Source organism: Oncorhynchus mykiss, chromosome 6 (genome assembly GCF_013265735.2).
Source record: "Oncorhynchus mykiss isolate Arlee chromosome 6, USDA_OmykA_1.1, whole genome shotgun sequence".
Lineage (NCBI taxonomy): Eukaryota > Metazoa > Chordata > Actinopteri > Salmoniformes > Salmonidae > Oncorhynchus > Oncorhynchus mykiss.
This window is the reverse complement of record NC_048570.1, coordinates 3,907,362-4,009,861: the sequence shown is the minus strand read 5'-3', so window position 1 is coordinate 4,009,861 and position 102,500 is coordinate 3,907,362. Positions and strand designations below refer to the sequence as shown.

The following is a 102,500-nucleotide window of genomic DNA, read 5'->3' as shown; positions in this document are numbered from 1 at the left end:
ACAACCACATATCACAGTGTATTCATCTGAAGATAGCTAGCTGAGACAAACACATATCACAGTGTATTCATCTGAAGACAGCTAGCTGAGACAAACACATATCACAGTGTATTCATCTGAAGATAGCTAGCTGAGACAAACACATATCACAGTGTATTCATCTGAAGATAGCTAGCTGAGACAAACACATATCACAGTGTATTCATCTGAAGACAGCTAGCTGAGACAACCACATATCACAGTGTATTCATCTGAAGATAGCTAGCTGAGACAAACACATATCACAGTGTATTCATCTGAAGACAGCTAGCTGAGACAAACACATATCACAGTGTATTCATCTGAAGATAGCTAGCTGAGACAAACACATATCACAGTGCCTTCATCTGAAGACAGCTAGCTGAGACAACCACATATCACAGTGTATTCATCTGAAGATAGCTAGCTGAGACAAACACATATCACAGTGTATTCATCTGAAGACAGCTAGCTGAGACAAACACATATCACAGTGTATTCATCTGAAGATAGCTAGCTGAGACAAACACATATCACAGTGTATTCATCTGAAGATAGCTAGCTGAGACAAACACATATCACAGTGTATTCATCTGAAGATAGCTAACTGAGACAAACACATATCACAGTGTATTCATCTGAAGACAGCTAGCTGAGACAAACACATATCACAGTGTATTCATCTGAAGATAGCTAGCTGAGACAAACACATATCACAGTGTATTCATCTGAAGATAGCTAACTGAGACAAACACATATCACAGTGTATTCATCTGAAGATAGCTAACTGAGACAACCACATATCACAGTGTATTCATCTGAAGATAGCTAACTGAGACAAACACACATCACAGTGTATTCATCTGAAGACAGCTAGCTGAGACAACCACATATCACAGTGTATTCATCTGAAGACAGCTAGCTGAGACAAACACATATCACAGTGTATTCATCTGAAGACAGCTAGCTGAGACAAACACATATCACAGTGTATTCATCTGAAGATAGCTAGCTGAGACAAACACATATCACAGTGTATTCATCTGAAGATAGCTAACTGAGACAAACACATATCACAGTGTATTCATCTGAAGACAGCTAGCTGAGACAAACACATATCACAGTGTATTCATCTGAAGATAGCTAACTGAGACAAACACATATCACAGTGTATTTATCTGAAGATAGCTAACTGAGACAAACACATATCACAGTGTATTCATCTGAAGATAGCTAGCTGAGACAAACACATATCACAGTGTATTCATCTGAAGATAGCTAGCTGAGACAAACACATATCACAGTGTATTCATCTGAAGACAGCTAGCTGAGCCAAACACATATCACAGTGTATTCATCTGAAGATAGCTAGCTGAGACAAACACATATCACAGTGTATTCATCTGAAGATAGCTAGCTGAGACAAACACATATCACAGTGTATTCATCTGAAGATAGCTAACTGAGACAAACACATATCACAGTGTATTTATCTGAAGATAGCTAACTGAGACAAACACATATCACAGTGTATTCATCTGAAGATAGCTAGCTGAGACAAACACATATCACAGTGTATTCATCTGAAGATAGCTAGCTGAGACAAACACATATCACAGTGTATTCATCTGAAGACAGCTAGCTGAGCCAAACACATATCACAGTGTATTCATCTGAAGATAGCTAGCTGAGACAAACACATATCACAGTGTATTCATCTGAAGATAGCTAGCTGAGACAAACACATATCACAGTGTATTCATCTGAAGATAGCTAGCTGAGACAAACACATATCACAGTGTATTCATCTGAAGATAGCTACTGAGACAAACACAGTCAAATATAAAGTATACAGACATTTCATTCCAGCTAAACAATGGATATATAGCGTTTTGCACAACAACAACAACAAAAACATTTTCAAACACAACTAAAATCTATGAATAAAAGAATCTGAGAACAGTAATATGTTACACACACGAAGGTACCCATAAGCAAAAAAAAAATGTTTTTTTATTTTTTTAAATGTGAAAAATAGGGTTTGAAAATAAACTCTTCAATGTTATTTTTGAGTATGCTACCCACATGTTTACTGATCCAAATTGAAGAGATGTATCTCTGAAACTGGTTCTGGAACTGGTTCTGGTTCTAGAATTGGTTCTGGAACTGGTTCTGGTTCTAGAATTGGTTCTGGAACTGGTTCTGGTTCTAGAACTGGTGCCTAGATGAGAAAAGGGAAGATGGACAGAACATGTTAGTTACACCATTAGACCTAAATCATCCGTAGCTGATCAAAACAACAAAAGGTCCAGATCTAGGATCATAACTAGTTCATTATTTGACGCAGGTGTGTCGGTGCCCAGGGTGGAACATAAACATGCACCTCAAGCTCTCCAGGACTGAGGTTGTAGACCCCTGGCTGCTCCAATAAGCTGAGGCAGACTGGTAAACATGCACCTCAAGCTCTCCAGGACTGAGGTTGAAGACCCCTGGCTGCTCCAATAAGCTGAGGCAGACTGGTAAACATGCACCTCAAGCTCTCCAGGACTGAGGTTGAAGACCCCTGGCTGCTCCAATAAGCTGAGGCAGACTGGTAAACATGCACCTCAAGCTCTCCAGGACTGAGGTTGAAGACCCCTGGCTGCTCCAATAAGCTGAGGCAGACTGGTAAACATGCACCTCAAGCTCTCCAGGACTGAGGTTGAAGACCCCTGGCTGCTCCAATAAGCTGAGGCAGACTGGTAAACATGCACCTCAAGCTCTCCAGGACTGAGGTTGAAGACCCCTGGCTGCTCCAATAAGCTGAGGCAGACTGGTAAACATGCACCTCAAGCTCTCCAGGACTGAGGTTGAAGACCCCTGGCTGCTCCAATAAGCTGAGGCAGACTGGTAAGTTTCCTGTTCAAACATTCTACCATGCAATTAGTTCTGACAGTGCAAAATTCCATGTTCCATTCCCCTTATGATAGGTTATCTGTAGGCTAGATCTGGGTCAAGGTGCCCTGGACCAGAGCTTGCCTATCTTCAGATTGTCATAGCAACTAAATACAAAGAAAGAAAAGGTCCACGCTGCGATGCTTTTTTTTTGTTGCATTGACAGTTGCTTAAACATACTGTCCATTTTTGTAATACTTCCTACACATGGCTTTGGCAACCATGGCAACCATCCATTCAAGCCAATAAAGTTTATATGCTGAATACGGTATTTTAATGCAACATAATACCATAGTGCTGACCAGGTGCTGAGTACTGACACTGGACCAGGACTTACCATGTGCTGAGTGCTGAAGCTAGACCAGGCATTACCATGTGCTGAGTGCTGAAGCTAGACCAGGCATTACCATGTGCTGAGTGCTGAAGCTAGACCAGGCATTACCATGTGCTGAGTGCTGAAGCTAGACCAGGCATTACCATGTGCTGAGTGCTGAAGCTAGACCAGGCATTACCATGTGCTGAGTGCCTAAGCTAGACCAGGCATTACCATGTGCTGAGTGCTGAAGATAGACCAGGCATTACCATGTGCTGAGTGCCTAAGCTAGACCAGGCATTACCATGTGCTGAGTGCTGAAGCTAGACCAGGCATTACCATGTGCTGAGTGCCTAAGCTAGACCAGGCATTACCATGTGCTGAGTGCCTAAGCTAGACCAGGCATTACCATGTGCTGAGTGCCTAAGCTAGACCAGGCATTACCATGTGCTGAGTGCCTAAGCTAGACCAGGCATTACCATGTGCTGAGTGCCTAAGCTAGACCAGGCATTACCATGTGCTGAGTGCTGAAGCTAGACCAGGCATTACCATGTGCTGAGTGCTGAAGCTAGACCAGGCATTACCATGTGCTGAGTGCTGAAGCTAGACCAGGCATTACCATGTGCTGAGTGCTGAAGCTAGACCAGGCATTACCATGTGCTGAGTCATGCTAGACCAGACATTACCATGTGCTGAGTGCTGAAGCTAGACCAGGCATTACCATGTGCTGAGTGCTGAAGCTAGACCATGCATTACCATGTGCTGAGTACTGAACCTAGACCAGGCATTACCATGTGCTGAGTACTGAAGCTAGACCAGGCATTACCATGTGCTGAGTGCTGAAGCTAGACCAGGCATTACCATGTGCTGAGTGCTGAAGCTAGACCAGGCATTACCATGTGCTGAGTGCCTAAGCTAGACCAGGCATTACCATGTGCTGAGTGCTGAAGCTAGACCAGGCATTACCATGTGCTGAGTGCCTAAGCTAGACCAGGCATTACCATGTGCTGAGTGCTGAAGATAGACCAGGCATTACCATGTGCTGAGTGCCTAAGCTAGACCAGGCATTACCATGTGCTGAGTGCCTAAGCTAGACCAGGCATTACCATGTGCTGAGTGCTGAAGCTAGACCAGGCATTACCATGTGCTGAGTGCTGAAGCTAGACCAGGCATTACCATGTGCTGAGTACTGAAGCTAGACCAGGCATTCTAGCAAAATGCATGCACACTGTACATCGATTTTTCTATTGTGACTGTATGTTTGTTTATCCCACGTGTAACTCTGTGTTGTTGTTTTTGTCGAACTGCTTTGCTTTATCTTGGCCAGGTCGCAGTTGTAAATGAGAACTTGTTCTCAACTGGCCTACCTGGTTAAATAAAGGTGTTCTCAACTAGCCTACCTGGTTAAATAAAGGTGTTCTCAACTAGCCTACCTGGTTAAATAAAGGTGTTCTCAACTAGCCTACCTGGTTAAATAAAGGTGAAATAAAATAAAAAATTAAATAGCGCACAGAATTAAAAAGGTATTGTCAGATATTATTCATCCAAATCAGACAAGTGTTTTTACATGGACGATACATTGGAGATAATATAAGACAACTACTGGAAACAATGGAACACTATGAAAAATCTGGGAAACCAGGCCTGGTTTTCATAGCATACTTTGAAAAGGCTTTTGTAAAGTACGACCAGAATATACATATAAATATTTATATATAAATAATATATAATATAAATAATATATATATATAAATGCCTGGAATATTTCAATTTTGGAGAATCTCTTATAAAATTGGTTGTAGTTATGTATAGTAACCCTTTGTGTAAAATAGTAAATAAAGGCTACTTTTACGAAAGTATTAAACTGTCAAGAGGCGTAAAACAAGGTTGTCCACTATCGGCATAACTATTTATTATGGCCATCGAAATGTTATCTATTAAAATCAGATCCAACAATAATATCAAGGGGTTAGAAATCCAGGTCTTAAAAACAAAAGGTGTCATTGTGCATTGATTGATTCATGTTTTATAAACTAGTAATAATAATAATAATAATAATAATAAATAATAAAAAATAAAAATAACAATAATAATAATAATAATAATAATAATAAAAAATCAAATAAATAATAATAATAATAATAGTAATAATAATAATAATAATAATAATAATACTAATAATAATAATAATAATATTAACAATAATAATAATAACAATAATAATAATCTAGACACTTTTTCTAACCTCTCTGGATTATATCCAAATTACTTATTGGATTATTCTTACTTAATAATTACTTATTTATTTACTTATTACTTATTTATTACTAAAATCTACAACTTTTACATTACTGTGTAGTCAACCAATAAAATAGTCTGACGATGATGTGGACATGCTCAGTATACATATCCCAAAAATAAATAAATGATTTTTCACTACAATACATTTTTATATAAAGTTAGCAAATATAGATACGATTTTGCTACCTTGGAAAGGGAAATATTTGTTGAAAAATCACCCTGATTAACTCTTTAGTCATATCCCAGTTTACCCTGATTAACTCTTTAGTCATATCCCAGTTTACCCTGATTAACTCTTTAGTCATATCCCAGTTTACCCTGATGAACTCTTTAGTCATATCCCAGTTTACCCTGATTAACTCTTTAGTCAGATCCCAGTTTACCCTGATTAATTCTTTAGTCAGATCCCAGTTTACCCTGATTAATTCTTTAGTCAGATCCCAGTTTACCCTGATTAATTCTTTAGTCAGATCCCAGTTTACCCTGATTAACTCTTTAGTCATATCCCAGTTTACCTATTGTCTTATGGTCTTGCCTACACCTAGCGACCTGTTTTTTTTTATTATATGAGCAAATAATATTACATTTTATTTTGAACGGCAAGACAGACTAAATTAAAGGGGCGTATTTATATAATGAATATGAATTCGGAGGGCAGAAATTATTAAATATTAAAGCATTAGACCTCTCACTAAATTAATCAGTCACACAAAAGTTATACTTAAATCCGAACTGGTTCTCTAGCAGATTAGTAAAAATGTCTCATTCCATGTTCAAGAATGGCTTTTTTCACTTTATTCAGATTACAACCTCTCACTTTCGGTTATTTGAAAATGAAATAATCTCTAAAATATCGCTGGAGAGGGTAGTGTGTACGGCCCAGTATATCACTGGGGCCAAGCTTCCTTCCTTCCACAACCTATTTACTAGGCGGTGTCAGAGGAAGGCCCAAAAAATTGACCAAGACTCTCTTATACCACACAACAAGCGGTACCGGAGCGCCAAATCTAGGTCCAAAAGGCTGCTTGTGTTACGGTGCGTGAATGAGGACCCAAAAACGAATTAACGTAAACAGAGCTTCTTTAATAACAAAACATAGGTAGGCTCAGATGGACCGGCAGATTCCGACAGGACAGGACAAGGTTGCAGCAAACATGACGATAGTCTGGTTCAGGCATGAATAACACAAACAAGAATCCGACAAAGACAGAAACAAAAACAGAGAGAGATATAGAGGACTAATCAGAGGGAAAAAGGGAACAGGTGGGAAAAGGGGTGACGAGGTAGTTAGGAGGAGACAAGGAACAGCTGGGGGAAAGAGGGGGAGAAAAGGTAACCTAATAACGACCAGCAGAGGGAGACAGGGTGAAGGGAAAGGACAGAAACAAGACACAACATGACAATACATGACAGTACCCCCCCACTCACCGAGCGCCTCCTGGCGCACTCGAGGAGGAAACCTGGCGGCAACGGAGGAAATCATCGATCAGCGCACGGTCCAGCACGTCCCGAGAGGGAACCCAACTCCTCTCCTCAGGACCGTACCCCTCCCAATCTACTAGGTACTGATGACCACGGCCCCGAGGACGCATGTCCAAAATCCTACGGACCCTGTAGATGGGTGCGCCCTCGACAAGGATGGGGGGGGGGGAGGGAAGACGAGCGGGGGCGCGAAGAACGGGCTTGACACAGGAGACATGGAAGACCGGGTGGACGCGACGAAGATATCGCGGAAGAAGAAGTCGCACTGCGACAGGATTAATGATCCGAGAAATACGGAACGGACCAATGAACCGCGGGGTCAACTTGCGAGAAGCGGTCTTAAGGGGAAGGTTCTGAGTGGAGAGCCAAACTCTCTGACCGCGACAATATCTAGGACTCTTAGTTCTACGCTTATTAGCAGCTCTCACAGTCTGCGCCCTATAACGGCAAAGTGCAGACCTGACCCTCTTCCAGGTGCGCTCGCAACGTTGGACAAAAGCCTGAGCGGAGGGGACGCTGGACTCGGCGAACTGAGATGAGAACAGCGGAGGCTGGTACCCGAGGCTACTCTGAAAAGGAGATAGCCCGGTCGCAGACGAAGGAAGCGAGTTGTGGGCGTATTCTGCCCAGGGGAGCTGTTCTGACCAAGACGCAGGGTTGCGAAAAGAAAGACTGCGTAAGATGCGACCAATAGTCTGATTGGCCCGTTCTGCTTGACCGTTAGACTGGGGGTGAAAGCCGGAAGAGAGACTGACGGAAGCCCCAATCAAACGGCAAAACTCCCTCCAAAATTGAGACGGACCTCTGTCCGAAACGACGTCTGACGGAAGGCCATGAATTCTGAAAACATTCTCGATGATGATTTGTGCCGTCTCTTTAGCAGAAGGAAGCTTAGCAAGGGGAATAAAATGAGCCGCCTTAGAGAACCTGTCGACAACCGTAAGAATAACAGTCTTCCCCGCTGACGAAGGCAGTCCGGTGACAAAATCTAAGGCGATGTGAGACCACGGTCGAGAGGGAATGGGAAGCGGCCTGAGACGGCCGGCAGGAGGGGAGTTACCGGACTTAGTCTGCGCGCAGACCGAACAAGCAGCCACGAAGCGACGCGTGTCATGCTCCCGGGTGGGCCACCAAAAACGCTGCCGAATGGAAGCAAGCGTACCCCGAACGCCAGGGTGGCCGGCTAACTTGGCAGAGTGAGCCCACTGAAGAACGGCCAGACAAGTAGGAACGGGAACGAAAAGAAGGTTCCTAGGACAAGCGCGCGGCGACGGAGTTTGAGTGAGTGCTTGCTTTACCTGCCTCTCAATTCCCCAGACAGTCAACCCGACAACACGCCCCTCAGGGAGAATCCCCTCGGGGTCAGTGGAGGCTACTGAAGAACTGAAGAGACGAGATAAAGCATCAGGCTTGGTGTTCTTAGAGCCCGGACGATAAGAAATCACGAACTCGAAACGAGCGAAAAACAGCGCCCAGCGCGCCTGACGCGCATTAAGTCGTTTGGCAGAACGGATGTACTCAAGGTTCCTATGGTCAGTCCAAACGACAAAAGGAACGGTCGCCCCCTCCAACCACTGTCGCCATTCGCCTAGGGCTAAGCGGATGGCGAGCAGTTCGCGGTTTCCCACATCATAGTTACGTTCCGACGGCGACAGGCAATGAGAAAAATACGCGCAAGGGTGGACCTTGTCGTCAGAGAGGGAGCGCTGAGAAAGAATGGCTCCCACGCCCACCTCTGACGCGTCAACCTCGACAACGAACTGTCTAGTGACGTCAGGTGTAACAAGGATAGGTGCGGATGTAAAACGATTCTTGAGGAGATCAAAAGCTCCCTGGGCGGAAACGGACCACTTAAAGCACGTCTTGACAGAAGTAAGGGCTGTGAGAGGAGCTGCCACCTGACCGAAATTACGGATGAAACGACGATAGAAGTTCGCGAAGCCGAGAAAGCGCTGCAGCTCGACGCGTGACTTAGGGACGGGCCAATCAATGACAGCTTGGACCTTAGCGGGATCCATCTTAATGCCTTCAGCGGAAATAACAGAACCGAGAAATGTGACGGAGGAGGCATGAAAAGAGCACTTCTCAGCCTTCACAAAAAGACAATTCTCTAAAAGGCGCTGGAGGACACGTCGAACGTGCTGAACATGAATCTGGAGTGACGGTGAAAAAATCAGGATATCGTCAAGGTAAACGAAAACAAAGATGTTCAGCATGTCTCTCAGGACATCATTGACTAATGCCTGAAAGACAGCTGGAGCGTTAGCGAGGCCGAAAGGAAGAACCCGGTATTCAAAGTGCCCTAACGGAGTGTTAAACGCCGTCTTCCACTCGTCCCCCTCCCTGATGCGCACGAGATGGTAAGCGTTACGAAGGTCCAACTTAGTGAAAAACCTGGCTCCCTGCAGGATCTCGAAGGTTGAAGACATAAGAGGAAGCGGATAACGATTCTTCACTGTTATGTCATTCAGCCCTCGATAATCTATGCAGGGGCGCAGGGACCCGTCCTTCTTCTTAACAAAAAAAACCCCGCTCCGGCGGGAGAGGAGGAGGGGACTATGGTACCGGCGGCAAGAGCTACAGACAAATAATCTTCGAGAGCCTTACGTTCGGGAGCCGACAGAGAGTATAGTCTACCCCGGGGGGGAGTGGTTCCCGGAAGGAGATCAATACTACAATCATACGACCGGTGTGGAGGAAGAGAGGTGGCCCTGGACCGACTGAACACCGTGCGCAGATCGTGATATTCCTCCGGCACCCCTGTCAAATCACCAGGCTCCTCCTGTGAAGAAGAGACAGAGGAAACAGGAGGGATAGCAGACATTAAACATTTCACATGACAAGAGACGTTCCAGGAGAGGATAGAATTACTAGACCAATTAATGGAAGGATTATGACAAACTAGCCAGGGATGGCCCAAAACAACAGGTGTAAAAGGTGAACGAAAAATTAAAAAAGAAATGGTTTCGCTATGATTACCAGAAACAGTGAGGGTTAAAGGTAGCGTCTCACGCTGAATCCTGGGGAGAGGACTACCATCCAGGGCGAACAAGGCCGTGGACTCCCTTAACTGTCTGAGAGGAATGTCATGTTCCCGAGCCCAGGTCTCGTCCATAAAACAGCCCTCCGCCCCAGAGTCTATTAAGGCACTGCAGGAAGCTGACGAACCGGTCCAGCGTAGATGGACCGACAAGGTAGTGCAGGATCTTGAAGGAGAGACAGGAGTAGTAGCGCTCACCAGTAGCCCTCCGCTTACTGATGAGCTCTGGCTTTTACTGGACATGAAGTGACAAAATGACCAGCAGAACCGCAATAGAGACAGAGGCGGTTGGTGATTCTCCGTTCCCTCTCCTTAGTCGAGATGCGGATACCTCCCAGCTGCATAGGCTCAGCACCCGAGCCGGCAGAGGAAGATGGTAGTGATGCGGAGAGGGGGGCAACGGAGAACGCGAGCTCCTTTCCACGAGCTCGGTGACGAAGATCAACCCGTCGCTCAATGCGAATAGCGAGTTCAATCAAGGAATCCACGCTGGAAGGAACCTCCCGGGAGAGAATCTCATCCTTTACCTCTGCGCGGAGACCCTCCAGAAAACGAGCGAGCAAAGCCGGCTCGTTCCAGCCACTGGAGGCAGCAAGAGTGCGAAACTCAATAGAGTAGTCTGTTATGGATCGATTACCTTGACATAGGGAAGACAGGGCCCTGGAAGCCTCCTCCCCAAAAACAGATCGATCAAAAACCTGTATCATCTCCTCCTTAAAGTCCTGATACTGGTTAGTACACTCAGCCCTTGCCTCCCAGATTGCCGTGCCCCACTCACGAGCCCGTCCAGTAAGGAGAGATATGACGTAGGCGACACGAGCAGTGCTCCTGGAGTAAGTGTTGGGCTGGAGAGAAAACACAATATCACACTGGGTGAGGAACGAGCGGCATTCAGTGGGCTCCCCAGAGTAACACGGCGGGTTATTGATTCTGGGCTCCGGAGATTCGAAAGCCCTGGAAGTGGCCGGTGGATCGAGGCGGAGATGGTGAACCTGTTCTGTGAGGTTGGAGACTTGGGTGGCCAGGGTCTCAACGGCATGTCGAGCAGCAGACAATTCCTGCTCGTGTCTGCCTAGCATCGCTCCCTGGATCTCGACGGCTGAGTGGAGAGGATCCGAAGTCGCTGGGTCCATTCTTGGTCGGATTCTTCTGTTACGGTGCGTGAATGAGGACCCAAAAGCGAATTAACGTAAACAGAGCTTCTTTAATAACAAAACATAGGTAGGCTCAGATGGACCGGCAGATTCCGACAGGACAGGACAAGGTTGCAGCAAACATGACGATAGTCTGGTTCAGGCATGAATAACACAAACAAGAATCCGACAAAGACAGAAACAAAAACAGAGAGAGATATAGAGGACTAATCAGAGGGAAAAAGGGAACAGGTGGGAAAAGGGGTGACGAGGTAGTTAGGAGGAGACAAGGAACAGCTGGGGGAAAGAGGGGGAGAAAAGGTAACCTAATAACGACCAGCAGAGGGAGACAGGGTGAAGGGAAAGGACAGAAACAAGACACAACATGACAATACATGACAGCTTGACAGCTTCTACCCCCCCCCCCCCCCTTTGTTTTTACACTGCTGCTACTCTCTGTTTATTATCTATGCATAGTGACTTTACCCCTACCTTCATGTAAAAATGACCTCGACTAACCTGTACCCCCGCACATTAACTTGGTACCGGTACCCCCTGTATATACAGTTCAAGTCAGAATTTTTCCTCCAAACTTGACGATGGTCATTATGGCCAAAAAGTTACATTTTTGTTTCATCAGACCAGAGGATATTTCTCCAAAAAGTACGATCTTTGTCACCATGTGCAGTTGCAAAGCGTAGTCTGGCTTTTTTTTATGGCGGTTTTGGAGCAGTGGCTTCTTCCTTGCTGAGTGGCCTTTCAGGTTATGTCGATATAGGACTCGTTTTACTGTGGATATAGATACTTTTGTACCTGTTTCCTCAAGCATCTTCACAAGGTCCTTTGCTGTTGTTCTGGGATTGAATTGCACTTTTCGCACCAAAGTACGTTCATCTCTAGGAGACAGAACGCGTCTCCTTCCTGAGCGGTATGACAGCTGCGTGGTCCCATGGTGTTTATACTTGCGTACTATTGTTTGTACAGATGAACGTGGTACCTTCAGGCATTTGGAAATTGCTCTCAAGGATGAACCAGACTTGTGGAGGTCTACAATTTATTTTCTGAGGACTTGGCTGATTTCTTTTGATTTCCCCATGATGTCAAGCAAAGAGGCACTGAGTTTGAAGGTAGGCCTTGAAATACAGCCACAGGTACACCTCCAATTGACTCAAATGATGTCAATTAGCCTATCAGAAGCTTCTAAAGCCATGACATCATTTTCTGGAATTTTCCAAGCTGTTTAAAGCCAGTCAGTTTAGTGTATGTAAACTTCTGACCCACTGGAATTGTGATCCAGTGAATTATAAATGAAATAACCTGTCTGTAAACAATTGTTTGAAAAATGACTTGTGTCATGCACAAAGTAGATGTCCTAACCGACTTACCAAAACTATAGTTTGTTAACAAGAAATTTGTGGAGTGCTTGAAAAATTTGTTTTAATGACTCCAACCTAACACGGAACCCAAACCGGCTGCGCGCCTGCGCCATCGTGTATACATTTATTTTCACCCCCTACACCAAACGCAATCACCGCACGCAGGTTAAAATATCAAAACAAACTGAACCAACGACAATTTGGGGACAGGTCGAAAAGCATGGTTAAGGGCTTGTAAGTAAGCATTTCACAGTCAGGTCTACCTACACCTGTTGTATTCGGGGTGTGTTGTGACACGAAGTTTGATTTGATTTGAAAATAGATGGGAGGAGGGGTTGAGGGTAGCTGAAGGATGGGAGTAAAAACAAAACAAAATATAACTAATGTAAAATAGATTGTGTCCGTAAAACGTATATTGTATGTATAAGCTGGAAGTAGAAAGCTAAGTATTGTTGTTCATTAGTTTACCCCAATTAGGAAAGGGCCGGTAGCGTTTGTGGAAAATAAAGGAAAATATATTTTAAAAAGATGTGTGTGATATATACATATATATATATATATAGAAATGTGTATTTTACATGTATATGTGTGTACGTATGTATGAATGTGTCATGTTTTGAAAAATATATGGAGGATTGGAAATGATGCAGACAATTACTTTGATGGAAGCTACAATCTATCTACAATTTTAAAGATGATCTACAGGAGATGTAAAACATACAGAAGCACCTGTTATATCGGATTTTTTTGCATCTCTAGAAACGACTTACCGTTTAGACGGGGTAGGCTACAATGTTTCTTCGTAAACCTATTCCTGCAGGAATTAAAGGTTTGGTGGTTGTATGTAAAATGCTCAAAGATAATAAAATATTTTCGGTCTAAATCCCGAATGAAATGTCAGCTATGAAAGCATCCAGGCTCCGGAAAATGGTCCCAAATATGTCGCAATTAAAGTCGTATACTTTAAAAGTTCCTATACTTGCTATGTCGTGATCTTAAGTATTATCTTGTCGTTCCAGGTTTTGGAAAGGTACGTCTTGTTCGAACATAAAAAAAATGCCGATTTTACAACAACAGGATGGCGGTATTGAGATATCCGAGGCTGCCCTAAAGTAGGAACATCGAACCGGGTCTACTGTACACCACATTCTTCTTTTCCATTGGTTTATTTCTTAGAAGGCGGGACTACTGGTTACCGTGCATTGATGTTTGATTGGCTATGTGAGTTATCATTCTGCACACTGTTTTCTTTTTTCTTAAAAAAATATATATATTTATAGGTCAATATTCTCATCTACAATACATCATCGATTTATGAATATTTGGATAGGTCTTGAATAATTATAAAAAGTATGAAGAATATGAATAGAATATGTTTACAGAACAGCTGATATTCAGCCAATGAAAACAAGCAGAATATACGTTTTTTGGGGGATGGACATTGGGACTGGACTTTCAAGTTTTACTGTCACGTGCACAAGTACAGTGAACTGCCTTTCTTGCATGCTCTTGTAACGGATGTGAAACGGCTAGCTTAGTTAGCGGTGGTGCGGCGCTAAATAGCGTTTCAATCGGTGACGTCACTTGCTCTGAGACCTTGAAGTAGTTGTTCCCCGTTTGCTCTGCAAGGGCTGCGTTTTTTTGTGGAGCGTTGGGTAATGATGCTTCGTGGTTGTCAGTTGTCATGATGATCTGTGACTGCCAAATCGAGGTGAAGGTAAGAATCTCTGCATTAACACTCACCAGGGTCATGATGATCTGTGACTGCTGAATCGAGGTGAAGGTAAGAATCTCTGCATTAACACTCACCAGGGTCATGATGATCTGTGACTGCCGAATCGAGGTGAAGGTAAGAATCTCTGCATTAACACTCACAAGGGTCATGATGATTTGTGACTGCCGAATCGAGGTGAAGGTAAGAATCTCTGCATCAACACTCACCAGGGTCATGATGATCTGTGACTGCTGAATCGAGGTGGAGGTAAGAATCTCTGCATTAACACTCACCAGGGTCATGATGATCTGTGACTGCTGAATCGAGGTGGAGGTAAGAATCTCTGCATTAACACTCACCAGGGTCATGATGATCTGTGACTGCTGAATCGAGGTGAAGGTAAGAATCTCTGCATTAACTACTTAATGTACCGCTACATTTAGTAATTATTAAATTGGCAAAATTGGTACATTTGTTGAAATTTACAATTCTGGGGCCTCCTGAGTGGCACAGTGGTCTAAGGCGCTGCATTGCAGTGCTAGCTGTGCCACTAGAGATTCTGGGTTCAAGCCAAGGCTCTGTCGCAGCCGGCCGCGCCTGGGAGGCCCATGGGGCAGCGCACAATTGGCCCAGCGTCGTCCGGGTTAGGTAGGGTTTGGCCGGCAGGGATGTCCTTGTCTCATCGCGCACTAGCGACTCCTGTGGCGGGCCGGGCGCAGTGCATGCTGACACTGTAGCCAGGTGTACAGTGTTTCCTCCGATACATTGATGCTTCCGGGTGTGCTTTGTGTCAAGAAGCAGTGCGGCTTGGCTTGGTTGGGTTGTGTTTCGGAGGACGCATGGCTCTCAACCTTCACCTCTCCCGAGTCCGTACGCGAGTTGCAGCGGTGAGACAAAACTATAACTACTACCAATTGGATACCATGAAAAAAATGATATACAATTCTGTGAACTATCTTGGCCAATTTTACACAATCCCTGTTATCTTGCTAACTAACTCATGGTTAGCTAGTTAGCAGCATTAGCATGGCTAGACGCCGTATATTTGTCTGGTCATTTAAATGCATGAGAAATTCATAAAAACGAGTTTAGCTTTCATAAACCAACAGTCTAGCTAGCTAACTTAACTAGCTAGCTAACTTAACTAGCTTGCTAACTTAACTAGCTTGCTAACTTAACTAGCTAGCTAACGTATATGGTGAAGCTAGCGTTCTTGATAATATTTGTGTCTGAAGAGTGGGTGGTGTACTGTTTCAATGTGCTTGGTGTTGTGGTCACGACAGTCAGAGATATATAGTTAAGCAAACTTTACTAGGTTGTCAACCAGCACATTAATAAACTAAGTAATAACAGGGTTTCCGTTTCCTGTGTAACATCAATATCGCTACATCTACTACTTGACTTGTAGCTATCTGTATTATTTTTTATATTTAACAGTTAGCTAGCTAGACTGTTGCAAGCCAGTTTAAGAACAAATTCTTACTTACAATGACGGCCTAGGAAAAGTAAGTTAACTGCCTCGTTCAGGGGCAGAACAACAGATTTTTACATTGTCAGCTCGGGGATTCGATCTAGCAACCTTTCAGTTACTGGTCCAACGATCTAACCACTAAGGCTACCTGGATTTTTGAGATACTTGAGAGATGGACTGATTAGCATCTCTTGAGTCAGCAGTATGTTTACTCTACTGCAGGAAGACATCGATCTGTTTGCCGTTACCCTCTGGACAACAGATCATTAGTATAGCTATTATAATGACAAAGTGAAAACATATTTTTTTAGAAATTTTAGCAAAGTTATTGAAAATTAAATACAGAAATGTTTGATTTTCATAAGTATTCACACCCCTGAGTCAATGTTAGAAACAACTTGTGGCAGCAATTAGAGCTGTAAGTCATTCTGGGTAAATCTGTAAGAAATTTGCACACCTTGATTGTACAATATTAGAAACGCTGTGTTTTGTCTTACCCTGGAGTGACATTTCGATAACCATCCATCTCTGACAAGGTGACTTTTATCAATACATTTGGATATATTTACACTCAGATTCGAAAAAAATGCCAATTAGCATCAGCGTAGACATCATGCAAAACTACAAATCCCAGCATGCTCCTGCACCTCATCTCTAGCTGACATCTTTGCTAACAGGTATTGTATCAATTTAAAACTCGCAATAGACAGTTCGCAGAATTGTCCATTTAAAGAAATGTTGCCATTTTATTAATTACTACATTATTACATTACATTTAGCTAACATTATGTAACAGTATAACTTTAGTCCGTCCCCTCGCCGATACCCGGGCTCGAACCAGGGACCCTCTGCACACATCAACAACTGACAACCACGAAGCATCATTACCCAACGCTCCACAAAAAAACGCAGCCCTTGCAGAGCAAACGGGGAACCACTACTTCAAGGTCTCAGAGCGAGTGAAGTCACCGATTGAAACACTATTAGCGCGCTCCACCGCTGACTAGCTAGCCATTTCACATCCGTTACAATTACATAGATAATCCAGAGCACAGGCAGCTGGTGGAACTTTAATTGGGGAGGATGGGTTTTATAGTAATGTTTGATTCCATTCACTCCATTCCAGCCATTATTGTGAGCGGTCCTCCCCTCAGCAGCCCCCTGTGACCCAGAGATTTGTTTTTACCTTTGCCTCGATTTGGCAGTATCTTCCAGATCATCATGGCATTTGTAGTTCTTTATGATAGCCACATTAGCAGCTAATTAGCATAAAAATACAGGAAAATATATTGATAAAAGTGTCCTTGTCTTAGAGAGATTTACACGGTTTTCAATACATCACACCAGGGTGAGCCTACACAAAACACAGCCATTATTGTATGAGTTTCTAAAGTCCCCTACAGGGGGAATAAACAATGGAGGAAAAACGATTGGAGCATTTCCCTGTTTGACCGCTAGATTATATATAGAATATTATTGTACATTTAGTTATATATATATATATTATACCAAGGACATTTACCAATTTACCAAGTACATTTAGTTATATATATATATATATATATATATATATATATATATATATATATATATATAACTAAATGTACTTGGTAAATAATATATATATATATAAATGTACAATAATATAATATATATATATATAACTAAATGTCCTTGGTATAATATATATATATAACTAAATGTACAATAATATAATATATATATATATAACTAAATGTCCTTGGTATAATATATATATATAACTAAATGTACAATAATATAATATATATATATATAACTAAATGTACAATAATATAATATATATATATATAAATAAATGTCCTTGGTATAATATATATATATATATATAACTAAATGTACAATAATATAATATATATATATATAACTAAATGTACAATAATATAATATATATATATATAAATAAATGTCCTTGGTATAATATATATATATAATATTATTGTACATTTAGTTATATATATATATTATACCAAGGACATTTAGTTATATATATATATATTATATTATTGTACATTTAGTTATATATATATATATTATATTATTGTACATTTAGTTATATATATATATATATATTATACCAAGGACATTTATTTATATATATATATATTATATTATTGTACATTTAGTTATATATATATATAGATTATACCAAGGACATTTAGTTATAAATATATATATATTACGCCAAGGATATTTAGTTATATATATATATTATATTATTGTACATTTAGTTATATATATATATTATACCAAGGACATTTAGTTATATAAATATATATTATATTATTGTACATTTAGTTATATAAATAGATTATACCAAGGACATTTAGTTATATATATATATATTATATTATTGTACATTTAGTTATATAAATATATATTATATTATTGTACATTTAGTTATATAAATATATATTATATTATTGTACATTTAGTTGTATATATATATTATACCAAGGACATTTAGTTATATATATATATATATATATATTATATTATTGTACATTTAGTTATATATATATATATATATATATATATATATATATATATATATATATATATATTATACCAAGGACATTTAGTTATATATATATATATATATATATATATATATATATATTATATTATTGTACATTTAGTTATATATATATATATATATATATATATATTATATATATATATATATATATATATATATATTATACCAAGGACATTTAGTTATATATATATATATATATTATACCAAGGACATTTAGTTATATATATATATATTATATTATTGTACATTTAGTTATATATATATATATATATTATACCAAGGACATTTAGTTATATATATATATATATATATTATACCAAGGACATTTAGTTATATATATATATATATATTATACCAAGGACATTTAGTTATATATATATATATTATATTATTGTACATTTAGTTATATATATATATATATATTATACCAAGGACATTTAGTTATATATATATATATATATAATATTATTGTACATTTAGTTATATATATACAGTATATATATATTATACCAAGTACATTTAGTTCCGCGTTTGGAGAAAGTTGTTTTCTGTGCCATGTTTCTCTTTATTATATGTTTACAAATCAGTAATCATAATGTCGTTGACAGTACTGTAAGGAACCGGCAAAAAGCGAAGTTCCTGCTAACATTAACCATTTTATATGTCACAATGCTATTTCATGTTATCTCAAAATTGTCCAGCAGATGGCAGTACTATTACCTGGCTATGTGATTTAGTGAGCCACGTCCAACCCTGTTAGCTAGTTCGCAATAAACAACGAGCAATGAATATGAAAGCCCGTGCCTGTTGTTCCCTCATTCATACACTGTACAACAATATAAAAGCAGCATGTAAAGTGTTGGTCCCGTGTTTCATGAGCTGAAATAAAAGATCCCAGAAATGTTCCACACACACACAAAAAAACACAAAAATTTTGTGCACACGTTTGTTTACATCCCTGTTAGTGAGCATTTCTCCATTGCCAATTGACAGGTGCGGCATATCAAGCATCTGAGTAAACGGCATAATCATTACACAGGTGCACCTTGTGCTAGGGGACAATAAAAGGCCACTCTAAAATGTGTAGTTTTGTCACACAACACAATGACACATATGTCTCAAGTTTGGAGGGAGCGTGCAATTGGCATGCTGATGGCAGGTATGTCCAACCAGAGCTGTTGCCAGAGCATTTGATGTTCATTTCTCTACTATAAACCGACTTCATTTTAGAGAATTTGGCAGTGTCCAACCAGCTTCACAACCGCAGACCAGGCTGCCTGCCTCCCCCTCTAACCACTAGGCTACCTGCCTCTAACCACTAGGCTACCTGCCTCCAACCACTAGGCTACCTGCCTCTAACCACTAGGCTACCTGCCTCCCCCTCTAACCACCAAGCTACCTGCCGCCCCCTCTAACCACTAGGCTGCCTGCCTCTCCCTCTAACCACTAGGCTACCTACCTCTAACCACTAGGCTACCTGCCTCTAACCACTAGGCTAACTGCCTCTAACCACTAGGCTACCTGCCTCTAACCACTAGGCTACCTGCCTCTAACCACTAGGCTGCCTGCCTCTAACCACTAGGCTACCTGCCTCCAACCACTAGGCTACCTGCCTCTAACCTCTAGGCTACCTGCTTCCCCCTCTAACCACCAAGCTACCTGCCTCACCCTCTAACCACTAAGCTACCTGCCTCTAACCACTAGGCTACGTGCCTCTAACCACTAGGCTGCCTGCCTCTAACCACTAGGCTGCCTGCCTCTAAACACTAGGCTGTCTGCCTCTAACCACTAGGCTGCCTGCCTCTAACCACTAGGCTACCTGCCTCTAACCACTAGGCTACCTGCCTCCAACCACTAGGCTACCTGCCTCTAACCACTAGGCTACCTGCCTCCCCCCTCTAACCACCAGGCTACCTGCCTCCCCCTCTAACCACCAGGCTACCTGCCTCCCCCTCTAAACACCAAGCTACCTGCCTCCCCCCTCTAACCACTAGGCTGCCTGCCTATAACAACTAGGCTACCTGCCTCCAACCACTAGGCTACCTGCCTCTAACCTAGGCTACCTGCCTCCCCCCTCTAACCACTAGGCTACCTGCTTCCCCCTCTAACCACCAAGCTACCTGCCTCCCCCTCTAACCACTAGACTACCTGCCTCTAAACACTAGGCTACGTGCCTCTAACTACTAGGCTGCCTGCCTCTAACCACTAGACTGCCTGCCTCTAAACACTAGGCTGCCTGCCTCTAACCACTAGCCTGCCTGCCTCTAACCACTAGGCTGCCTGCCTCTAACCACTAGGCTACCTGCCTCTAACCACTAGGCTACCTGCCTCCAACCACTAGGCTACCTGCCTCTAACCACTAGGCTACCTGCCTCCCCCCTCTAACCACTAGGCTACCTGCTTCACCCTCTAACCACCAGGCTACCTGCCTCCCCCTCTAACCACCAGGCTACCTGCCTCCCCCTCTAACCACCAAGCTACCTGCCTCCCCCCTCTAACCACTAGGCTACCTGCCTCTAACCACTAGGCTACCTGCCTCCCCCGTCTAACCACTAGGCTACCTGCTTCACCCGCTAACCACTAGGCTACCTGCCTCTAACCACTAGGCTACCTGCCTCCCCCTCTAACCACCAAGCTACCTGCTGCCCCCTCTAACCACTAGGCTACCTGCCTCTAACCATTAGGCTACCTGCCTCTAACCACTAGGCTACCTGCCTCTAACCACTAGGCTACCTGCCTCTAACCACTAGGCTACCTGCCTCTAACAACTATGCTGCCTGCCTCTAAACACTAGGCTACCTGCTTCTAACCACTAGGCTACCTGCCTCTAACCACTAGGCTGCCTGCCTCTAACCACTAGGTTACCTGCCTCTAACCACTAGGCTACCTGCCTCCAACCACTAGGCTACCTGCCTCTAACCACTAGGCTACCTGCTCTAACCACTAGGCTACCTGCCTCTAACCACTAGGCTACCTGCCTCTAACCACTAGGCTGCCTGCCTCTAACCACTAGGCTACCTGCCTCTAACCACTAGGCTGCCTGCCTCTAACCACTAGGCTACCGGCCTCCAACCACTAGGCTACCCACCTCTAACCACTAGGCTACCTGCCTCTAACCACTAGGCTGCCTGCCTCTAACCACTAGGCTACCTGCCTCTAACCACTAGGCTACCTGCCTCTAACCACTAGGCTGCCTGCCTCTAACCACTAGGCTGCCTGCCTCTAACCACTAGGCTGCCTGCCTCTAACCACTAGGCTGCCTGCCTATAACCACTAGGCTACCTGCCTCTAACCACTAGGCTACCTGACTCTAACCACTAGGCTGCCTGCCTCTAACCACAAGTCTACCTGCCTCTAACCACTAGGCTACCTGCCTCTAACCACTAGGCTGCCTGCCTCTAACCACTATGCTACCTGCCTCTAACCACTAGGCTACCTGCCTCCAACCACTAGGCTACCTGCCTCTAACCACTAGGCTACCTGCCTCCCCCCTCTAACCACTAGGCTACCTGCTTCACCCTCTAACCACCAGGCTACCTGCCTCCCCCTCTAACCACCAGGCTACCTGCCTCCCCCTCTAACCACCAAGCTACCTGCCTCCCCCCTCTAACCACTAGGCTACCTGCCTCTAACCACTAGGCTACCTGCCTCCCCCGTCTAACCACTAGGCTACCTGCTTCACCCGCTAACCACTAGGCTACCTGCCTCTAACCACTAGGCTACCTGCCTCCCCCTCTAACCACCAAGCTACCTGCTGCCCCCTCTAACCACTAGGCTACCTGCGTCTAACCACTAGGCTACCTGCCTCTAACCACTAGGCTACCTGCCTCTAACCACTAGGCTACCTGCCTCTAACCACTAGGCTGCCTGCCTCTAACCACTAGGCTGCCTGCCTCTAACCACTAGGCTGCCTGCCTCTAACCACTAGGCTGCCTACCTCTAACCACTAGGCTGCCTGCCTCTAACCACTAGGCTACCTGCCTCTAACCACTAGGCTGCCTGCCTCTAACCACTAGGCTACCTGCCTCTAACCACTAGGCTACCTGCCTCTAACCACTAGGCTGCCTGCCTCTAAACACTAGGCTACCTGCCTCTAACCACTAGGCTACCTGCCTCTAACCACTAGGCTACCTGCCTCTAACCACTAGGCTACCTGCCTCTAACCACTAGGCTACCTGCCTCTAACCACTAGGCTACCTGCCTCTAACCACTAGGCTACCTGCCTCTAACCACTAGGCTACCTGCCTATAACCACTAGGCTGCCTGCCTCTAACCACTATGCTGCCTGTCTCTAAACACTAGGCTACCTGCCTCTAACCACTAGGCTACCTGCCTCTAACCACTAGGCTACCTGCCTCTAACCACTAGGCTGCCTGCCTCTAACCACTAGGCTGCCTGCCTCTAACCACTAGGCTGCCTGCCTCTAACCACTAGGCTGCCTGCCTATAACCACTAGGCTACCTGCCTCTAACCACTAGGCTACCTGACTCTAACCACTAGGCTGCCTGCCTCTAACCACAAGTCTACCTGCCTCTAACCACTAGGCTACCTGCCTCTAACCACTAGGCTGCCTGCCTCTAACCACTATGCTACCTGCCTCTAACCACTAGGCTACCTGCCTCCAACCACTAGGCTACCTGCCTCTAACCACTAGGCTACCTGCCTCCCCCCTCTAACCACTAGGCTACCTGCTTCACCCTCTAACCACCAGGCTACCTGCCTCCCCCTCTAACCACCAGGCTACCTGCCTCCCCCTCTAACCACCAAGCTACCTGCCTCCCCCCTCTAACCACTAGGCTACCTGCCTCTAACCACTAGGCTACCTGCCTCCCCTGTCTAACCACTAGGCTACCTGCTTCACCCGCTAACCACTAGGCTACCTGCCTCTAACCACTAGGCTACCTGCCTCCCCCTCTAACCACCAAGCTACCTGCTGCCCCCTCTAACCACTAGGCTACCTGCGTCTAACCACTAGGCTACCTGCCTCTAACCACTAGGCTACCTGCCTCTAACCACTAGGCTACCTGCCTCTAACCACTAGGCTGCCTGCCTCTAACCACTAGGCTGCCTGCCTCTAACCACTAGGCTGCCTGCCTCTAACCACTAGGCTGCCTACCTCTAACCACTAGGCTGCCTGCCTCTAACCACTAGGCTACCTGCCTCTAACCACTAGGCTACCTGCCTCTAACCACTAGGCTGCCTGCCTCTAACCACTAGGCTACCTGCCTCTAACCACTAGGCTACCTGCCTATAACCACTAGGCTGCCTGCCTCCAACCACTATGCTACCTGCCTCTAACCACTAGGCTACCTGCCTCTAACCACTAGGCTACCTGCGTCTAACCACTAGGCTACCTCCCTCTAACCACTAGGCTACCTGCTTCACCCTCTAACCACCAGGCTACCTGCCTCCCCCTCTAACCACCAGGCTACCTGCCTCCCCCTCTAACCACCAAGCTACCTGCCTCCCCCCTCTAACCACTAGGCTACCTGCCTCTAACCACTAGGCTACCTGCCTCCCCCGTCTAACCACTAGGCTACCTGCTTCACCCGCTAACCACTAGGCTACCTGCCTCTAACCACTAGGCTACCTGCCTCCCCCTCTAACCACCAAGCTACCTGCTGCCCCCTCTAACCACTAGGCTACCTGCGTCTAACCACTAGGCTACCTGCCTCTAACCACTAGGCTACCTGCCTCTAACCACTAGGCTACCTGCCTCTAACCACTAGGCTGCCTGCCTCTAACCACTAGGCTGCCTGCCTCTAACCACTAGGCTGCCTGCCTCTAACCACTAGGCTGCCTACCTCTAACCACTAGGCTGCCTGCCTCTAACCACTAGGCTACCTGCCTCTAACCACTAGGCTACCTGCCTCTAACCACTAGGCTGCCTGCCTCTAACCACTAGGCTACCTGCCTCTAACCACTAGGCTACCTGCCTATAACCACTAGGCTGCCTGCCTCTAACCACTATGCTACCTGCCTCTAACCACTAGGCTACCTGCCTCTAACCACTAGGCTACCTGCGTCTAACCACTAGGCTACCTGCCTCTAACCACTAGGCTGCCTGCCTCTAACCACTAGGCTGCCTGCCTCTAACCACTAGGCTACCTGCCTCTAACCACTAGGCTACCTGCCTCTAACCACTAGGCTGCCTGCCTCTAACCACTAGGCTACCTGCCTCTAACCACTAGGCTACCTGCCTCTAACCACTAGGCTGCCTGCCTCTAACCACTAGGCTACCTGCCTCTAACCACTAGGCTACCTGCCTCTAACCACTAGGCTGCCTGCCTCTAAACACTAGGCTACCTGCCTCTAACCACTAGGCTACCTGCCTCTAACCACTAGGCTACCTGCCTCTAACCACTAGGCTACCTGCCTCTAACCACTAGGCTACCTGCCTCTAACCACTAGGCTACCTGCCTCTAACCACTAGGCTACCCTGCCTCTAACCACTAGGCTACCTGCCTCTAACCACTAGGCTACCTGCCTCTAACCACTAGGCTACCTGCGTCTAACCACTAGGCTACCTGCCTCTAACCACTAGGCTGCCTGCCTCTAACCACTAGGCTGCCTGCCTCTAACCACTAAGCTACCTTCCTCTAACCACTAGGCTACCTGCCTCTAACCACTAGGCTGCCTGCCTCTAACCACTAGGCTACCTGCCTCTAACCACTAGGCTGCCTGCCTCTAACCACTAGGCTACCGGCCTCTAACCACTAGGCTACCTGCCTCTAACCACTAGGCTACCTGCCTCTAACCACTAGGCTACCTGTCTCTAACCACTAGGCTACCTGCGTCTAACCACTAGGCTACCTGCCTCTAACCACTAGGCTGCTTGCCTCTAACCACTAGGCTGCCTGCCTCTAACCACTAGGCTACCTGCCTCTAACCACTAAGCTACCTGCCTCTAACCACTAGGCTACCTGCCTCTAACCACTAGGCTGCCTGCCTCTAACCACTAGGCTACCTGCCTCTAACCACTAGGCTGCCTGCCTCTAACCACTAGGCTGCCTGCCTCTAACCACTAGGCTACCTGCCTCTAACCACTAGGCTACCTGCCTCTAACCACTAGGCTACCTGCCTCTAACCACTAGGCTGCCTGCCTCTAACCACTAGGCTACCTGCCTCTAACCACTAGGCTGCCTGCCTCTAACCACTAGGCTACCTGCCTCTAACCACTAGGCTGCCTGCCTCTAACCACTAGGCTACCGGCCTCTAACCACTAGGCTACCTGCCTCTAACCACTAGGCTACCTGCCTCTAACCACTAGGCTACCTGTCTCTAACCACTAGGCTACCTGCGTCTAACCACTAGGCTACCTGCCTCTAACCACTAGGCTGCTTGCCTCTAACCACTAGGCTGCCTGCCTCTAACCACTAGGCTACCTGCCTCTAACCACTAAGCTACCTGCCTCTAACCACTAGGCTACCTGCCTCTAACCACTAGGATACCTGCCTCTAACCACTAGGCTACCTTCCTCTAACCACTAGGCTACCTGCCTCTAACCACTAGGCTACCTGCCTCTAACCACTAGGATACCTGCCTCTAACCACTAGGCTACCTGCCTCTAACCACTAGGCTACCTGCCTCTAACCACCAGGCTACCTGCCTCTAACCACTAGGCTACCTGCCTCTAACCACCAGGCTACCTGCGTCTAACCACTAGGCTACCTGCCTCTAACCACTAGGCTGCCTGCCTCTAACCACTAGGCTGCCTGCCTCTAACCACTAGGCTGCCTGCCTCTAACCACTAGGATACCTGCCTCTAACCACTAGGCTACCTTCCTCTAACCACTAGGCTACCTGCCTCTAACCACTAGGCTGCCTGCCTCTAACCACTAGGCTACCGGCCTCTAACCACTAGGCTACCTGCGTCTAACCACTAGGCTACCTGCCTCTAACCACTAGGCTGCCTGCCTCTAACCACTAGGCTACCTGCCTCTAACCACTAGGCTGCCTGCCTCTAACCACTAGGCTACCTGCCTCTAACCACTAGGCTACCTGCCTCTAACCACTAGGCTGCCTGCCTCTAACCACTAGGCTACCGGCCTCTAACCACTAGGCTACCTGCGTCTAACCACTAGGCTACCTGCCTCTAACCACTAGGCTGCCTGCCTCTAACCACTAGGCTACCTGCCTCTAACCACTAGGCTGCCTGCCTCTAACCACTAGGCTACCTGCCTCTAACCACTAGGCTACCTGCCTCTAACCACTAGGCTACCTGCCTCTAACCACTAGGCTGCCTGCCTCTAACCACTAGGATACCTGCCTCTAACCACTAGGCTACCTGCCTCTAACCACTAGTCTACCTGCCTCTAACCACCAGGCTACCTGCCTCTAACCACTAGGCTACCTGCCCTTTAAAAACATTCTGATTTGGTCTATAGCCTAGACGAGCATACTCAGAAAAACACATGCTCCTGATTTTTTGACATAGGCGTATTTTGAATAAAATATACAATATAATTACGAAAAGGATTGAGGTTAGATTTTAAATCGACTTATATGTGCGTTTTAGGTTATAGTTTTAGAGCATAATCATATATATATATATTTTTAAAACATTTTCTTCTGTCTAATGTTGCCGAAAAAAATACTAATGGGAACATAAATAGGAAAACATGAACCTATTGATCTATAGTTGGAAATGAAGCCTAGAGCCGATTAATCTACGTGAAACTGTTTAATGGAACAGCTGTGACAGCTGGTACAAAAAGATCCGTCTGGTGGGGTCTATGAGGGACAGTCTCTCCAAGCCCTTTAAAATCAAGAGTTGTTAAACCCTACTCTCTATTAGTTTGACCTAGTAAATGGTCTCATGCTAATCTAAAATATATTTTTTCCCCCCCATGTTCAAAGTAGCCCACTGCTAAGGTATATCGCAGGGTGGTATAAGGAGGGGGAACACAAAAAACACACACACAAGGCGGAGTTACAGAATTCACCAAGTGTCTGCACGGTCTTTCTCTCTCTCTCTCTCTCTCTCTCTGCTTAGTTGAAAAGAAGTGTGGAGGGTAGGTTAACTTGTAAATGAAGTGGTCGAATACGTGACCGAAATCTCAACAAGACCACCCAATCTGCAAATATGTAACGGCCGGACTAAACCTTGGATAATATTTCCGAATGGAAAACATGAAATTCTCTACAAGAAGCACAAAGAAGCTGTGTTTTTACGCGGCGTTGTTGGTGTCGCTTACGAGCGACCTGGCAATGGGAGGTAAGATCTCTGATAATTCGACTTTTTCCCACCGAGGATCAGAGATGGATTGCAAACTGTATACATTGTGTTTTAGATGGTGTGTATATATGTGTTTGACACTGTGATTCACGAATGTATGTTTAAGCGTTATCACGTTCAACTTTGACGGTGTTTTGGTTAAGTGCGAGAAAAGAACACAATTGGGCTTTGGTCCTGAGCTCACTCCGAATAAAATCTAATTCAAGTCAAGACTTACAATTATAGTTTGATAATGTCGATACCAGACTTGATGCTATGTGCCTTCCAATGACAGCTCAATATTGAGTTATACAGATATAATAGCATAAGTTATACGCGTGATGAAGAAATCGATCATATCCAGCATTTCAACAATTCAAGTAAAAACCAAAGGTATCACTTTCAGAATAGAAAACTGCCCTGAGGGTTGTCCATGGCTACACACAAATTAATTATTTTATAAAGGAAACATTGTCCGCATGTTATATATACTGTACTGCACAGCGAATACACATTGTATAACACAGAATCATCAGAATGAATCCGAACTCTTGAACTGAAAACATCCAAAATGTACATTACTGAAAATGAAATGAACCCAGAGAAATAGACAGAAATAGATAGCAGGGGCATTGCATCCCAAAGGTGAATCACCGTATTTCCTATACTGTAGTGCACTACTTTTGACTATAGCCCTATGGGTAGTGCACTGCATAGGGAATAGGGTGCCATTTGGGAGGTACACCCTGGTCTGACTGGAATAAAGAGCCCATGGAAAGTAATTAGGGACATCTTTGATTTAGTTCCCTATGATTACACATACTCTAATACATAGAAGCTTTTTCTAGTTAAAGCAAACATTCATTAGGTGGCTGTATCAATGGGAATGGGAGTAAATACTACTGTTCTCAGATGTTTAATTCATAGATTTTAGATCTGTATTTAAAATGTGTTTTTGTTTTGCTAAATGCTATATTATCTATTATTTAACTAGGATGGAATGTTTGTATATTTGACTGTGGTTGTCTCACTAAACTAGTTTAAGATTAAAAACTTTCATTAGGCAGCTGTATCATGTATTTAGTAAATGGAATGGGAGTAATCTAGATTAAGAGTTTTTTTTCACATTTGTGTTTTTTTTTTTTCATCAAAAATTATTGCTTATGAGTACCATCGTGTGTGTGTGTGTGTGTGTGTGTGTGTGTGTGTGTGTGTGTAAAATAGTAATGTTTTCAGATGTTTAATTCATCGATTTTAGATCTGTATTTAAAATGTGTTTTTGTTTTGCTAAATGCTATATTATCCATTATTTAACTCGGATGGAATGTTCGTACCCTGCATATTTGACTATGATATATGGTTGTCTCACTAAACTAGTTTAAGATGAATGCACTTACTGTAAATCACTCTGGATAAGAGCATCTGCTAAATTACTCAAATGTTTAATGTACATGTTATTTTTAAATGCAGATGTCATATTACTGTATAGAATATTTTTTTAAAGTGTTGATGTCACAAATGTACAATTTAAAAAATGTCTTTAGAAAAAATGTAGCTATTTGTTACATTAGACTGTGTAAAACCTAGCAGTACTACTGATTTCTCTGAGAGTGAGGCAGATATATATTATTACTGTGTAAAACCTAGCAGTACTACTGATTTCTCTGAGAGTGAGGCAGATATATATTATTACTGTGTAAAACCTAGGAGTACTACTGATTTCTCTGAGAGTGAGGACGATATATATTATTACTGTGTAAAACCTAGCAGTACTACGGATTTCTCTGAGAGTGAGGTGGATATTTAGCATTTAGCAGAAAAAAATATTTATCTCTCTGAAATGAAACCATGAAGTGATAGATTTTAAACAAATACATGTCTGTCATTGAACAACCCCATGCCCTGATTAGATGGTGAACAACCCCATGCCCTGATTAGATGGTGAACAACCCCATGCCCTGATTAGATAGTGAACAACCCCATGCCCTGATTAGATGGTGAACAACCCCATGCCCTGATTAGATAGTGAACAACCCCATGCCCTGATTAGATAGTGAACAACCCCATGCCCTGATTAGATGGTGAACAACCCCATGCCCTGATTAGATTGTGAACAACCCCATGCCCTGATTAGATAGTGAACAACCCCATGATTAGATGGTGAACAACCCCATGCCCTGATTAGATTGTGAACAACCCCATGCCCTGATTAGATAGTGAACAACCCCATGCCCTGATTAGATAGTGAACAACCCCATGCCCTGATTAGATGGTGAACAACCCCATGCCCTGATTAGATTGTGAACAACCCCATGCCCTGATTAGATAGTGAACAACCCCATGCCCTGATTAGATAGTGAACAACCCCATGATTAGATGGTGAACAACCCCATGCCCTGATTAGATTGTGAACAACCCCATGCCCTGATTAGATAGTGAACAACCCCATGCCATGATTAGATAGTGAACAACCCCATGCCCTGATTAGATTGTGAACAACCCCATGCCCTGATTAGATAGTGAACAACCCCATGCCCTGATTAGATAGTGAACAACCCCATGCCCTGATTAGATGGTGAACAACCCCATGCCCTGATTAGATGGTGAACAACCCCATGCCCTGATTAGATAGTGAACAACCCCATGATTAGATGGTGAACAACCCCATGCCCTGATTAGATAGTGAACAACCCCATGCCCTGATTAGATGGTGAACAACCCCATGCCCTGATTAGATGGTGAACAACCCCATGCCCTGATTAGATGGTGAACAACCCCATGATTAGATGGTGAACAACCCCATGATTAGATGGTGAACAACCCCATGCCCTGATTAGATTGTGAACAACCCCATGCCCTGATTAGATGGTGAACAACCCCATGCCCTGATTAGATGGTGAACAACCCCATGCCCTGATTAGATGGTGAACAACCCCATGCCCTGATTAGATAGTGAACAACCCCATGCCCTGATTAGATAGTGAACAACCCCATGATTAGATGGTGAACAACCCCATGCCCTGATTAGATAGTGAACAACCCCATGATTAGATAGTGAACAACCCCATGATTAGATAGTGAACAACCCCATGCCCTGATTAGATAGTGAACAACCCCATGCCCTGATTAGATAGTGAACAACCCCATGATTAGATGGTGAACAACCCCATGCCCTGATTAGATAGTGAACAACCCCATGATTAGATAGTGAACAACCCCATGATTAGATGGTGAACAACCCCATGCCCTGATTAGATAGTGAACAACCCCATGATTAGATGGTGAACAACCCCATGATTAGATGGTGAACAACCCCATGCCCTGATTAGATAGTGAACAACCCCATGCCCTGATTAGATGGTGAACAACCCCATGCCCTGATTAGATAGTGAACAACCCCATGCCCTGATTAGATAGTGAACAACCCCATGCCCTGATTAGATGGTGAACAACCCCATGCCCTGATTAGATAGTGAACAACCCCATGCCCTGATTAGATAGTGAACAACCCCATGCCCTGATTAGATAGTGAACAACCCCATGCCCTGATTAGATGGTGAACAACCCCATGCCCTGATTAGATAGTGAACAACCCCATGCCCTGATTATTAGATAATGAAAAAACACACCAATCTTTTTCATAATTTCTTTAAACATTAAAAGCTCATTTGATCAACTTTTCAAATTCTGAAAAATGGATATAAAACGTTTTGGAAAGAAACTTCATATATAGACGTATTTATTTACAGTTTAATGATTAATACAATCTGAATGAACATCAGTAATTGTCAGCATCATTTAGGAGCATAATGGTAATTTGTATTTTTTGTATTTTTAATGAGATGTATAGCACATCTTTAGCCTGGCTCAAATGATGATTCATTAGCGTGGCATCATATTCCAAAGACATCGTTCCGGCTCTATATTATATGGAGGGTCTGTGTATGAAACATGGAATATAGAAAAACAACAGCAGAAAGGAACATTCCAAGGGGCCAGTTTCCCAGACACAGTGATAGTTGGAAATAAAGCACACACAAAAAAAATGCATTGACTTGCATTTGATTTGCGACAACAACAAAAAAAAATGCTAAAAAGATAGTGTTTGAAACAGTGGCCAAGGGAACAAAAGCATGGGATTGCTGTTATAACTTTTCAATGCACTGTTAGAAAAAAGGGTTCTAAACATGGTTCTAAAAAGGGTTTTAAAAGGGTTCTTCGGCTGTCCCTCTGCGGGAAAGGGTTCTTTATGGGTTCTATATCGAACCCAAAAGGGTTCTACCTGGAACCAAAAAAGGGTTCTTTATGGGTTCTATATCGAACCCAAAAGGGTTCTACCTGGAACCAAAAAGGGTTCTTTATGGGTTCTATATCGAACCCAAAAGGGTCTTCAAAGGGTTCTCCTATGGGGACAGCCAAAGAACCCATTTTGGTTCTAGATAGCACCTTTTTCCTTCTTCTATGAGTGTACAGTAGACTGCTCACAAGGTAAGGAAACCAACATTGAACGTTGTCTCCTTTAAGCTTACTCCTGGACTAAAAAGCATGTAAATCTATGATGATACGCATTAGATCAGCCAAGACCACAAATTAACATAAATATGAACTATGGAACAAACAAAAAAAAACACCAGGCTCTTTTGGCCTCAAATTACCACTAAAACTCTTGTATTTGAGGCTGCTAGACTGCCTCCTGGCTTCTGTTCCTGATGAGATGCTCTGTGACATCCCTCTTAGCTCTTAGCTCAAACATTGGTTTTAGGCTCAATAATAAAATATTGAAAATAACTATACTGCACAAAAATATCAACGCAACATGTAATGGTTACCATGTTGCATGTGCTGAAATAAAAGATTCCTGAAATGTTTCCATCCACACGAAAGGCATACTTCTCATAAAATGTTTGTACAAATTTGTTTACTTCCCTGTTAGTGAGCATCTAGCAGTACTACTGATTTCTCTGAGAGTGAGGCATCTTGTTCTTTGCCAAGATAATCCAACCACCCGACAGGTGTGGCATATCAAGAATCTGATTAAACAGCATGGGGGGGGGGGGGAACAAGGAAAACATATTACGACCTAGGTCTCATGGCCGCGTTCAGCAGCCAAACATGGTCAAACTTTGCAGATAGAAATACATACAAATAGAGCCACACATTGATTGCTTATTCTACATGTCAGAGAGGCACGTTTTTTATTTCTATCTAAACGTTCAAAATCTTTCCAAAACGTTCCCGCTGAACTGATAAATTGATAAATTGAGTGGCCAATTTGCAGAAGCGTTACCCCTGAAAAACGTGGGGTAACAAATCAAATGATTGTGAATAACGGTAATAATGTATTCTTGAAGGCAGAATCAGACTGATGGTGGGTATATTGTAGTGGGTATACTGTAGTGGGTATACTGTAGTGGGTATACTGTACTGGGTATACTGTAGTGGGTAGTGGGTATACTGTAGTGGGTATACTGCAGTGGATATACTGCAGTGGGTATACTGCAGTGGGTATACTGTAGTGGGTATACTGTAGTGGGTATACTGTAGTGGGTATACTGCTGTGGATATACTGCAGTGGGTATGCTGTAGTGGGTATACTGTAGTGGGTATACTGTAGTGGGTATACTGCTGTGGGTATACTGTAGTGGGTATACTGTAGTGGGTATACTGTAGTGGGTATACTGCGGTGGGTATACTGTAGTGGGTATACTGTAGTGGGTAGTGGGTATACTGTAGTGGGTATACTGTATTGGGTAGTGGGTATACTGTAGTGGGTATACTGTAGTGGGTATGCTGTAGTGGGTATACTGCAGTGGGTATACTGTAGTGGGTATACTGCAGTGGGTATACTGTAGTGGGTATACTGTAGTGGCTATACTGCAGTGGGTATACTGTAGTGGGTATACTGAAAATTGGGTATACTGCAGTGGGTATACTGTAGTGGGTATACTGCAATGGGTATATTGAACATTTGGTATACTGTAGTGGGTATACTGTAGTGGGTATGCTGTAGTGGGTATACTGTAGTGGGTATACTGAAAATTGGGTATACTGCAGTGGGTATACTGTAGTTGGTATACTGCAAATTGAGTATACTGTAGTGGGTATACTGCAGTGGGTATACTGTAGTGGGTATACTGCAAATTGAGTATACTGTAGTGGGTATACTGCAAATTTGGTATGCTGCAAATTTGGTATACTGTAGTGGGTATACTGTAGTGGGTATACTGCAATGGGTATATTGAAAATTGGGTATACTGTAGTGGGTATACTGTAGTGGGTATACTGCAAGGGGTATATTGAAAATTGGGTATACTGTAGTGGGTATACTGCAAATTTGGTATGCTGCAAATTTGGTATACTGTAGTGGGTATACTGTAGTGGGTATACTGCAATGGGTATATTGAAAATTGGGTATACTGTAGTGGGTATACTGTAGTGGCTATACTGCAAATTTGGTATGCTGCAAATTTGGTATACTGTAGTGGGTATACTGTAGTGGGTATACTGCAATGGGTATATTGAAAATTGGGTATACTGTAGTGGGTATACTGTAGTGGGTATACTGCAATGGGTATATTGAAAATTGGGTATACTGTAGTGGGCATACTGTAGTGGGTATACTGTATTGAGTATACTGTATTGGGCAGTGGCGGTCATTGACGTTTAATACCATTCACCCAGTTCAATGTAACAGCGACAGGTTTAGGCTACTACATGATACTAGAATGTTCCCTATACCCATCATGAGGTTGCTACAACCTAACCTATGAATGAAAGTTTACAACGTAGGGGCACACAGGTCGAGAGACACATTTTAGATGACAGACGATGACATTCAATACCTCCTTGCACACTCTTGCCTGCATCTAGCTGATCTAGGGTGTAATCATTAGTCCAACAGTTGCAAACCAGAGTTCCCATTGGACAAATTCAGGTATTTATCCCCGTTTCCTTCCGTTTAAGAAACGTTTTTCAACGGAATCGGCGGAATGAATACACCCCTGATAACGCGTAAACACAGTTCACTCTCATAACAGCCACGTTGTATTCCTTCTCTTCCCTTCGCTTGTGGACTTCAATCAACAACACATCAGCTGTATGTGACCAGGCGAAAAAACCTTTCCAAGCCAAACCGTTACACACAGCCTACGTTGTTGTCACCATATTAGCTAAAGTAAGGTCATAGTCAGCATAGCTAATATAACTAACGCGTTAGTAAACCTGCTACAATCATGCAGTAACGTTTGTGTATAGTCAGTTACACCAGCAGGCCCCAGGTGGCAATAAATTAGTAATACCAAAAGCTTACCTTGACTTGGAAGAGTTCCAGTGTTGTGTTGGAAAGGCATAGCCAGCTAGCTAACATAGCATCCCTCTGTTATAGCCAGCTAGCTAACATAGCATCCCTCTGTTATAGCCAGCTAGCTAACATAGCATCCCTCTGTTATAGCCATCTAGCTAACATAGTATCCCTCTGTTATAGGCATCTAGCTAACATAGCATCCCTCTGTTATAGCCAGCTAGCTAACATAGCATCCCTCTGTTATAGCCAGCTAACTAACATAGCATCCCTCTGTTATAGCCAGCTAGCTAACATAGCATCCCTCTGTTATAGCCAGCTAGCTAACATAGCATCCCTCTGTTATAGTCAGCTAGCTAACATAGCATCCCTCTGTTATAGCCAGCTAGCTAACATAGCATCCCTCTGTTATAGCCAGCTAGCTAACATAGCATCCCTTTATTATAGCCTTCTAGCTAACATAGCATCCTTCTGTTATAGCCAGCTAGCTAACATAGCATCCCTTTGTTATAGCCTTCTAGCTAACATAGCATCCTTCTGTTATAGCCAGCTAGCTAACATAGCATCCCTCTGTTATAGCCAGCTAGCTAACATAGCATCCCTCTGTTATAGCCAGCTAGCTAACATAGCATCCCTTTGTTATAGCCTTCTAGCTAACATAGCATCCTTCTGTTATAGCCAGCTAGCTAACATAGCAACCTTCTGTTTGAGCAGCTCCATTTGCTAGCTAAGTAAGTGAAACTGAAAGTGAAAAAAAATTACACTCTCTCTCTCTCTCTATTTCTCTCTTGCTCCTCCTTCATTTTGGAAACGGTTCAACTGTTGTCTTTCTCAATTAGTCAACTACTCACCACAGTTTACGCACTGCAGTGCTGTCTAGCTGTAGCTTATGCTTTCAGTACTACATTTATTCTCTGATCCTTTGATTGGGTGGACAACATGTCAGTTCATGCTGCAAGAGCTCTGATAGGCTGGAGGACGTCCTCCGGAAGTTGTCATAATTACTGTGTAAGTCTATGGAAGGGAGTGAGAACCATGAGCCTCCTAGGCTTTGTATTGAAGTCAATGTACCCAGAGGAGAATGGAAGCTAGCTGTCCTCCGGCTACACCGTGGTGCTACCCTACAGAGTGCTGTTGAGGTTACTGTTGACCTTCATTGCAAAACAATGTGTTTTAATCAGTTATTTGGTGACGTGAATATATTTAGTGTAGTTTTATCTTTTTTTTTTTTTTCTTTTACAATGAACATTTTTATAAAGTTCACTGAGGAGGATGGTCCTCCCCTTCCTCCTCTGAGGAGCCTCCACTGGTATTGGGTATACTGTATTGCCTTGCTGACTGTACGCCAACAATACTGTGTGTTTGACCTCATGCTTTATTAGACAAAGAAGAACAAGGAAAGCTACTAACTCAGCCTGTAATAGATGCCACCGTTTGATCTACCGCTCTTGTAAAAGAGGGTTGTCCAAGGCCACAGCCTCATTTACACGGCCTGCTAGTCTGTTCAATATGACACTGTGCTGTAATGGATTTATTCAATAATACATGAATTGAAAAGCAATGAGTTGGACCAAGTACAAGCTGTGAGTTGACACGTTTAGCAGAAGAATGGATAGGGGTCAGTAGTACACAGCTAATGCCTCTTAACTCGCCTTTTGGCCGTACGAACCCTGTGATTTAACGCGTATAGGCTCCTCAATGCCCAGAACAACTTACAACACCACATTTTATTTGGGTGAAAAAAAAACCTGAAACGTCTCTTTGGGTCCTTGGAAAAGTACTGTATAAAACACAAGTATTATTATGATTATGTAAGGTGACGTTGTGTGCGTTGAACCCTCGAAGCGTGGGACTTCATCGTGGTACATAGAACAGGCACTTCTTATTTATTGAGGTGAAAACTAAAGCTGACTGGGCGTTGAACCCTCTGAGCGTGGGATGTTGGACTGGCAGTAACATCAGGGTGGCTGGTGGACAGGACACTAGGGGATGTTGGACTGACAGTAACATCAGGGTGGCTGGTAGACAGGACACTAGGGGATGTTGGACTGACAGTAACATCAGGGTGGCTGGTGGACAGGACACTAGGGGATGTTGGACTGACAGTAACATCAGGGTGGCTGGTGGACAGGACACTAGGGGATGTTGGACTGACAGTAACATCAGGGTGGCTGGTGGACAGGACACTAGGGGATGTTGGACTGACAGTAACATCAGGGTGGCTGGTGGACAGGACACTAGGGGATGTTGGACTGACAGTAACATCAGGGTGGCTGGTAGACAGGACACTACGGGATGTTGGACTGACAGTAACATCAGGGTGGCTGGTGGACAGGACACTATGGGATGTTGGACTGACAGTAACATCAGGGTGGCTGGTGGACAGGACACTAGGGGATGTTGGACTGACAGTAACATCAGGGTGGCTGGTAGAAAGGACACTAGGGGATGTTGGTAGACAGGACACTAGGGGATGTTGGTAGACAGGACACTAGGGGATGTTGGACTGACAGTAACATTGGGGTGGTTGGCAGACAGTGTGTCTCTTTGTGTCTCTTTGTGTGTGTCTGTGTGTCTGTCTGTGTGTCTCTCTCCCTGTCTGTGTGTCTCTCTGTGTGTCTGTGTGTCTCTATGTGTGTGTCTGTCTGTCTGTCTGTCTGTCTGTCTGTGTGTCTCGCTCTCTTTATCCCTCTCTCTCTCTATCCCTGTCTGTGTGTCTCTCTGTGTGCCTGTGTGTCTCTGTGTGTGTCTGTCTGTCTCTCTGTGTGTGTCTGTCTGTCTCTCCCTCTCTCTCTCTCTCTCTCTCTCTCTCTCTCTCTCTCTCTCTCTCTCTCTCTCTCTCTCTCTCTCTGTGTCTGAGACAATGAAGGGACATCAGGGTCTTTCATGTTCAGTTGTAGTGCATTTCAAGACAGGGCATGTCCCTGCACTCACACACACACACACACACACACACACACACACACACACATACACCTCACACGCACACCTCACGCTCACCTCACACTCACCTCTGTGTTCCCAGGCTGCACTACTTGGAGCGTTGCCGTACTACCTGGGGAGGTGTGGGTTGTAAAGGAAGAAGAGATTCCCATCTCTCAGAGGGGTGAAGAAAAGGCTAAGAGTCACTTCATGTCAAGATGTTTCATCCTGACGTATGACTCGGTGTGTACTGAGGTCTGGAACTGTGGTCTTGAGGAATATCATAGCTGCTGCATAGACTGCTCCTAAATCATGACAACTCCTGCCTCCTGCCACAGGCAGGATTTATGAGCAGTCTACCCTTTAACTCGTCTTCTTAGAGATGGGAATCTCTTCTTCTTTTACAACCCCTTTACAAGTCCTGTCTCAAGATAGCGGCAGGGTAACCTAGTGGTTAGAGCGTTCGGTCAGAAACCGTAAAGGTTGCAAGATCGAATCTCCCGAACTGACAAGGTTGAAAATCTGCCCCCAGAACAAGGCAGTTAACCCCACTGTTCCTAGACCGTCATTGAAAATAAGAATTTGTTCTTAACTGACTTGCCTAGTTAAATCAAGGTTTAATAAATAAATAAAAGTAGCCTTGACAGATCTGTAACTTTAGATACTGAACACTGTAGATGACTCTGTCACAGTGTTGTTTCCTATAGTACTGAGTCTTTCAGAACAGAACCTGACTACATAATGACCCAGACCAGAACCTGACTGTATAATGACCCAGACCAGAACCTGACTGTATAACGACCCAGACCAGAACCTGACTGTATAACGACCCAGACCAGAACCTGACTACATAACGACCCAGACCAGAACCTGACTACATAATGACCCAGGCTAGAATCTGACTACATAATGACCCAGACCAGAACCTGACTACATAATGACCCAGACCAGAACCTAACTACATGATGACCCAGACCAGAACCTGACTGCATATTGACCCAGACCAGAACCTGACTACATAACGACCCAGACCAGAACCTGACTACATAATGACCCAGGCCAGAATCTGACTACATAATGACCCAGACCAGAAACTGACTATATAATGACCCACACCAGAACCTGACTACATAATGACCCAGACCAGAACCTGACTACATAATGACCAAGACCAGAACCTAACTACATGATGACCCAGACCAGAACCTGACTGCATATTGACCCAGACCAGAACAGAACCTGACTACATAATGACCCAGACCAGAACCTGACTACATAATAACCCAGACCAGAACCTAACTACATGATGACCCAGACCAGAACCTGACTATATAATGACCCAGACCAGAACCTGACTACATAATGACCCAGACCAGAACCTGACTATATAATGACCCAGACCAGAACCTGACTGCATAATGACCCAGACCAGAACCTGACTATATAATGACCCAGACCAGAACCTGACTGTATAACGACCCAGACCAGAACCTGACTGTATAACGACCCAGACCAGAACCTGACTGTATAACGACCCAGACCAGAACCTGACTGTTCCAACACAGTTATATCTGCCATCTCTCTCTCTCTCTCTCTCTCTCTGTGTGTGTCTCTCTCTCCCCTCTCTGTCTCTCTGTCTCTCTCTCTCTCTCTCTCTCCCCTCTCTGTCTCTCTGTCTCTCTCTCTCTCTCTCTCTCTCTCTGTCTCTCTCTCTCTCTCTCTCTCTCTCTCTCTCTCTCTCTCTCTCTCTCTCTCTCCAGCCTCGTTCTATGGTGATGGCTATGTGCAGCTGAAGACAGTGGAGTCGTCGAACCGTAACTCCCTGCGTGTTCGTTTCCGTACCTCCAGCCCCCGCGGCCTGCTCTTCCTCGCTGCCGGCCACACAGACTACCTTCTAGTGGAGCTGAACGCTGGTCGCCTGCAGGTCAGTTCACCTTTAGCCTAGACTTCAAAACACACACATTACACACACACACAGACTCATTACACACACATGTACATTCAGGCCAACACACACACACACACACACACACACACACACACACACACACACACCACCTCCAGCTATGTCTCTATCCCAGCTCCCAGCTGACAGTCAGTCACTCAGCACAGTAACACAAGCAGGCAGACATAATTAGAAAACTACTGCCCACATTTCTAAACTATCTTTCTTTATCCTTGAAAAAATTATATTATAATCACTGGCAGACTCTCAGCAAATAACTTTTTAAACGTCAAATGATATTCTTAATGTAATGATAATGTCATGACAATGTAACGATAATGTGGTGATAATGGTAATGTGACGATAATGTGACGATAATGGTAATGATAATGTAATGGCAACGATGGTGTAAATGTAACGATAACGGTAATGTAATGAGAATGGTAATGTGACGATAATAGTAATGATAATGCAATGTAAAGGCAACGATTGTGTACATTTAACGATAATGGCAATGCAACGATAATGTAATGCAAACGCAATGATGGTGTAAGCGTAACGATAATGCAACGATAACACAACGGTAATGTAATGTAATGATAATGGCAATGAAACGATAATGTAAAGGCAACGATGGTGTAAATGCAATGATAATGTAACGACAATGCGACGATAATGTACATGCAATGATAATGTAACAATAATGTAATTATATTGTTAATGTAAAGGTAATGTTATGATAATGTTAATGTTCACCAGTCTGGTTTAAGCCTTGGATTTAGAACCAGTTCAGCTGGTACACGTGTCTTAGATGATATGTTAAATTGCTTAAATCGTGGAATGACCGTGCTGCCATATTTATAGACCTATCCAAGGTCTTTGATACTGTCGACCCCTTCTCATTCCCCTAGTTATTCCCCTTCTCATTCCCCTTCTCATTCCCCTAGTCATTCCCCTTCTCATTCCCCTGCTCATTCCCCTTCTCATTCCCTTACATATTTCCCTATATATTCCCCTTCTCATTCCCCTAGTCATTCCCATACTCATTCCCCTACTCATTCCCCTACATATTCCCCTACTTCATTCCCCTACTCATTTCCTACTTCATTCCCCTCCTCATTCCTCTACTCATTCCCTTACTCATTCCCCTACTTCATACCCCCACGTCCTCCCCCTACTTCATTTCCTACTTCATTCCCCTATTTCATACCCCTACATATCCCCCTACTTCATTTCCCTACTTCATTTCCCTACTTCATTCAAAGGTTGTCTGAATTGGGCCTCGGCCTGGCGTCTTACACAGTGTGTGCTTTCTGATGGTGTCACGTTAACCCGGTATTACTAAAGGTTTAATATAAATCAAATTGGTAGGGACAATAGCGTACATAACTGTGTCATCTGCACACATCTGCATCTGCATCTGTTTTCAAATTCTCTGTGTCTCATTTATGCACATTACACATTTATGCATTTGATGGCTCTTTCATAGAGCAGGTTCATGCCTGTAAATATCTGTGCTTTTGGATTGATAAAAATTGGACATAAAAAATAAAAAAAAAACATACGGATGAGCTAGTTAAGAAGCTGAAATTCAAAGTTGGTATTTATAGAAGGATCGGCCCCTTTTTTTCTAAAATGACATACCCAAATCTAATTGCTTGCCCTGAAGCAAGGATGTGCATATTCTTGGTACCATTTGAAAGCAAACACTTTGAAGTTTGTGGAAATGTGAAATTAATGTAGGAGAATATAAAACATTAGATCTGGTGTAATAATAATACAAACAAAAAAACACGTGTTTTCTATTTAATTTCTTTGCATCGTCTTTGATGTAGGATTCTAGGTGTAATTTAGAAGTTGTTCACAAGATGGCAGCAGTGTGTGCAAAGTTTCAGACTGATCCAGCGAAGAATTACATCGCTACACAATATTTTGTATCAAGTCTGACAGGAGTTTGCCCAAATGTGCCGAGTTGGTCAATTTATACATTTTCAAGTACATAACTATAGAGAACATACAAAACCTACAGAAAGACCTGGTTGAATCTAACCCACAAAGACAAATCTACACTGGAGTTACTTACCAAGAAAACAGTGAATGTTCCTGAATGGCCGAGTTACAGTTTTGATTTAAATCAGCTTGAAAATCTTTAACAAGACCTGAAAATGGTTGTCTAGCAATGATCAACAACCAATTTGACAGAGTTTGAAGAATTTAGAAAAGAATAATTGGCAAATGTTGCACAATCCAGGTGTGGAAAGCCCTTAGACTTACCCAGAAACACTCACAGCTGTAATCGCCGCCAAAAGTGCTTCTACAATTTATTTACTCAGGGGTGTGAATAATTATGTAAATGAGATATGTCTGTATTTCATTTTCCAAAATGTCTAAAATGTGGAATAAGTTAAGGGGTATGAATACTTTCTGAAGGCTCTGTAATACTCAGTGATTAATGAACTGACTTCGGAATCTAGTTTCTGCTTCTGGTTGTATTACTGGTTTATATTACTGGTTTATATTACTGGTTTATATTACCGCAATCCCTTCTACAAACTACAACACATAAATTATACTGGCTTTGCAATTTGTTCAATAAGACATAGAGGAACACAGCAGTTTCTGGTTTCCGTTACTGTCTGCAATCTCTGTTATGGTTAAAAATAGAGCCCACCTCGAAAGTCTTAGCTCGGGTTGTAGGTTACAAGGGTTTATGTTGCAAGCATGGTGGTCTGGCCTCACTATTTCTGGGCCAGGAGAGAGCGTGAGCTGTGCCGTGCTGACAGAGCTGTAATAAGGAAATACATTTGTTGCTTGAAGATGTCGGTTAAACTTAAGCTTCTCACTAAAGGTTTTGTAATGAAATCACAAAAAAAACAAGCGAGGTGACAGATAGACCTTTTTGTGACGCAGTCAGACGTGTTCAACAGAAAGAAACGTCACCCGTGAGAAATCCTTGCGACTGGGAAAACGTGTCCCCGGGCTACACTTTTCTTTTCGTGTGTGGGAGTGAAATTTTAAGATGCGCTGACAAATGCACTGCGTGGATTTTCTGTTGTGTGAGGAAGCAAGAAAAGTGGTTGAAACCTGCTCATCCTTAGGACAACAAAATCACAAATCTTTTTTATTTTCTTTTTCCTCTTTCGACTTGTTCTCAGGCTTGAGGTCTCTTTCCGAATCAGTTTTAGAGATTAGCATTGCTGTTGTGGTTGTCTTGAAACGCTGCTTGTATAGCTGGGACAGTAGCAAGCCTTGACAGGCCATTTCCTGCCGATGCAGAGCTCCATAGAGACGCAGACGGCGGCCCAAATGGGACCCTATTCCCTATATAGTGGTAGTGCACTACTATAGGTCCTGGTCAAAAGTAGTGCACTACTATAGGCCCTGGTCAAAAGTAGTGTCCTACTATAGGCCCTGTTCAAAAGGAGTGCACTACTATGGGCCCTGGTCAAAAGTAGTGCACTACTATAGGCCCTGGTCCAAAGTAGTGCACTACTATAGGCCCTGGTCCAAAGTAGTGCACTACTATAGGCCCTGGTCAAAAGTAGTGCACTACTATAGGCCCTGGTCAAAAAGTAGTGCACTACTATGGGCCCTGGTCAAAAGTAGTGTCTTACTATAGGCCCTGATCCAAAGTAGTGCACTAAATAGGGAATAGGGTGCCATTTGGCACAGAGACAGGGACAAAGATAATAGGGGTCTTCCTGCTTGCAGACGGAAACAAAGCATCTGTTTTAACTGCAGGTGACATCATAAACAGGAAATGTATTCATGATCACACGAGGATAACACGTGTCAGGGTGGTTATTCCCTATATCCAGCTGATGCTTGTAACGATTCTCTTCTTGTGAAGTAGAGGCGGACCAAAGCGCAGCGTGGTGGTTGTTCATTGTAATTTATTGACGACACTATACATGAACAAACTAACGAAAAAACAAGAAACGTGAGAACTCAAAACAGCCCTGTCTGGTGCAAACACAAAAACAGGAACAATCACCCACAAACAAACAGTGAAACCCAGGCTACCTAAATATGGTTCCCAATCAGAGACAATGACGAACACCTGCCTCTGATTGAGAACCATATCAGGCCGAACATAGAACTAGACAAACTAGACATGAAACATAGAATGCCCACTCAGATCACACCCTGACCAACCACAACATAGAAATATACAAAGTAAACTATGGTCAGGGTGTGACAGTACCCCCCCCCCCAAGGTGCGGACTCCGGCCGCAAAACCTGAACCTATAGGGGAGGGTCTGGGTGGGCATCTGTCCGCGGAGGCGGCTCTGGCGCTGGACGTGGACCCCACTCCATAATAGTCTTTGTCCACCTCCTTAGCGTCCCTAGATAGGTGACCCTCCTAAGAGACAGCTCGGGACAGAGGGACAGCTGCTCGGGACAGAGGGACAGCTGCTCGGGACAGAGGGGCTGCTTGGGACAGAGGGGCAGCTCGGGACAGAGGTGAAGCAGCTGCTCGGGACAGAGGGACAGCTGCTCGGGACAGAGGGACAGCTGCTCGGGACAGAGGGACAGCTGCTCGGGACAGAGGGACAGCTGCTCCGGGCGGAGGGGCTCTAGCGGCCCCTGGCTGACTGGCGGCACTGGCGGCCCCTGGCTGACTGGCGGCACTGGCGGCCCCTGGTTGACTGGCGGCACTGGCGGCCCCTGGCTGACTGGCGGCACTGGCGGCCCCTGGCTGACGGGCGGCACTGGCGGCCCCTGGTTGACTGGCGGCACTGGCGGCCCCTGGCTGACTGGCGGCCCCTGGCTGACTGGCGGCACTGGCGGCCCCTGGTTGACTGGCGGCGCTGGCGCTGGGCTGACTGGCGGCACTGGCGGCCCCTGGTTGACTGGCGGCACTGGCGGCCCCTGGCTGACTGGCGGCACTGGCGGCCCCTGGCTGACGGGCGGCACTGGCGGCCCCTGGCTGACGGGCGGCATTGGCGGCTCCTGGCAGACGGGCGGCACTGGCGGCGCTGGGCAGACGGGCGGCACTGGCGGCGCTGGGCAGACGGGCGGCACTGGCGGCGCTGGGCAGACGGGCGGCACTGGCGGCGCTGGGCAGACGGGCGGCACTGGCGGCGCTGGGCAGACGGGCGGCACTGGCGGCGCTGGGCAGACGGGCGGCGCTGGCGGCGCTGGGCAGACGGGCGGCGCTGGCGGCGCTGGGCAGACGGGCGGCGCTGGCGGCGCTGGGCAGACGGGCGGCGCTGGCGGCGCCGGGCAGACGGGAAGCTCCGGCAGAGGCGCCGGACAGGCGGGAGGCTCCGGGAGAGGCGCCGGACAGGCGGGAGGCTCCGGCAGAGGCGCCGGACAGGCGGGAGGCTCCGGCAGAGGCGCCGGACACTGTCCGGCAGAGGCGCCGGACAGGCGGGAGGCTCCGGCAGAGGCGCCGGACAGGCGGGAGGCTCCGGCAGAGGCGCCGGACAGGCGGGAGGCTCCGGCAGAGGCGCCGGACAGACGGGAGGCTCCGGCAGAGGCGCCGGACAGACGGGAGGCTCCGGCAGAGGCGCCGGACAGACGGGAGACTCCGGCAGAGGCGCCGGACAGACGGGAGACTCCGGCAGCGCTGGAGAGGAGGAAGGCTCTGGTAGCGCCGGAGAGGCGGGAGACTCCGGCAGCGCTGGAGAGGAGGAAGGCTCTGGACGGATGGGCCGGAGAGACAGCCTGGTACGGGGAGCTGCCACCGGAGGGCTGGGGTGTGGAGGTGGTGACGGAAAGACCGGACCGTGCAGGCGCACTGGAGCTCTTGAGCACCGAGCCTGCCCAACCTTACCTGGTTGAATGCTCACGGTCGCCCTGCCAGTGCGGCGTGGTGGAATAGCCCGCACTGGGCTATGCAGGCGAACAGGAGACACCGAGCGCAAGGCTGGTGCCATGTAAGCCGGCCCAAGGAGACGCACTGGGGACCAGCTGCGTAGAGCCGGCTTCATGGCATTAGGCTCGACGCTCAATCTAGCCCGGCCGACACGCGGAGCTGGAATATACCGCACTGCACCCGCTATGCACCCGCACTGGAGACACCGTGCGCACCACTGCATAACACGGTGCCTGCCCGGTCTCTCTAGCCTCCCGGTAAGCACAGGGAGTCTGCCCAGGTCTCCTACCTGGCGTAGCCATACTCCCTGTTAGCCCCCCCCCAAGAAATTTTTGGGGCTGACTCCCGGGCTTCCTTCCGCGCCGCCGTGCCTGCTTCGCCAACTCCATTCTCTGATAGCCTTCCGCGCACTGCTCCATCGAATCCCAGGCGGGCTCCGGCACTCTCCCTGGGTCGGCCGCCCACCTGTCGATCTCCTCCCAAGTAGTATAACCCATGCCATTGCTGTCCATAACGTCCTCCCATGTCCATACCTCCTCGCGCTGCTCCTGCTGCTGCTTTCTCCGTTGCCCATTACCACACCGCTTGGTCCTGTTGTGGTGGGTGATTCTGTAACGATTCTCTTCTTGTGAAGTAGAGGCGGACCAAAGCGCAGCGTGGTGGTTGTTCATTGTAATTTATTGACGACACTATACATGAACAAACTAACGAAAAAACAAGAAACGTGAGAACTCAAAACAGCCCTGTCTGGTGCAAACACAAAAACAGGAACAATCACCCACAAACAAACAGTGAAACCCAGGCTACCTAAATATGGTTCCCAATCAGAGACAATGACGAACACCTGCCTCTGATTGAGAACCATATCAGGCCGAACATAGAACTAGACAAACTAGACATGAAACATAGAATGCCCACTCAGATCACACCCTGACCAACCACAACATAGAAATATACAAAGTAAACTATGGTCAGGGTGTGACAATGCTGAGAATGTCTCTGATGGGATATACAGTAAAATTTAATACGTTCTTATTTAAATGCTAAGACTGAATAGAAACGAAATGAAAAGGGATATTTTTTCTCAATAAAATATACATATTACTAAATAGTAATGTAGTTATGCAATGTTAGTGACAGTGACTAAACACAATGTGTATCTGGCTCAGTGGAGATGTGTTGTTCAGTCTTGTTCTTAGTCCTAAGGGCAGCTCTATCTCAAGGCAACAAATGTGATTGGTTAAGTTTAGGAAATAAATGTGTGTGATTATGTAAAGGCAAGTAATTCCAATTGGTTACGATTAGGCTTAATGGTTGGGTTAGGTTTTTGACAGTAAATGTTTAAGTTTAAAACTCCAGTTTATAGTGAGATATAATTCTCTTCTTCCTTCCTATGTTCAGGTGAAGCTGGACCTGGGCTCTGGTGAGCGGTTGCTGAGATCAGAGAGCAGCACCCAACTAAACGACCTGGCCTGGCACACTGCTGAGCTCCTCCACGACCGCCATAATGTCACCCTAACTATGGACCAGTACTCCCACACCAGCCTCAGGATGCCTGGGCACTGGTCTCAGAAGCAGGATCTTACCATCCAGGATGGGCTGTACGTCGGCGGGTCTGGAGGCCTGGACAAGCTCTACCTACCCAATGACCTAACAGGATTCAGGGGGTGTGTGGATCAGGCTGTTTTCAACGAGAACAACATGTTATCGTCCCTGAGACCGTACGCTGGATTCAAGAGTGTCTATGAGGTTTCTTTGGGCTGTAGTCCCCAGTTCTTTGCCGGCGAGGAGGATCCTGTTAGTTTCTTTAGTTCAAGAGCGTATGTCTCCCTGCCACCCTGGAACGTCTCCCACAACCAGCAAGAGGCGCTGTTTGAGTGTGTGGTTCACACATCGGCTAAAGAGGGGATTGTCTTGTACAACTCGGCCAGACAAGGGGACTTTGTGGCAGTTGAAATCCAAGAGGGGCTGCTGGTGGCCATCGTGGGTAAAGGAGGCACCAAGACAGAACTTAAATCCCTCACCTTTGTCAATGACAGGAACTGGCATTCAGTGAAGATGTTCTTTACCCCCAAGACCCTACAGCTGACAGTGGACAAGGAGACGGTGAAGACTAGCATCAGCTCTCGCTCCAAGGGACTTCAGTTAAGAGGGTCGCTGTTTGTGGGGGGCATTGATGACAGCACACGTTCAGAAGTCAGGAAGATGGGTCTGGTGTCTGTGTTGGGAAACAGAGTCCGAGGAGGTTCTTTTAAGGGCTGCCTGAAGGACATGAAAGTCAATGGGGTCATGATGGGTCTGCCTAATGCTGTAGTCACTAAAGATATATCAGTGGGCTGCGAGCCGGAGAAAGAACCAGAGCCCTCGACCACGATGGGTCCAACTACTATCCCGACTGTCCCCAACTCCCGGTTCGATCCCACTTCGGTCACCCCTACCCCAGAATTCCCTATGTTCACTCTGGCCAGGGGGCTGGACAAGAAGTACGGGGCCAATTTCGTGCTGCTCAGGAACCTTGTAGTCTCAGAGGGTGGGCGTGGGTCTCTAGAGTCCAAGCACATCAAGGTGCTCCTGGACTTCAAGAAGCTTGGGGTACGCCAGTCTCAGATCATGTTCCGGATCCAGGAGCAGCCGGTGCACGGTCAGATACGATTGGATGTGGACCAGGACCAAGAGGAGAACATCTTTAGCATGCTGGACCTGTGGCACGGCAGGGTGATGTACATCCACGGAGGATCAGAGGACCCAGAAGACTTTTTCACTTTCTCTATATTCTCTTCCTCCAGGAAGGAGGTTCCCACATACCTGCAGGGGACGAGAAGGTACCGCTACAACATCACAGTGACCCCCACCAATGACGCCCCAGAGCTCAGCCTGCCCCAAGGGAACCTTTTCGTCCTGTTGGAGAATTCTAGAAAACTCCTAACCAAAGAGGTGTTGAAAGCCACAGACATTGACAGCAACCACACCGACCTGGTCTTCTCCATCCTGGGGAACCTGAACCCTGACGCTGGTTATCTGGAGGTGGGAGATAACCCCGACACTGCAGTGACCACGTTCTCCCATTCTGATCTGGAGGAAGGGAAGGTGAACTATGTCCACACTGGGGTGAGGAACTCCAGGATCGTGCTGAGGGTCAGTGATGGAGACAAGGTGAGCAACACGGTGGTTCTGAGGATCATGGCCATAGGTTTGGAGTATAAGATCGCCAACAACACTGGGCTTGAGATCATTCAAGGTGAGGTAGCTGTGATCAGTAACAAGCAACTGGCCATTCAGACCAATGCCGTGAATCAAGTGGTGGACATCCGATATGATGTCGTCAAGCCACCTCAGTATGGTGAGCTGCAGAGGCTTGACTCCAGCGGAGAATGGAAGCCCACCGGTTCTTTCTCTCAAAGGCTGCTGGAGAAAGAACGCCTTCGGTACCTCAGCACTTTCCAAGAAATCCAGACTGCCACTGCTACGGATTACTTCAAATGCAAGGTCACAGTAGCAGGAAGAGTTGACACTGAACTGGTCTTTCCAGTCACAGTGAAGTGGGTACATTATAACCTAGTCAGGAACGTAATGGCCGATATTAATAAAGTTCGGAAAGTGACGTTGGACTCACAGTATCTTTATGCCACAGTGGACATTGTGACACTATCCGAGGATGATCTTCACTTCAGAGTTCTCTCCTCGCCGAAGAAAGGACAACTTCTCCTTGTTCACGAGTTATTGAAGAAAAATTCAACTTTCAGCCAAAGAAATGTCACTGATCTAAAGGTTCTATACGAACTGGTCGACAGACCATACGAAGACACAAGTGACACGTTTAAATTCCAAGTGTTCTCCAAGCATGCTCAATCACAAAGTTACGATTTCCAGATCTCAATAAAAGCTGACGTCAACAGCGTATTTATAAGAAATTACAAACTATCTATAATGGAGGGAGAGAGTAAACTCATCACAAAAGACGAGTTGTTTGCAGAGACTCTTAGCACCAAGGAGTTGTACTACACCGTTACAAGTAGCCCTAAACATGGGAAGCTAGCACGCATCAACCTGTCCAACTCTAACGCCAGTTACAACAACATCCTAACGTTCAGCAACCAGGATCTCTTGGAGGAGCGCGTCATGTACATTCACGACGACACAGAGACCACTCAGGATCAGTTCACATTCATAGCCTCCACTAGTCAGGAGTCCAAATCCTCCGTCACGGACGAGGAAGTCGGATCCAAAGAAGGGACGTTTAACATCTCCATCCAGCTAGTTAACGACGAAAAGCCGGTGCGCGTTGTCGATAAAGTTTTCCACGTGGTGAGGGATGGGCAGCGGTTGCTCACCCTGGACGATCTCTGTTACCATGACGCAGACTCGGACTTCAGCGACGGGCAGTTGGTCTACACGCGCCGGGGAATCCCAATGGGAGACCTGGTTCTGGTGAACGACACCTCTCACAGGTACTTTCTCTTTTGTTTTGTTTTTTGTACATATTAATGATATAATGTATTTTGACTGTCTATGGATGTTTTATATTGTCTCAAACCTATGCCCTTGGGGCGGCAGGGTAGCCTAGTGGTTAGCGCATTGGACTAGTAACCGGAAGGTTGCAAGTTCAAATCCCCAAGCTGACAAGGTACAAATCTGTCTTTCTGCCCCTGAACAGGCAGTTGTGCCAACCCACTGTTCCTAGGCCATCATTGAAAATAAGAATTTGTTCTTAACTGACAAGGGCTTGATGCCTAGTTAAATAAAGGTAAAATTAAATCCATTGGTGGTCCACAACATTGTTTTTAATCTTGTCTTTTACTCTTTAATCTTGTCTTGTCAAATTGATGAGGCTAGGCTCTGTACCTTAAGACCATCTGGTGTGTTAGTGTTGTGGACCACACCAAGGTTTTCACCTCTCTCCTCTGGGACTCCCAGATGTTCCATGTAACTATTCCACAGCTGATTCAACTTGTCAACTAATCATCAAGCCCTTGACTAGATGAATCAGGAGAACTCAGCAGGGCTACAACAAATTACTGTGACTTCTGGGACGTCTGGGCTACAACCACTGGACTACAGAATACAACTGTTTTGTTGTATTGTGTGGAGTGACACTTTATTAAACTTTCCTGACCTCTGACCTCCAGGCTGTTCCAGTTCACCCAGAAGGAGCTGGAAGAGAAGAGAGTGTTGTTCCTCCATCGAGGCGTGAACTCCGGACGCTTCGTGCTCTTCGTGTCCGACGGGAAACACTTAGTCTCCACTCTGCTGGACGTCAGCGCCCACGACCCTTTCCTGAGCCTCGGCAACAACACAGGTATGTGTGTATATTATAATATGTTATATGCAGAGTATTTTCCAATGGACCCTTTCGCTAAGCCCCAACCCCCTTTGGTTATTGTTACAACCTAGGACAACATTTTTCCCGGGAAGCCCGATTCCCTATACAACCCACTGGCCAAATCCCCTCGCAATGATCTCAAACTGTGTTTCTAATACACAGTGAACATTAATACAGACTACACTCTTGGGTATGTTGTCATTACAATTTGTTCACGGGAACCTGGTCAAATTTATAGTGTAGTTAGACACTGAATGGCTGTCAGCATGAAGTCAATTCTATAACCCTTTTTGGAGCTAACTAGTGGTCTCGATTCGTATCCTGATGTCAACAGCAGATGGGGAGTTGTATTCATAACATAGCTAATTTAACTAGCTAACATATATCTTGAGAAAAACAAGTTATATTATGTGGCTAGCTAGCTATCTTTAGCAACATTTGATGCTCAATGAGAGCTTGCTAACCAGCTGAGCTAGCAAACAATGTAACAATAGTAACATTTTGGATTTGAAAAATACTTCAACATTTCTCCTACATTTCAGAAGTACTCCAGGTGTACTGTTCTGTTATTTAGCCGTGAAAACATTAATTTTTTTGAAAACTCTGTTGTTGCCATAACCCTCACTGTCTTTCATGAGATTAAAACTCTGTTGTTGCCATAACCCTCACTGTCTTTCATGAGATTAAAACTCTGTTGTTGCCATAACCCTCACTGTCTTTCATGAGATTAAAACTCTGTTGTTGTCCGAGATGTCGGACCCGACAACGGTTGCTATCCATTGGAGCGTTGCGATTGGTTGCCAAAGAATCTGCAGCGGGGCTTAGCGAAGAGTCAATTGAATGATTATGTAAAATGCCTTTGGAGTGTAGTCAGTCTTGCTTAAGCTGCCCATTATTTTGCCCTTGTGTGAACAAAGACCACTGTGAAAATGTCTGTTGATGTGATTGTGTTTCCCCCCCCCCCCCCCCCACTACGATTCATTTTTTTTGTCATCCTCAATTATTGTTTCTGTGTGTTGTTGTAATGAGATGGCTGTGTGTTTCATTAATTTATTTTGTTAATTCATCCATTTATTCATTCATCCACCCATTTATTCATTGATTCATCCATGAATTAATTAATTAATCCATTCACAGGTCTGTTGGTCCAGAAGGGAAAGGAAGTCACCTTAACCACCGGTAACTTCAGCGTCCTCACGAACCTCAATGTCCGCGATGACAGCGAAGTCACCTACAAGGTGTCCGAGCCTCCTAAGAACGGCTGGCTGTATCGCCACGGAAACATCTCAGTGGAGTTTACACAGCACGACCTGAAGAAGGGCCTCGTCTCGTATCGTCATGATGACAGCAAGAACCTGGCGGATTGGTTCAGTGTCACGGTTAAGGCTAAAGGTCACGCCCTGAATGCCAGAATCAACGTTAAGGCTTACCTGGAGAGCCATCAGAGGCCCCCTATTCTCCAGCACAACAACACCTTACTGGTGGAGGAGAGCAAACCTGTGAAGATTGACGGGAGTAGACTGGAGGTATGTATGTTGTTTGGGTTGGGGATGAATGGATGATTGATTGGCTGAATGATTGTATGGATATATGATTGGATGGATGGATGTATGAATGACTGGGTGGGTGGATGGATGAATGATTGGGTGGGTGGGTGGATGGATGGATGAATGAATGAATGACTGGGTGGGTGGATGGATGGATGAATGATTGGATGGATGGATGTATGAATGATTGGATGGGTGGGTGGATGGATGATTGGATGGATGAATGATTGGATGGATGGATGGATGAATGATTGGATGGATGGATGAATGATTGAATGTATGAATGAATGATTTGATGAATGGATGGAAGGGTGGATGGATGAATTATTGGATGGGTGGATGGATGGGTGGATGGATGGATTGGATGGATGGATGAATGAGTGGATAGATGGATGAATCAATGAAAGATTTATTGGGTGGATGTATGAATGACTGGCTGGTTGGATGGATGGATGAATGAATGATTGGATGAATGATTGGATGGATGGCTGAATGATTGGATGGATGGATGTATGAATGATTGGATGGGTGGATGGATGATTGGATGGATATATGAATGATTGGATGGGTGGATGGATGAATGATTGGATGGATGGATGGATGAATGATTGGATAGATGAATTAATTATTGAGTGGATGTATGATTGACTGGGTGGGCTGATGGATGGATGGATGAATGATTGGATGGATGAATGTATGAATGATTTGATGGATGGATGGAAGGAAGGGTGGATGGATGTATGGATAGATGGATGAATGAATGATTGGATGGATTAATGAGTGATTGGATGGATGGATGGATGAATGATTGGATGGATGAATGGATGGGTGAATGAATAAATTCATGATTGAATGAGTAACTGGGTTGGGAATGTGTTAGTGATTGACGTAGATTAGAATATATTTGTGTTTTGTTTAGCAATATTTCTACACAGTTTTGTCATGTTATCTGCATATATGTCAGTATTGGTTCAAGTCCTTCAGGATTCCGGTACAGTATTTATTCTAACTCCTGAGCTTCAGTCAAGTAACACGTCAAACACGATGCCAAGTGATACACCAAACGTCAACTAACCTCTTTAGACACCAAACATCTCAGAGGTTGTATCCCAAAAGGCACCATATTCCCTATGGGGGCCTTGGTCAAAAGTAGTGCACTATATTAGGGACTAGGGTGCCATTTGGGACACGGGCATACTTGACAGTATATAGCCTCTGTCCACTGTGTCTAGCCTCCAACCTCTGTCTGTCTCTCTGTCTGTTCCAGGTGACCCACGAGGACAACCTGCCATCTGAGATTGTATTTACAGTGAAGGTGGCTCCACTACACGGGTTCCTGCGGCGCTTCGTGGAGGCTGAGGAGCAGTATGTTGGAACTGAACAGATCCCCGTCCAGACCTTCTCCCAGGAAGACGTCAACGCTGGCAACATCCAGTACATGCAGACAACCCCCAGCCAGGTCTACTGGACTTGACTTTTTGTTCTTCTGTATTTTACCTTGAATGTTTAGAGACAGAAAGACAGGTGTGTCAGAAGGGTGAGGGCTGACATGCAGACAGACCCTGGCCAGGTCTTCTACTACCAAGACAGACAGACCCTGGCCAGGTCTTCTACTACCAAGACAGACGGACCCTGGCCAGGTCTTCTACTACCAAGACAGACAGACCCTGGCCAGGTCTTATACTACCAAGACAGACAGACCCTGGCCAGGTCTTATACTACCAAGACAGACGGACCCTGGCCAGGTCTTATACTACCAAGACAGACAGACCCTGGCCAGGTCTTATACTACCAAGACAGACGGACCCTGGCCAGGTCTTATACTACCAAGACAGACGGACCCTGGCCAGGTCTTATACTACCAAGACAGACAGACCCTGGCCAGGTCTTCTACTACCAAGACAGACAGACTCTGGAACCAAGACACAGACCATGGCCAGGTCTTCTACTACCAAGACAGACAGACCCTGGCCAGGTCTTCTACTACCAAGACAGACGGACCCTGGCCAGGTCTTCTACTACCAAGACAGACGGACCCTGGCCAGGTCTTCTACTACCAAGACAGACAGACCCTGGCCAGGTCTTATACTACCAAGACAGACAGACCCTGGCCAGGTCTTATACTACCAAGACAGACGGACCCTGGCCAGGTCTTATACTACCAAGACAGACGGACCCTGGCCAGGTCTTATACTACCAAGACAGACAGACCCTGGCCAGGTCTTATACTACCAAGACAGACGAACCCTGGCCAGGTCTTCTACTACCAAGACAGACAGACCCTGGAACCAAGACAGACAGACCCTGGAACCAAGACAGACAGACCCTGGCCAGGTCTTCTACTACCAAGACAGACAGACCCTGGAACCAAGACAGACAGACCCTGGAACCAAGACAGACAGACCCTGGCCAGGTCTTCTACTACCAAGACAGACGGACCCTGGCCAGGTCTTATACTACCAAGACAGACAGACCCTGGCCAGGTCTTATACTACCAAGACAGACGGACCCTGGCCAGGTCTTCTACTACCAAGACAGACAGACCCTGGAACCAAGACAGACAGACCCTGGAACCAAGACAGACAGACCCTGGCCAGGTCTTCTACTACCAAGACAGACGGACCCTGGCCAGGTCTTATACTACCAAGACAGACAGACCCTGGCCAGGTCTTATACTACCAAGACAGACGGACCCTGGCCAGGTCTTCTACTACCAAGACAGACAGACCCTGGAACCAAGACAGACAGACCCTGGAACCAAGACAGACAGACCCTGGCCAGGTCTTCTACTACCAAGACAGACAGACCCTGGAACCAAGACAGACAGACCCTGGAACCAAGACAGACAGACCCTGGCCAGGTCTTCTACTACCAAGACAGACGGACCCTGGCCAGGTCTTCTACTACCAAGACAGACAGACCCTGGCCAGGTCTTCTACTACCAAGACAGACGGACCCTGGCCAGGTCTTATACTACCAAGACAGACAGACCCTGGCCAGGTCTTCTACTACCAAGACAGACAGACCCTGGCCAGGTCTTCTACTACCAAGACAGACAGACCCTGGAACCAAGACAGACAGACCCTGGAACCAAGACAGACAGACCCTGGGCAGGTCTTCTACTACCAAGACAGACAGACCCTGGAACCAAGACAGACAGACAGACCCTGGAACCAAGATACAGACCCTGGCCAGGTCTTATACTACCAAGACAGACAGACCCTGGAACCAAGACAGACAGACCCTGGCAGGGGGGTTGAACTTGCCTTTCTTCCACTAACAAGGGCACACTTGTCTTTTCTTACTACTAACCCCCTCTACTGTACTTTAAGTTGAATGGATAGAGAGTGAAAAAGAGGCAGGGAAGTAGGGAGAGCGGTGTGTCTCAGAAGGGTGAGGGTACTATCCATTAGACTAGACCAGACCACCCCAGGCCACTGCACTGGTCTTTACAGGGTTGGGGTCAATTCAGGAAGTAAACAAAATTCAAATTCCAATTTTTCTTAATTTGAAAAGCATTGTAATTTCGGTGTATTTCTTGAATTGACTGGAATTTTAAAGGACTGTTAAATGACTTACAGGTCAATGTAAAACTCTCTTCTTCCTGTTTAGGTCAACGACACATTCCTATTGGACGTCTCTAACGGTGTCACAGAGGTCAACGGTATCAGGATATCCGTGGACATAATCCCCCGCCTCATCCCTCTCCAGGTATTCTTGTTTTGTTATTGTAGAATTATTGTATTGTTTTGTTGTATAATTATTGTATTGTTGTATAATCATTGTATTGTTTTGTTGTTGTAGGATTATTGTGCTATCATACATTTTTATGTACGTTTGTAAATTAGTGTATAATTCATCTATGACTGCGGGCTTCCAATAAATGCTATTACTTCTACCACTACAGGTGTCCAATTTCACCCTGAGAGAGGGCGGGGCCAAGGCCTTGACACAGGAAGTGCTCAGGGTCACCAACCGACACTTCTCTGGCCTCAACTTCCTATACAGTTTGACTGAGCCGCCGCAGAACGGATATGTTGAACATTCACGTTACCCCGGTGTTCCTGTGCTGACTTTCACCAGACGCCAGGTGTGTTATTCTCTCTTTTTGTCATGTTGAAGAAGGACACATTAAAATACTGTAAATGTAATTCTACAAAGATTTTTTTTCCATATTTCATAAAAATTTTTTGCGGATGATATCAGACAAGAATATACATTTCTACACAACCACAAACTATACTATATAAGTTCCTCAGGATCCTTGGTTTAGATTGATTACTCGAGATGATCTAATACCACATTATAAGCAGTTCATAGACATTTGTAACAAGTCTTATAATGCATTATGGCAGCGTCATAATGCATTATACCTGTATGACTTAAGTAAAATGTTACCTCTAACTTCTTCACATCCATGATTCTTTTATAGACACTCAAAAGACACCTTACATTAAAGTAACATTTCAAATCAAAGTTTGACTCCATTTTGACCCTCATGCCCCCCTCTAGGTGGAGCAGGAGTTAATCTACTACATACATGACAGCAGTGAGACGTTAGAAGACAACTTCACTGTGGTGGCCAACGACACAGGCCTGAGGAAACAGAGCTCTCCCTGTATCGTGTACATCCAGGTCACAGCCGTCAACGACCAGCATCCAGTCATCACTGCCAACAGGGTTCTCAGGGTGAGTCCTCTAGTCCTCACTGACCAACAGGGTCCTCAGGGTGAGTCCTCTAGTCCTCACTGACCAACAGGGTTCTCAGGGTGAGTCCTCTAGTCCTCACTGACCAACAGGGTTCTCAGGGTGAGTCCTCTAGTCCTCACTGCCCAACAGGGTTCTCAGGGTGAGTCCTCTAGTCCTCACTGACCAACAGGGTTCTCAGGGTGAGTCCTCTAGTCCTCACTGACCAACAGGGTCCTCAGGGTGAGTCCTCTAGTCATCACTGACCAACAGGGTTCTCAGGGTGAGTCCTCTAGTCATCACTGACCAACAGGGTCCTCGGGGTGAGTCCTATAGTCATCACCGCCAACAGGGTTCTCAGGGTATGTCCGCTAGTCATCACTGACCAACAGGTTTCTCAGGTGAGTCCTCTAGTCATCACTGACCAACAGGGTCCTCGGGGTGAGTCCTCTAGTCATCACTGACCAACAGGGTCCTCGGGGTGAGTCCTCTAGTCATCACCGCCAACAGGGTTCTCAGGGTGAGTCCGCTAGTCTTCACTGACCAACAGGTTTCTCAGGTGAGTCCTCTAGTCATCACTGACCAACAGGGTTCTCAGGGTGAGTCCTCTAGTCATCACTGACCAACAGGGTTCTCAGGGTGAGTCCTCTAGTCATCACTGACCAACAGGGTTCTCAGGGTGAATCCTCTAGTCATCACTGACCAACAGGGTCCTCAGGGTGAGTCCTCTAGTCCTCACTGACCAACAGGGTCCTCAGGGTGAGTCCTCTAGTCATCACTGACCAACAGGGTTCTCAGGGTGAGTCCTCTAGTCATCACTGACCAACAGGGTCCTCGGGGTGAGTCCTATAGTCATCACCGCCAACAGGGTTCTCAGGGTATGTCCGCTAGTCATCACTGACCAACAGGTTTCTCAGGTGAGTCCTCTAGTCATCACTGACCAACAGGGTCCTCGGGGTGAGTCCTCTAGTCATCACTGACCAACAGGGTCCTCGGGGTGAGTCCTCTAGTCATCACCGCCAACAGGGTTCTCAGGGTGAGTCCGCTAGTCTTCACTGACCAACAGGTTTCTCAGGTGAGTCCTCTAGTCATCACTGACCAACAGGGTTCTCAGGGTGAGTCCTCTAGTCATCACTGACCAACAGGGTTCTCAGGGTGAGTCCTCTAGTCATCACTGACCAACAGGGTCCTCAGGGTGAGTCCTCTAGTCATCACTGACCAACAGGGTTCTCAGGGTGAGTCCGCTAGTCATCACTGACCAACAGGGTCCTCAGGCTGAGTCCTCTAGTCATCACTGACCAACAGGGTTCTCAGGTGAGTCCTCTAGTCATCACTGACCAACAGGGTCCTCGGGGTGAGTCCTCTAGTCATCACTGCCAACAGGGTTCTCAGGGTGTGTCCGCTAGTCATCACTGACCAACAGGTTTCTCAGGTGAGTCCTCTAGTCATCACTGACCAACAGGGTTCTCAGGGTGAGTCCTCTAGTCATCACTGACCAACAGGGTTATCAGGGTGAGTCCTCTAGTCATCACTGACCAACAGGGTCCTCAGGGTGAGTCCTCTAGTCATCACTGACCAACAGGGTTCTCAGGGTGAGTCCAACAGGGTTCTCAGGGTGAGTCCTCTAGTCATCACTGACCAACAGGGTCCTCAACGTGAGTCCTCTAGTCATCACTGACCAACAGGGTCCTCGGGTGAGTCCTCTAGTCATCACTGACCAACAGGGTCCTCAGGGTGAGTCCTCTAGTCCTCACTGACCAACAGGGTCCTCGGGTGAGTCCTCTAGTCATCACCGCCAACAGGGTCCTCAGGGTGAGTCCTCTAGTCATCACTGACCAACAGGGTCCTCAGGGTGAGTCCTCTAGTCCTCACTGACCAACAGGGTCCTCGGGTGAGTCCTCTAGTCATCACCGCCAACAGGGTGGTCGGGTGAGTCCTCTAGTCATCACTGACCAACAGGGTCCTCAGGGTGAGTCCTCTAGTCATCACTGCCAACAGGGTTCGCAGGGCAAGTGGCGTGAGATGATAGAGATATATTTAGTCGACCCTTCCTGTGTCCCAAATGGCACTATACTTTTGACCAGAGTCGTATGTCAAAAGTAGTGCACTATATAGGGAATAGGACTCTGGTCTAAAATAGTGCACTATATAGGGAATAGGACTCTGGTCTAAAGTAGTGCACTATATAGGGAATAGGGCTCTGGTCTAAAGTAGTACCACTCTATAGGGAATAGGACTCTGGTCTAAAGTAGTGCACTATATAGGGAATAGGGCTCTGGTCTAAAGTCGTGTACTATATAGGGATTAGGGCTCTGGTCTAAAGTAGTACCACTATATAGGAAATAGGGATCTGGTCTAAAGTAGTGCACTATATAGGGAATAGGGCTCTGGTCTAAAGTAGTGCACTATATAGGGAATAGGACTCTGGTCTAAAGTAGTGCACTATATAAGGAATAGGGCTCTGGTCTAAAGTAGTGTACTATATAGGGATTAGGGTGCCATTTGGGATCCAGAAGCTGGTTCTTTTTGTATTGACTGGTGGCTGGGTGGCAGTTCGTCTCTGACAACGGGACTTAAGCAGCGGTCAGTCAATATGCCTCATGATGTGGGCAGGCAGTGTTGGGACTGGGTTGGGGGAGGCTAGTGGTAAGGTATGCCAGCTACGTGGGTGGAGGGGGGAGGCTAGTGGTAAGGTATGCCAGCTATGTGGAGGAGGATCCCAAAACAGACTGTCTGTGATGCCGAGCAGCTTTTTTACTCATTGGGAAGACAACATTGTAAACGGATAGTAGGGTGAACTGGAACAAGTCTATAAAGTCTATAAAGGTTGGGAAATAGAAACAATTGTGTTTCTATGTGAATCAAGGAGGTGGATAGTAGATGAGAACATCTGGAGAGTAAATAATGGACTGTCAGTTAAATCAGTTGTTCTATGTGAATCAAGGAGGTGGATAGTAGATGAGAACATCTGGAGAGTAAATAATGGACTGTCAGTTAAATCAGTTGTTCTATGTGAATCAAGGAGGTGGATAGTAGATGAGAACATCTGGAGAGTAAATAATGGACTGTCAGTTAAATCAGTTGTTCTATGTGAATCAAGGAGGTGGATAGTAGATGAGAACATCTGGAGAGTAAATAATGGACTGTCAGTTAAATCAGTTGTTCTTAGTGAATCAAGGAGGTGGATAGTAGATGAGAACATCTGGAGAGTAAATAATGGACTGTCAGTTAAATCAGTTGTTTAACTTCCTGAAGAGAGTGTAGTTGAAATAGTCCAATGCAAATTAACCCGATTTTAAAAATAAACCCCATAGCAACAGTCTGGGTAAAATAAATAAATTCATATGAATAAACCCTATTCCCTATAAGACTGGTATAGCATCTTATTCCCTATTAGACTGGTATATAATCCTATTCCCTATAGGACTGGTATAGAATCCTATTAGACTGGTACAGAATCCTATTCCCTATAGGACTGGTATAGAATCTTATTCCCTTTAAGACTGGTATAGTATCCTATTCCCTATAGGACTGGTATATAATCTTTTTACCTATAGGACTGGTATAGAATCCTATTAGACTGGTATAGAATCCTATTCCCTATAGGACTGGTATAGAATCCTATTAGACTGGTACAGAATCCTATTCCCTATAGGACTGGTATAGCATCCTATTCCCTATAGGACTTGTATAGAATCCTATTCCCTATAGGACTGGTATAGAATCCTATTAGACTGGTACAGAATCCTATTCCCTATAGGACTGGTATAGCATCCTATTCCCTATAGGACTTGTATAGAATCCTATTCCCTATTAGACTGGTATAGAATCCTATTAGACTGGTATAGAATCCTATTAGACTGGTATAGAATCCTATTCCCTATAGGACTGGTATAGAATCCTATTAGACTGGTATATAATCCTATTAGACTGGTACAGAATCCTATTCCCTATTAGACTGGTATAGAATCCTATTAGACTGGTATAGAATCCTATTAGACTGGTATAGAATCCTATTCCCTATAGGACTGGTATAGAATCCTATTAGACTGGTATAGAATCCTATTAGACTGGTATAGCATCCTATTCCCTATATGACTTGTATAGAATCCCATTCCCTATTAGACTGGTATAGAATCCTATTAGACTGGTATAGAATCCTATTAGACTGGTATAGCATCCTATTAGACTGGTATAGCATCCTGTTAGACTGGTATAGCATCCTGTTAGACTGGTATAGAATCCCATTAGACTGGTATAGCATCCTATTAGACTGGTATAGCATCCTGTTAGACTGGTATAGAATCCCATTAGACTGGTATAGCATCCTATTAGACTGGTATAGAATCCTATTAGACTGGTATATAATCCTATTAGACTGGTACAGAATCCTATTCCCTATTAGACTGGTATAGAATCCTATTAGACTGGTATAGAATCCTATTAGACTGGTATAGAATCCTATTCCCTATAGGACTGGTATAGAATCCTATTAGACTGGTATAGAATCCTATTAGACTGGTATAGCATCCTATTCCCTATATGACTTGTATAGAATCCCATTCCCTATTAGACTGGTATAGAATCCTATTAGACTGGTATAGAATCCTATTAGACTGGTATAGAATCCTATTCCCTATAGGACTGGTATATAATCCTATTAGACTGGTATAGAAACCTATTCCCTATAGGACTGGTATAGAATCCTATTCCCTATAAGACTGGTATAGCATCCTATTAGACTGGTATAGAATCCTATTCCCTATAAGACTGGTATAGCATCCTGTTAGACTGGTATAGAATCCTATTAGACTGGTATAGCATCCTATTAGACTGGTATAGAATCCTATTAGACTGGTATAGCATCCTATTAGACTGGTATAGAATCCTATTAGACTGGTACAGCATCCTATTAGACTGGTATAGAATCCTATTAGACTGGTATAGAATCCTATTAGACTGGTATAGCATCCTATTAGACTGGTACAGCATCCTATTAGACTGGTATAGAATCCTATTAGACTGGTATAGCATCCTATTAGACTGGTACAGCATCCTATTAGACTGGTATAGCATCCTGTTTGACTGGTATAGCATCCTGTTTGACTGGTATAGAATCCTATTCCCTATAAGACTGGTATATAATCCTGTTAGACTGATATAGAATCCTATTCCCTATAAGACTGGTCCTATTCCCTATAGGACTGGTATAGAATCCTATTCCCTATTAGACTGGTATAGAATCCCATTAGACTGGTATAGAATACAATTCCCTATAGGACTGGTATAGAATCCTGTTAGACTGGTATAGAATCCTATTCCCTATAGGACTGGTATAGCATCCTATTAGACTGGTATAGAATCATATTCCCTATTAGACTGGTATAGCATCCTATTAGACTGGTATAGCATCCTATTAGACTGGTATAGTATCCTGTTAGACTGGTATAGCATCCTGTTAGACTGGTATAGCATCCTATTAGACTGGTATAGCATCCTATTAGACTGGTATAGAATCCTATTCCCTATTAGACTGGTATAGCATCCTATTAGACTGGTATAGTATCCTGTTAGACTGGTATAGCATCCTGTTAGACTGTTATAGCATCCTATTAGACTGGTATAGCATCCTATTAGACTGGTATAGCATCCTATTAGACTGGTATAGCATCCTATTAGACTGGTATAGAATCCTATTCCCTATTAGACTTGTATACTATCCTATTAGACTGGTATAGCATCCTATTAGACTGGTATAGCATCCTGTTAGACTGGTATAGCATCCTGTTAGACTGGTATAGAATCCTGTTAGACTGGTATAGCATCCTGTTAGACTGGTATAGAATCCTATTCCCTTGGTCTTAAGTAGTGCACTATAGAAGGTTTTTGGGTGCCATTTAGGACGGAGACACGGCGTCTGCCAGTATAGCTGTCTGTCCATCTGGCAGTTGTCCATCTGTTCGCTAGTTACAGACAGGGGGCTGGTGGCACCCTCATGGGGGAGAACAGGCTCACGGTAATTACTGGAGCGGAATGGGTGGAATGGAATCAAATGGTGTCCAGGTGTTTGATGCCTCTCCATTAGCGTCGTTCTCCCCTCAACAGTTTCCTGTGTGACACGCTCAGTTGAGTGTGTGTGTGTGTGTGTGTGTGTGTGTGTGTGTGTGTCTGTACTAATGTGTAGTTGGACTGAATTCCAGCTGTTCAAGGTGATTGAAGTACCAACAAGTAGAGCTTTTAGTTCTCGTATGTGTTTTACCCTGAGTGCCACACATTCCTCTCGGCTCTCGTCTTGGTTCAGACCCTCTAATTAGAAGAAAAAAAAAAATGGCACCATATTTCCCTGTATAGTGCACTACTTTTGACTAAAAATCTATGGGCCCTGGTCTCTTCTCACAAAAGTAGTGCACTATATAGGGAATAGGGTTCAGTTTGGGATTTACTCCCCCATTCGACCATAAACTTAACTTTTAGATCTGTGTCTCTCTACTGTACATAGCCTCTCTACTGTATATAACCTCTCTACTATATATAGCCTCTCTACTGTATATAGCCTCTCTACTGTATATAGCCTCTCTACTGTATATAGCCTCTTTACTGTATATAACCTCTCTACTATATATAGCCTCTCTACTGTATATAGCCTCTCTACTGTATATAGCCTCTCTACTGTATATAGCCTCTCTACTGTATATAGCCTCTCTGCTGTATATAGCCTCTCTACTGTATATAGCCTCTCTACTGTATATAGCCTCTCTACTGTATATAGCCTCTCTGCTGTATATAGCCTCTCTACTGTATATAGCCTCTCTACTGTATATAGCCTCTCTACTATATATAGCCTCTCTACTGTATATAGCCTCTCTACTGTATATAGCCTCTCTACTGTATATAGCCTCTCTGCTGTATATAGCCTCTCTACTGTATATAGCCTCTCTACTGTATATAGCCTCTCTACTGTATATAGCCTCTCTACTGTACATAGCCTCTCTACTGTATATAACCTCTCTACTATATATAGCCTCTATACTGTATATAGCCTCTCTACTGTATATAGCCTCTCTACTGTACATAGCCTCTCTACTGTATATAACCTCTCTACTATATATAGCCTCTCTACTGTATATAGCCTCTCTACTGTATATAGCCTCTCTACTGTACATAGCCTCTCTACTGTATATAACCTCTCTACTATATATAGCCTCTCTACTGTATATAGCCTCTCTACTGTATATAGCCTCTCTACTGTATATAGCCTCTCTGCTGTATATAGCCTCTCTACTGTATATAGCCTCTCTGCTGTATATAGCCTCTCTACTGTATATAACCTCTCTACTGTATATAACCTCTCTACTATATATAGCCTCTCTACTGTATATAGCCTCTCTACTGTATATAGCCTCTCTACTGTATATAGTCTCTCTACTGTACATAGCCTCTCTACTGTATATAACCTCTCTACTGTATATAGCCTCTCTGCTGTATATAGCCTCTCTACTGTATATAGCCTCTCTACTGTATATAGCCTCTCTACTGTATATAGCCTCTCTGCTGTATATAGCCTCTCTACTGTATATAGCCTCTCTACTGTATATAGCCTCTACTGTATATAGCCTCTACTGTATATAGCCTCTCTACTGTATATAGCCTCTCTACTGTATATAGCCTCTCTACTGTATATAGCCTCTCTGCTGTATATAGCCTCTCTACTGTATATAGCCTCTCTACTGTATATAGCCTCTCTACTGTATATAGCCTCTCTGCTGTATATAGCCTCTCTACTGTATATAGCCTCTCTACTGTATATAGCCTCTCTACTATATATAGCCTCTCTACTGTATATAGCCTCTCTACTGTATATAGCCTCTCTACTGTATATAGCCTCTCTGCTGTATATAGCCTCTCTACTGTATATAGCCTCTCTACTGTATATAGCCTCTCTACTGTATATAACCTCTCTACTGTATATAACCTAGGAACCTGGTTCTAGGAATGTTGTAGCTCGGGACATTAGTGTTGATATGTCTATATTTTTAAACGTAGTGTTTAATATTGATGTTGAAACCGTTAATCTGTTCGACACGGAGACTGGGCTCACAACAGACCAATGTCTTGTAAGTATTGGGGATAGATAGCCTGTTTTTCAAATACCACTTCACTTAGTAACTTGCTTCCAATAACAGTTGGGTCTTGGCTGGGTTACAGTCAAGCCCTTTGTGACGTGTTGTGTTGTGAAGAGGGCTTTTAAACAACGTGGGGAGTAAGATGGATATTGGAATTAACCAATTAAAAAGATGTTGAAAACACAAAAGGCCTTTAAATATGTGATTGATTTGGTTGTCCACAAGATGGCTCTCTGCAACCACTTGACTCACTGTTTAGAATTAAATAGCGGTAATACTTTAAATGAGTTACACAACAACTAAGTACATGACTCTGTTTTGAGAACATTGGACACAAGTGGACACATAATTCTAATTTGCTTGAGGAAAAAAAATAAGTAACTAATTGTAGGTTAACTGTTTTTAACACCAACGACAGGCAGGACACACGGACATGAATTTCCCTTAGACATGAATCGTTGCAAACGCATTCATGTTCTATTCTATTGTGGCACAGCGTCAGTGAGATTCAAACCTGTAGTCTTCTCTGTCCCTGGGATCAGTTCACTGCATTACCAGGATGGAGCTGAAATAACATGTTTTACAGACAAAGCTGTTCATTTGAGTCTATTCACACCATAGAGATAGATAGAGGACTTATCTTTATAATTGTTTACAACGATGTTCAATTTAGGCTACTCAAACAGAACCCATTTCAAAGTAAACAAGAACTCATTAAGATCAGGTGTGGCCAATTAGTGGACGCGGCTAACACACCTGAACACACTTAACAAGATAGAGGATAAGAGAGATGTATATGTTTTTAAAATAAAGCAATTGTACACGAGGGCGTGCTAAACAACAGCGCTGCGGTCATAGGTTCGAGGCCGAGCCGAGCTTCTAGCCAGACCAAATGTCAGGCTAAAAGCAAGGGGAGATAATGTCTTGATGCTTCTTTTTTTTTTACAGTGGAGATCAAGTTTATGAATTGGCTGGCTGGCTGGCTGGCTGGCTGGCTGGCTGGCTGGCTGGCTGGCTGGCTGGCTGGCTGGCTGGGCTGATGGGACACTGGATGAGTATGGATTTATCAGATGGAACCGAAACCAAGATGCCCATTTTTGAGTCGTAGGCTTTTTTTTTTTTTTTTTACAACGTTTTGGGCTGAAAAATGCTTGTTTTGACCAACCTGTTGTCGAATAACATTCTTAGTATGTTACTAAAGTTTTCTTGTATACTACAACATTATATACTAAGCACTAAACGAGATCGAGGGATACTACAGTGTAACCTGAAGTATTTTATATATATATTTTTAATGTGGGATCGGTTGATTCTGATATTTTCCAAGTGGGAAACGCAGAGCTTATTTATTTTTCCTACAAGTTTCCGAGTCAGAAATGTCAGAGTTCCCGAGTTGTCTTTTTTAAAAGCGTTTTTAGTCCTGACATGAAAAGACAAACTACAAGTCAGAGGCCACTCCAGTGTTAATTACTACTGTTTAGTGCTGTTTTTCAAATACCACTTAGGTGCACTAAGCAGGCTTCACTTAGTAACTTGCTTCCTATAACAGTTGGGTCTTGGCTGGGTTACAGTCAAGCCCTTTGTGACGTGTTGTGTTGTGAAGAGGGCTTTTAAACAACGTGGGAGTAAGATGGATTTTGGAATTGACCAATTAAAAATATGTTGAAAACATATAAGGCCTTTAAATGTGTTTGATTTGGTTGTCTCCTAAGGCGTGGATGTGTCAGTGACAGATATAAGGATTTGATTGGTTGTCTCAAGATTGTGAGTGATTTGATTGGTTGTCTCCCCAGGTGTGGGTGGGGTCGGTCACAGAGATCCGCTCTGAGGACCTGGATGCCCAGGATGAGGACACACCCCCTGAGGAGCTGCGGGTGATAGTGACTCCGCCCTCTAATGGCCACCTGGCGCTGAAGAGCGCCCTCACCAGGCCGATCCTGAACTACACCCTGCAACACATCTATCTGGGACAGCTGCTGTTCGTCCACAGTGGTAAGACCTGATCCTAAACCTGTACAAACTTAGTCTTCTAGTGGAGTTGGATGGAGTAGTAGATACCAGAGGGGTGTACTGTAGTAGTAGATACCAGAGGGGTGTACTGTAGTAGTAGATACCAGAGAGGTGTACTGTAGTAGTAGATACCAGAGGGGTGTAGTAGTAGATACCAGAGGGGTGTAGTATAGTAGTAGATACCAGAGGGGTGTAGTATAGTAGTAGATACCAGAGGGGTGTAGTATAGTAGTAGATACCAGAGGGGTGTAGTATAGTAGTAGATACCAGAGGGGTGTACTGTAGTAGTAGATACCAGAGGGGTGTAGTATAGTAGTACCTGTAGAACCCTCTGTGGAAAGGGTTCTCCTATGGGGACAGGCGAAGAACCCTTTTATAATCAAGATAGATTTTTTTTTTCTTTTCCCTAGGTGTCTAGGATCATGCCCCCCCCCCCCCCCCCCCTTGTCTATATAGCCTTAGTCATTATGATGTAAAACGCAAGACTGATCCTGGACCATTACTCCTACTCTGAGACGCTTGATAACTACTGGCCCTTGAAGCTTATTGTCTTGGGGCCGAAGGGAATCAGAGCTGTTTGTTTCATTTGTGTCGTTCCCACTAACAGGTGCCATGTCTGGAGGGTTCAACTTCCAAGTGAACGACGGAGTGAACTTTGCCCCCCGACAGATCTTCAGCATCACAGCCAGCGCCCTGGTCCTCAGCCTGGAGATTAACAGACCTCTCAAAGTGTTCCCAGGTAACTAACTCCTCCCTTAACTCGATAGCTCCTCCCTGGTAACCCTTTGCCCTTTAACCAGGTTCTGTAGCTTCTCTCCCCTTAGCAACGGGAGGTGCGTTTACTACGTTTACATTTACTACGTTGCGGAACGGTTTGTATTGAACGACACATTCCCCCCCCCCCCCAAAAAAAAACGTTCTTGAACAGACTTTTAAGGTTTGCTCCCGTTGTGGTGGGTGTGGCTTGAAGCAATGAGTGACGTAGATAGATAGATAGATAGATAGATAGATAGATAGATAGATAGATAGACAGACAGACAGACAGACAGACAGACAGACAGACAGACAGACAGACAGACAGACAGACAGACAGACAGACAGACAGACAGACAGACAGACAGACAGACAGACAGACAGACAGACAGACAGACAGACAGACAGACAGACAGACAGACAGACAGACAGACAGACAGACAGACAGATAGATAGATGGATAGATGGATAGATGGATGGATAGATAGATAGAATGAGATAGATATAGATAGATAGAATGAGATAGATAGATAGAATGAGATAGATAGATAGATAGATAGATAGGCCTACTATATTTCCTCAATCGCCAGTGGTGTAAAGTACTTAAGTAGTACTGTTTTTCTGTACTTCACTATTTATTTTTTTGATAACTTTTACTTCACAACATTCCTAAAGAAAATTATGTATTTTTTACTCCATACATTTTTCCCTGACACCCAAAAGTATTTGTTACAATTTTAATGCTTAGCAGGACAGGAAATGGTCCAATTTACAACACTTATCAAGATGACATCCCTGGTCATCCCTGCTGCCTCTGATCTGACGGACAAACACAAATAATTCATTTGAAAATGATGTCTGAGTGTTGGATTGTGCCTATCCATACATTTAAAAAAAGAAAAACAAGACAATTGTGCCGTCTATTTTTCTCAATTTAAGGAATTTGAAATGATTCATACTTGTACTTTTGATACCTAAATATATTTTAGCAATTACGTTTTACTTTTGATGCTTAACTATGTTTGAAACCAAATAATTGTATACTTTTACTCGAGTAGTATTTTACTGGGTGACTTCCACTTTTACTTGAGTCATTTTCTATTAAGGGTATCTTTACTTTTATTCAAGACAATTGGGTACTTTTTCCACCACTGCCAATCACAAATGGACTCCTAGCCTCTACCCCCATATGCACTGGTAGAGATGTGAAAGGCAGTGGAGGCTCCTCGGAGGAGGAAAAGGGAGGATCTTCCTCAGTGAATTTCATAAAAAGTGAAACATTAAAAAAATATTTAGATAAACTATACTAAATTTATTCATTTCACCAAATAATTGTTTAAAACGCACTGTTTTGCAATGAAGGTCTACAGTAGCCTCAACATCACTCTGTAGCCGGAGGACAGCTAGCTTCCATCCTCCTCTGGGTACACTGACTTCAATACAAAACCTAGGAGGCTCATGGTTCTCACCCTCTTCCATAGACTTACACAGTAATTATGACAGCTTCCAGAGAACGTCCTCCAGCCTATTTGGTATTTTATTAGGATCCCCGTTAGCTGTTGCAAAAGCTGTTGTTTACTCTTCCTGGGGTTCCACACAAAACATGAACCATAATACAGAATGATATAATACAGAATGACATAATACAGAATTACATTATACAGAACATCAATAGACAGAACATCAATAGACAAGAACAGCTCAAGGACAGAACTACATACATTTTTTAAAGGCACATACAGTACATACAAACTATCTTGGTCCAATAGGGGAGAGGTGCTGTGAGGTGTTGCTTTATCGGTTTTTTGAAACCAGGTTTACTGTTTATTTGAGAAATATGAGATGGAAGGGAGTTCCTATCAGAGCTCTTTGCAGCATAAACTGACATGCCAATGAAAGGATCAGAGAATGAATCTAGTACTGAAAGCATAAGCTACAGCTACAGTGCATAACATGTGGTGAATAGTTGACTCAGAGAGAGAGAAAGACAGTAGTTTTCAACAAATTAATTTCTTCCAAAATGAAGGGCAAGAGAGAAAGAGAGAGAGAGAGAGCAAGCTATGTTTCGTAGTACATATTTTTCCCCCACTTACTTAGCTAGCATTGAATGCAGCTGAGCTGAACACCTTTGTCCAAAAGAAACTCCTGTTTGCAACTGTTGGACTAATGATTACACTCCCAGAGCAGCTAGATGCAGGCAACAGTGTACAACGCGCTATTGTCACAGTCTTTCACCTGGATTACTCACAATTATCTCGACCCTACGTTGTAAACGTTCATTCATGGGCTGTAGGTTGTAGGCAACCTCGTGACGGGTACAAGGGAAAATTAGAGTATCATGTAATAGCCTAAATATATCGATGTTACGTTGAGCTGGGTGAAGGCAATGTGAATGACAGTCGTATAATATGCTGTAATAGAAAATAAGTAATGATATAATAAATAATACAAAAATCATCCTCCTTCGTCTTAAACGGCAACAAACGCAACTGGTGCAATGACTAAATAGATGAATCAGATATATATTTATTCATATGCATGCACGCCCAATTTTTCAGTTTTTGATTTGTTAAAAAAGTTTTAAATATCCAATAAATGTCATTCCACTTCATGATTGTGTCCCACTTGTTGTTGATTCTTCACAAAAAAATACAGTTTTATATCTTTATGTTTGAAGCCTGAAATGTGGCAAAAGGTCGCAAAGTTCAAGGGGGCCGAATACTTTCGCAAGGCACTGTATATATTTTTAGAATGTGTATATGTTGAACTTCCTCATTCTGGTCAAATGCTGGTCTGTGACTGGTCAGGTTTCAAACGGGAAATCTACCATTGACCAATATAGCGATTTTTATCCGTAGTTTCACTTAAGAGTCTCATGTATGTCTAAATACAAAAGATGGTCGGTAGCACCTGTGTACGATCCTGACACGTATAAATCCACAGTTCCGTCATTGCGTTCTATAACTGTTCTGAAAAGAAACTGAACCCAACATCTGTCTCGCTCTGTCTTTCTCTCGCTCTGTCTTTCTCTCGCTCTGTCTTCCTCTCGCTCTGTCTCTGTCTCTCTGCCTCTCTGCCTCTCTCTGTGTCTCTGTCTCTCTTTGTCTCTCTGCCTCTCTGCCTCTCTCTGTCTCTCTTTGTCTCTCTGCCTCTCTGCCTCTCTCTGTGTCTCTGTCTCTCTTTGTCTCTCTGCCTCTCTGCCTCTCTGTGTCTCTGTTTCTCTCTGTCTCTCTGTCTCTCTGTCTCTCTCTCTCTCTCTCTCGCTCTCTCTCTGTCTCTCCCTCTCTGTGTCTCTGTCTCTCTGTCTCTCTCTGTCTCTCTGTCTGTCTCTGTCTCTCTCTCTCTCTCTCTGTCTCTCTGTCTCTTTCTCTCTGTGTCTCTGTCTACTATATTATGATGGATTTGTATTGTGCTTTAGTGCAGATTTCAGTTTTTTATTTTTTTTAGTGAAGATGTTAATGATTTAATTCCTGTGCTGTTTGTAAAAATACCCTGGTAGGTTGACTGATAACCTGAACCAGGTTTCAGGCACTGGTTTACAGTTTGAAAGCGTATTCTTGAGTTTGATTAAAGACAGTCAATATATTTAGGTTTCTGTCTCTGTGTTTAAAAAAAAAATCAACAGGAACTAGTATTCTTTGTCCTGTTGTTATTAATCTTCCTTCTTTTTATTTCCCCTTTTTATATTGAATGTCAATGTTTTAGTTCCTTAATTTGACAGTAATATTGACAAAATAAATCTACCCCCCCCCACCCATCAATGTCAGTATTTGAACACTGAACACTACAGTTGAAAGACTTTCTTAATTACAAAAGAAAACAATTTGCAGACTAATTAGCCCAGATTTGCTGACCTGGGTGTGAGCGAGAGAGGAGAGTCACGGTTGACTCATGAAGGTTTGCCTCATACAGGACAGTCAGAGGTTTTATAGACCATGTCACAGACCTCTGTGTGATCAGTGTACAAAACATTAAGAACAACTTCCTGCTATTGAAATCAAATGCCCGTCCAACTGATTTGTTCTGGCGCCGGCCAGAAGCTTTCATTTTTTTGTGATTTTTGTCCATCTGTGACCAAGAGAAAGTGTTTTTTTTTATTTAAATTCTATTAAATTATTTTGTGTTTTTTTTTTTTTATGTTGGAGAGCTCGAAAAACAAGTATTGTTGCATCTGCTAGATTCTCCCGTTTTCTAAGCACAGCTGTGAGTTTGACAGACGCAGGAAATTGTTCCTTTGTCTGGATAGGCCGGAAAAATGCGACACGTCACTCCCTATGCAAATGTAGGGTCTGAAACTTCAAGTCAGCCCTGCTGGGAGAGCAACGACATGGGTCTTTCTCGCACAATAAGACACTAGACACTATGACATTTACAGACCGCCTTTTTTTTTTTTTTTTTTACACCAAAATCAGTCTGGAACCGGTCCAGAAATCCTGCTCCAGAACCGGTCCAGAAATCCTGCTCCAGAACCGGTCCAGAAATCCCCCAAAACAGGGGACTTTTAACGTCTATTTGAGGCTATAGAGTGTTTGCTTACATTTCCAATGTTTACAAACATTGGAGTAAAACAAGCTCAGTATTTTGGGTTGTGGTGGGGTCGGACACTTGAACTAAGCCCAGGGGGCATTTATAAGAGACATTGTAAAAAATAACAAGTAAATGTCACTACGTCCAGAAATGGATGCAGCATCTGCGAATTGCAGCTTTAAGGGTCTGTGTCTGTTTGTGCCTCTGCTACTGTTTACACAGCTGATAACGTTTCTCAACCTCTATGAAGCTTCTCGTTTTTCTAGCTTTATGATATATTCTAAAGATTTCCATCAACACACACGTTGGCTACTCTGCTGCCGACTCCACTCTGCTGCCGACTCCACTCTGCTGCCGACTCCACTCTGCTACCGACTCCACTCTGCTACCGACTCCACTCTGCTACTGACTCCACTCTGCTACCGACTCCACTCTGCCACCGACTCCACTCTGCCACCGACTCCACTCTGCTACCGACTCCACTCTCTGCCGCCGCCGACTCCACTCTGCCGCCACCTCCACTCTGCCACCGACTCCACTCTGTTACCGACTCCACTCTGCCGCCACCTCCACTCTGCTACCGACTCCACTCTCTGCCGCCGCCGACTCCACTCTGCTACCGATTCCACTCTGTTACCGACTCCACTCTGTTACCGACTCCACTCTGCTACCGACTCCACTCTGCCACCGACTCCACTCTCTGCCGCCGCCGACTCCACTCTGCTACCGACTCCACTCTGCCACCGACTCCACTCTGCTACCGACTCCACTCTGCTACCGACTCCACTCTGCCACCGACTCCACTCTCTGCCGCCGCCGACTCCACTCTGCTACCGACTCCACTCTGCCACCGACTCCACTCTGTTACCGACTCCACTCTGTTACCGACTCCACTCTGTTACCGACTCCACTCTGCTACCGACTCCACTCTGCCACCGACTCCACTCTCTGCCGCCGCCGACTCCACTCTGCTACCGACTCCACTCTGCCACCGACTCCACTCTCTGCCGCCGCCGACTCCACTCTGCCACCGACTCCACTCTGTTACCGACTCCACTCTGCTACCGACTCCACTCTGCCACCGACTCCACTCTCTGCCGCCGCCGACTCCACTCTGCTACCGACTCCACTCTGCCACCGACTCCACTCTGTTACCGACTCCACTCTGCCACCGACTCCACTCTCTGCCGCCACCGACTCCACTCTGCCACCGACTCCACTCTCTGCCGCCGCCGACTCCACTCGGCTACCGACTCCACTCACGTTCTACTGATTGGGATCGTATTTTATTCATATTGGAGTTTTGATTTTCAAAGTGTGTATAACTAGGTGCAGTGATTGAAACTCCTCATGACGCACTAAAGCAGAACATGATGTGCTTTTCAAAGGTCCCATCCTTGTAGGTGGTCTACATTTAGTTCCTGTATAAAAACCATGGTCAGAAATAGCCTGTCGTCTCTGTTCTTTTTAAAATTTTTTATAGCTAAAGCAGACAATAGTGTTGATCTAGATGTGGTCATGTATTTCTCCTTGTTGCAGTGTACTGCTTGTATCGAAAGAGGCCACCCACACACTATAAACATACTTAAGCGAGGGAAACGTCAGACTGAGGGACACGAGCACATTTTCACTGTCGGCACATGAACGACGAAGAAAAATGTAGACCTCCTCCTCTTCCTCTTCTTCGTCCATTTAGAAAGAAGTGTCCCTGGAGAGGACCGGGGGAGAAGGAGGGAGGAGGAGGAGGGGCAGACTGTTTGCTCTTCACTCCTCTCTGTTTCGTCAGACTTCTCTCAGTAGTAGGGTGTAGTAGGGTGTAGGGTGTAGGGTGTAAGTAGGGTGACTGTTATACGACTTGTTTATATCACAAGGCTCCAAAATGTGTTTGTGGCGTCTTGTACCACACTGTTTTTGTTTTTTTTAAAGATCAAAAGAGTTTTCCCTCTGTCTGTTTATCACGCGGTGCACAGCGATATGTTCAGCACAGCCTGGAGTCAGACAGCCTTCGGAGGATAACTTAAATGAGGACACTCAATACCACCACACCTTTTAAAAACTGGATCCTTGTTTTTTGATTTTGAAGTGTTGAGATTATGGCGAGGTTCACCCGTAATAAAAGTGCACTGAAAGTAAAGGGGCTGAATAATTTTGCACGCCCAATTTTTCAGCTTTTGATATGTTAAAAAAGTTTGAAATATCCAATAAATGTCGTTCCACTTCATGATTGTGTCCCACTTGTTGTTGATTCTTCACAAAAAACTACAGTTTTATATCTTTATGTTTGAAGCCTGAAATGTGGCAAAAGGTCGCAAAGTTCAAGGGGGCCGAATACTTTCGCAAGGCACTGTATGGTCAGATTTGCCAAATGGAGGGTGAGGGAGAGCTTTGTATGCATCTCTGTGTGTGGAGTAAAGGTGGTCCAGAGTTTTTTTTCCTCTGGTTGCACTTTTAACATGCTGATAGAAATTTGGTAAAACAGATTTCATTTTCCCTGCATTAAAGTCCCCGGCTACTAGGAGCTCCGCCTCTGGCTGAATTCTCTTGGTAGATAGTGTGGTCTACAACTTATCATGAGATACTCTACCTTAGGCGAGCAATAGCTCAAGACTTCCTTAGATATCGTGCAACAGCTGTTATTTACAAAAATACGTAGTCCGCAGCCCCTTGTCTTACCAGACGCCGCTGTTCTATCCTGGCGGTACATCGTATAACCAGCCAGCTGTAGGTTGATAGTGTCGTCGTTCAGCCACGTCTCTGTGAAGCATAAGATGTTACAGTTTTGAATGTCCCGTTGGAAGTTTAATCTTCCGCGTAGGTCATCGATTTTATTCTCCAAAGATTGCAAGTTTGCTAGCAGAATGGTTTTTTATTCGAGCGCCTACGAATTCTCAGATGACAGCCCGCCCTCTGGCCCCATCTTCAAACAAATCACAGGGGATCTGGGCCTGAGAAAGCAGTATATAATTCTCGTCGGGCTCGTCAGACTCGTTTAAGGGAAAAAAGGATTCTGCTTGTCCGTGGTGAGTAAGTGTCCAGCAGTTATTTTCGGTCATAACAGACGATAGCGGCAACATTATGTACAAAATAAGTAAAAAAAAAATGTAAAAAACTTACAAACATCATTAAAAAAAAAACGTTAGGGAATAAATAAAATGTCAGCCTTCTTCTCCGGCGCCATGGTTACATCCTCAATGGGTCCATATGTTGGAGCATTTTATTTACCGATGTTGTTTCACCATAAACAGGCTCTACTACACCAATCACCAAGGAGGACCTGCAGGCGTTGACCAATGACAAGAGCGACACATCCAACCGCACCATTACCTTCAACGTGATTCGTCGACCAAAACTAGGCAGACTGGTGACAGTGCTGGCCGATAATTTCACTGTTGACGTCTCTTCCTTCACACAGACCATGGTAAGAGCAGAACCTAACAACCAGAACCTGCTGATTTCGGATTAGTGTTCATATTGAATAAGATTATTTGATTATTTGGACAGGGGAGACCAGGGCCCATATTTCTACAACTGAGTTGGAGTAAAGGATACGTTTTGCCTTTTAGATCACAATTAATATGATAAAATAGACAGATCCTGGATCAGCGCTGTCACGTTCTGACCTCTATTTACGTTGTTTTTGTATTTATTTAGTATGGTCAGGGCGTGAGTTGGGTGGGTAGTCTATGTTTGTTTTTCTATGTTTTGGTCTAGTTCTATGTTCGGCCTGATATGGTTCTCAATCAGAGGCAGGTGTTCGTCATTGTCTCTGATTGGGAACCATATTTAGGTAGCCTGGGTTTCACTGTGTGTTTGTGGGTGATTGTTCCTGTCTTTGTGTAGTGTTCACCAGATAGGCTGTATTAGGTTTCACGTTCCGTTTGTTGTTTTCATATTCATTTAGTTATTTCATGTATCGTCTATTATTGATTAAAGAACATGAGTAATCACCACGCTGCATTTCGGCCCTCTCTCTCTACAAACGAAGAACGCCGTTACAGAATCACCCACCACACCCGGACCGAGCAGCGTGTTAACAGGCAGCAGCGAAGGGAGGACGTTATGGACAGCAATGGCATGGAGTATACTAGTTGGGAGGACGAATTAGACGGTAAAGGACCTTGGGCTCAGCCAGGAGAATATCGCCGCCCCAAGGAAGAACGGGAGGCGGCGAAAGCGGAGAGGCGCTGGTATGAGGAGGCAGCGCGGCGTCGTGGATGGAAGCCCGGGAGTCAGCCCCAAAAATTTCTTGGGGGGGGGCTAACAGGGAGTATGGCTAGGCCAGGTAGGAGACCTGCGCAAACTCCCTGTGGTTACCGGGGGGCTAGAGAGACCGGGCAGGCACCGTGTTATGCTGTGGAGCGCACGGTGTCCCCAGTGCGGGTGCACAGCCCGGTGCGGTACATTCCAGCTCCGCGTATCGGCCGGGCTAGAGTGGGCATCGAGCCAAGTGCCATGAAGCCGGCTCTACGCATCTGGTCTCCAGTGCGTCTCCTTGGGCCGGCTTACATGGCACCAGCCTTGCGCACGGTGTCCCCGGTTCGCCTGCATAGCCCAGTGCGGGCTATTCCACCTCGCCGCACTGGCAGGGCGACCGGGACCATTCAACCGGGTAAGGTTGGGCAGGCTCGGTGCTCAAGAGCTCCAGTGCGCCTGCACGGCCCGGTCTATCCGTCACCACCTCCACACCCCAGCCCTCCGGTGGCAGCTCCCCGTACCAGGCTGTCTCTCCGGCCCATCCGTCCAGAGCCTTCCTCCTCTCCAGCGCTGCCGGAGTCTCCAGCCTCTCCGGCGCTACCAGAGCCTTCCTCCTCTCCAGCGCTGCCGGAGCCTCCCGCCTGTCCGGCGCCTCTGCCGGAGCCTCCCGCCTGTCCGGCGCCTCTGCCGGAGCCTCCCGCCTGTCCGGCGCCGCTGCCGGAGCCTCCCGCCTGTCCGGCGCATCTGCCGGAGCCTCCCGCCTGTCCGGCGCCTCTGCAGGAGCCTCCCGCCTGTCCGGCGCCTCTGCCGGAGCCTCCCGCCTGTCCGGCGCCTCTGCCGGAGCCTCCCGCCTGTCCGGCGCCGCTGCCGGAGCCTCCCGCCTGTCCGGCGCCGCTGCCGGAGCCTCCCGCCTGTCCGGCGCCGCTGCCGGAGCCTCCCGCCTGTCCGGCGCCGCTGCCGGAGCCTCCCGCCAATCCGGCGCCGCTGCCGGAGCCTCCCGCCTGTCCGGCGCCGCTGCCGGAGTCTCCCGCCTCTCCGGCGCTACCAGGGCCTTCCTTTTCTCCAGCGTTGCCGGAGCTTCCCGTCTGCCCAGCGCCAGCTGAGCTTCCCGTCTGCCCAGCGCCGCCAACGCCGCCCGTCTGCCCAGCGCCGCCAACGCCGCCCGTCTGCCCAGCGCCGCCAACGCCGCCCGTCTGCCCAGCGCCGCCAACGCCGCCCGTCTGCCCAGCGCCGCCAACGCCGCCCGTCTGCCCAGCGCCGCCAACGCCGCCCGTCTGCCCAGCGCCGCCAACGCCGCCCGTCTGCCCAGCGCCGCCAGTGCCGCCCGTCTGCCAGGAGCCGCCAGTGCCGCCCGTCAGCCAGGGGCCGCCAGTGCCGCCCGTCAGCCAGGGGCCGCCAGTGCCGCCAGTCAGCCAGGGGCCGCCAGTGCCGCCAGTCAGCCAGGGGCCGCCAGTGCCGCCAGTCAGCCAGGGGCCGCCAGTGCCGCCAGTCAGCCAGGGGCCGCCAGTGCCGCCAGTCAGCCAGGGGCCGCCAGTGCCGCCAGTAAGCCAGGGGCCGCCAGTCAGCCAGGGGCCGCCAGTAAGCCAGGGGCCGCCAGTGCCGCCAGTAAGCCAGGGGCCGCCAGTGCCGTCAGTCAGCCAGGGGCCGCCCGAGCAGCTGCCCCTCTGTCCAGAGCAGCTGTCGCCCCTCTGTCCCAAGCTGCTGCCGCCCCTCTGTCCCGAGCTGCCGTCCCTCTGTCCCGAGCAGCTGCCGTCCCTCTGTCCCGGGCAGCTGCCCCTCTGTCCCGAGCAGCTGCCCCTCTGTCCCGAGCAGCTGCCCCTCTGTCCCAAGCAGCCCCTCTGTCCAGTGGGGTCATTGAGAGGGGTGGTCAGGGTGAGTAAGCCACGGAGGCAGACAATAAGGCGGACTAGGACAATGGCGAAGTGGGGTCCGCGTCCCGCGCCAGAGCCGCCACCGCGGACAGACGCCCACCCAGACCCTCCCCTATAGGTCAAGGTTTTGCGGCCGGAGTCCGCACCTTTGGGGGGGGGTACTGTCACGTTCTGACCTCTATTTCCGTTGTTTTTGTATTTATTTAGTATGGTCAGGGCGTGAGTTGGGTGGGTAGTCTATGTTTGTTTTTCTATGTTTTGGTCTAGTTCTATGTTCGGCCTGATATGGTTCTCAATCAGAGGCAGGTGTTCGTCATTGTCTCTGATTGGGAACCATATTTAGGTAGCCTGGGTTTCACTGTGTGTTTGTGGGTGATTGTTCCTGTCTTTGTGTAGTGTTCACCAGATAGGCTGTATTAGGTTTCACGTTCCGTTTGTTGTTTTCATATTCATTTAGTTATTTCATGTATCGTCTATTATTGATTAAAGAACATGAGTAATCACCACGCTGCATTTCGGCCCTCTCTCTCTACAAACGAAGAACGCCGTTACAAGCGCTCCTACTCTGGGACACTTGATACAAACAGTACCAGTCAAAAGTTTGGACACACCTACTCATTCAATGGTTTTTCTTTATTTTTACTATTTTCTACATTGTAGAATAATAGTGAAGACATCAAAACTATGAATTAACACATATGGAATCATGTAGTAGTCAATAAAGTGTTAAACAAATCAAAATACAATTTTGCTTTTAGATTCTTCGAAGTAGCCTCCCTTAGCCTTGATGACAGCTTTGGACACTTTTGGCCTTCTCTCAACCAGCTTCACCTGGAATGCTTTTCAACAGTCTTGAAGGACTTCCCACATATGCTGAGAACTTGTTGGCTGCTTTTCTTTCACTCTGTGGTCCAACTCATCCCAAACCATCTCAATTGGGTTGAGGTCGGATGATTATGGAGGCCAGGTCATTTGATGCAACACTCTATCACTCTATCACTCTCCTTCTTGGTCAAATAGCACTTACACAGCTCTAGAGGTGTGTTGAAAAACAAATCATAGTCCCACTAAGCACAAACCAGATGGGATAGTCTATCGCTGCAGAATGCTGTGGTAGTCATGCTGGTTAAGTGTGCCTTGAATTCTAAATAAATCACTGACAGTGTCACCAGCAAAGCACTTCCATACCATCACACCTCCTCCATGCTTCACGGTGGGAAATACACCGGAACCACACATGCAGAGATCATCCGTTCACCTACTATGTGTCTCACAAATACCTGGCGGTTGGGACCAAAAATCTCAAGTTTAGACTCATCAAACCAAAGGACAGATTTCCACCGGTCTAATGTCCATTGCTCGTATTTCTTGGCCCAAGCAAGTCTCTTCTTCTTATTGGTGTCCTTTAGTAGTGGTTTATTTTGCAGCAATTCACACAGTTTCCTCTGAACAGTTGATGTTGAGATGTGTTTGTTACTTGAACTCTGTGAAACATTTATTTGGGTTGCAATTTCTGACATGCTGACCAGACCGCATGCCCATCCGCGTGTGCCATCGCGCACAAGTTGATTTTGCCCACCCACATCAGACACGATCAGGACACGAAGGTTGAAATATCAAAACAAACTCTGAACCAATTATATTAATTTGGGGACAGGTCGAAAAGCATTAAACATTTATGGCATTTTGACAGTTGCTAATTGTCCTGGGATATAAACATTTACGTTGTTATTTTACCAGAAATGCACAAGGTCCTCTACTCCAACAATTAATCCTCAGATAAAAGGGTAAACCGAGTTTGTTTCTAGTAATCTCTCCTCCTTCAGGCTTCTTCTTCTTTGGACTTTATATGGCGGTTGGTAACCAACTTTAAGGTGCATTACCACCACCAACTGGACTGGAGTGTGGACCTCAGTTCATCTTTCAATCACCCACGTGGGTATATGCTCCTAACGACCAATGAGGAGATGGGAGAGGCGGGACTTGCAGCGCTTTGAGCGTAACAAACCTATTTCTATTTTAGGCTATGCAGATGAGCGCAAGCATTGTGGGTGCAAACGTTCGTGCGACACGAGCGATGTGGTCAGCATGTGAGGCTGGTAACTCTAATGAACTGCAGCAGAGGTAACGCTGGGTCTTCTTTTCATGTGGCGTCGGTCCTCATGAGAGACAGTTTCATCATGGCGCTTGATGGTTTTTGCGACTTCACTTGAATAAACTTTTAAAGGTCTTAAATTTTCCGGATTGACTGACCTTCATGTCTTAAAGTAATGATGGACTGTCTTGCCATAATATGGACTTGGTCTTTTACCAAATAGGGCTAACTTCTGTATACCATACCTACCTTGTTACAACACAACCGAAGAAGGAAAGAACATTAAGATGGAAAGAAATTCAACAAATGAACTTTTAACAAGGCACACCTGCTAATTGAAATGCATTCCAGGTGCCTACCTCATGAACCTGGTTGAGAGAATGCCAAGAGTGTGCAAAGCTGTTATCAAGACAAAGGGTAGCTACTTTGAAGAATCTAAAATAGAAAACATATTGTGATTTGTTTAACACTTTTTTGGTTACTACATGACTCCATATGTATTCATAGTTTTGACGTCTTCACTATTGTTCTACAATGTAAAAAATAGTAATAAAAAATAAAGAAAAACATTGGAATGAGTAGGTGTGTCCAAACGTTTGACTGGTACTGTGTGGCCGCAGTAGTTTATACAAGAAGACAAAATAAGACTCTTCATGCACTGTTTGGGAAAGTATATTGTGATGAATTTGTTCAGTAAAACAATATTTACAGTGAGAAACAAACAGAAGGAAACTATATATATATATATATGTATAAATTAAATATATATTATTATATTATATTATATATTATATTAAATATATTAAATAAATTCCAATTCAAACCGAAACAAAATGTTGATTGACCTTGGCGGGAAGCGTGGTCAGTGTTTTTGATTGGATAAGGCCTCAGGTTACACTCTCTACAGCTGAGTACATAGACATGCATTAATACATATGTTTATATTCTGAATAACAACTACAGATATTCTCCAGCGGAAGAAGCAACTCGTGTGAAGTGTTCGTTGATGACTAAAGTTCTGATGTTCAGTGTTTTGTGTTAACGCTTTAGTTTTGTTTTGGTTACGTTGAAATGGGGGCCAAATGTGGGTTACAAAAGTGGGGAAATTCCCGGGCTTGCCCTTCTGATTCATAGTAACACAAGCCTTCACTGATTTCTGGTCTCAGGTGGACCAGCGGGAGATTCTGTACATCCAGAGTCTTGTGGCGTCGGTTGGCTGGTCCGCTATGGACTCAATGACCTTCTCAGTGTCCTCACCTCCAGCTTCCCTAGAGAACGAGACCTTCAGGATGGACATCTCCTACGAGAATGCTGGACCCGACCGCAAGACTCTGCTCCTCGCTAACACAGGTGGGCTTTTGGTGAATCATAATGTCTTGTTGTTGTACATCATCAATGTTCATTTTCCAGGATTTTTATACAATTAAGGGGTATGAAATATTAGCAACATATATATTTTTTAACCCATAGGTTATGGAGAACCAAAGCTGCCAAAATTAGAGCTCAATTAATAAATAAATGCACACACAAATAGATAAATGTAAAAAATAAATAAATGGATGAACGATTACACACATACAGTGTCAGACACCTTTTTTTTTTACATTCTGTTACATTAGTCTTATTCTAAAATGGATTAAATAGTTTTTCCCCCTCATTAATCTACCCACAATACCCCATAATGACAAAGAAAAAAACAGGTTTTTAGAAATGTTTGCAAATGTATTAAAAACAAACTGAAATATCTCATTTATATAAGTATTCAGGCCCTTTACTCAGTACTTTGATGAAGCACCTTTGGCAGTGATTACAGCATCGCGTCTTCTTGTTAATGACGCTACAAGCTTGGCACACCTGTACTTGGGGAGTTTCTCTCATTCTTCTCTGCAGATCCTCTCAAGCTCTTGTCAGGTTGGATGGGGAGCGTCGCTGCACAGCTAATTTCTTGTCTCTAGAGCTGTTTGATCATATCCAAGTCCAGGCTCTGGCTGGTACATTCTGAGACTTGTCCCGAAGACTTGTCCCGAAGCCACTCCTGCGTTGTCTTGGCTGTGTGCTTAGGGTTGCTGTCCTGCATTTTTGCAAACTCCAAGTGGGCTGTCATGCCTTTTACTGAGGAGTAGCTTCCGTCTAGCCACTCTATGATAAAGGCCTGATTGGTGAAGGGCTGCAGAGATGGTTGTCCTTCTGGAAGGTTCTCCCATCTCCATAAAGGAACTCTGGAGCTCTGTCAGAGTGACCATCGGAATTTCTTGGTCACTTCCCTGACCAAGGCCCTTCTCCCACGATTGCTCAGTTTGGCCGGGCGGCCAGCTCTAGAAAGAGTCTTGGTGGTTACAAACTTCTTCCATTTAAGAATGATGGACGCCACTGTGTTCTTGGGGACCTTCAATGCTGCAGAAATGTTTTGGTTTCTTCGACCTCATGGCTTGGTTTTTGCTCTGACATGAACTGTCAACTGTGGGACCTGAGCTCAATTTTGAGTCTCATACCAAAGTGTCTGAATAGTTATGTAAAAAAAGACATCTGTTTCTTCTTTTTAATACATTTGCAAAAAAATTCTACACTTTTTTCGCGTTGTCATTATGCAGTATTGATTGAGGAATTTTTTTTATTTAATTCATTTTAGAATAAGGCTGTAACGTAAAAATGTGGAAAAGGGTCTGAATTACGGCAACTTCGGTCCTCCATACCGACTTTTCTCTCGTTGCATTCTAGGTGCTGTGGTGACCGAGGGTGACCACATCGTCATTGACAAGTCCAAGCTGGATGCGTCAAACCTTATGTCCAAGCTTCCCACACCCCAGCGCAGCTCTCACGAGATCTGGTTCCAGGTAAAGTCTCTACCCCAGCACGGGGTCGTTGTGGTGGGAGAGAGGAACCTCACCGTGGAGAAACCCAACTTCTCCCAGTACATCCTCAACAAGTATGGCATCACATACCGGCACGACGACTCCGAGACACTCCACGACCACTTTGTCTTCGACACCTGGCTGAACCCCAAGGGTAAGCCGGCCCAGCGCCCTCTGGAAGACAGCCAGGTACTTAATGTTGCTAACCTACCTTGTGTTTTGCACACTTTTATCCAACGGTTTATTTCTGTTTATTATTGTTTTTAAATCTGTTCAAACATTGTTTATGTTGCAAAATGAATTGCCTCCATTTGAGGATATTGGAAGTTCTGCTTCAAAACTCTTAATGTAGAAGACAAGATTCCATTCAACAAAATAAAGTAATATTCTTCTTCTCTAATCAGGTTCTGGAGGAGTGGTTCAACATCACGGTGATCCCAGTCAACGACCAACCGCCCGTTCTGAAGACCAAAGCCCCCAGCCTGAGCGTGGTGCAGGGGGACACAGTGGCCCTGGGGCCAGAGAACCTCAATGTGGAAGACTTGGATAACCCTTCAGAGGACATCCAGTACACCGTCGTCAGCAAGCCCAACAACGGCTATCTGGCCCTGGGAGGAAGCCTTAACGAGTCTGTGGTGTCCTTCACTCAGGCTCAGATCAACAGTGGGATGGTGTACTTTGTTCATGATGGAAGCCGAGCTTCTGGGGTGTTTTATTTTAGTGTTTCCGATGGCCATCACAAACCGGTCTATAAGCTCTTCAACCTCGAGGTGACGGAGATCACCATCTCCCTTGTCAACAACACTGGGCTGGCTCTGGAGCAGGGACAGACGTCTGTGGTTTTAACCCAGGAGAGTCTGGTGGCAGAGACCAATGGAAAAAACACAACGGTTCACTACCGGATCACCGCTGCGCCACGGTACGGCAAGATCCTCCGGCTGGATGACCAGGAGGTCAACCAGTTTGAGCAGGAGGACTTAAGGATGGGTAGCTTGTTTTATCACATGACGACCCTCACGTCTGGTCAGGACAGCTTTGAGTTCACCGCGTTTACATCGGAAGCTAACCTAACAAACCAGGTTGTCAACATCACAGTTAAGCCCCTGGTCAGGTTTGGCAAAGGGGTGAGAATACCCAATGGCATCGTGGTCAAACTCAACACTGGTTTCCTCAACGCAACTGAGCTGGCTTCTCTATCCGTCAGAGACCCTTTCTTCGAGGTCGTCTCTCATCCAAAGTATGGAAAACTGGTCAGAGGAAAACCCAAAGCTGGTAAGAAAACCGAGCCACTGGGGTCTTTCTCCTTTCAGGATGTGAAGCAGGAGAGGCTGTGCTTCGAGCTCAACGCTAACATGACTGGAGTGCAGGAGCTGAACGACTCGTTGGTGTTCATTCTGAAAGCGGAGAACGTCCCGCCTGCCAGGGGAGAGTTCCGGTTCACTATCGTTCCGTATGATCCATCGCTAGTTCTAACCACCATGAGTCCCATCCTGACCACCAGCAGTCCTTTCTCTCAGCCTCTTAACCAAACGACAGTGTTCGGTGTTGGGACGGCACTACCCTCCCTGTCCACCTCCCCCCTTTCCACACAGAGACCCAGCAAGACCCACCAGAAGTTCAAAGGTCGCAACCGCTGGGGGAACACCAACCGTAACGACTCGGCAGGTACAGATACTACTCTGGGCAAGCCCACCCTGAGTAAAGGAGACGACAATGAGATTTCCTTTGTGAATACACCGGTCCGAGTAGAGTCATACCCACAGAAGTCTTCCAACCTAATATTGGTGATCCTACCTCTCCTGGCCATGCTCTTATTGGTCATCATCCTGGTGGTGCTGGTTATCCTGCTGCGACGCAACAGGAAGAGGAAACAGAAACCTGTCACCTCGAAGCCGCCACCCTCACCCTCGCCCTCTACCCCACCGGCCTATAACGGCCAGTCGCAGAGGAGCGCGGCTGTTCCCACGGTAACGGTGACCCCACTGAGCCCCAGTAGCCCTGCCCTGGACAGGCTGCTTCCTTCAGCCAATCAGGGCTTAGTTAGCAACTCCACATCACTGCTACTTTGCTCGTGGAACGGTGTAGATCCAGAGAGTTCAGCCCAGCTCATTAGGACCACACCCCCCACTCTACAGCAGAACCAATACTGGGTATGACTCTGTAGCTGCTGCCATCTAGGGGAGGGTGGGGAAGTGGACTGTCTACCCTGTACACTAACATCCATCCCCACCAACCCCACTCATCGTTACACTGTAAACCATGACACTACTGTACTATTTGTTTTGTGATATAATCAAAGCATTTTCTACTGAAGCTAAGCACAATCAGCACTGGGAATTCCAACCACTATCTCCACTTTGCAACATAATTAGTACTGGGAATAACAACCACTATCTCCACTTTGCAACATAATTAGTACTGGGAATGACAACCACTATTCCCACTTAACAACCTAATAAGGAGCTTAGAACCGAATGTGTCTTCTGTCTTTCTCACTCCCCCCCACCCCCCGCGTAGAAATGTTGTTCCACCATTTATTAAAGAAGTAATGCAAGTCTTGGCGATATAGGCTCTGACTTTCGGGGTTTTAGCTCAAAGCCCAAGCTAAGCGTCAATATATAAGATGACATACAAGCAGTGAGCGTGGTTAAACGATACCAATCCCCCAGCAGGAGAACAGAAAAAGGAAGTGGAAACTCAAAACACATGAACTATAAAAGGCTGGCGAGGGAAGGACGGCTCATAACTAGCAGTGAGTATCACAGGCGGCTGGTGGCGCCTTAATTAGGGAGGATGGCTCATAACAATGGCTGGAATGGAGTAAATGGTATCAACCACTCTGAAACTCTGTGTTTGATTCCATTCCGTTAACTTCGTTCCAGCCGTTATGAGCCGTCCTCCCTGATTAAGGCGCCACCAGCCGCCTGTGATACTCACTGCTAGTAACCATGTATTCATCCAAGAGAAAATGAAATGCACTAAAATAACTTTGGAATTGTAGGCTACTGCCCATGACACCTTTAGACCTCTTCACTCACAACGGCCGGTGTGCATTTCACCCCCTCTCTGCTCCATGTCTCAAAGCCGTAGAGAAAAGATCTCGCTTGTAAAGTAGTTGTTATTTAGCTGAACATTGAGAGTTGAAAAATACAAATTATACCTACAGACAGCTGGGACCCTCCTCTCCTCAACATGAACAAGGGGACGAAGCTTCCAAACTTGTTATCCCGCAATTGCATTTAGAAATGTCATATGATCAGAACATGTTTTTCTCTCGAGCGCATGAGGGGATAGGTAGCCTAGTGGTTAGAGAGTTGGTTCCCCGGTAGGCTGGCATTGTAAATAAAAATGTGTTCTTAACTGACTTGCCTAGTTAAATAAAAGTTAAATAAAACGATAGGAGAGTGGCTCGCTCATCACAGTAGCAGGCCCCCAGCGAGGATAGAGCGGCAGGGAAGACACTTTCATTACAGGAGTCATGAGGATAACGCACTTTACTGTTTGACCAAATCATGGTTTTAGCCACACAAAATAGGACGTTATGAGTCAGGTGACAACGTAGAATGTGCTCTTTCTACATTCATAGGCTCCCTTTTCATTTTTATGATCCATGATATCGGCTAACTGATGATGGAGTCGGCGTAGGTCTCTTTGACGATGCCGCGTTGACTTTCAATGTGAGTTTGAGTGTAACCCTAACCCTCATCTCAGCCTGAGGAAACTGGGTCGTTGCCCACTGATCACAGCCTGAGGAAACTGGGCCTCTGTCCACTGATCACAGCCTGAGGAAACTGGGCCTCTGTCCACTGATCACAGCCTGAGGAAACTGGGCCTCTGTCCACTGATCTCAGCCTGAGGAAACCGGGCCGTTGCCCACTGATCTCAGCCTGAGGAAACCGGGCCGTTGCCCACTGATCTCAGCCTGAGGAAACTGGGCCTCTTTCCGCTGATCACAGCCTGAGGAAGCCGGACCGCTGCCCACTGATCTCAGCCAGAGGAAACCGGGCCGTTGCCCACTGACCTCAGCCTGAGGAAACCGGGCCTATTTCCGCTGATCAGCCAAATGCTAATTTCTAGTATAACAGAGAAATTGCGAAAAAAAATATAGATTTTGAAAAAAATCTTACAGGCCCATTGGCCACCGGCCATGTCAACTTCTCTATTGTCTTATTTGTATATATACAGTATATGAAAACAAAAAAAATGGTGTGTCAATTTCTACCACCCCACCCAACTAAAGATGCCCATCTGGCATTTGCCAGAATTGCCAGATGGCCAATTCGCCCCTATTATAGCATTACTTTTGGTACGTTGTGGTACTCACCTTAGACCAGTGGGAGAAGTGCATGCATATATTCATGGTTTCCTGATTTCTTGTGATCAAGGCATGTCGCCTTACCACTCTATTGTATTGGTGTATATATTTAATTTTATGGTATTTTATATATTAAAACCCTAAATTCTTCCTACAGTGTATGTATAATACTTATTTCAAGCCATAGTGGAAGATCCCTGTGTACCCTGGTACTGCTGTCATAAATGTTACTGCAACCCTTAAGGTTTAGGGTTTTGTTACACTGTAAAACCAGATAGTGTCAAATCTACCCCTTGAAAGAAAACACCTCTTTAAAATAGGCTACATGCCAAATGGTACTTTTCATTATTTTACATTTCGACACTGAACAACAATATAAAAACGCAAACATGTAAAGTGTTGGTCCTGTGTTTCATGAACTAAAAGGATCCCACTAATGTTTCAATATGTAATAAAAGCTTGTTTCTCACATTTTGAAATGTGTTTACATCTCTGTTAGTGATCATTTTGAAATGTGTTTACATCTCTGTTAGTGATCATTTTGAAATGTGTTTACATCTCTGTTAGTGATCATTTTGAAATGTGTTTACATCTCTGTTAGTGATCATTTTGAAATGTGTTTACATCTCTGTTAGTGATCATTTTGAAATGTGTTTACATCTCTGTTAGTGATCATTTTGAAATGTGTTTACATCTGTTAGTGATCATTTTGAAATGTGTTTACATCCTTGTTAGTGATCATTTTGAAATGTGTTTACATCTCTGTTAGTGATCATTTTGAAATGTGTTTACATCTCTGTTAGTGATCATTTTGAAATGTGTTTACATCTCTGTTAGTGATCATTTTGAAATGTGTTTACATCTCTGTTAGTGATCATTTTGAAATGTGTTTACATCTCTGTTAGTGATCATTTTGAAATGTGTTTACATCTCTGTTAGTGATCATTTTGAAATGTGTTTACATCTCTGTTAGTGATCATTTTGAAATGTGTTTACATCTCTGTTAGTGATCATTTTGAAATGTGTTTACATCTCTGTTAGTGATCATTTTGAAATGTGTTTACATCTCTGTTAGTGATCATTTTGAAATGTGTTTACATCTCTGTTAGTGATCATTTTGAAATGTGTTTACATCTCTGTTAGTGATCATTTTGAAATGTGTTTACATCTCTGTTAGTGATCATTTTGAAATGTGTTTACATCTCTGTTAGTGATCATTTTGAAATGTGTTTACATCTCTGTTAGTGATCATTTTGAAATGTGTTTACATCTCTGTTAGTGATCATTTTGAAATGTGTTTACATCTCTGTTAGTGATCATTTTGAAATGTGTTTACATCTCTGTTAGTGATCATTTTGAAATGTGTTTACATCTCTGTTAGTGATCATTTTGAAATGTGTTTACATCTCTGTTAGTGATCATTTTGAAATGTGTTTACATCTCTGTTAGTGATCATTTTGAAATGTGTTTACATCTCTGTTAGTGATCATTTTGAAATGTGTTTACATCTCTGTTAGTGATCATTTTGAAATGTGTTTACATCTCTGTTAGTGATCATTTTGAAATGTGTTTACATCTCTGTTAGTGATCATTTTGAAATGTGTTTACATCTCTGTTAGTGATCATTTTGAAATGTGTTTACATCTCTGTTAGTGATCATTTTGAAATGTGTTTACATCTCTGTTAGTGATCATTTTGAAATGTGTTTACATCTCTGTTAGTGATCATTTTGAAATGTGTTTACATCTCTGTTAGTGATCATTTTGAAATGTGTTTACATCTCTGTTAGTGATCATTTTGAAATGTGTTTACATCTCTGTTAGTGATCATTTTGAAATGTGTTTACATCTCTGTTAGTGATCATTTTGAAATGTGTTTACATCTCTGTTAGTGATCATTTTGAAATGTGTTTACATCTCTGTTAGTGATCATTTTGAAATGTGTTTACATCTGTTAGTGATCATTTTGAAATGTGTTTACATCTGTTAGTGATCATTTTGAAATGTGTTTACATCTGTTAGTGATCATTTTGAAATGTGTTTACATCCTTGTTAGTGATCATTTTGAAATGTGTTTACATCTCTGTTAGTGATCATTTTGAAATGTGTTTACATCTCTGTTAGTGATCATTTTGAAATGTGTTTACATCTCTGTTAGTGATCATTTTGAAATGTGTTTACATCTCTGTTAGTGATCATTTTGAAATGTGTTTACATCTCTGTTAGTGATCATTTTGAAATGTGTTTACATCTCTGTTAGTGATCATTTTGAAATGTGTTTACATCTCTGTTAGTGATCATTTTGAAATGTGTTTACATCTGTTAGTGATCATTTTGAAATGTGTTTACATCTGTTAGTGATCATTTTGAAATGTGTTTACATCTGTTAGTGATCATTTTGAAATGTGTTTACATCTGTTAGTGATCATTTTGAAATGTGTTTACATCTCTGTTAGTGATCATTTTGAAATGTGTTTACATCTCTGTTAGTGATCATTTTGAAATGTGTTTACATCTCTGTTAGTGATCATTTTGAAATGTGTTTACATCTCTGTTAGTGATCATTTTGAAATGTGTTTACATCTCTGTTAGTGATCATTTTGAAATGTGTTTACATCTGTTAGTGATCATTTTGAAATGTGTTTACATCTGTTAGTGATCATTTTGAAATGTGTTTACATCTGTTAGTGATCATTTTGAAATGTGTTTACATCCTTGTTAGTGATCATTTTGAAATGTGTTTACATCTCTGTTAGTGATCATTTTGAAATGTGTTTACATCTCTGTTAGTGATCATTTTGAAATGTGTTTACATCTCTGTTAGTGATCATTTTGAAATGTGTTTACATCTCTGTTAGTGATCATTTTGAAATGTGTTTACATCTCTGTTAGTGATCATTTTGAAATGTGTTTACATCTCTGTTAGTGATCATTTTGAAATGTGTTTACATCTCTGTTAGTGATCATTTTGAAATGTGTTTACATCTCTGTTAGTGATCATTTTGAAATGTGTTTACATCTCTGTTAGTGATCATTTTGAAATGTGTTTACATCTCTGTTAGTGATCATTTTGAAATGTGTTTACATCTCTGTTAGTGATCATTTTGAAATGTGTTTACATCTCTGTTAGTGATCATTTTGAAATGTGTTTACATCTCTGTTAGTGATCATTTTGAAATGTGTTTACATCTCTGTTAGTGATCATTTTGAAATGTGTTTACATCTCTGTTAGTGATCATTTTGAAATGTGTTTACATCTCTGTTAGTGATCATTTTGAAATGTGTTTACATCTCTGTTAGTGATCATTTTGAAATGTGTTTACATCTCTGTTAGTGATCATTTTGAAATGTGTTTACATCTCTGTTAGTGATCATTTTGAAATGTGTTTACATCTCTGTTAGTGATCATTTTGAAATGTGTTTACATCTCTGTTAGTGATCATTTTGAAATGTGTTTACATCTCTGTTAGTGATCATTTTGAAATGTGTTTACATCTCTGTTAGTGATCATTTTGAAATGTGTTTACATCTCTGTTAGTGATCATTTTGAAATGTGTTTACATCTCTGTTAGTGATCATTTTGAAATGTGTTTACATCTCTGTTAGTGATCATTTTGAAATGTGTTTACATCTGTTAGTGATCATTTTGAAATGTGTTTACATCTCTGTTAGTGATCATTTTGAAATGTGTTTACATCTCTGTTAGTGATCATTTTGAAATGTGTTTACATCTGTTAGAGATAATTTTGAAATGTGTTTACATCTGTTAGTGATCATTTTGAAATGTGTTTACATCCTTGTAAGTGATCATTTTATCATTTGTCAAGATAATCCATCCACCTGACAGGTGTGGCAAATCAAGAAGATGATTAAACAGCCTGATCATTACACAGGTGCACCTTGTGCTGGGGACAATATAAGGCCACTCTAAAATGTGCATTTTTGTCACACAACACAATGCCACAGACGTATCAAGTTTTGAGAGAGCGTGCAATTGACATGCTGACTACAGGAATGTTCACCAGAGCTTTTGCCAGGGAATTTCATGTTAATTTCTCTACCATAAGCCACCTCCAACAACGTTTTAGAGAATTTGGCAGTACGTCCAACCGGCCTCACAACCGCAAACCATGTGTATGGCGTTGTGTGGGTGAGCAGTTTGCTCATGTCAATGTTGTAGACAGAGTGCTCCATGGTGGTGGTGAGGTTATGGTATGGGCAGGCATAAGCTACGGACAACGAACACAATTTCATTTTATTGATAGCAATTTGAATGCAGAGAAACACCGTGCCGAGATCCTGAGGTCCATTGTCGTGCCATTTATCCACCGCCATCACCTCATGTTTCAGCATGATAATGCACGGCCCCATCTCGCAAAGATCTGTACACAATTCCTGGAAGTTGAAAAGGTCCTAGTTCTTCCATGACCTGCATACTACCAGATGTCACCCATTGAGCATGTTTGGGATGCTCTGGATCGACATGTACAACAGTGTGTTACAGTCCCCCCCCCCCTAATATCCAGCAACTTTGCACAGTCATTGAAGAGGCGTGGGACAACATTCTACAAGCCACAGTCAACAGCCTGATCAACTAGGTGAAGGATATGTTTTGCGCTGCATGAGGCAAATGGTGGTCATACCAGATACTGAGTAAACTCCCGTATACTCTGGGAGTAATTAAACTGCTGTGCCATGCAGGTAGGTCACTCGTGATTCAAGTCAGTATTCAACACCCATTCATTTCTGAGGAGGGGCAACAGTGAGCACTGTTACCTTCAAGTTAAATAAAAATAAAATAAAAAAAAATGAAAAGTAGGTTTCGGTTTTGCCAGAGTGTTATGGACGGGGATGGCAGATGGGTGTAAGCACCTACCTCTGATTCCAAACGTTGCATGTTCGAATCCAGCAGAGGAAAGTTGTCTTTGATGTTTTTGTTTTAAGCCTTAACCCTTACCTTAACCATTTGGAGTTAATGGCCATACCTTAGGAATTCAGAGTTAATGCTTAAACTTAACCTGAGTTGGCGCTTAAACTTAACCCGAGTTGATGCTTAAACTTAACCTGAGTTGACGCTTAAACTTAACCTGAGTTAATGCTTAAACTTAACCCGAGTTAATGCTTAAAATTAACCCGAGTTGATGCTTAAACTTAACCCGAGTTGATGCTTAAACTTAACCTGAGTTGGCGCTTAAACTTAACCTGAGTTGATGCTTAAACTTAACCTGAGTTGACGCTTAAACTTAACCTGAGTTGATGCTTAAACTTAACCCGAGTTGATGCTTAAACTTAACCTGAGTTGACGCTTAAACTTAACCTGAGTTGACGCTTAAACTTAACCTGAGTTGACGCTTAAACTTAACCTGAGTTGACGCTTAAACTTAACCCGAGTTGATGCTTAAACTTAACCTGAGTTGATGCTTAAACTTAACCTGAGTTGATGCTTAAACTTAACCTGAGTTGATGCTTAAACTTAACCTGAGTTGACGCTTAAACTTAACCCGAGTTGATGCTTAAACTTAACCTGAGTTGATGCTTAAACTTAACCTTTAAATAATTTTAATTTTTTATGTTTGGAACAACTTCGAAACTTGGATGAACATCTTATTCTGACATGAAACATTGAGAGCTTGTAGGTGCTATGACTCTCACTGTACTGTACTACTATACTACTGCTATACTATACTACTATACTACTGCTATACTGTACCCGACCCTACTGTACTACTATACTACTATACTGCTGCCATACTATACTACTATACTACTGCTATACTATACCCTGCCCTACTGTACTGCTATACTATACTACTATACTACTACTATACTACTGCTATACTATACTGCTATACTGCTGCTATACTGTACCCTACCCTACTGTACTATACTACTATACTACTGCTATACTATACTACTATACTACTGATATACTGTACCCTGCCCTACTGTACTGCTATACTATACTACTATACTACTGCTATACTATACTACTGCTATACTATACCACTGTATTGTACTACTATACTGTATAGTACTATTGTACTACTATTCCTATCCTGTACTACTATACTGTACTACTGTACTGTGCTACTTTACTGTACTACTATACTGTACTATACTACTGTACTACTGTACTATACTACTATACTGTACTACTGTACTACCATACTGCTGTACTACTATACTACTGTACTACTGTACTACTATACTACTGTACTACTATACTGTACTACCATACTGCTGTACTACTATACTATACTACTGTACTATACTACTATCCTAATGACGGTTGGAACAGCACAAATGGAAACCATGTGTTTGATGTATTTGATACCGTTCCTCTCCTCCCGTTCAAATCCAATTTTATTTGTCACACGAGCTGAATACAACACCTTACAGTGAAATGCTTACTTAACAAGCCCTTAAACCAAAAATGCAGTTAAGAAAAATAAAAAAAAATATTTTTTTAAAGTAACAAATACTTAAATAGCAGCAGTAAAATAACAATAGTGAGGCTATATACAGGGTATTACGGTACAGAGTCAATGTGGAGGCTATATACAGGGGGTACAGGTACAGAGTCAATGTGGAGACTATATACAGGGGGTACCGGTACAGAGTCAATGTGGAGGCTATATACAGGGTATTACGGTACAGAGTCAATGTGGAGGCTATATACAGGGGGTACCGGTACAGAGTCAATGTGGAGGCTATATACAGGGGGTACAGGTACAGAGTCAATGTGGAGACTATATACAGGGGGTACCGGTACAGAGTCAATGTGGAGGCTATATACAGGGTGTTACGGTACAGAGTCAATGTGGAGGCTATATACAGGGGGTACCGGTACAGAGTCAATGTGGAGGCTATATACAGGGTGTTACGGTACAGAGTCAATGTGGAGGCTATATACAGGGTGTTACGGTACAGAGTCAATGTGCGGGGGGAACCGGTTAGTCGAGGTCGTTTAGGTAGAGTTATTAAAGTGACTATGCATAGATGATAAGAGAGTAGCAGCAGCGTAAAAGAGAGTTTGGGGCGGGGGGGGGGGGCAGCAATGTAAATAGTCTGGGTAGCTATTTGATTAGCTGTTCAGGAGCCTTAGACTTGGCTCTCCAGGACAGAGAGAACAGTCTATGACTAGGGTGGCCTTCCTCTGACACCGCCTGGTATAGAGGTCCTGGATGGTAGCAAGCTTGGCCCCAGTGATGTACTGGGCCGTACGTACTACATGGTGTGCTTGGACCATGTTAGTATGTCACATGACCACGGGAAGGTATGAGAGAAGCACAAGTAGTAATTTGTGTTTCTCAATATGTTTCCTAACAACCCACTGGGTTAGCACACACTTGTTCCATTGTATAATAAGATGAGCCTTTCTTTTCCCGTTCCAGTGAAAAACCTTGATCTCCCAGCTAATTTCTAGCACCTCCAGCTCATCAACATGAGGTGTATATAATTAGATAATAAAACACCCCCTAGACTGGTCACAGCAGAGAACAGGAAGTTAAATACCCCTAGACTGGTCACAGCAGAGGACAGGAAGTTAAATACCCCTAGACTGGTCACAGCAGAGAACAGGAAGTTAAATACCCCCTAGACTGGTCACAGCAGAGAACAGGAAGTTAAATACCCCTAGACTGGTCACAGCAGAGGACAGGAAGTTAAATACCCCCTAGACTGGTCACAGCAGAGAACAGGAAGTTAAATACCCCCTAGACTGGTCACAGCAGAGAACAGGAAGTTAAATACCCTCAGACTGGTAACAGCAGAGGACAGGAAGTTAAATACCCTCAGACTGGTCACAGCAGAGGACAGGAAGTTATAATTACACAACTCTCTTCCTGTGTCTGTTCTGTAAAGCACATCGTCACAATACTCTATTTGAAAGGTCATTCAGTTAGGCTTTACGGAACTAAAAAGGCCTGTCTTGACAAATAAAACTGAGCATGTGCAAAGATTGGAGTGGATCTCCCAGCTCCCACTTTATTGGCTAACAAAGTGGTTGTCGTAGTGCGTGATCTGATTCGCTCATATCAGATTTAACAAAGTGAGAGAAAAGGGGAGGAGGAGTCTTCTCTAAAACGAAGGAGAGGGAACCACAGGAAGTCTCATGCGTTCATGTAGAACCCGAGATGGTCAGTCCTTCCAGACATTAGTTGTAGAACCCGAGAGGTGCTTATGTCATAGAGCCCCTAAACATCAGAGTGGCAGAGATGGTCAGTCCTTCCAGACATTAGTTGTAGAACCCGAGAGGTGCTTATGTCATAGAGCCCCTAAACATCAGAGTGGCAGAGATGGTCAGTCCTTCCAGACATTAGTTGTAGAACCCGAGAGGTGCTTATGTCATAGAGCCCCTAAACATCAGAGTGGCAGAGATGGTCAGTCCTTCCAGACATTAGTTGTAGAACCCGAGAGGTGCTTATGTCATAGAGCCCCTAAACATCAGAGTGGCAGAGATGGTCAGTCCTTCCAGACATTAGTTGGGGCCTGTTCTGATTGGGGCCTAGTTGGGGCCTGTTCTGATTGGGGCCTGTTCTGATTGGGGCCTAGTTGGGGCCTGTTCTGATTGGGGCCTGTTCTGATTGGGGCCTAGTTGGGGCCTGTTCTGATTTGGGGCCTAGTTGGGGCCTGTTCTGATTGGGGCCTAGTTGGGGCCTGTTCTGATTGGGGCCTAGTTGGGGCCTGTTCTGATTGGGGCCTAGTTGGGGCCTTTTCTGATTGGGGCCTAGTTGGGGCCTGTTCTGATTGGGGCTAGTTGGGGCCTGTTCTGATTGGGGCCTAGTTGGGGCCTGTTCTGATTGGGGCCTAGTTGGGGCCTGTTCTGATTGGGGCCTAGTTGGGGCCTGTTCTGATTGGGGCCTAGTTGGGGCCTGTTCTGATTGGGGCCTAGTTGGGGCCTGTTCTGATTGGGGCCTAGTTGGGGCCTGTTCTGATTGGGGCCTAGTCGGGGCCTGTTCTGATTGGGGCCTAGTTGGGGCCTGTTCTGATTGGGGCCTAGTTGGGGCCTTTTCTGATTGGGGCCTAGTTGGGGCCTGTTCTGATTGGGGCCTAGTTGGGGCCTGTTCTGATTGGGGCCTAGTTGGGGCCTGTTCTGATTGGGGCCTAGTTGGGGCCTTTTCTGATTGGGGCCTAGTTGGGGCCTGTTCTGATTGGGGCTAGTTGGGGCCTGTTCTGATTGGGGCCTAGTTGGGGCCTGTTCTGATTGGGGCCTAGTTGGGGCCTGTTCTGATTGGGGCCTAGTTGGGGCCTGTTCTGATTGGGGCCTAGTTGGGGCCTGTTCTGATTGGGGCCTAGTCGGGGCCTGTTCTGATTGGGGCCTAGTCGGGGCCTGTTCTGATTGGGTCCTAGTTGGGGCCTGTTCTGGTTGGGGCCTAGTTGGGGCCTGTTCTGGTTGGGGCCTAGTTGGGGCCTGTTCTGGTTGGGGCCTAGTTGGGGCCTGTTCTGGTTGGGGCCTAGTTGGGGCCTGTTCTGATTGGGGCCTAGTTGGGGCCTGTTCTGATTGGAACATCAAATAGAACTACATTTCCTGGACTACTGACATGTGATCTGTGCTCTGTTGGTCAAACAGTTAGGAGGATAAATAGTTTTCTTGTATTGTGGAAGCATTTCTTTTGTTGTAACATATCATTTACGTGTTAGGGTTTTGTTTTAATTGACAATAAAGTTTGTCTCATGATTCATAGTGTGCCTGAACAACTTGTGACCTGGATAAAGGAGACGAAGCAGAGAATCTATCCCTCTTCTAAATCACCAGGTCAGAGTTTACTCACAACAGCAGTTTCAGCAGCTGTTTCAATTGATTCACTTGAGAAAATATATATATATATTTTAAAAGGGGGTGACAGAAAGAGGAAACGGAGAACCAAGGAAATACTGACTTTAGTTCCTGAAGGGTTTTTCAGTTCTAAATGTGTCTGGTTAATTAAAGCATCCTCCCATCTGTTTACTGTCACCATTAAAAATATATATTTTCTCAATGGGTCTCAGTTTCCTCTTTCTGAGCAGAACATGTTCTCAACTAAATCAAATCAGTCAACCGTTTTGCACGCTATTTTTTAACCTTTATTTAACTAGGCAAGTCAGTTAAGAACAAATTCTTATTATCAATGACGAAATAGGAACAGTGGGTTAACTGTCTGTTCAGGGGCAGAACGACAGATTTGTACCTTGTCAGCTCAGGGGTTTGAACTTGCAACCTTCCGGTTACTAGTCCAACGCTCTAACCACTAGTCTACCCTGCCTCCTCTACATTCTAACCACTAGGCTACCCTGCCGCCCCTCCACTCTAACCACTAGGCTACCCTGCCGCCCCTCCACTCTAACCACTAGGCTACCCTGCCGCCCCGCCACTCTAACCACTAGGCTACCTGCCTCATCTACACTCTAACCACTAGGCTACGCTGCCGCCTCTACACTCTAACCACTAGGCTACCCTGCCGCCCCTCCACTCTAACCACTAGGCTACCCTGCCGCCCCTCCACTCTAACCACTAGGCTACCCTGCCGCCCCGCCACTCTAACCACTAGGCTACCTGCCTCATCTACACTCTAACCACTAGGCTACGCTGCCGCCTCTACACTCTAACCACTAGGCTACCCTGCCGCCCCGCCACTCTAACCACTAGGCTACCTGCCTCATCTACACTCTAACCACTAGGCTACCCTGCCGCCCCTCCACTCTAACCACTAGGCTACCCTGCCGCCCCGCCACTCTAACCACTAGGCTACCTGCCTCATCTACACTCTAACCACTAGGCTACGCTGCCGCCTCTACACTCTAACCACTAGGCTACCCTGCCGCCCCTCCACTCTAACCACTAGGCTACCCTGCCGCCCCTCCACTCTAACCACTAGGCTACCCTGCCGCCCCGCCACTCTAACCACTAGGCTACCTGCCTCATCTACACTCTAACCACTAGGCTACGCTGCCGCCTCTACACTCTAACCACTAGGCTACCCTGCCGCCCCTCCACTCTAACCACTAGGCCACCCTGCCGCCCGCTATAAGCTATCCTTCAACGTGACATGGGTGAAAACATGACTTTTCCCCAGGAGCGTAGTGTCACGTTATTCAAAACGAGCAGACCAAGGGACAGTGTGAGACCAAGGCACAGTTCCACATCTTTTAATTACAAAGTGAAACAAAACTACAAAGACCCCGTGACAACCTGACCCCTAACACAAACAATATCCCATAACCCACAGGTGGAAAACAAATGCTACTTAAGTATGATCCCCAATTAGAGACAACGATAGCCAGCTTGCCTCTAATTGGGAATCATACCAAAACCCCACATAGAAAATATAAACTAGACTAACCCCCTCAGTCACACCCTGACATGCTCCACCATAGAAAAGAAAGGCTCTCTATGGTCAGGACGTGACATGTAGCTAATTGTAGATCTGAGATAATCAACAACTGTGAGAGATATCTCATTGGGACACGGAATGTCACGTAACTGTTTTAGAATCTATTGTGGCATGCTCTGGTTTCAGGGGAGGGTACTTATTAATGTAAACAAGTACTCGGTAACCATAGCCTCACCCTGTCACAAACAAGTTTTAAAATCTAAAAGATAATCCACCATCCAATACAATGTACCCTCCCTCACAAAAAAAATAATTTTAAGCACCTCATTCTCACTGTCCCCAAGTTATCACTAGAAGAACGCATGCACCACCCATCTGAGGATCTGTGTTTTTCAGCCATATATTTCCTGTGTTTTGAAGGTATGCAAAATCCACCTGTCACTTAAATCTCGCTGGGTTGACTGCTTTCATTTTACTCCTGCGAGTATTTCATACTCTTTCTTTGTAGATCCCCCCTGTGAATTTTACGACCGTGGAAATGTTTGTAGTGACCTGTCAAACACACCTCGGTAGCGGCTGAAATGGGCTTGGTGGATTGTCTTTCCGTTGCATTGATAAGAACGCTACAGCTCTGTTTGGGATTTAACGCACCGTCTCGACACTTCACAAGACAGAGAAGGGTGGGCTGAAATGAAAGCAACTTCCAGGGGGGAAAAAAAATGAACACTTGGATCATAGTGACAGTATGTCTGATCTTGTAAACAATGTAAACGATGATTAGAGGTGTAATCTAGCTTGTTGATTTCTTATCTGAGGGTATCCTGCTATTGACACACCTGTTAAATTATGTAACAGAACGTGGCAACAACAGTAATTCATGAGTATACATACTTTACACAGAGGTAGGTCTAGACAGAGCAGGTAGTTCTAGACAGAGCAGGTGGGTCTAGACAGAGCAGGTGGGTCTAGACAGAGCAGGTAGGTCTAGACAGAGCAGGTAGTTCTAGACAGAGCAGGTCGTTCTAGACAGAGCAGGTAGTTCTAGACAGAGCAGGTAGTTCTAGACAGAGCAGGTCGTTCTAGACAGAGCAGGTCGTTCTAGACAGAGCAGGTAGTTCTAGACAGACCAGGTAGTTCTAGACAGAGCAGGTCGTTCTAGACAGAGCAGGTTGTTCTAGACAGAGCAGGTAGTTCTAGACACAGCAGGTGGGCCTAGACAGAGCAGGTACAGTGCCTTGCGAAAGTATTCGACCCCCTTGAACTTTGCGACCTTTTGCCACATTTCAGGCTTCAAACATAAAGATATAAAACTGTATTTTTTTGTGAAGAATCAACAACAAGTGGGACACAATCATGAAGTGGAACGACATTTATTGGATATTTCAAACTTTTTTAACAAATCAAAAACTGAAAAATTGGGGCGTGCAAAATTATTCAGCCCCTTTACTTTCAGTGCAGCAAACTCTCTCCAGAAGTTCAGTGAGGATCTCTGAATGATCCAATGTTGACCTAAATGACTAATGATGATAAATACAATCCACCTGTGTGTAATCAAGTCTCCGTATAAATGCACCTGCACTGTGATAGTCTCAGAGGTCCGTTAAAAGCGCAGAGAGCATCATGAAGAACAAGGAACACACCAGGCAGGTCCGAGATACTGTTGTGAAGAAGTTTAAAGCCGGATTTGGATACAAAAAAAATTCCCAAGCTTTAAACATCCCAAGGAGCACTGTGCAAGCGATAATATTGAAATGGAAGGAGTATCAGACCACTGCAAATCTACCAAGACCTGGCCGTCCCTCTAAACTTTCAGCTCATACAAGGAGAAGACTGATCAGAGATGCAGCCAAGAGGCCCATGATCACTCTGGATGAACTGCAGAGATCTACAGCTGAGGTGGGAGACTCTGTCCATAGGACAACAATCAGTCGTATATTGCACAAATCTGGCCTTTATGGAAGAGTGGCAAGAAGAAAGCCATTTCTTAAAGATATCCATAAAAAGTGTCGTTTAAAGTTTGCCACAAGCCACCTGGGAGACACACCAAACATGTGGAAGAAGGTGCTCTGGTCAGATGAAACCAAAATTGAACTTTTTGGCAACAATGCAAAACGTTATGTTTGGCGTAAAAGCAACACAGCTCATCACCCTGAACACACCATACCCACTGTCAAACATGGTGGTGGCAGCATCATGGTTAAGGCCTGCTTTTCTTCAGCAGGGACAGGGAAGATGGTTAAAATTGATGGGAAGATGGATGGAGCCAAATACAGGACCATTCTGGAAGAAAACCTGATGGAGTCTGCAAAAGACCTGAGACTGGGACGGAGATTTGTCTTCCAACAAGACAATGATCCAAAACATAAAGCAAAATCTACAATGGAATGGTTCAAAAATAAACATATCCAGGTGTTAGAATGGCCAAGTCAAAGTCCAGACCTGAATCCAATCGAGAATCTGTGGAAAGAACTGAAAACTGCTGTTCACAAATGCTCTCCATCCAACCTCACTGAGCTCGAGCTGTTTTGCAAGGAGGAATGGGAAAAAATTTCAGTCTCTCGATGTGCAAAACTGATAGAGACATACCCCAAGCGACTTACAGCTGTAATCGCAGCTGTAAGTCTGTAAGTCTTACAGCTGTAATGGCGCTACAAAGTATTAACTTAAGGGGGCTGGAGAATTTTGCACGCCCAATTTTTCAGTTTTTGATTAGTTAAAAAAGTTTGAAATATCCAATAAATGTCATTCCACTTCATGATTGTGTCCCACTTGTTGTTGATTCTTCACAAAAAAATACAGTTTTATATCTTTATGTTTGAAGCCTGAAATGTGGCAAATGTCGCAAAGTTCAAGGGGGCCGAATGCTTTCACAAGGCACTGTAGGTCTAGACAGAGCAGGTACTTGGCCTAGACAGAGCAGGTAGGTCTAGACAGAGCAGGTACTTGGCCTAAACAGAGCAGGTAGGTCTAGACAGAGCAGGTAGGTCTAGACAGAGCAGGTACTTGGCCTAGACAGAGCAGGTACTTGGCCTAGACAGAACAGGTACTTGGCCTAGACAGAGCAGGTGGGTCTAGACAGAGCAGGTAGGTCTAGACAGAGCAGGTACTTGGCCTAGACAGAGCAGGTACTTGGCCTAGACAGAGAAGGTACTTGGCCTAGACAGAGCAGGTGGGTCTAGATAGAGCAGGTAGGTCTAGACAGAGCAGGTAGGCCTAGACAGAGCAGGTAGGTCTAGACAGAGCATGTACTTGGCCTAGACAGAGCAGGTGAGTGCAGGTGGGTCTAGACAGAGCAGGTACTAGGTCTAGACAGAGCAGGTGAGTGTAGGTG

The 102,500-nt window shown here is 44.8% G+C and overlaps 2 protein-coding genes across 2 annotated transcripts in view; one reads left to right on the top strand and one right to left on the bottom strand.

Moving 5' to 3' along the window:
- LOC110525164 (probable isoprenylcysteine alpha-carbonyl methylesterase ICME) overlaps window positions 1-13,729 on the bottom strand; it is a 36,762-nt gene extending 23,033 nt beyond the window's left edge. The window contains exons 1-2 of the mRNA XM_036979227.1: window positions 13,368-13,729; window positions 2,104-2,239 (exon numbers count right to left, since the gene is read on the bottom strand). Of these exons, the coding sequence (XP_036835122.1) occupies window positions 2,104-2,105 (2 nt within the window). The 5' untranslated portion in view covers window positions 2,106-2,239; window positions 13,368-13,729. The remainder of the gene's footprint in view (window positions 1-2,103; window positions 2,240-13,367) is intronic.
- Window positions 13,730-27,307: 13,578 nt separating this feature from the next.
- cspg4b (chondroitin sulfate proteoglycan 4b) lies at window positions 27,308-88,340 on the top strand. Its single transcript, XM_036979226.1, has 15 exons — window positions 27,308-27,577; window positions 39,560-39,723; window positions 46,967-50,013; window positions 50,692-50,861; window positions 52,023-52,411; window positions 53,700-53,891; window positions 56,045-56,143; window positions 56,340-56,522; window positions 56,945-57,121; window positions 67,035-67,233; window positions 67,859-67,990; window positions 75,777-75,949; window positions 81,858-82,041; window positions 83,410-83,732; window positions 83,948-88,340. The coding sequence occupies exons 1-15, from the start codon at window positions 27,484-27,486 to the stop codon at window positions 85,697-85,699; spliced, it is 7,278 nt and encodes a 2,425-aa protein (XP_036835121.1). The 5' UTR covers window positions 27,308-27,483; the 3' UTR covers window positions 85,700-88,340.
- The last annotated feature ends 14,160 nt before the right edge of the window (window positions 88,341-102,500 follow it).

Coding starts and splice junctions, on each gene's coding strand:
- cspg4b (XM_036979226.1), top strand. CDS start 27,484: ATGGAAAACATGAAATTCTCTACAAGAAGCACAAAGAAGCTGTGTTTT. Junction 67,991..75,776: donor ACCTCTCAAAGTGTTCCCAG/GTAACTAACTCC, acceptor CACCATAAACAG/GCTCTACTACACCAATCACC. Junction 82,042..83,409: donor TCTGCTCCTCGCTAACACAG/GTGGGCTTTTGG, acceptor GTTGCATTCTAG/GTGCTGTGGTGACCGAGGGT.